General features: G+C 36.8%; 3 protein-coding genes and 1 long non-coding RNA gene across 5 annotated transcripts; 2 read left to right on the plus strand and 2 right to left on the minus strand.

The window, feature by feature from the left end:
- The first annotated feature begins 23,918 nt into the window (after positions 1-23,918).
- Positions 23,919-56,372, plus strand: Polr3G (RNA polymerase III subunit G). Its single transcript, XM_081747638.1, has 3 exons — positions 23,919-23,994; positions 42,568-42,642; positions 55,433-56,372. The coding sequence occupies exon 3, from the start codon at positions 55,552-55,554 to the stop codon at positions 56,242-56,244; it is 693 nt and encodes a 230-aa protein (XP_081603764.1). The 5' UTR covers positions 23,919-23,994; positions 42,568-42,642; positions 55,433-55,551; the 3' UTR covers positions 56,245-56,372.
- Positions 56,373-68,176: 11,804 nt separating this feature from the next.
- Positions 68,177-68,755, minus strand: LSm3 (U6 snRNA-associated Sm-like protein LSm3). Its single transcript, XM_081747635.1, has one exon. It carries the CDS (start codon positions 68,640-68,642, stop codon positions 68,334-68,336), a length of 309 nt encoding a protein of 102 aa, XP_081603761.1. The 5' UTR covers positions 68,643-68,755; the 3' UTR covers positions 68,177-68,333.
- Positions 68,756-73,469: 4,714 nt separating this feature from the next.
- LOC145676847 (DAP3-binding cell death enhancer 1-like) lies at positions 73,470-103,160 on the plus strand. Of its 2 annotated transcripts, XM_081747636.1 has the most exons (8): positions 73,470-73,818; positions 82,636-82,901; positions 83,817-84,116; positions 87,497-87,712; positions 89,617-89,890; positions 91,489-91,623; positions 92,819-92,941; positions 97,881-103,160. In XM_081747636.1, exons 1-8 carry the CDS (start codon positions 73,785-73,787, stop codon positions 98,060-98,062), a joined length of 1,530 nt encoding a protein of 509 aa, XP_081603762.1. In that variant the 5' UTR covers positions 73,470-73,784; the 3' UTR covers positions 98,063-103,160. The 2 variants fall into 2 exon arrangements, with proteins under 2 accessions (XP_081603762.1, XP_081603763.1); XM_081747637.1 differs by lacking the exon at positions 91,489-91,623.
- Positions 103,161-118,370: 15,210 nt separating this feature from the next.
- On the minus strand, positions 118,371-121,467 carry LOC145676846 (uncharacterized; the record flags this gene model as incomplete). Its single annotated transcript, XR_014129485.1, is given in 2 exon segments — positions 118,371-118,659; positions 121,309-121,467. It is a non-coding gene; the product is annotated as an uncharacterized LOC145676846 (long non-coding RNA).
- Between the last annotated feature and the right edge of the window lie 3,505 nt (positions 121,468-124,972).

A 124,972-nucleotide genomic window follows, 5' to 3' on the forward strand; every position in this document is an offset into this window, starting at 1 on the left:
TTCAATCGATCCCTAGTTTAAAAATATATGTATGAACAAAGCTTCATTTTTGTATAACCATTATTTATGTATCGCTTCAGGTTCAAAAGTTCTACTATCCCAAACCTCGGGTTGCATTTTATTTTGGACACCCTGTATTTATATAATGATTGCAAACCATTAGAGAACTTCTCTGTAGTAATGGGGGGGGGGGGCATATTGAGAGACTTTGATCCCCGACAACAACTTTCTGAGAAAAATAAAAATATCCTCTTATGTTGTATTATAGAGAAAGAGAATTATACACGAAAATACTGAAAACCCGAATAAGGATATTAACAATTTCCTGTGGCAAAACTTCTGGTACCCCCACTCGATTGTGAGGTATTCAAAACACCCGGAAGGTCCACCCCCACAAAAAGACAATCCCTAAATCCGTCCATGTTCAAAACACAGCATTTATATGCAAGAAAACACACACATACATAACAAAGAAACAATTCAATATGAGACATCATTATATAGACTAGATGAACTTGTTTGTAGACACCTCATTTTAAAAACGAAAGGTAGGAAAAATATAACCAAAATGTCGGTGTTGTCAACTTCGAAATTATTTCTACATAAGAAATAAAATATTTTTATGTGTAAAGCTATTCGTCAATTACTGTGTACAAAAATGGATTCGTTAAAAGTATTTAGCAACAACTTTCCAGTGACGGTATGTTTTAATCACTGAAAAACCAGAGACGGTATGCCTTCATCACTGAAAAACTAGAGGCGGCATGGCATACCACCGCATATCGCCTCACTTCGACCACTAAGTCTCCCTTCAATGTGTATCAAGGATTTATCCAGCTCCTGTAAAATGGGTACCTCCTGGAAAAACCTTGGGTATAAAAGAAGTTGGAAACCTCCTGTACGCACCGAAATCTAGATAAGTATAGAGACTTACATGATCTAGCATTGGGCCTTATCTGTAGGGTTCCTGAGGAGACTAACATAGGCGTAACTAGGGTGGGACCGGGTGGAATCAAGTTCCCCGTAGAATACGTTGGGTGGATCACAGGCTGAAATTCAAGTTGTTGATTTTTTTTTAATTTTCAGAAGCAATGATGACCTTATGGTGTGTTTTAGGAGAAATCCACACCCCCTGGTGTATATCTTCGATCATGCTCAACATTGGCTACCAGTATTTTAGCAGTACTACTTTCACCCCCTCCCTGTAAGTTGAAAGTTTCCGGGGGAAATTTTACAAGAAGTAAGAGGCAACAACCCTCAGGACAAAATATCCTAGATACGCCATGGAGAGAATTCGAGACAGAATATTCTTAACGAGATGCAAGATGAGATAAATCTCTGCCAATAGGAAAATATACACTTTCCGAAACGTAGTATATAATGTTGTTATACGTAGAGGGAGGTTCCGGGTTTTAGCACACTGACCAAGATATTATGAAAAAAATAAATATTTGTCTTACTAATATATGTATACAAAATCCTGCATCGATGTGAACTTAGAAACTTGATCCACCCTTGATGAAATCTGCTTACGCCACTGGACGACATATTAGTTTCAGGACACTTCAAGATAAGGCAACCTCAACTCTTATCTTGTGGACGACCAGCCTATCCCAAATGGGGAGAGGGACGCCCTTTACCTTTACTCGTGAATTCCCGCTCGAATATTTCCCTCTTAGATTTCTAAAGTAAATGATTTTAATTTAAAAAATAATCATGTAATTCCTTTTTCTTCAATAAAATAAAGAAATTGAACTTGTCTATGAAATAGTCATAATTGATCTCTTTGTTTTCAGTATGGAAAACATGCAGTAGTTTAGAGTCGCTTATTATGCGTCGTGATTGAAATACAATTTCGGAACAACAATTTAAGGAAACTTAATTCCTACAATAGATTTAATTTTGAGTTGGTTTTGAGTTTAGTGTCCCTTTCAGCAGCAAGGCTATATGAGATGTAAACTTATTTTTCTACAGATTAACGTGGGTTCCGCACTACACGAGCTTCAGCCTGAAATCGAAACCGGGTCTCCAACACCAAAGGTACGGTAATTGCTTCGCCACGAGGGGGCTGTACAACAGATTTATGGGATATTTTTGCTTATCTAATATAAATAAAATATAGAGCTTGTTTGTGTGTTTGTGTGTCTGTCTGTCTGTGTGCGGTCTGAGGACCAGACGAGTCGACTGAGAGTTACCAAATTTTGGTCAGGGGTACTTGGTCCAGGTCCCAGACCAAGACAAAGAGTTTTTTTTTTTCTTTTTTTTAAATTCCTATCAGGAATTCTCAGGGGAGCGTTTACCGTGACATGTAAAAGTAGTAGAAAACGACCGATATTAGCGTCGAATTCATAGTTTTCGCGGTCGCTGAGATCAATGGTAAAGCCTCATTCCTACGTTAGAAGAACTTGTAGCTGTCATTAAAAAAAAAAAAAAAAAAAAAAAAAAAAAAAAATCTTGAAACCCTACCATATTTCACCATGTACACATAGTCTTAAAAGGGTCATAAAACATTTCTTTTCATCTTGCAAGTAGTTGAACAATGTGCAACTTTCTGGGACGTCTTGCTTCCTACCTGCTATCGCCCTCCTGCTGACATAAAAGAAAAACCAGCTTCGCCGCTCCCGAAACAACGGATTCTTTGGGACAGAAAGGGGAAGTGCGCCAAAATACACCTTTTTAATGAGAAGGTTCACTGTCCACTAGAGTCCAGTGCTGCATGTGTAGAGAAACCTTTCTTGCTTTCAAGAAGTTGTAACATATAAAGAGTAAATAGAAAGATCGGGTTGCAGTTTTTTTTTTTTTTTTTTTTTTTAATGACAACTACAAGATTCATTTAACGTGGCAATGTGGCTTAAAACTCCGATCGCATTCACCACATTCGGCTGCTGGTCGAGGGTCACGGGGGGGGGGGGGAGTACCGAGATATGTAAACATTATCCAAAATGATCGATATTAGTGTCAAATCCATAGTTTTCACGGTCGCTGAGATCAATGATGATACTTCCATTAGCGATGAGTTGCAAATACAGCTACTATTGTATGCGGTGCGGGGGCCACCTACGGGGACATATAATAATAATCCAAAATGACCGATATTAGTGTCAAATCCATAGTTTTCGGGGTCGCTGAGCTCAATGGTGAAACTCAAGCTCACATTTACTTTGAAATTTAGCCCCCATTAGCTAAGGAACGAGGGCCATAGGGGTCATCGAAACATGTAAAAATAATCCAAAATGATCGATATTAGTGTCAAATCCATAGTTTTCGCGGTTGCTGAGTTGAATGGTGATATTCCCATAGGCATTGACATCAAAATACAAACCCTAGAGGCGTTTCTCTTTTCAAATTTCGAACCAGAGGGTCTCAGGGAGCGTTTACTGGGATATGTAAACGTAGTAGAAAGATCGATATTTTTTTGTTGTTCAGTTTGTTTACATATATATTTTATTTGACTCATGCGAAGAATGGGTATATTCAGCTAGTTATTGAATAAAACTACAATTGTATGCTTAATGACTCATTTTAAACATGATTGATTATATGAAGAGCACTACCCGCATTTATTGTCCCTGGCTAGACCATGATTTCGGGATAATTGTAAAGATTTCTCAATCAGAGAGATGCATACTTTTTGAAGAAGAAGCAGAACCTAACTGTTTGACAATTGCAGCTGTTTCAGTTTTCTGTCTTTCGAAGCTGAATTTCAGTTGGTTTCTCTATCTTCTCTTTAATCAATGACTGAAAGTTTTTTTCTTTTTTTTTCAAATTTATACTAAAGGAACACATCTAGAAGCTATTTTCTAGGTCTTCCCCGTTTAAGGTTGGTTTAAAGGGACAAGTTTTACCGATAGATGGCACTACAGTCTTCGTATCTCTCCCATATATTTTTTACCTTTCACGAAAATTCACGATTTCTCTTACGAATTTCAACCTACAGACTTCAGATTTTTAGAGAGGGAACTTCATAACCTATCGAAGGCAACAATCCGTGCCGATTTTTTATTTAGAATTTTGTTCATTGTTGAAATTGCTTGATTGTTGAAATGGTTATCTAAACCTTTAACAATGGAACTGTTTTAACAATAAAGAAGATTCTAAATAAAAAATCGGCACGGATTGTTCCCTTTGATAGGCTATGAAGTTCCTTCCATAAAAATTTGAACTCTCTAGGTTGAAATTTGTAAAAGAAATTGTAATTTTTCGTGAAAGGTAAAAAATACATATGAGAGATACAAAGATTGTAGTGACATCTATCGGCAAAACTTGTCCCTTTACACTGACCTTAAGTAACTTTTCGAAGAGCTTGGTAAAACTTAAATAATAAATAACATTTGCAGGAAAGTTTATATTGCTGACTAGTCATGTTGCATTATCACGTGATGTGGAAATAATATTAAACACGTGATGTGGAAATGTATCGTTCTCTAATCGTTCCAAACTATAAGCAATTACGGTGCTCATCCTAGCATCTCGAGTATATTTTGTCCATTTCTCGAAAATTGACAAGCAAGATGTTTCAGGGACGGATCCAGGACGGACTTCTGTTGAGGGAGGGCGGTGGGTTGTAGTACTGCTGCTTAGAGCTACTTTTAAGAGCTCCAAACTCTGGGATGGGTTTTATTTATATATAAAATAAGAAAAAAATCCTCTTCTGGGGGGACGAATGCCCCGATCGCCCCTCCTGGATCCGCCCCTGGGATATTTTGGGATTCATTCTAGGAAAACTATAAAATAAAATGAGTATTAGAAGTAAGAGCCCAGAGTTGAGCAATTTGTTTTGAATACTCTTATGCTTTTAAACATTTCGTTTAACCTGTTCTATATAACGTCATATAATATATTATGGCTTTAAATTAACTATGACTTTATATATTTCTATAAAAATTGAATTTTAACTTTTTTATTTAAAAAAAACTTGTTACTCACTCGTTTAAAGATTAACACTATAAGATGTGATAAAAAAAATACGGTGAATAATTTTATTACAGACAAAGTAATAAACTTACATGGAATTTGATTTAATTTCCTTCAAAGTACTACTGTCCTTGGCTAGATATGCACTTATCCCAACGTTAAAATCGTGACTGGAAGCGTTTCTGGAAAGCTTCTTTGGGAAAGGCATTCAGCTGCTCTATCGTGGCACTCTTAATGTCAATGTTGAGTTGATTTTGAAAATGAAATGAAATGAAATCTTTGAGTTTTACGTCCCACGGTTATGCCGGTTAGGCTAAAGGAGACGGTGACTATGAGAAATGAGTGAAATGGTGGAATGAAGAAAGTGGGAGAACCCCGAGAAAACCCACGAGCACGGTGTTTGTCTACCACAAAGTCCACACGGCGCAAGCTTGGATCGAACCAGGGACCCCAAGCACCGGAGATGAACGCTCTACCACTGAGCCACCGCGCCCCCCCATGAATTGATTTTGGGTTTAGTGTCTCGTTCAGCAGCGAGGCTATTTGAGACGTGGACCTATTGATTAACGTGGAATCCGAACCACACGAGCTCCTTCCGGAAATCGAACCCGGGTCTCCCACGCCCAAGGCGCCTATGTTAACCGCTTAGCTACGAAGGAGCTCGTCCTTTTAATGTCAAGAATGGTATCGAAACACTTTTATTTAAGCACAGTTTTAATTTTTGGGAAGAGTCAGAAGTCGCGTCATGTTATATCTGGAGAGTACGATGGATATGGACAGACAGAAATATTTTTTCGGCAAAAACTCCGGTTCGTCAGTCAAAAGTAAGGGAACGAATTTCTCACTCATTCTTCTCATTTCCAAATCGGTCATTAAAATGCTTTACGGACAAGTACGAGATATTCAGTTCTTTGGAAAGCTCTCGAATAGTTATTCTCTTGTTTGAACGAACACTCGAATACCGGTAGTTTTTTTTTTTTTTTGCCACTTTTTGCACGTTTTCTTCTATTTTTGAGTTTAATGGACATCCCGAACGCTGCTCGTCTTCTACCGACTCATTGCCGCCTATAAATCGCTCATACAATTTGTAAGGTGTCTTCAGTTACAGCATTATCACCGCATCGTATTTTTCGATCACACCTCATATATACACATTTTGATCAACAGAAACTCAACAAATAGTGTTGCCAACCCAATATAAAGTTGTTTTTCAAATGTTACTACGTTAGATTATTACATATTTCAAATCTACGTGTGAAACGAAACCTTAAAATACCACATTTATTGTTCAGTGTTGCAAACTAAGGATGTTATAGTACCGCAAACATCTATAGTTTGGAAGCCCAGGGGCGTATCCAGGACGGACTTCTGGGGGGCGGTGGGTTGTAATACTGGTACTTAGAGCTACTTTTAAGAGCGTCAAACTCGAGGATGGGTTTTATTTATATATAAAATTTAAAAAAACTCTCTTCTTCTGGGGGGGGGGCGATCGCCCCCTGGATCTGCCCCTGTGGAAGCCTCTATCACATATACAGCATAACGGAAATGGACACGATAATGCATATCAAAAGTACCTCAACATTGGATACCATAGTCATGGTATAACTTGTTTCAAATGAATAGAAACGAAGTTGCAAAGTCTTGAAAATTTGATTTTTTCAAAAGAGATTATTTCCTTTTAAAAAATACAAATTTTCGTGAATACCTGCGGCAATCATTGCACATTGGTGAAATACGCATTTGTGGATAGTGTATGTGTGACTTCCGTCACGCCGATAAGGACTGCCACTCCACGGCTCCTCATGTTCAAAATAACACTTTGTAATTCATATTTTCCAAGTTTTCGACAGTTCTAGCTCTGAAACTATGCGCTTTTTCCCACAGATCCACATGAACATCTTTTCCTGATTTGACGTGTGGAATCATCTTTCAGAGTTTGTCGGTATAGTTCATTAAGACCCACATATATATACAGTGGTGCCCACCCCCCCTCATGTCCATGACACCCCCCCTCAATTGTCTATCCATAGGTGTTCTTCCATGAAAAAATCTTTTCTGTTAATTTTTACACTTCCTCAAACATATTTATATAGATTTTTACCCCCCCCCAAATATTTCAATGACACAGTTTGCGTCATCGCCCCCCCTTGTGGGCACCCCTGATATATATATATATATATATATATATATATATATATATATATATATATATATATATATATATATATATATATATATATATAGCGGGAACTAAATGGCTTCATTGAAGTTCATTCCTGATTGAAAGAAAGAATCAAGACGGAACAGGGGCCCAGACGTGTTAAATTGTTAAATTTATTTTATACCGTAAATTTTAATATTCGTTTGTCCCAGTAGATGGCAGATATTGCATGAAGGCAACTGGGCAAGAAGTTGAATAAACTTCGATAGATGGCAGCAGCTGTCGAGATTGGATTATTATCGTAGAATTTCAAGACGTTCACCAATTACCGTATATTAGTACACTTCTTACTTTCAAGCAACGATAACGCAGAAGAAAGTAACATTCATTAAAAATAAATAAATAAATAAACAGATTTACAGTTTCATAGCCCCTTACATGCTGAAACATTTATTTTTGAATATATGTTTTTCAATTCGTCAGTTCGTTTCTTGGTCCCGATATGTATTTATACAATTCTAGAGGCCATACCGTTCAATGCATCCAAATAAATTTTTAAATTTAAGCTTTTATAATATTCTACGGTTTGTAAGTTGAAAATTTCTTCCTACCAATATAATTAAGACAATTCACTCTTCACAAGGATGAAAAAAAATACAATTTTCTAGAAGACGGCTCTAAAGAGTTTGTTTACATTTTATAAACCAATATCTTATTAGAAACCATATAATATAGTATAAATAACTTTTCTGGGGAAAATCCAGACGTGGTAGTTTACTTTTGTAGGGTGGTGTGGGGCAATGAGCGACACTTAAGGATTTAGAAAAGTACTCTAAAAAAATCCATTAGATACATTGAACTGAAACTTTACTCAAAACAAACATTAGGGTGTCCCTTATTTAGGGTAATTTCGTGTTCGGATACACACACCAGCTAAATGTATTCTATGTGACCGTAAACACGCATTAGTGAAATAGCAGGTCCCTACGAGAATGTTAACAAGTGCCGACTTGATGACAAAGTCTTGAAATGACGTTTCCACACTATTATATAATTTAGAATGTTCAACCGTGATAACGGGGAAAATAAAAGAGACAGAGAAACGAAACTTTGCACGAAGCAACTAGAGAAAGGATGACATATGTCCGTGTATTGAGAAACATCTCCGGATAAACAGTGTTACCAACCCAAGAAAAAGTTGTGGTTTTGTAAGTCGAATGACCTAAATTGGATATCATCATTGGGAAGCAACAAAGAAAATAAAGACGAAAGAGATGGCAAACGCAGATCAGTGTTGCAAACTTTTCGAGAAATGTTGCAATGTGTTGAATGCAAACACCGTGGCGCACACTCGGAGTGAGTTCGTACACCTTAAATTAGATATAGACAAGAACTGTTCATTCTGATTTCAAGTCTAGAATTGTCCGTTGAACAGTGTTGCTATCAACAGAAGACAAATGTTGAGTTTGAAAAAGGTACAATAACTCAGAAAAGGTCACTAGTGCAGGATGGTTTAAAACCTATAATGCAAGGCGGTAGAGCATGTGGAGGAGTACCGTGGTTATGTGAGATCGATAAGTCACGTACTGACCGAGATATTCGGTATCTTGTTAAAGCTGAGAAGTAGAGTTTGTAAAAGATGGCAACGCTGCACAGTGGATGGAAATCCTAATAACCTGGTCAAAATATGAAAACTGCTTGCAATTTTCATGGGTTTATGTACTCGTGGGTTTTCGAGGTCGTTGAGCGATGATGACGTCAAAAGTGAAAAGTTCAGAATGACTGACCAAATTTGGCGAACAAAATTAGTGATGAGCAAATGCAAGATCAAGACCAAGACCGGGGTGGTCTTGGTCTTGGTCTTGCACATCCAGTCTTGGTCTTGGTCTTGCACTGGAACCCATGGTCTTGGTCTTGGTCTTGGTCTTGCACACCCAGTCTTGGTCTTGCATGCAAGAGTCTTGCAAGTCTTGCATTTAAGAAATCTCAAGCTTTGCATAGGTAAATTTTATTATGGACGTAAGGGATAATAAACTCTACAATGCGGCAACAGTAATGGAAATCCAATGTATGTATGTAAATGTAATATAGTTTAACTTCGTGTAAGTATGATGATAGTGTACAACATAGGTGATGACCTTTATTTTTTTTTTAATGGGTGCCCAGCTTCACTACTTATAAGATAAGTCACGACGTTTCGTAATCTTTCTATATTTTTTGACAGAGCCAATACTCCAGTGGTTCCCAAATTGGGGAGGCTACCCCTGAGACGCATGAAAGAAAATCAAAACGGCATAGATTATTGAAATACCATGAATGGCAAAATTATTTTTACACTCTAAATGGCGTCAGATTTTTCTTTTCAACCACGATTAGCTAATCCTTGTATTAAACAAACTTCCAATTAAATATTGAGATTTCGTTTTACTGATTCCAATATGTACTTTATAGGGCAGAAACATTGACATTACGCAAAAGCGATGAAAAAGTTGCAAGTTTTCGAAACCTGGGCATAGAAAAAAAAGGAGAGAATTAGCTGTGTTAAACGGAAAACGAATGAGAAGGTGTTAAAAATATTAGCAGTAGGGGAAAAGAAGAAAAATTTTAGATATTGTTAAGAGGAGGAAGAGGAATTGGTTAGGATATTGGCTGAGGAGGAAGGAGAACTTATTAGGATATTGGCTGAGGAAGAACTGTATTATGAGGGACGTGCTAGAGAATATTGTGGAAGGAAAGAGGGGGAGGGAGCGAAGAAGACTAGTTGAAGGAAAGTATTAAAACAGAAAATTGCTAAGTCAAGACGAAAAGACTAGCTGAGGGCCGTCGAACCTTCCCAGTTGCAGCGAGTAGGCCTAACCTGTCAATAATGGCAGAATAGCTATGATGATGATGATAATATATTTAGCAATATTGACCTCCCCTCCAAAAAAAGAGAGAAAAAATTAAAATAATAATTATTATTATCAAACCTCTTAATATTTTAGAATAATTTGAGTGAAAACTGAAAACGACTCAACTGTCTATATCTTTTGTGTAAACTCAATTTATATAAATACTTTTGACCTGTATTAGAAATACAAAATAACGGCATCAAACCTCAAGTTATTTGAAGTCTTACTTGTGAATATGGATTACTAGCATCAATTACCCACTTCGTTGGGTTAAACTACTACTACTACTACTACTACTACTACTACTACTACTACTACTACTACTACTACTAAAAACAACAACAACAACAACAATAATAATAATAATAATAATAATAATAATAATAATAATAATAATAATAATAATAATATATTTCGTTAGTCAGTCACTTTTTACTATTAGTAAAACGCTCTCTGATATCGGTCATTTCGATTATTTTATATTTCTCTCCCCTCCTCCGCCCCAAGTTGCGGGGAAGAATTTGGATTTAAATGGCATCAGAAGTGTCACTATTCGTCTTAGAGACCCGAAAACTATGGATTCGGCACTAATAGCGGCAATTTTCAATAAACTTATATATCTCCTCCTCCCGCATGTTGCGAGGCACGGTATTGGAAATGTCATTGTTCACCTCAATGACCTCGAAAACCATGAGTTCGACATTGGTAATAGTCATTATCGACAATTTTTATATATCTCGTTCCTCCCCCAAGTTGCAGTGCTGAATTTGCTTATAAACGGGATCGGAAGTATCATTGTTCACCTTAGCGACGCCGAAAACTATGGATTCGTCACTAATATTTGGTCATTTTTTATCATTATTATGCGTCATTTTCGATCATTTTTGTATCTCTTCCCTTCCTTCCTCCTAGCTCCGTGGCTGAATTTGAATTTAAACAGCATCAGAAGTGTCACTGTTTATCTCAGCGACCCCCCAAACTAAGATTCCATTTTCATATCGGTCATTTTCGATCATTTAAAAATATATTTCCCCTCCCACTCCCCTAAACTACACCGTCAAAGTGATATGATAGAAACCATCTCAGGTACGATCTTCATCTATGTTGAAAATGAAATCGAATTCGGTCTGGTCGTTCAAGAGTTGTTAAATTTTATTTATTTTTGTACATTTTCCATCCCCTCCCCCTCCCTAAGTTCAACCGTCAAAGTGATTTGATATAACCATCCCAAGTCCAAACCTCATCTATGTTGAACATTTGATTGAGATTGATCGGCTGGTTCAAGAGTGATGAAGTCACAAAGACAGTCACTTATATATATATATATATATATCCCTTCTCCCCCTCCCTTACATTGCGCTGTAGGTAAAATGATAAAAATCGCTCCAGGCCTGAACTTCATCTATGTTAAAAACTTGATCGAGATTGGTCGTTTGGTTCAAGAGTTATTAAGTTTTATTTATTATTTTATAACTCCCCCTTATCCCCTCCCCGAAGTTTTACCGTCAAAGTGAAATGATGAAAACACTTCCAGGCCCAAACCTCATCTATGTTGAAAATTTGATCGAGATCGGTCGGGTGGTTCAAGAGGTTAGGAGTCATAAAAACAGTCATTTTCAATTTTAGGCCCGAAACCAGCCACAGAGGTTGGGGAAAGAGGGCACGAATATGTTAGGGGGGAAAGTCATTAAAAATTTCCTTAAAAATATCTTAAATTTTGTACTGATGTCTGGAGGGGTCACGAAAAGATTGGGGGGCCAGGCCCTCTACCCCCCCCCCTTCGGGTTGCGGGTCTGGTTATATCGTTCAATTCTCGATATGCCGTATACCTATGGAGGCTAAAAGTTATGTTAATAAACAATTATTCTACGTATAAGCATCCGCTCATGAAATCAAACTTGCGGTCACATGCACTAAGTTTTTGTCAATGTCATGAAAATGTTATTTCGATATTAATTTTATGAGCACACCTTAAAAATTTCCAACGGATGCTTGAGTCTCGGAGCCAAGGCCATACCCATGTATTCGACACATATGATGTACGGAATTACCGATGTTCAATACTACATTTCTCTTTAGTTTTGGAAGAAGAACACCACTAATATGCTTTGAAATGAAATGAAGTATGTAGTTTAACGTCCCACGTTATTCACCAAGGCTAATGTAGACGGTAATGATGAGAAATGACTGAAATGGTAGAATGAAGAAAGTAGGTGGAAACCTAAAAATGCCGAGAAAATCCACGTACACAGTGTTTGTCCACCAAAAAAGCTCACATGGCGCAAGATGATACCTGTGTGGATTGAAAACGAGCAATATCTACAGAAAACGCAAACAACCAATTCAGAAAACGACATAATGTAGCTATATGCTACAGGGGCAGATCGACTCACACGGATTGCATAAACTACTGGGAACACATCCACTCCAGCAGCATTTTTACTGAAGCCAAGAAATTCATCTCCTACTTTTTTTACATTCTATAAAAAAATTCAAGTAGTGCCAATATTTGTGCAAGACTCTTGCGCGAGAGTCTTGGTCTTGGTCTTGGTCTTGGTCTTGCATGCAAGACTCTTGCAAAAACTGCAAGACCAAGACTCTTGCGCTCATCACTAAACAAAATAAATTCGGAATGCTCCAAATGGGCTGAAAATTGAGTTTGTTATATTCGTGAGGTCTTTAATAAGATTTTTGATGTCACAATTGTAAAATTCAATATGCCAGAACCAATACGGTGGGTAAAATGGGCGTAAATAGTCATTTGAAGGATTTCGTAAAGAATTTGCCCGCTATATTGAATCCAGTACCAGGAACCTAGACCGAGTTGGACGTGAAAGTGATAATGCAATAAACAATTGTAAATCACTTTTGAATGGGACATGTAGGATGCGATAGAATACCTTACGTGCGGTGAAACTAGAATACCTTACGTGTATGTAATTTAATGAGACTAGAACTTAAGTCTCTGCTTGGCCAATATCGACGTATGTTATGAGAAAATGAAATAAGAAATTAATTTGAAATATGTGGAACTATAGGGCACATACGCGTCCGTATAATTCATATCCTTTATCAAATAAACAGTAGATTAGAAGCAAACATAGGAAATATACGACGTACAAAACGTAGCCCACACCCATACTGGATATTCTTTTTTTCAATGTTTCTTTCTTGGAATCTGGGCATTCTGGAGTCTTGGAATCTGGTATCTGGAAATCTTGGGAGTCAGCGTAAATAGTTCTTGTCAACATTTAATTTAAGATGTCCAAAACGTTAGTACCTCACTCCTTTTGTGCGCCAACGGCGTTTGCATTTAACACATGTTCACGTTATTTCTAGAAAAGTTTGCAACATTGATCAGCGTTTACCATCTCTTTTCTCTTTATTTTCATTGTTGCTTCCAATGGTGATATTCCATTTAAGTCATTCGATTTACAAAAGCACAACTTTCTCTTGGGTTGGCAACACTGCTCATCCGGAGATGTTCGTCAATATACGGGCAGATGTCGTCCTTTCTCTAGTTGCTTCGTGCAAAGTTTCGTTTCTCTGTCTCTTTTGGTTTCTTCGGTACCACGGTTGGACATTTTAAATTATATAATAGTGTGGAAACGTCATATCATGTCAGTCGTCAAGTCGGCACGGGTTAACGTTCTTGTAGGCAGTGTTTCTTCCAGACATGTTGTTTTTGGGGGGCCACTTCCCCCGGAGCTCTGAGAGTGCCCCCCGGAGGAGACCATAATAATACAGATTTAATATAATAATAAACCACCAGTATCCCCTCGGAACAGTGCCCCCCGGAATACTATGTGTGCCTCCCCGGAACATTTTTTTCTGAAAGAACGACTGCTCATAGGGAGCTGCTATTTCACTAATGCGTGTTTACTGTCACATAGAATACATTTAGCGGGTGTCCGTATCACAACACGAAATTACCCTAAATAAGGGACACCCTAATTTACATACTTTTGTCAATATAATAAAACCATTAACTTATGAAAAGTCGTAGTACATTTTTTTTAAAAGATGGTAATAAATACAGGTCTACAATTGGCACTTGTTGCCCCACACTGCGGGACAAAGAGCGACAGCTTTGCTCATTATTAATTGTTTATTAATTTTTCATACTCGATTCCTGGCGAAACTCGCGTGGTTCGGATCCCACATTAAACTGTAGGCCCACGTCTCATATTGCCTCGCTGCTGAAAGAGACGCTAAACTTAAAACTACCGCACAATATGACACAAAAGAGAAATAGGGTCGAATCCTGGTGTTTCCAAAACCCATGACGATAATATTTGATTTGGCCGTGTAGGAAATTTAATGTTTTAGGACCTCAAACCTTCCCAGCAGTTAGTGACTGCAAAACACCTACCTATTAGAATATTAATAGACCTACTAACAATTTAGAAAATTGTCGCTCTTTGCCCCGAGACCAACATAATTTTTCTTTCCCTTGTTACTGGCAACACTGCGGTCAGTCTGTCAATGGGTTGCTAGTAAATAATAAAACGAAGTCGTATATATATAGGGTGACCAAATCATCAACTAGAAAAAACGGGACAACTTTTTACTTTTGGATAGGTTGCTCCCCTAAATATATATTTTGGCTCTCCCTTCTCTCTCTCTCTCTCTCTCTCTCTCTCTCTCTGCATCTCTCACAAAAAAGGCAAATTTACACTTTTTCGTTTTAAAACCTATTGAAAAGGTTGTGGAATTAATGAAATAACAAGTAACTATTAGCAACTAACAAAAAATCAAATTTTGAAAACATTAGCTCTTCCAAGCGACAGAAAAGTTTTAAAATATCCATGTTGCCCACCAACCTATGGTTGAGGTGAACAAGAAGACTGAAAATATATGAAACATTCATCAATATGTCAACAACAAAATCTGTCACCGGCAGAATTTATAACGAACTACTCTCAACATCGGATTCCAACTCCCTTTATTTTCTTTTTCTTACTTTTAAACATTATTTCACTTAGAACTAGTTTTCTTTTTACTTTCAGTTTTATTGTTCTATACTTTGTTCCCCTTTCGTAAATGACAGTATATTACATCTTAGTTAAATCACGGAAAAACTGTACTGTTCTGATGACAGCGCCTCAGTCTTCCACCCCCCAAAACAGAGAGTAAAAACAGTTTGTTTTTCATAAGACTTTCAGCCCGTTGCACTGTCGTCTGCGCAGTGGGAATCTCGGAGGGGGAGGCCTAGGAGGGAAAACAGTGCAACCACCACATCCAATATCACAAACGTCGTAATGATGTTGCTCAGTAATTAGACATATTCCTATATAATTACATAGCTTAGAAAATAATAATATAAATTAGGAAATTTTAGATTGGAAAGTTTTTTGTACCCAGTGTACGTAAATACGGGACATTTTGGCGTCCCGGGAAAATTTTTCGGGACACCGGGAATGGTAGTGAAAAAAACGGGACAATCCCGTTTTTACGGGACGGATGGTTACCCTACATATATACCTTTGTATTATTTTTGAGTTATATATATATTCGCACGTTGTCGCCATTACCTATTATTTAACTTTGTGCTGGAATACGCTATAAGGAGAATCAAAGATAGAGTTGAACGGTAATCGCCATGTTATGGCGTACGCTGATGATGTAAATTTAATAGGGGATGATAGGAGAACAATACAAAGAAATGCAGAGATCTTATTAAACGCTCGCAGGGACATGGGTTTAGAAGTAAATGCAGAGAAAACTAAATACATGGAAGTGTATCGGGACCGTAATACAGCAAATTATGGATGCGTTAAAATATTACATAATACTTTTGATAAAGTGTATACTTTTAAATATCTAGGATCAATATTAACAGACGAAAATCATATTCACGAAAAATTAATTGTAGACTAAAAGCAGGAAATTCGTGTTACTATTCGGTTCAACATCTCTTGTCGCGAAAATTATATAAGTTTATGTCCTTATATGATTTAGCGTCATTTAATAATATTCGTAACAGTAACGGCCGAACTTTAGATTTGGTATTATCAAATATTGATAAGGTTCTCGTTGAAAGAGACTGTCCTCTTGTTGCTAAGGAAGACAGACACCATCCCGCAATAAGTGTCTCTATCCCATTAAACGTTACAAAGAAAGAAAACAGAGAAGCTAAAGTATCTGGTTTCAACTTTAAGAAGGCTGATTTCAAAAAATTATACGTGGAACTGCACAAAATAAACTGGGGCTGTCTTTCGCAAATGAATGATATCAATAATGTGCTATCCAACTTTTACAACATGATTAATAATGTATTTAGTATGTGTATTCCCCGTAAGAAACATGTTAATGGAAATTATCCGAGCTGGTTCACTTATAGTATAATTAGAAAAATAAAATCCAAATCATATCATCATAAAAAATGGAAAAGTGGAATAACTGCAAGCCTATATCATCGTGAAAAATTTCATGAGTTATGTAAACAGATAAAGACCGACATATCAATTGCGTATAAAACATTCATTCTAGAATCTGAACTTTCTATTCATAATGATCCGGGCCAACTTTGGAGTTTTGTCAAAAGCAAAACCAAGCATATGTCATCAGCCTCCTTTACTTACAATGGGAAAGAACTAAATAAGGACAGTGAGATTGCTCAGGCCTTCGCGCATTACTTTCAATCTGTTTATAACAATGTCTCAGCAAAATATGACGTAGACAGTTTTATATCTAACAAGACGGAATGCATTAGCCTGTTGGACAACTTTCAACTTGGTGAAATTCAACTGCGAGAAATTGAAGTGGCTATAAAGGCACTCAAACCAAAAGCGTCATGTGGACCGGATGGTATTCCTCCGTATGTTGTCAAAGGCTGTATTGATATATTCAAGCATCCGCTCCATACTATATTCAATATGTCCATAAGAACAGGCACTTTTCCAGACTTATGGAAAGAAAGTTTAGTGTGTCCAGTGCCAAAGTCTGGAAATAAAAGCGAAATACAAAACTTCAGACCTATAGCTATATTATCTCCTTTTGCCAAAATTCTTGAGAGTATTTTATATACACGAATTCTGAATCACGTTAAGCCAATTATATCTATACATCAACATGGTTTCTTACACAATAGGTCTACTGCATCAAACCTAGCAGTTGTAACAAATTTTATAGCAACGGAGTTAGACAAAGGCGGCCAGGTAAACGTTATTTATACCGATTTCAGTAAGGCATTCGATGTCGTGGATCATGATGTTCTAATGGCGAAATTAACAAGCCTAAACTTTTCAAAGTCGGCAATAGAATATATTGTATCGTATTTATGTAACCGGAAACAATCTATTCTGTACAAGGGGCATGTCACCGAAAAGTTTGTTACTCTGTCTGGGGTTCCTCAAGGATCTCATCTGGGTCCTATGCTATTTCTCCTACTTATTAATGAAATTCCACTTTTTATTGAAAACTCTGAGATTCTCTTATTCGCTGATGATCTCAAATTATATTCTAGAATTAATTCAACTGAAGACTGCATACAACTACAACAAGACCTACAGCGAGTCCAAACATGGTGCGATGACAACAAATTAGTAATAAATGTATCCAAGTGTAATTCTCTGTCTTTTACGAGAAAAAGAAATCCTATCACTTTTGACTATACTCTAACTAACTCTAACTCTAACTCTATGGCCTATGGAACCCGGAGGTTCAGTGCCGCGTTCACAAAAGCTCTCCACTGACTTCTATCCTTAGCTAATTGGATCCAGTCTCTACTTTGTATTCCTATCTCTGCGAGATTCATCTTAATATTATCCTCCCATCTGCGCCTAGGTCTTCCTAATGGTCGTTTTCCTATGGGTCTACCAGTCAAGACTTTGAAAGCGTTTCTACTTTCTTCCATTCTAGCTACATGACCTGCCCACCTAAGCCTCCTAGACTTGACGACCCTAACAATGTTGGGTAAACCGTATAAACTATGTAGTTCCTCGTTATGAAGCTTCCGCCATTCCCCATTCCCGTTCCTCTTGGGTCCGAATATTCTTCTCAGGATCCTGTTCTCAAATACTTTCAGTCTATGTTCTTCCCTCAGAGTAAGCGACCATGTTTCGCAACCATACAGAACAACAGGCATGATTATCGTTTTATATATTTTAAGCTTCAAATTGCTCGACAGAATTCGCGACGACAAGAGATTTTGAACCGAATAGTAACACGAATTCCCTGCTTTTAGTCGACATTTAATTTCTTCGTGAATATGATTTTCGTCTGTTAATATTGATCCTAAATATTTGAAAGTATCCACTTTATAAAAAGTATTATTTAATATTTTAACGCCTCCACAATTTGCCGTATTACGGTCCCGACGCACTTCCATGTATTTAGTTTTCTCTGCATTTACTTCTAAACCCATGTCCCTGCAAGCGTTTAATAATATCTCTGCATTTATTTCTACTGTTCTCCTATCATCCCCTATTAAATTTACATCATCAGCATATGCCATAACCTGGTGAATGCCGTTCAACTCTAGGCCCTGGTTGCTATCTTTGATTTTCCTTATGGCGTATTCCAGCACAAAGTTAAATAATAATGGCGACAACGCATCTCCTTGTTTCAGGCCATTTTCGACGTGGAAGCTCGTGGACAAAAATTTTCCTACCCGGACTTTACTTTGGGATTCACTTAAACATATCTTAATTAATCTAATTAGCTTTCTCGGTATTCCAAGCTCTGTAAGAACGTTGTATAATGTTTCTCTCCTAACCGAGTCGTAAGCCTTTCTAAAATCAATAAATAGTTCATGTACCGGGGTATTGTATTCCCACTTCTTTTCGAGTATTTGGCGAATGGTAAATATTTGGTCGATAGTTGATCGATTTCGTCTAAATCCGCACTGATAATCTCCAATAATTTCATCTGCGTATGGGGTCAATCTTGCTAACAGAATATTTGAAAGGATTTTATAGGATGTTGACAGAAGAGAAATGCCTCGATAATTATTACAGTCAGTTTTGTCGCCTTTCTTGTGAATTGGAACAATGATTGACTCTTTCCACTCTTGTGGCAATTCTTCCTTGTTCCAGATAAGGAGAATGAGTTTGTGTATCTTGTTCCACAATTTTTCGCCTCCAGCTAAAATTAACTCAGCCGGAATTTCATCTACACCCGGAGATTTGTGTTTCTTTAATTTCTTTATAGCGGCTTCCACTTCTATTCGATTTGGTTCTGGAATATACGGTTCTGCGGTGTGTATCTCCTTTTCTCCACGCACATTAGTTTTTGGCTGCGTGTTCAGCAAATCGTCAAAGAAATCTTTCCATCTATTTAAGAGGCTATCCGTATCAGTGAGAACTGTTCCGTCAGATTTCTTTAATATATAAGCACGAGGTTGATAGCCTTTCTTAAATTCGCTGATCCCCTTATACATGTCCCGAATACTTTTATTTTTACTATTATCTTCAAGTTCCTTAATTTTAGCTTTCAAAAAATCCCGTTTCTTTGTTCTAAAAGTTTTGGAAGTTTCCCGCCTGATATCTGCGAAATTTTGTGTAGTTATTTCATTCGGATTTTGTAGCCACCGTAATTTTGCCTGTTTTCTCTTCTCTACTAGTTTAATGCATTCTTGGTCGAACCATGGTTTGTTCCTACGTATTTCCGCGTGTCCCAGTTTTTCTATTGCTGAACTTTTAATGCTATCTCTAATTTCAATCCAAGTATCCTCAACACTAGTGCACTCCGAGTCTTCTAAAACCGAGAATCTATTCGAAACTTCAATCTGGTATTCCTCTCTTACCTGGCTCTCTTCTAATTTCTTTAAATTAAATCTCTCCGTTTTCGGACATTGAGTATTACCTTTATTCAACGATAATCTCTCCCGTATTATCGCTGCTACCAGGTAGTGATCAGTGTCACAATCAGCCCCTCTAAACGACCGGACGTCAATTATGCTAGATTGTCTTCTTCTATCTACTAAAACGTGATCAATTTGATTATGTGTTTTTCCGTCTGGTGATGTCCAAGTGTATTTATGAACGTCGCGATGTGGGAATTTTGTACTCTTCACGATTAGATTTTTGGATGTTGCAAAGTTCACGAGTCTAACACCGTTGTCATTACTTTCCTTATGCAAACTTTCGTTTCCTATGATCGGTTTGAAAATATCCTCTCGTCCTACCTTCGCATTGAAATCCCCTAATAGAATCTTCATATGGTATCGCGGGAGTTGGTCAAATATCCGTTCCACTTCTTCGTAAAAACTATCTTTTATATCGTCACCCTTACCTTCAGTTGGAGCATGTACATTTAAAACAATAATATCACACCACCGTCCCTTAAGAGTAATAAAAGAAAGTCTGTCAGTAACAAATTCAACCCGTTTAATTGCTGGTAATATTTGTTTGTGAACGAAAAACCCTGTTCCTAACTGGTGATTTTTATTTCCTTCCCCGTAAAAGAACGTAAAATTTCCGGAATTCTCAGATCCATTTCCTTCCCACCTAACTTCCTGAACTCCTACTAAGTCCATCCTGTATTTCTCTAACTCACTCGTTACAGATTTTAACGCGCCTGCCCTATAAAGACTTCTAATATTCCATGTTCCAAATCTCATGTCCATTTTCTTTTGCTGATGTCGTGCCAAGTTATCAGTCCTTGTCCGAGGCTTTTGTGAATGTTTCTGAACAAGTACCTTTTTTTTTTTTTTTTTTTTTTTTTTTTACAGGATGAGGGTGTTAGCCTTACCCAAACCCCCAAGCTGGAGGACCACTCCTAGTCGTCTGTCCGCGACTGCTTATTCAGTATATTCGCAGCTAACCTCTATATCTAGAGGCCTTCTCCTCGATCCGCAACCTGAGGACGCGCCACGCCGTGGTGACAGGAACCCACGTTACACGGACTTTTGACTATACACTGAAAAAAACTAAATTGTCTAAACCAAGTACTGTCAAAGATTTAGGCGTTATTTTTGATCCTGAACTAAATTTCAATCAACACATAGATATGATAACAAACAGCGCATATAGAAACTTAGGTTTAATTTACAGAATAGGGCAAGATTTCTCCAGTGAGACAACGTTTACAACACTTTACTTTACATATGTTAGATCAAAATTAGAATATTGTTCTACAATATGGACCCCCAATAATAAAAAATACTCTCAAGAAATAGAAAATATCCAAACAAAATTCTTGAAAATGCTTACATACAAAAAAACTAATTATTATCCCAAATATTTTTCCTACAATGATCTAGTAAACAACTTTAATTTTGAAACTCTAGAAAAAAGAAGATGGATGTTGGACTTGTTATTCTTATACAAGTTATTATACAATAAGATTGACTGTATGGAGTTGGTCTCGAAAATATCATTACGGATTCCCAGTTGCAAAACCAGAGTAGAAAATACAGGGACATTTTATTGTGCAAAAGCCAGGAGCAATATGTTATATAAATCCCCTATGTGGAGGCTGTGTAAATTATACAATGATATTGCAAATAAGCTTGATAAAGTGGATGTATTTAGTCTCTCAGAAAACAGGTTCAGATCATATGTGAAACAAGAAATTTTCTGTAGTAATAGTTAAGAAATTTATATATGTAACGTTTGCTGTATGTACACAACACTGTAATTGGGTATTAAGCCTGTTGTGTTTATATTAAATAAATAAATAAATAAATAAATAAATTCTGTCGAGAAATTTGAAGCTTAAAATATATAAAACGATAATCATGCCTGGTATTCTGTATGGTTACGAAACATGGTCGCTTACTCTAAGGGAAGGACATAGACTGAAAGTATTTGAGAACAGGATCCTGAGACGAATATTCGGACCCAAGAGGGACGGGAATGGGAAATGGCGGAAACTTCATAACGAGGAACTACATAATTTATACGGCTTACCCAACATTGTTAGGGTCGTCAATTCTAGGAGGCTTAGGTGGGCAGGTCATGTAGCTAGAATGGAAGAAAGTAGAAACGCTTTCAAAGTATTGACTGGAAAACCAATCGGAAAACAATCATTAGGAGGACTTATGCGCAGATGGGAGGACAATATTAGGATGGATCTCGCAGAGATAGGAATACAAAGTAGAAACTAAGGATAGAAGTTAGTGGAGAGCTTTTGTGAACGCGGCATTGAACCTCCGGGTCCCATAAGCCATACAGTTAGTTAGTAGTTATATATATATATATATATATATATATATATATATATATATATATATATATATATATATATATATATATGATCATATTACATAATATGTTACGACACTATTGTACCAAAATTTGAAATTTTAAAAGAATGAAAATTCCATATCTTGAATGAAACTTGAAGATGTTTTCTGTCATTTTTACAAGTGTATATCAGCTCCTGTGAAGAACAACGTCTGCTGTCAAACGAAAAGAGGATAACTCCATCACATAATCCAACCCGTATCTCACTGCGCCAACTAGTGGTCTCACAAATAAATAATTAATGACGTTTCGGTGCTCTTTATTCCTTGTCGCTTGTTGCTGCACGTCAGTATAAGTTGTTTCGGCTGATTTTCTCAGAAACAACTCAGGGGGTTAACACATAAACTAAATCTGACCAAGTCTCTCATTCCGTATAAGTCTACAAAATTTACTGACCACAATACAACGCAAAATATGAGGTAAGAACTTTTCCTGGCAAGTCTGATGAAAAATTATCGAAATCCAGCCTTTTGCTAGAGTTGGAATAACAGTCTTTAATAAAACATGAGCGTACCTGTAGTATAAGCATATGTAGGCCTATAGTTTCTTCAACATATATTAAATATTCACCAGTTTTATTTACGGGGACAGAATTTCTCTCTGAATTAATCCCTGATTCTAGCAATGAGGTAACAAAGAATTAATTCTATTAATAACACTGTTTTCACACACAGTGTAATTTCGAGACTTGAAAGCCTAATGTTATCTTTGCGTCAGTATGGTAATGGTAATGGTATCTCTCTATACATAAGAATGATAACATGTTTTTAATTCCATTTGTCGATTCACTTGAGGGTACTGAGTTGAGGCTTGAAGCACAAAGTGCCTATCAGGCGTATGATTGTGTTGAATAAAACACGCTTCACACCTGTTCTCTCTATTGTTATTCACAGATTAAATTTAGTCAGAAGCAAATTGTCATCTTGTGAACTTTATTTCAAGTAAAAAGATTGAAATGTGTTTAATCAGGATAGCTATTTTTCCTGCTTACTACTCTACAATTTGTTTCCTTCAATTATTTTTTTACCCCTGGACTTCTTTTAAATTTGTTCCTACAAATATCTTATAGACTTAAGGATGATACTAGAGACGACCAAAAAAAAAAAAAAAAAAAAAAGTTCTACATACCCTCTCGTCAACAGCTACTGAAAGAGTTGAATCGACCAATTTTAATTCAGTTTTTTTTTTTTTTTTTTGGTCATAGAGGGAATATATTGTTTTTTCCTTTGCACAGCACTGAGGTAGATTTATTCGCAAGGTATTATGAATATGGAAGTCTGTATACTTTTATTGCAGGTGACTTAACTGTTTAGGAAATAACTTTGTAAACTGTATTTATTTAACTTGAACACATTTGTGATGTGGTTTATTAGAAAGGTGACAATAAAAAATGTGATAAATTAATTACAAGTTAACCGGTTGTTGATACTATCCTTGAATTATGTTTACATTTTAGTTGTTAAATCGGCCGCCTACACTCGTTCATTGTTGGGAACATATCACTGCAAAAACGGCATGTCGTTCAGTGAGAATCTTTGGAGAACAATAAGAAGGAAATGAATAAAATAATTATATTTTTACAACGATTATTTGGAGGGGTTGCTTAAACTTGATCTGCACAAATTTTAAATGACAATATTTACATGTACTTTGATAATAACTGAGTTTGGTTGACGGTGAAAATTGAAGAAATACTGAACGTGGTATCAAATGAATTTAGAAATATCAATAGTTCATGCTCAGTGCCCAAAATAGCAAGAACAACTGACTGACGAATTTCGTAAGAACCATGCGTTTCGTCTGTAGTCTGTTGCAGGGAAAATCGTAAAGTGCTGTGGTATCTGTGCTTTTATATTTCTTTTAATTGAAAATATGGTGTACTTGTAATTATCTATATGAGCACCAGAAATGTCTGTTTACCATGATGAAATTGAAATAGAAGATTTCGAGTATGACGAAGAAACGGAAACTTATTATTATCCTTGCCCGTGTGGTGATAGGTTTCAAATTACGAAGGCAAGCACGATTCGAGTGACGCAAATGTTACTTTTAGTGATAGTAAATGCTTAAGTCACTAATGAGTATTATTATATAAGGTAGATACATAAATAGAGAATGAATTAAATCTATCTTTATTGTGTGCCATTTTTGGTGAGATAAGCAAATACTTGCATGTATATCGTACGTTCCATTTTAAAATTATCAGAAATGATAAACAAAATGATATGCACAAAAGGTGACTGTTGCTTATTTTAACTTCTTCCGATAACTTTTTGAATTAAATGTCGGTGAAGCCTATTATGGGACTTCGGTGATCGTTGTATACCGTATTGAGGTTAAGTTTTATACCACTCAGGCGTCTAATCGATATACCGTAGATGTGAGCCAAAACTAAGTGCAAGTGTAAAAAATATCGAGGCATGTCTAGCAGGAGGAGTCCAAGGCACGTAAAAAATACAAAATTTACAGGAGAAATGGGTGATGCAAGTACTTAGACCTAACATAACGTAACCAAATTTAATCTAACCTGATATTTAGTATAAATAAGAGAAATTCTATTATTTTTTGGAAAATTATGCTGGTGCCCTACACTAACATAATGTGACAAAAGTAAACTAACCAAATATGAACAGAAATTGGTGCTAGTGTACTTTTTGGCGCACCACATTTTGGAAGATTTACAGGCAAAATTCAATAATTTGAATAAAAGGACATATTTATAAAGAACACATTTCTATAAGCAATAGAACTAAATACAAAGTAATACATCTGTATTTTACGTTTACAAGTGTAGGATTATTAGTGTAAAATACTTACAAGTGCTTTACTACGGATAAAATAACTAAGTGCATATGAAAGATAACTGTATTAAAAACTTTTCCACTGGCGGTGTATTTCTGCACCATGTACAGAAGTTTACTTTTATGTTTACAAGTGAAACGCTACTAGTATGAAACCATGGCAAGTGGTATTGAAACCAGTATCATTACCAAAATCCACTCATTTTCACTTCCCTTGCTTATGCGTATACTCACATTCGCTGACGCACCCTATCGCTAACGCTAAAGCCCTCCAGCTTCGCCCTGCCAGACTCGGTTAGATAGCATTCGTGCTGTTTAATGGCCACGTAGCATAGGTTTTTTTTTTGTACTGTTGTTTTTATGCATACACCCGAACTGTGCAAATCGCAAAAGAATTTTAATTTTTCAACAATTGCTTATAATGACCCCCTTCAATTTCAACTATGCCATGTGATTTATTTTCATGTCGCCCAGCGCAAGTGATTTAGGAAGCTAGTGAAAGAATTTTAATTTTTGAACAGTTCTTTCGAGTGGTGCGCCAAAATAAACCTGCACGCAGGAATTGCGGAAATTGTAACGTATTATAGAAAAAAAAATTGCTGTACCCTTCTGCTAAACATACGCCAAAATATGAACCAACCTATGCTAGGTTTCAACTAAGACGTAACATTAACTGAGTCAGCGCAAGGGTGTAGTAGGTGGAGTGCGTCTATACGGAGTTGGTGCGTCAGCGACAATGGGCATGCGCATAAACGGGGATGTTGGGAAAATAAGTAACTTTGTATTTAAACGCTCTGCTGATAACAACGAGAACGATGTAATATCCTAAACTATTTCATTTCTCTGTTTCTCCTGTAAGATTTTCAGTTTTTAGTACGTCCGGTTCACATCTGCGAAACAAAACCCGTCGAATCATTAAATGTTTTGCTTACTGGTACTGTTTTTCCGAAGAGTTAAGTTCATTCATGTTTACTTCATAGCGAGAAATAGTTTATTGTGCCTTATCAAGGAATTAGTACGTTTAGTGATAGCACACGAGATAACATGATTAACTCAGAATAAATTAATAAATTTCTACGCAGGTTTAAATTTAAGAACAGCATTCGGAATAGTTTTACCTAAATTGAGTAAGCGTAGGACAAAACGTGTGCACACGGGGATACGTCTGTAGTGTATAGGCGCGTCAGTGACTGTGGGCGTGCGAGTAGGCAAGGATAGTGTAAACATAGTGTGTTCCTCGTAAATGCCTTATTTGTTAGTACTGATCGGCCCCAAAAGCTACCCTATACTCAGTTCATTTTTCGATACATAGGCCCACCTTTATTCTCTTCGAGAGCTCCTTCGTAGCTAAGCGGTTAGTGTACGCGCCTTTGGCGTGGGAGACCCAGGTTTGATTCCTGGCGGGAGCTCATGTGGTTCGGATTCAACGTTACAGGTCCACGTCTCACGGGACGTTAAACTCAAAATCAACTAAATTTATTCTCTTGGACAGATCTCGAAGATTCCTGGGCGTCAGGTCGTCATGGTGACTGAATATACTATTGTGTGTTTCAAATGACAAGCAGCATGACCTTGAGTAGGATTCAAGCAGCGCCCAATTGGCTTTGAGCGGTGTTGACAATTCGCTACAAGCAGTTCTGCACGCTGACTTCTCACGCTACTGCGTATCTTGACAATACCAGAGGCGCTTTTTAGAAATATTGTATTAGCACATTAACTGCTCACTTTAGGAAGTAGAGAAAAGAATTACGAACACATACGTGAAAACTATCTTTTTATGTCAACTGGTTGTCATGATACATGCTTTTAAAGGTTTCCATATAAAACAATTAGTAAAACAAGCGTTGAGTCCCGCGTCTAATTTTCAGTGGATTTTTGTTTCGATTTGAGAATAGAACTCACAACTTTTACTATAGAATAATCAGAGGTGTAGCCAGCAGGTTGTTCTAGGGGAACATTGCTTTCAGGGAGAGGGAAGCTTTTAAAAGAACAAGTTATCTCTTTCAGAATATGAAAGCATTTTAAATCACCATACATACATACATAATATACGCATGTTATATTTTCACATGATACTTTATCAAAAGATGGATCTTGACAGCACTGAAGTTGAAAACCGGATTGTAAGAGGTGAATGAATAAGCTATTCATAAGAAAACAAATGCTGTTTATAGCAGTCTGTTTATCTGACTTTCTGTTTATATGGGTTAAATAATAAAGGAAAAAAAGAAAACTCGAAAAAATATCAACTCAGATATTATTATGCAATAATATAGTAGTGAGTTCACAGTGCGCCCCGTTAGGGAAATGAGAATATAAAGCATATGATTAATTTTAGTTGGTTTAATTAGGTACAGAAACCGTATTGATGTTTGATTTTTTTTAAAATCATATTTTATCACAAACGTCCTTCATTTGCATTAACTATTAAATAAGTTTATTAAACATATACCAGACGAACCTAATTTTGGAGCTGGAAATAGTTAGTAAAGACAGGGCCCCCTTTTCTCTCTTGGCTACACTCCTTTGCAATCTGATTCACATACGTCTAACATCGTAAGAACAAAGTATGGAAGTTTGTAATATTGTTTTGAAATTAACTTCAAGATATATTCTTCCTTATTCAACAGAAGAAACGCAGTATATTTTCTGTTTTTTTTTTTTCTTTCTTTCTTTCAAGTTTCATTACCTTATGTGCGACTTTTATTCCCTTTTTCTTCCTCTAGAAGGGATTCAAAAGCATCAAGCGTCTGAATGGTGTCATAAATTATCGTAACCCAAAACAAAGTCGAGCATATCGAGTTGCTTAGGAATCAGACGGATTGCTTTTGTGACACCTACACCAAGTCCAAGAGTGTTGTTATCAAAACTGGTAAGGAAACAAAGGAACTAGTTTTGAAGGAACGTAACCTCGTTTCGCATAAACAGAATTCATAAGTGTCTGGGTTGCTTTCTTCCATGGTAGTTCGTTTGTTCTCCAAAATTATAGTTGAGAATGTATTTAACCGAGTACAAATGTGGAGTTCTTTTTAAAAAAAAGTGCTACGAAGTTACTGTCGAAGAATTATTTTTGTGTTTACAAGTTTTGGAACCGGTGATAATAAATGTACAAGACTCAGATTTAGATAATCACGAATAGTGAAAGTAGTGTTAAAGACGAGCGTTTAGCATTTCCACTGGAAAAGTTAACAGGTAAATAATTTAGTTGCTATATATACTTCTAGGATGCACAGTCAAAGTTTTTGAGTTTGCTGAAATAGTATATTTATATTGTGAATAATGTTACTAATGTATGTGTCATAATCTCAACTGAAGGAAGAGCGAGAAGGGAAAGGGAAGTCCGCAATCCGGCAACACCGCGCGGAATATCGCGCACCATTGGCTATTGCCCGTGATGCTTTACATCTGAAACACACAGTAGTCTGGCGTCTAGATAATGTAAGGCAAAACCTATAGGATTATGTATCAAATTGGATTTATATTATAGTATCGCCTGGCTTTTGGGATTGGCGCTCAAGTAAGATAAAAATTTTTCGGGCAACTTCGATATATACAAAAGAGTTTGATGAGAAGCCTTAATACTCGACCAGATGTACTATCTATCCCCAAAACATTGTTCTTCAATTTTCCGTTCATAAGAAATCCAATACCGCCAGTTTTGTCAAATTCTGATTTTGTACAATAGGATAGGTTAATGTACTTCATCTCGATTAGTTCATCTCCAGTTCTTATTTCACTTAATCCGATGATGTCCCAGCTGGTCTTTCTAGCCCTCATGCCTCAGACGACAGAAATTTCACATCATACATAGTAATGGTCAGTTTTAAATAGCAACGTAGTCTGTATCTCATAAGTATTCTTATCACTCTCTGTATGTGATTCTGAACGTTGCCTTGCCCAGTCACTATTGGACTACCCGAGGATGAAGACTTTAGCTTATTCTGTCACATCTTATGAAAGAAGTTCCTAGCTATTTGAGAAAAGTCGCCATACTGACTCAGCTTGTTGATAATGGCACTTCCTGTTCGTTCGCTTATCATTAGTTAAATCTGTAAGTTTCACCGTGTAGTGGAAAGTTCTGGTCTTCAAAACTGGGAAGTACGGGTAAGATATTTGGTGGTGGGTTCGCCCGATTCCACACATCTTTACCTGATTCTTAGCATATCCTTGCTGTTAGATATCAGACATCCTTTGGAGGCTTTCACAATACGTCATTCAGAAGAGGGAGTGCAAAAAATTAAAGGCTGAGAAAGTGAGTTTAAGGAATAGAGAAAATAATTATGTAAATATTATTATGGGAGACTTCAACGTCAGAATAGAACAGTAAAAGACAAACGAAAGATCAAAATGAAATTTCAGAAATGACTGTAAGGACAAATGTAGAAACATCGTAGAATTCGCCGAAGCTGAGAAGATTTACGTTATGAATTTCCTCGAGGAAAAGTCCCACGAAAACGGACATCACGACTCCTAAGTAGAAGAACAAACAAAATGAACCACATCATGTCAGACTGAAGATATATTCAAAACAGGTACAACACAGGAAGTAACAATTGAATAGTTTGGTGTAAATTTCACCTCTGAAAATCAGAACCCTTGTAGAGCGACAAGAACGTATGTAGAAGGCAAGATGCTTCAAGAGCAGCACGAATTGCGAACAACAGTAGCTGCTGCCAAACCTTCAGTAATTTTTTTTTTTTTTCAATATTGCTCAACAATGAAATGCTATATTCTTAAGACGCTTAATCGATTGTAGAAAACCGCTTCTTGCTATCTCTTACCATTTTTGTTATATAGTGATCAGTGTTTAAGTTATTCTATAAGACTTCCGATACTTATGCATAGTATAGTTTGAAAATACAAAACGTTTACTTATATTATTATTCGGTGTTAAAGAGTCTCGTACCTCTAAATACGTATTTATTTTAAAAAATGTCAATAAAATTGTCAGACTGAACTGAAGGCAAATCTGGAGACCAGCGGCATTTGAGTAATTGGTGACACAAATTTGAAACTAAAGATTTTTTGAATATTGTTAACGCCGTTACCTCTAACATTTGTATCAACAATTACTAACACAACCATTACTAGTAATCAAACGTATACTGTACCAAGTTAAAAATAACACAAAACATTAGTAGTCATACACACCTACCTTATTATTATTATTATTATTATTATTATTATTATTATTATTATTATTATTATTATTATTATTATTATTATTATTATGTAGTTCCTTGCTGCTGAAATAGAGTTCTATTTTCGAAAACTGTTTCGTGGAAGACTTGACGGCTTATTTTCAAGTTCATCCGAACACAAATTTAGGCCATTCTGAATTCTGTTGTCATTGTGGTTCTATATATCATCTAACCATAAAGCTTTCATTACAGGAAACACTTATTGACATGTGTATTTACTGACTTGTATAGCGAGAATGTACTGCATTCTTTTGGAAAAGTTCCGTGCATTTGCTTTTTTTTTTTTTTTTTTTTTTTTTTAAACTATAATTTACAGTTATTATGCTTTCTATCAACTGTCAATGTTAATAGATTTGAAAGGAGAGAACTCGTTGTACAATTCATTTCCATCGAAACTAATTACTATGAAATGAAAATACTGTTGTTGCCGCGTGACAATACAGATACAATAATGAAAATAATTTAAATCTAACCTTTTGTTACAATAAAAATGTAATGTTTGTATACTGAGAACAATTACGTGTAAGATATACAAGTATTATAAGAAGTAAATGACATAGATAATCAGTTTTGGTGAATTAATATTAAACTCATTGCTTTATATAACAAGAGAATATTACCTGTGTAGTGGGTCAAGGGTTATTATTTTTCTGCTATATGTTCCGAAAACCCCACTGTTTGCTTATTCATGTAATCTTCCAGGTTTCTTCTTGAACTGCTGCTTAGTTCATTATCTTTTTTCTTTCTTTTTCTTCTTCTTGAGTTTTTCTCTCTTACGGTCGAAATTTGGAAATTTGTGAATAATGATACACGAAGAGTAAAAAACTGTATGACTGGAACGGGGCTCCAATCCAGAACTATTGCAATACCGTGCCGATGCTTTACGCAGTCCGCTCCCTGAACAGCCATACACCTTCTAATTCCCGAAGTCGGTGTTCTTTCATGGTTTGTACTACAACTTCCTGTTGTGCTTGGAAAATCCAGTGTCCATTTGTAGAACATCTCTGCCGGTTGTGTTATCATTATAATAACAAATAACGGAAATAATCTATTTTTAACACACCAGTTCCTCTATAGGTGCGAATTCAATGATAGCAATACACCCTCTCACTCCTGAAGTCGGCGTTCTACCTCTGACATTTAATTATGCGTTACATGTGTTATGTTACATGTATGCGTTACATGTATATATATATATATATATATACAGAGTGAATCAAAAGTCTGGACACGGTGCAATAAGTCAAGAACTGTACTTCGGAGCGAAAAACCAAAAAACACGTGTTTAGTAATATTTAAAAAACTATCTGATGAAACCAAACTCGACCCTCTAGACTCACCCCCTGGGGGCTGGGGTGGGGTCAACTTTGAAATTTCAAATGGAAACCCCAATTTTTGATTGCAGATTTGGATTCTACGGCCCAAACTATGTAAGGTTTCATCAACACTTTTCCGTCGATGCATAATATGGCGCTATAATCGGCGAAAGTAAATTAGCTGTTGGGGGTGAAAAAGAAAGACATTTTGCTGTTAGACCGAGAATCGTTACCGACATATCCGTCATCGTTAAAGACCTGCCACTTATAAACGAATCGTTCAGGTGAACGTCGCTTTAACATGTGAAAGAACGAGCGAGCAATGCCATCCCAATGTTGCAATCCCATGTCATGTGTCACTAAACGTGTTATAATTCACACATCCATACATTGCATGTGAGGAGAGAAAACAATAATGAAATGAATAACACACACACACAGATATCACTTCTTGTACAAATGCTCCACTATAATGCCGAAATTACAGGTTACGCCTATAACCTTCGTCATGTCTATTCCGAACGAAAGTTCGATCAACGTTCTTAAGAGGCCTCCATGCCACGAAATCAAGGTGGTACCATACGTACGTATTGAAATATGAACTCTGTTCACACAATGCTCTTTAGTGGTAACTCCTTTAGTTTTGAAATTATATTGGAACGACAGATTCAAATCTTGTCTAGGGCCCGATATGATCAATTTGTTGATGACACATTATAGACATTTAAAAATTAAAGGATGAAAGGATTAAAAAGAAAAAGAAAAAATACTACTACAGACTACTACTACTACCACTACTACTGCTATTAGTACTACTACTATTATTACTACTACAACTAATGCTACAATTCCTATTACTACTACTACTACTAGCAGATAATATACTATACAGGGTGAGTCAAAAGTCCTTGGACACCTGCATAAGTTTGAAAATCGACGGGAACAGTAAAAAGTGATGGGAACAGAGGTTTGATGAGGGGCCGCAACTTTTGGAGTGTATGTCATTTATGGCCGCCATCTTGAAATCCGCAATTTTGGATTCAAGTCATTTTTTTAAATGGGAAGGGGGTGTATGACACACCAAATAACACTAGCTTGAGCTCAGAAATTAAATGGTGTAATTTTTTTTTTTTTTTTTCCTATCTTGTACAGTTAGAAGTTATTAATGTTCAAAGTTGGGAAATTACCTTGATACTGAATGCTACAACACATGTTCTACGTGTTGCCCATCCCGTGCAATTCACATCTGTAGTCGCCGCAACCACTCTGACTGCACGCGGAAGAGAATGTCTCCTGAAATTTGGTCACAGGCTTGTTGGATGCGTTCCTCCAGGTGTCTCAAATCACGGATTGTCTCAGCATACACTATCTGCTTAAGATGTCCCCATAGATAAAAATCAAGGGGCGATAAGTCAGGGGATCTGGACGGCCACTCCACGGGACCACGGCGACCAATCCACTTCCCTGGCAGTTGTTCATCCAACCGTTCACGGACCAAGTCAATAGTGTGGAGGGGCTCCATCGTGCTGAAAATAAGATGGAAAAATGCGTCAGCGTTCAGTGTGGCAGGGAACACAAGGTCCTGCATCAGCATCAGATACTGTGGTGCAGTTAAGGTGTTGTAAATGAAAAATGGCCCAATGTTGCGGGTGTCCCATATGCCACACCACACCATCACCTTCGCTGAACTATGTTCTCGACTCGGGCCAACCCAGTTCGGATTTGCGTCACATCAGTATCGACAATTATGTCAATTAACCTCCCCGTTTAAAGTGAAATACGCCTCGTCGCTGAACAGTATGCCCTTGGCAAACGCAGGATCCAGTTCGTGTTCTGTAGCCCACATGCAAAACTCCAACCGGCGATCAGGGTCATCCTCGTTCAGTTTATGTTGCATGTGCAGCTTGTAAGGATGCCACTGATTGGCCCTGCAATATCCGGACAACTGAGGATTGGCTTATTGCACGTGCACGGGTACTTCGTTTAGGACTTTTTACAAACGCAACAACCGCCGTTGCAGCTTCCTCATTGGTGGCAGTCTTTGGTCGCCCATTACCTGCTCTATCTTGAACAGAGCCCGTCTCCCGTCATTTGGTGTTCATGTGATCCACCGTGCTGTACGATACTGGTTCTCTGTCTGGGTGCCGTCTGTTGTAGTCAGCTGCTATTGTTCGGTAGCTGCGTTCCTCTGCTATAAGGATGATTTCGATCTTCTGTTCACGTGTCAGATCCATTTAGATCACCTGGAATAAAGAGAGAACTGAGCCAGTGTCAAGGTAATTTCCCACCTTTGAACATTAATAACTTCTAAACTATACAAGATAGAAAAAAAAAAAACAAAACAAACAAATTACACCACTAAATTCCTGAGCTAAAGCTAGTGTTATTTGATGTGTCATACACCCCCTTCCCATTTAAAAAAAAGTGACTTGAATCCAAAATGGCGGATTTGGCCATGAATGACATACACTCTAAAAGTTGCGGCCTCTCATCAAACCTCTGTTCCCATCACTTTTTACCTTTCCCGTCGATTTTCAAACTTATGCAGGTGTCCAAGGACTTTTGACTCACCCTTACTATAATAATAATAATAATAATAATAATAATAATAATAATAATAATAATAATAATAATAATAATAATAATAAGAAGAAGAAGAAGAAGAAGAAGAAGAAAAGAAAGAATTCCATAATAATTTCACCCATCTAAAACTAGTGGGTGTCGTGAGACTTCTCACACAAGTCAGGCGAAACAATGGCGAAAATCTTCATGATGCCGTCGCTTCGGGGGACGACGTCGTGCCACTGCTGGGTCGAAGACAACCGTCTGTCTCATAGCTGCCGTTCCTGAACAGCGGCGGGGCCGTCACGGTGTCCGCTTCCAAGCCGACAAATAGGCAGTCGCCTTTGAACCAGCACTAGCTCATCCTTCTTGCTGCTGCCACCCAATAACCGACGACGGTCGGACGAACTTCGTCGGCAATTGTTCATGGGGAACGTCTCGGTTCCAAAACTTAATAGAGGTTCGGATCCCACTTTCAGCTGTAAGTCCCGTCTCTCGCGTCCCACTGCGGAAAAGGAACGATAAACATCCTAACAAACCCAATAGTCACACATTTTCTTTTGTTTTTTGATCACATGTATACTTATTTCACCATGTCCACAGCATTGAAGCTAATTAAAGTTCATATAGGAAGTTCTCCTATTTTCGCCATTATAGCGCCACGTCACACAGCGACAACGATGTTTCGACTAAATCTTATACAGGTTTGTGCGCAGAATCCGACTCTGCAATAAGAAATAAAAGCTTCCATTTCAAATGTTTCAGCTAACCCCACCTAGCGGTAGAGTGCGGTATCGTGCTTGGTACCATTGAATAACTTTGTTGATCCGACGCGTATTTCTCAAAATAACACACCGTGTGCAGATGGTCGGAGCTAATATCAAGCTCATGAACGAAGAGGGAGCATCTAGTTTCACGTATTACAGTGTGATGTCACACATCGACGGAAATGTTTTGATTATACCTTACATTATTTGGGATATAGTCTCCGAATCTCCAATAAAACATTGGAGTTTCCATTTGAAAAATCAATGCCCCCCACTCCTTTCCAGAAGGTGGGGGTAGAGTGTTGCGTTTGATATAATCGGATAGCTTCTTGAAACATATTAAATATGTTTTTTTTTTTTTTTTTTTTTGCGCTTTTTTAATCAGAAGTGTATTTCTCCATTTACTCTACTGTGGCCAAACTTTTGGTTCACCCGTTATTTCAAACATAAATTAGCTTGATAGTTACAGGCTATTTTTGATAATTTCACACCATTCAAACATTTGCACGTTATAGAGCCAATTCTATACTATCCTGATATCTTTTAATCGTCAGATAAAATAACACTGGTCGCAGTGGTCATGTGTTATTTTGTGTAAGATGAGATCTACTACTGCGACAAGGTTGGATCATTCCGATAATTTATCTTTATCAGAGAATGATACAATTGACCCTATTGAATGTCATATTTTAGCGATTAGAAAGCAGTTATATCAATACATTTTCATCTCAGACACAGAAGTCAACAAACACCATAGTGCAATAAGCAGATACTTCAATAGCTATACTTTTCTTTAATTTTCCTTTTACTTTAGTTGTTTTATTTTTTGTCCTCTACCTAATCGCTTTTGAATTTTCTTGTTTGCAACACTGATACTGCCCGAAGCCCTAATGAAGAAGGTGTGTCTTTCTCTGTGTCTTCTGTCTGTGTGTAGTGTGCTTCTATCCAGTGACGAGAAGGAACAGAGAAGTGAACCAATGACACTGAACGAGAACAGAGGTCGGAAATACTACCAAGCTCATGAACGAAATGGGAGTATTTAGGGGCCATCTATTTTCCCCGATTACTGCGATATATTATGCATCGACGGAAAAGTGTTGATGAAACGTTACATAGTTTGATCCGTAGAATCCAAATCTGCAATCAAAAATTGAGGTTTCCATTTGAAATTTCAAAGTTGACCCCACCCCAGCCCCCAGGGGGTGGGTCTAGAGGGTCGAGTTTGGTTTCATCAGATAGTTTTTTTAATATTACTAAACACGTGTTTTTTGTTTTTTCGCTCCGAAGTTCAGTTCTCGAATTATTCCACCGTGTCCAGACTTTTGATTCACTCTGTATATATATATATATATATATATAGTATATGGGAGGCCGGGGTAATAAGAGACAAAAAAATTCTAGCACTTGTATTGATTTCTTGAGGAACTAGAAAAAAATATGTGATTGTACTAAAAAAAATGAAACCTGCTGATGTATTAACACATTTTTCAGTTGATTTTTCATGCCCCAAAAAATTACGAAAAATTCTTTTAGACTCAGTGTCTCTTATTACCCCTAAGGGGTAATAAGAAACAGGGTCTCACTGCTCATGCAAATAGAATAGAAAATGAGTAAGAGTTTTAAGAAACATCTTCAGACAATTCTCAACAATTTACTTTTTTCAAAATCTGAAATATGTACGTATGTTCAAGAAATATCAAGATATAAAAAATGAAATTCAATGATTCGTTCTGAAAAGATATTTGTGTGAGTATTAAATATTAAAAACCATTGAAATAAATCATAGCTGACTTTTATAGAATCTAGATACATTATGGATACATCTGACACTACCAAATAAAAGAGAACGCTGACAAGAAATTTTCTGGAGAATGTCGGAAATGAACTTTAAAATGTGCCTAAATTCGCAATAAAGAAAAAACACCGCATTTGAAAAATAGTTTTAGCTAACTTAAATGTATTGAAAAAGCTATTAAATTGTAATCATACAAGAAGACAACATTGAAAAATGTTGTAAATCTATTGTTGATAAAATTTTATATAAAATGTAGCCTATGTAAAAAACTACATTTTCGAAAAATATGTAAGATGAATATTAAATCTTTTACGATGCACAGTCGAACGAACATATGAAAAATGTACAAAAGAATTTGGAAATGTTATGCTAGCCTATGTAAACTCCAAGGTAACATTTAAAAAACTCATAAATGTAATTTAAACTTTATGTAACATAATTATAGGAGATGGGCCTTATTAATTATCTTAGGCTGGACCACTTAAACAGGAAAAATGTATAGGCTAAAAAGAACTGTTGGCATATAGGCATGAGTTGAACAAATGTTAAGAATAGTCCTAGAAATACGTATGCCTACTAAAAAAAGAGTAGTCATATGTAATCTTTCTGTTTTGGTTTCAAAAGTCCTTTTTCACTTTGCTATAAACACAACGATTATTTTGGAGCTATCCTCTAGAAATCTGAAATGGCCTATTTCCATTTTCATTCAATTTGATAGGTCCATAAAACACAAATTTGAATGTTATAATAGGCAGACCAATTGAAACCATTTTGTTCTTTTTTCAAAAATTTAACCTTACGCGGTTATGCATCTGGGAAAGTAATATCCCTTCCAACATACCAGTCAAACAGCGTAATACATTTCTAAGCAATATTCTGCTCTGGTTGGATCAATTTCTTCTGGTAAACTTTCACCAGTTGATGATGAAATTAGTTGATTCAAAGCATATTCTCCACTGTCACTATCCATGCACAGACTCTAACTGGATTGCCAAAGTAGGAATTTTCTTATTTACTTTCTATATATAAAAAAAAACTAGCAAGTTATACTCGTCACATGCGCTAAATAAACATAAAGTTGAACTGGGGTAATAAGAGACGGCTGTCTCATTGCCCCTTCAACATTTCTAAAAGGGGTAATAAGAGACATCCCTCAATTGACCTGAAATGCAATGTTTCAGCATTTTTCAAAATTTCACATCAATCCTAGGCCGTGTCCAAAAGATACAAGTGCACATTTGAAGTACGCTTATTTCCGGAACTGACGTCACCTAGTGTGCGTCAAAAGGTCCAAGTTCACAAGTCTGCGAGTGCATAGTGCGTAGTGTGCGAGGATGTACACTATGTTAGTATACTTGTGTGCTTAACATGGCGATATCTAATAAAATAACCTATTAAAATTTTAAAAGCCATATTTTTAATATTTTTGTTGAGGTGAATTTATTTGTGAGCTGATATAATAATAATTTACTTGATAAATATACAATTTAGTGATATTACAAGTGAAATATAAAAATGTTACACAAATAACAAACCTATTTACGTTGTTCTCAGCATGCAAAGGGAAAGCAACCAAAGAGTTTCTTTAATAATGCTATAAAGACATTTGTGTTCAAATATTACATGGTGTATGTAGCTTAATTGAGATAATTAGACTATCGGTAATAAAGCTATTTGCACGCAAATGAAAAATATTAATTCCGTATGAATTAAAATATTAAGCTCTAGTATAGAATAATAACAACCTAGATTTTTCATTTCTCTATAGCTACAGTTACAGCTGCAGCTGCAATGTGAATTCGTAGGTAGATAGGCCTAATTTTCTAGTTTGTATTCTAAACAAATTCCATTCAAAGCAAATTCCAAATTCCATTCATATTTCCTTGCACTTGTGAGAGACTAATATGCCAATTATCGTACATTTTGCATTTCTGACAGCTGCCCAAAAGTGAAATACATATCAAAAATTTCTTTCCATACATTTATCAAAAATTTCACAAATTCCTCTTGATAGGTTTTTACTTTGGCCATTTCATTCATTTTTTCGATTCTTCGATTCAGTGATTTGATCTTCCGGTACCAGTTTTGAGAACTTGTCTGTTAGCCCATACATATAAGTTAGTAGCTAGGTTGGTTCCTTCTGTACCAAATATTTAATTCACATAGTATTGCCTAGTGAGCGTTAGCGAGTGAAGGCGGGTTAGAGCCCCGGAGAGCACGTTATTTTCTATCTTCGTTACGAATCGGTTTATTGAACGATTCATTGAATGAAATGGCCAAAGTAAAGACTAGCCTTCCTCTTAATTCATATAATCCCATTACTGTACCCACTATGAAACGATTATGAACAAATAATTACTTCCGTATAGTTGAACAATGAGAGCGATTACATAAGACATACTGTATTTTTTCATAAAACTGTATCTTAATTTTCACAACATCTAAAAGTAAATCTAAGGAACTTCATTACTAGCGCAGTATGGTAGAAATAGTCCAATCAGCATATCTGTAACTGGAGCAATACACTAGAACTACGACAACTACAGTATGTGTCATATTTCGCACAAGAAGCATTTATACCCAATATGAACTTTCTCCCAAATAGTTTTGAGCCATATTGTTATAAATAGCGCTATCTCAGCACTTTTGGTGTCCTAACGCTCTTGCAAATTGCCTACTTTCGCTTGCAATAAAATTCCTAAGCTACTTCGCAATAGTGTTGTCAGCGCCCTAACCACCAGTGCTACTGTTCTTCCGGGAATTAATAAATAGAACATCGCCAATAATTTAGTGGTTTCTATGTTGTTACGAGTTTATTGTGCACATAAGACAACACACACACACACACACATATATATATATATATATATATATATATATATATATATATATATAATTTACGCTCCGCTCTTGTTAATCTGCACTTGAAAGAACCGAAATGACAAATGTTTGCAGGTACGGTTATCCCATATTGTCAATCTGTACGATATATTTATATTTAATATAACTGGAAAATCACTCATCTAAAAAAAGCATGCTTATTTTTTCTAGTACGCGAAATTCTCCCTTCTTTTTTTATCAATGTTCCATGTTCCGCCACTATGAGGCGTTGGAATCAAGTGCGGATCAAAAGCTAATTTGACGAAGTGTACACTATTTAGTGTGCACTCCATTTGTAGACTTCGAGTGTGCATCCTCGAAGTGTGCACTATGTACTTTTGGACACGGCCCTAGTCACAAAGTTACATAGCAGTCATTTCCACATTTGTAACTCACTTTTCACAATACAATTTTATTTTAAAACAGTCACGAACTTTCGTGGTAAGTTCAAAGTGAAAGTATTTTTGCAAAGCGTGACAACAATATAAAAACTCATATTAGTTCATAAGTACAAGTGGGATAGGAAAGTAAAGGTATTGACGGTTTCATTACTTTTTTTTATATATATATATAATTTTGATTTGATATTTAGGATATTCTTTGGCCGTATTTCTTATAACCCCTGTCTCCCATATATATTTACTTTTCTGAAGGAATTAGAAAACTGTACACAGAGTTTTCATCTTCCTTGTTGAAACAAACACTATTTCAATATCGGTTAACAATGAACTAGATGGATGTTTAGTGAAGTGTGCTGAATCGAATGTTGTGGAAATTTCGGTGCAATGTGTTGAATCAAATACCGTAGGAATTTCGGTGCAGTGATAGTAGGTATAATATTTCGTTGTTTGCTATAATTTATGATGTCCCACTTATAGCTACCTTCATCCGGGTCTATATTCCTGATGAACAATGATTTGTATTCTTGTGTTTATGAACGAAGAAGTTTTGTCCGAAATGTTTGAGTGTTTAGCGTAGATTCACTTAGGTATTTTGATACCCCTGCTACCACTTTGAATCCTATCTAGAGATTCGAATATGTTATTTTATTCTAGTTTGACTGTTTCTCTTCGCCATACCCATGTAGGTTTGGTCACAAGTACATGCCATCTCGTAAGTACATGCCAGAGTTGATTTTTGCGTCTACATAATAACTTAGGTACCCTGTTAGAAATATTTCCGTAGGAAGTTTGAAGGTCACCCCAAAACCAAATTTCGACCTTAAATACTAAAGTTAACAGAAGAAGAAGAAAGAAACGAGTTAAGACAGTTCAAAAACTAGAGCTCCGTGGCTCAGCGGTTTGCGGACGCGCCTTTGGCGTGGGAGACCCGGCTGGAGCTCTTGTGGCTCGGATTCCACGTTAAACAGTAAGTCCCGTCTCATATAGCCTCGCTGCTGGAAGGGACGATAAACTCAAAATCAACTTAACTCAGTTCAATGGGATTTACGAAATATATATTAGGATAATAATAACCCTTGTCGCAGCACACAGGTAACAATGTTCGCTCTTTGATATAAATTAGTTCGTTGGCGTGTAGACTGCATTTCGAACTCAGGTACTCTGAATGGCGGCGCCTTGGGACCTGGCATCCCAAATTGCTAAACGGTTTTGACAAGATCTCCTATCTTCTTCGGTGGTTTGGAAATTCCTACTTCAAAATTTGGTTTATCTCAATTTTCAGATGTTCTGGAAGAGTGCCAGTTTCGGTTTTATAATCAGCTTCTTCAATGATAATTTTTTCTCTTATCTTACACAGGGAAACAAGAACCAGTCAGTTTGGTAATGGTATTCTATTTTTAAAATATTTTAATTCTGTGAAGAATACTTAATACTGGGGCGTAAACCGAGAATCAAACTGTTGATTATAGGCTCTCAGTCTATCTAAATCTTAAGCTGGTTTCTCACAGAATATTGCGAAAGATATAGAGAAACATGAATTGAAGAGAATAGGAAACTGATAATTGACTGATAAATAGGTTTTAATTTCATTATTTGCTTTTATAATGTATAGAGGCTGTGATTAAGATACGAAGCAAGGAATGTGAAACACTAACAGAAAGGTTAATCTGAAAAGGCACTTACATTGTGATCCTTGTGGTAGCTGGAGTAAACCTCGAAGGCTCTGCCACTTCTTGACTTACGGTAACTTCTAGCCAAATGGCAAGTCTAGGGCTGAAGTATAGACTTGAATGTTTGTTGAGTGAACGTAGATGATCCGTTTATATAAAACTGTGGAACGCAATCCGCATGCCTTTCACATTTCCTTATCTGGAAGTTCCACGTGTATGTCTGATAGAATAAAATAGGGTTTGGGTTTATTTCAATAAAGCGGGTTGGATTCTGGAAGAAACAAGCCTGACTTAATTCGTTCAAATCGTACAGTTAATATTTTGTACTCAAACCAGCTTTGAATTATTTACATAGATTTTACAAAAGTTTAAATATTTACAATAATTTCGGGGTTTTAAAAATTTGGTATACTACATTCACCCGCTTTAATTTGTCTCCTTGTTGAAACAAACAAAGTGTATTATTTGCAATAGTCAGAGTCCATTGTCCACATAATAGTTCAATATAGTAAATATAAATGAAATCATCAAATATAAAAGACTTATACTATATAAGAAATAATTATTTTGCAATGTTAACATTTTTGCAGCGTTCACTTAAAGGAAAACACTTCACTATTTACACTGTCTTACTATAATTGAGGACTGTCGTTCGAAACACTTACACTAAGAATTTCTGTTGTTCGCAGCTCTAATATTGGTAAAGTCTTGTCGTATAACGCTTTTAAAGTCAGTTGAAATCCATTTTTTATTTATATCTGATGATATTTTTCCTTAAGTGTGTGAAAGTAAAAGTTGAGCACTTGCACTTGTCTCTGGTTCGGACAACACCGTGTCAGTGGGTTTTCTTGGGGGGGGGGGGGTACCCGTTTCCTCGCTTTACCTAACGGGCATAACGTGGGACGTTGAACTGAAATATTTTGTTTCATATTTCACTACAAATCTTAAAATGTATAAACACTAGTCTTCCTTTGCTTTACGTTCAAATGCTAATGCTCTTATGGTTTTGATTTCCAGGAGGAACTAAAGGCAGGTGAAGAAGTCGCTGTTTGTCCCAGTTGCTCTTTGATAGTCAAGGTCATATATGATGCTGTAAGTAACTTTCTAAAATAATACTTAAAACAATTTAATGAGAAATGACGCATGTTGTTGAATAATTAGACAAAGTTAGCGTGATCTTAAAGGAGCAGTTCGACTAACAAATGCATCTTTTACAATTTATTTCCATTTGTAGAGTTGAAAATTCTAAAAGGAATAGTGTTTGTTTGATCGCGATATCTTCAGTCGTTAGCTAGTAACAGAGGAAGAAAGATTTTGTGATGACGTCATAGGTGGGCAAGAAGCGAGAGTAGGTTTACATACTACACAGTGCCAAGCATTTCGTTTGTGAGAGGTGCGGTGGCACGTTCTAAGTGCGGTTTCCTTTTCCAGAACTGATTGCAAAGACTTACAAATATCATCTGCATGTAGAAAATGATATATGATAGTGGGCTGTACAGACGTTTTTATAATATTATAAAACCTATCCTATAAAGCATGAGTGCAGCGTTTCAAAAAAAAAAAAAAAAAAAAAAAAAAAAATGTAAATAGATGGCGGACAAGATTGCTGCAACACCTAAGTACCTTTTCTTTAATCATTCTTCCGATTCCCAAACATAAGTACGTTCATTTTCACGTTTTGTTGCAATTTTTAACGCTGACCCTATAATTTTGTGCTTCAAGGTATGTACAGGATCGTAACATATGAGGCAAAAATGAAATAACATCTGTAAAGTTTGCCAGAATACGAAAAACACTTCACCGGTTAAATTTCTTTTATTCTCATAGCTGTCCGCGGAACAACTCTCATCACCCGTTTCATCATCATTGTCACATGATACAGAGAAATTAAACGATGGATCAATGTCTTGAGGAACAGTCATCGTCATTGATTCCCACTACAAGCCGGTATATTTCACTCCCTAATTCACATTGTATAGCTTATTTCTAAAGCAGTATCTTCAGAATAATGAGTGACATCGTCTCTATTACCCTCTAATGCCTCGTCTTGACTACAACCATCAATTGCGTCTTGTACGAAATTTGTACGTTGGTAACTGGACATAGATCGGTGCTCGTTCAATGGCTCGGATTTCAAACCTTTCAATAATATACTTGGAACAGCATTCCTCAGTTTGCGTGTAAATAATTCTCCTGGTATTAGTCAGAAGTGGATCTAGACAGTAAAAACTCAGGGGGGGGGGGAGTCAGAACCCAGACTATGATATGTATATCATGTTTACCAAAAACTTTCAAAAATATCTAAATAATAGCTTAAATCAATTTTGTCACTCAAAAACTGGGGGGCCTAGGCCCCCGGCCCCAGCCTAAATCCGCCACTGGCATTGACTTTTCTTTCAGTAAACTTGACTTCTCGAAGGCAGGCTCTTCAAGATGTTTGGAACACGAGTGATTTTATTTGGTACATTTTTTCCCATTGATTTTCTTGGGCCATAATTTATATCGATCTGGTGATTTCTCACGATCTAGAAACGTAAGAAAAGATACTTTACGTCCTCAGCTTCAATTGCACAAGAATTACAACCGAAAACACAGCAGCTGTTAGGCATTTCTACTTCACTTCACAGACACAGCACGCGCTGTACTAACACGTGTTTTCTACTTCACACTAGTGTTTCTTTCAGAAAAAAAATCCGGGGGGGGGGGGAAGGGACACTTAGTATTCGGAGAGGCACATTATTTTTACATAGTACTATTATATTTATTACATTATAGACGTATTATTTTGGTCTCCTCCGGGGAATCTCTCAGAGCTCCGGGAGACAGTGCCACCCTAAAAACATGTCTGGAAGAAACACTGTTTCGCACGACAAACGTAATTACTGCTCTCTCTCTACTCTATTTTATACTAATGCTATAGGAAAAACAACTAACAAAAAATTCCCTCATGAATTCAACACAGAACAAGACTGCTAACGAATCCAAAACACAATCTATTAAATCCAATGCACTATTAAAAGTTTATCAGCTGCGTACAAGGGAATGGTTGCTGACTCACATTGAGTTTCTCGCGTATCCCACCCATGACGTCATCATTTACGATTCATCAAAAACAAATGCCTGTAGAAGCTGAAGGAGATGGCCTATCAAGATATAAAAAAATACGGGTCTCTTATTTTTTGTTTCTCTTTCTATTGCACCAAACTTGTTTTTAACGCGAACTGCTCCTTTAAACTTCCCGTGTACATCATTCTACTTACAGATATATGCAATTCCTGAATATCATTTATACTTCCGAACTTTCGACTCTCCCTTGAAGTCGTCTTGGTCACGGAGAACAACAAGAAGAGAAGGAAAAATAACATCAGGTAATATACAAGGAGCGGACTTACCAGGGGAGATCAGTGCAGAAAACACTGTCAAAACCAAAAATTACATGTCAGATCTTTTTATTTTTACTTCTCATGCTGTTATCCTCCGTGACAAGTTTCTACGGGAGAATCGAAAGCTCGAAAGTAGAAGTGGTATTTCATCATCATCATAAGTATTCTGCCATTATTAGAAGATCACTTGGTGCAGCTGAGAACCTTCTGTGCTCCATGGTTTTTCGCTAACCTCTTTGTCTTCACGCACGATTCTTCTGTTTTGATATTGTCCTTTAATTGTAGTCTCCTTTACCCTCTCCTTCCTATCACCATACCCTCTAGCACGTCCCTTATGATACAGTTCCTTCTTATCCAATGTCCCAACCAGTTTCTCGTCCTCTTCTTAATAATATCTAAACTTGTTCTTTTCTCCTCATCATTTCTAACACCCTCTCATTCGTTTTCTTCTTCACCCAGCTAATACATTCCATTCTTCTCCACGCCCACATTTCGAAAGCTTCCAGTCGTTTTCCATTATTTTTGCGTAATGTTTCTGAACCATACAGTACATATATACAGTGGTATTTAGCAATTGCATAAACCTATGAGCAGAAGAATGATAGTTAAAATTTCTGGGCATATAATTAAAATTTTCCTATACAGTTTCAATAGTAACTTCTGTCTTCTTCAGTAGATCGGAGATACTTTTTGAAAATTCTTCTCACACCACTACCTATTGTGTGTAATAATATCTTGTAATTTATTGGAGGTTCATAACTGTTGCAAGATGAGAAACTAAAACTTTTTAAAGCCCGTACTGCTTATTATTAAAATTTCCGTAGAATTTGGAACACTAACTCAAGTAGCCAGTTTCTTCACTCTTCAAAAAAGTATTAATTAATTAATGTTATGTAATTACTTAATCGAGCGTAGGGGGGCACGGTGGCTCAGTGGTAGAGCGTCCACCTCTGGTATTTGGGGTCCCGGGTTCGATCCCAGCCCCCGCCAAGTGACCTTTGTGGTGGACAAACACCGTGCTCGTGGGTTTTCTCGGGTACTCCCGTTTCCTCCCACTTTCTTCATTCCACCATTTCACTCATCTCTCATTATCACCGTCTCCTTTAGCCTAACCGGCATAACCGTGGGACGTAAAACTTAAAGATTTCATTTCATTTTTTAAATCGAGCGTATGGAACACATTTCAATATCTCACTTCAGATCACTTACTTATTATATTCCTCATCATCCGAGTGAGACCCTGGAGGAACGGTAGCTCAGTGGTAGAGCGCTCACCTCTGGTTCGATCCCCGGCCAAGTATATTTGTAGTGGAGAACATCGTGTTTGTGGATTTTCTCAGAATACTCCCGCTTCCTTCTACAGTCTCATTCCACCAATTCTTTTTATAATCATTCATTTGCCTTAATCATCCGTCTCCCCTAACCTAAAGGGCATAATCGTGGGACGTTAAACTGAAAGATTTCATTTCATTTTTTGTCTTTTCCATTAGTTGGTACATTGAGTGGTCTTTTTCTATGTGTCGAATACTTGTCAACAAATATTTCATCCTTTAAGTTCAGAATACAATAAGTACTCTTTGGTTCTTTCAAATTCTACCTACTATTATAGCTATGTTTTAAGCTACTATTTTTTTTTTTTTTTATTTGGAATTACTATATATACATTTAATCTTACCCATTAGTAATTATCTTCCATAGCAATTTATTTCCAAGACATAATGAACTACAGAAATCAAACTACATATTCACACTGTCAGAAAGGAAATAAATTCTCGCATTTTTAGTACTTACAAGGTATGGACTCACTGTTTAATTGTATCTTGAAAGAGTTTTCCTGAACGGTTTTAGCCACTTACTCTCTGTTTTTTTTTTTTTTTTTTTTTTTTCCACAGTTAAGTCACTCACATTAAGATCGAATCACTATCTTGCTTCTTTGGTGCAAGAGTTGTAGTGGTGAAAACTGAACATCCGACCTGTTAATAAACTTAGAAAAAGATTTTTGTATCTGTAGAAAAAAATTCTTGCAGAGAATTTTTTGATGAAAATACTGTAGATTTTATTAATCTCTCATAGATACAAACTATGCGCGAGTCTCACTTGAACAGTACTTCTTCATTTTTTGAAGATTATTTTACAAGGTTTCATTTATTTTTGAAGATTGTCTATGCAAAATTAAAAAAATAAAGTTTAAATAATTCAACTTAATTGACATTATTACAAAATATGTTATGCTATGTTATATCACGTTTCCTAGGCTGTAAAATATTTATTGTTTAAGAAACATTTGTAAACTATCCGTACATGTGTAAGTGGGGTCTTCCTCACCTCACCACATAATCCCCATTGAGATTCAGGCATTTGTCTCACCGTTGTACTAATTTGTCCAAAGCATTTGCAAAAAAATGTAACACACTCCTCACATTGCGCTTCACTTAATCTGTTTTGAAACGTTCACCTTGTAAACTTTTAACACCAGTAAAAGATGGAAGTAACTCGGTGCTAAGTTGAGGCTGTATAGAGAGTGAGGGAGCCGTTATCGTTAAGAAGAAGAGACCAGGTCGCTTATGTGAAATTACACTTCCCTAAAAAAAAAGAGTTCAGGTTTGACATAAACGACCAGGTCTCCTGTCAATTGGTGTTATTCTTCTTGACGATAATGCACTCAATACGCAAACAAGACACACAGAATTGGTGTGGGAATGCCTGCCGCACTCTCCATAAATCCTCCATTTAACACTGAATGACTTCCATCTTTTTCCGGTGTTGGTCTGCATTGAAAATGAAGTGAAGCGAAATATGAGGAGAGAGTGACATTTTTTTGCAAACGGTTTGGACAAATTGGTACAACAGTGAGACAAATGTCTGAATCTCATTGGGGTTATGTGGAGAGCCTACACATGTTTGTATAGTTTACAAATGTGTCTTTTTTTTTTCTTTCTTTTTTTTTCTTTTAATTATAACTTAGGGAAACACATATATTGAACGACCGACGTACAGATTATAAAGGGAACGTCAGAGGTTCAAAACCATGTACTCACTATTGCTAACGTAAAAAGAAAATTGACGTGAGTTTTTAGTGCATAAATAAGTTTATGATAGGATCACTTATAGTGAATCACTATGCTTTCCTTTAATTTTACATAAATGTTACATGTTAGAGGTAAAATTATATTACTAATCTGTATACAGTTCGGGGCATATCATTACCTTCACTGAACACACTATGAAGGTATAATCAAAGGGTACATCTTATTATCTCAGAAAAACAAGAAGAGATTACTTCTAACCCTTCTATTTTTAGTTTTGATTTTTATACAGGTACAAATCACCTTTTATTGCGGCACCAACTTGAGTCTTCTTGTCCTCGTATCTTATACCACACTACTATTGTGCCTTTTTGTTCTTTCTTTTAGCGGGCCACGGTGAGTCAGTGGTAGAGCGCTCACATCAAATAGTTGGAGTTCCTGGTTCGATCCCAGCTTGCGCCAAATAGGCTTTTGGCGGACAAAGATCGTGTGTATGTTTTTTCTCTCGGGGTTCTGCCGTTTGTTCCCACTTTCTTCATTCTACCATTTCAATCATTCTCATCATCACAGTCTCCTTTAGCCTAACCGGCATAACCGTGGGACGTAAAACTCAAAGATTTCATTTCCTAACCGGCATAAGCGTGGGACGTAAAACAGGGATTTCGGTTTTCCCTTTCTTTTCTATCTGATCTAATAGCATGTTCTACATATCATGATAATTAATCCACTGTTCCAATTAATAAATCGTTTTCTTAATTCTCTTCTTATTCACTGTGCTTCTTTCCACTTTCTTACATTTCTTTTCCTTTCTAGTCCTTTCTGAAGAAAAACTCACGATTTTTTGCGTTTTTCCAATTACTTTAAAACTAATTTTGGATTTTAAAATACATTACGAAGAAAGAGAAAAAAAGCGTTAATGAAAATAAACATGAAAATTAATTTTAGTAGTGATACTACTTTACCTTAGGTGCGTGATCTGTTCCTCCTCCAAGTCAATTTGTTCCCTTCCTAAATTTCATTTCGTTCGTTGTGTTATGGATGATGAATGTAGGAGTGTTTTACCACTTGTTTAAATGAAAATAAATTTAGAGAGGTTATAAAAACACATAGAAGAGGTAATTTATATTTGGGATTAATATAAAGAAACTAATATATTTAAATACACAAAGTTTAGTAGCAGCTGGTTTTGGTTAAAAAGGGTTAAGCGGTGATTACAACTAATGATGAAATTAATAGATTCTACTTATTAGCATTAGGTTAAGTTTTATGTTGTTTTAGCGAGCACACACAGACGATGTGTATTTTTTTCTTTTTAACTAGTGGTGGAGTTTTTTGAACAGCCCGTCTCCAACGATTTTGTTTTTGATTTTTGTGTGACGTTAGGTAGGAAACGTTTGAATTTTTTACGTGTGGTTAAAATGTTATTGTGGAACTTCGTTAATTACCAAGTTAGCTTTGCTTTTGATGTTTTACAGTTATTAAGTTTTTATGTTTTAATAGGAAAGAGGACATGATGCAGTAGCAAGTCGAAAATCCGAACTAATTAGGACCATAGATAGCTTGGATTTTCAAATTGTTCAGATTTCCGAAAATGCTATTTAGACTTAAATATACTGTTCGGTATGCTTTTTTATCGCTACAGTGGTTATACAGTATGTACAGTAATTACAATACTGTTCGTAAGGCTTCTTACATTTAATGTTTCTGAAGACCTTGCTCGTACACTAAATTACACTGTTCTTGTAACTCACACTTAAAACTTAACTTCTTAGGCCTAAGGGAAAATAAAAATAATTATAACAAACAATTACATAGAATATGAATGAGCTTCTGACTTCACACAAAGAAAATTGAATTGGTAGTATACTTGCACTGGCTTCTAGGGACCGCTTTCGGATTATCGACGTCCTACTATATATATATATATATATATATATATATATATATACACCGAGGGTTGATTAATTCGTGTGTTAATTTCATTTGTTCACTCTGCAAAAGTGATACGAGTTAAAGCCGTGAAATTTGGTGTAACTTTAGACGAAGGACATAAGTTTTGTTTCGTCATAGAAGCATTCCACTTGTACTAAAGATTGAAGGGATATAGGGTCAAAGGTCAAATTTCGATTTTTTCCTTATGGGACTGCAATGGTAAATTCTGAAAGAGCCTGAAAAAACGTAAATCGAACTGATAACAAAGAAAAAGCTGTATGGTATGATTCTATGTCGCAAGCCGACCAAATGTGCGTCAATCAAGTGTCAAGGTCAGAGGTCATCTTGAGAACCCATTTGAATACATTGAAAACAACGCAATGTCCTTACCTCATCATGTCAAATGGGTTCTCAAGGTGACCTTGATCTGACAGTGACTTCTGGCCATGACACTTGATTGACGCACATTTGGTCGGCTTGCGACATAGAATCATACCATACAGCTTTTTCTTTGTTATCACTTTGATTTACGTTTTTCCAGGCTTTCAGAATTTACCATTGCAATCCCATAAGGAAAGAATCGAAATTTGACCTTTGACCCTATATCTCTTCAATCTTTAGTACAAGTGACATGCTTCTATGACGAAACAAAACTTATCTCCTTCGTCTAAAGTTACACCAAATTGCACGGCTTTACCTCATACCACTTTTTCACAGTGAACAAATGAAATTGACACACGAATTAATCAACCCTCTGTGTATATATATCATACCATATATATTAAAAGTGGCAGGTGCTAGGCACGTAATAAAAATCGGAAAGAATTTTAAGCTTGTCAGAATTTTAAACCTTGATTTTAGTGCATTTTGTAGAATTGAAGAGGTGGTTTTTGACAATGTACACTTATGTCCAAAATTATTGTCGCATGTCTATAAGTATGTTTTTGTAGGAGTGTAATTTGATAACGAATTCGCGCGGTATTTCTTACAATGTTAGTATGTGTATAATCGGCAAAGACATGTATGTGGCAAATTTCATGACAGAAGAGCAGTAAATAAGAACAACAAAACGAAAATAAAATTTTCTTGTCCATTTAGCAACATTTCACTTTACTCATTCTAATTTTCGTATTTATAATTCTTTTGCTATGAAATTTACTACAAATATACATTTCCCGATTGTACACATAGTATCAATATTACAAATATCTTGCAAAATCATTATCAAATTATATTCTTACAAGAAGACAGTTATAGATATGCGACGATCATTTTGGACATGAGTGTACATATGTTGCATAATTTGTGAAACATATGAGCAAAAACAGACTATGGAGAGGATAAAGTTAAAATAATGATTGAAATTAATGCAAAAAAGCTGAATTTTATGTGGCGAATAAGTGAAGAAATAAAGTAATTTAAATAAGGAAATTGAAAGTATTGGTTGTGTTTGGGGAGTAACTGCTGTCTTAAGATTTATTACTGTAGTTTATAATATAAATTGATTTTTTCTTTTAATTTTAATGACAACATAATAATTACGTTGTAAAAAGCTTAAAAGTAAAAAAGGAAATTGGTGTAACGCTATAAAATGATTATTGCTTTAAATAACAATAAAGTCCAAAGTATATGATCTAATGTTAGCTTGGCTTTCATGTACAGGTAAACTCTTAATAATGGTAAAAAATAAAATTAATAAATACATTTTTTAACTCCGAGCCCGCGTAGGGGGGTTATTCATACAAAGTTGGGTTTGCTACTAACTTCTGGACAAACGCAGTTTCATGTAGCAGGCGCATATTGATTTTTTTTTTTTTTTACATCTTACTTAGTCCTCTTATTATTATTAAAAATACCCCAAATACACACTAATATTATTTGTCCACACTACAATACTAAATTGTGTTTGCCGTTTGAATTCGATTGTCGTTTGTAATTTACGGTTGCCATATACATACTTTGCTTTCTGATGCTTAACATTCCTGACGTTGTACTCAGTATCCTCAATATAGCGTTCCTTAATTTCAGTTAATTCAATATTTTCCAAAAAAATATTCGATTGTTAAAACATGATCCAAAATTTGATTATGAGAATTAAAAAAAATATTATTTCACTTTTTTTTTTTCCTCCGAAGTGCTCTTCATTTTATAGTGGCCCCGCGTAGCGTAGTCGCCAACGCTCTCGCCTTCGGTGCACTCGGTCAAAAAAGTGCAAAAAGCTCTTTCAGGCCAGGCACCCTAAATGAAGTTTTCCTGGGTTTAGTCATTCATTCGAGGCAAACGCCGGGATGGTACCTAACTTATAGTTCCTATGCCGCTTCCTTCCTTCCTTTTCCCCGGATAGTGTGCTTGCCGAGGGACGTCATCCTTCATACATGACAGGCTAAATGTCCATAGATACCGAAAGACCAGAAATCTAAATCCTAAATCCCCTAAATATCTTATTTTATAAATATACGAGGGAGATCAAAGAGTAATGCCTCCTGTGTCACAAAAAATGTATTAATGAACATAGAACAAGACAAGCTATTGCAGAGCATAGCCTGAACTGTCCTCTGCAGAATTCTACCCTTCAACATAGTCTCCATGAATTTGAACACATTTACGCCATCTTTGAACTCAGGCGTCAAAATCTTTTGAGAAAATTTCAGGAGGTTGCTTTTTGACGCATGATTTTACAGCTGTTTTAATTTCATTTAAATCGTTGAATCGGCAACCACGTAGGTGTTTTCTTAAAGGGCCAAACAGATAAAAGTAAACACAAAGATTGCACTTTGCTCTCAGGATCATACAGGTATGCCCACGTCTCATCTCCAGTGACCACGTTTTTGAAGAAGTCTTGATTTTCAACTGCGAAGGCGTCCAGGAACCCTTGACAAATGTCCACTCGCTTCCTCCGATTATCAACAGCCAATTGCTTAGGTACCCACTTAGCATACTGTGATATCCCAAGTCAGCAATTATTCCTTCGGAAAGCCATACGAGATGTTCAATGCATCAGCAACACTCTGAACTGTAATGCGCCTATCTCCTCGAATCAATTCTTTAGCACGTTCTCGATTTGCATCTGTGATCGATGTTGTCGGCCCGGCCGGCCGCTTCTTGGTTTATCAGCGATTTCTGTTTCTCCGTTGCTAAACTTCTTCACCCAACGCCGTACATTGCTAATGTCCATTACTGCATCCCCATAAACACTCTTCAAGCGCATATGGATTTCCTTAGGTGGACAACCTTCTTTCGCCAAAAATTCGATGACGACTCTTTCTTTTAGCTTCAGATTCATGGTTCTAAACTCAGTCTGAAAAAGAAAAGACTATATTAGTGGAGGAAGGTACTTCTATAACGTCATGCATAGATAAGTGAGTAGCTGTAATAGAAAAAAAAAAAAAAAAAATATGAGGGTGGCATTACTTTTTGATCCCCCCTCGTATAATAAATAATCCCATTCTTTATCAAGTCTTTCCTTATTCAGATTCAATTTAGACTTCTTAATTCTTATGAAGAATGATTCATAGACTTCTCTTTCAACATATAAATACGTTTTATGGATAACATTTACGCCCTTAATGGCGAGTTCAAAACATGTAAATGTTTAGATAAACCAGAAACTGCTGTATTGTTTTCTTTTGCATCCCTAATATGTTTTTTAATTCTTTTGTCGGTAGTCCTTTTTGTCATACGTATATGGACTTCAAATGACAAGCACAATTTAGAATTGCAGTATGAATAGATAATATTAGTTTACTCATAGATTTTAGTGTGGATTTGAAGTTCTTTTTAATAAAAAGAGGACTAAATAAAACGTAAAAGAAATTCAACATACACTTGCTATTTGAAACTGTATAGTGAAACCTGTCTATGTTGACCTCCATTGGTTCCATTGAAATGTGGCCAACTCACAGAAAATAAGTGTGATCGGTGAGTTTTTAGAACAGGATTACTAGTATTACAGATTTAATCATAGGGGTTCATTCTAGACGTATTTCTTTTATTATTCTTTTTAGCACATATGAATATTCTAATTTCGTAGTTGACTACCTCTTGTTAATGAGCTACAGGTGTTTCCCTCGGAGCAAAAGACGTTTTGAGAAAATCTTAAAGGAATTCATATCTCGAAACTTCCGCTATCTTTCGACAAGCCGTTAGGTACCGACAGTTTATAATTGAGATGGTTAGCTTTAACCTTGAGAATTTTCCGGAATTACTAAAGCTCCCCACTGATGAAAGTAGCCGATAGAGCTAATTGTTTTACCAAAACAGACAGGGTAAACAAATAAGTACATCCATTTCCTGAATTCCTGTACTTGCTTTTCCTCATTCACATCTTCCTCTTTTATCAGGGTGATGTTCTGCCTATTGACCTTCAAGAACAAATCGTGGGAATTCATGATTCTTTGTCTGCAATCACAAATATAGAACATCTGCCTCACATATGAGAATACGAAAGAGTTAAGAAAAATAACAAAACGGTATTTTGCGTGGCCAAGATACGCAGGTTAATTTATCATTATCAACATAGGATATACATTGCTTCAATGCGGCCAACTTCCAAGTAAGACGTTAAAAAAAAAAAAAAAAAAAAAAAAAAAAAAAAACCATAGGGCAGGTAGCATATTGCTTGAAAGGAGAGAAATAGATTTTTAGAAGAATAATACAAAACGTGATTTTATTGCATATACGTACATAATGTATGACCGTCACCAAAATGATAAGAGAGAAATGAATAATAATTAAAGTAAATGAGAGTACGGAGAAGATAATAAATAATATTTTGATTTACACGGGGTTACATATTCTCTTTTTTATGTTAAGACTGCCATATGCATATTTCGTTATAATAACGGACAGAGTTCATGGTTGCGTACTTACACTCGGCTGAAGTTCATGATCAGGCACAGTCAATTGACAGCTGAGTCTGCACACCACTAACGCTTAGATTGTAGGACGCCGCTGTAAACGATGTTGTGCGAATGCGTTGAGGTTGAGTTGTGATGATTTTTGTAAGATTTCTAGAGTATATATATTCATTTTCCATACTTTCATTTTCTATTTCGGATTTGAGAAAATAGGATTGTTTATTTTCCCTTGTGAAAGTCTTCCGTGTTTATATTTGCTTTTAACTTTTACTATTTTTACCAGGATGTTTTTCGATACTTTATTTAAAATATTTCACTTTTACTTGTTTATTGTTTGGTTTCCTCGAGAGATTAAGAAAATACTTCAGTTTTTAATATCACAAAATAAAAGAATGTCTTACAAGATAGATAGGTGGCCAACTTGTAGAGTAATAAGTAACGAATGTCTTATATTAACCGATGATTAAACTTCGCATTTAATTACATCAATTAAATAAATTATAATTGAATATCACACTTTTACTTACATATGGGTAAGTGTCTATTATCTCACTTGTATTATTTATGTTTTAAACAAAGGATGTACTCTTAATAAATTCAATGTTCTTACAATTGATTTGTACCAAACTGTATATATTTTTCTTCTGAAGTAAATAAATAAAGTATATTTTTATCTCTTCCGCAGGATGCGTTTCAAGAGGAGGACGAAGAAAAAGTAGTGCAAGAAACCACAGAGAAACAGCTGCAGAAAGTGTAAACGGTTATTTTGTGGCAAAAGAAAGAATTCTTGTTTGAGCCATCATCATGGGTGCTCGGGGCAGAGGAGGTGGCGGAAGAGGGCGGGGTAGGGGTATGTCCTTCAGTGTTGAACAATTAGGTTTCCAACCGGGTGAAGCCTTACCAGGTCCAGTGTTGCAACCCCCACCACTGTATCCCCCACTAGAATACAAACCAGTGCCTTTACAGGAGGGTCTCGAACAGGAGTACTTGCTTGTGGTGAAGAGAGAATTCCAGGATTATATGAAGGATTCGCCGGCGTATGTGCAACCAACCACGCAGAAGAGTGATATAGAAAGATACTCAGATAGATATCAAGCGTTAACGAATTGTGCGAGAAGTGGTGATCTAAAGTTTGATTGGACTCGACTGCCAAAGGAGTTAAATCCTGGACTTCGTAGCAGGAAGCGAAAGTTAAAGTCGAAAGGTGCTAATGTGAATGTGAAAATGGCGAAGGTGTCTACGAAATCTGTGGACATCACGAACAAACTTGAAGAATTGGAGAAGAAAGAGCAACAGGGCAGCGAGGCTGAAGAAGAGGAGGAAGCCGAAGATGAGGAGAAAGGAGATGAAGAAGAGAAGGAAGGTGAGGAAGAAGTGGAAGAGGATATTGATGAAGAAATGGATGATGGGACAGATTATGTGAATTCGTATTTTGACAATGGCGAAGGTTACTTGGATGAAGAGGACGATAATCTGGAAGACGGAGCAACTTTCTAGACGAGTATTGGCGATGTTTAAAAGGCGTTTCTCAGACCAACTTGTTACGAAATTGTTTCCTTTCTGGATAAGTAAAAGGAAATCTGACAAATTAAATAAATTATTTTGAACGTGTAAAATATTGCAAATTCCTGTTGTTTTATTTAGTACCAAAAACAAAATTATACTGTAGGAACCCAATGCAGGAAAGCTGAGTTAAAATCGAAGATATTCCTTAGAAGCTTTCTGAAGAGAAAAAGTCATAGGCAACAAATCTGGGGTATTAACTAAAACAGTGGCGTACGCAAGAGAGGTTTTGGGGTTTTTGATCCCCTCCCCTTGAGCAAAATAATATGAAAATATAAGCGTGTGTGAAAATATAATATATAAGATATATATATATACAAACATCTGAAATTACATTAACTTGGGAGCTTAAACCTTCTCTTGACGAACTTCTGCGTACGCCACTGAACTGAAGATTACTTACCAAAAGTATCCAGAATATAGTACTTCTACCGTATTCGTTACGGCAAAAGGTTGTTGCCTTCCCAGCACCGATCCTTTCAGAAAATCAACCTTAGATCAACTGTAGACGTTTCAGAACAAGAGAACCTCAATTTTTGGAAATGCACGAATCATCCACACGCCTCTGTCCCTTGCCAACAGACCATAAATCTTAAAAAAAGCAATGGTGACCCTTGGTTAGAAAGAGGAAAAGAAGTTGCCAAAGTCCCCTTTTCTTCAATTTCTTTTATCTAATTTATCACAAAAGGTAATAACATTATGTCTTTATTTCTATTTTGTTTTCCTTTTTTTCTTGTTTCTTCTAATGACATCGGACATCTGGCAACATGTACCAACCACCGTCCTAACAAGGATTGGGCTGCCCTTTTGGTAGTGGTGTGAGAAAAGGCTCTTATGTTTTGCAACGGGCAATACATTACTGTTACGTTCATTTCAAATCAATGTTTCACTAATAGTTAATCGCCCGAGTCACAAAATATGAGTTAGTGCATAGGAATACGGGATATGGAGGTACAAAGAATTTCGTTGAAACATTACTGCTGGAAATGTGTAGGAGTTTCTATGGAGGAAAGGTTGATTAACAATACTGGAGTTCGTCTATCAATGTTAGTTTCCTGAAAGGATCTGTGTTGATGGCAATAAACTTATGCCGAAACGTTCACGGCAGTAATATATTCTGCATACTTTTGCTACGTAAACTTTAACGTTTAGTATAAATCGTATTTAATTATTTATCAAGATCTGGAGCATCTTTAGAACATTAACGTTCTTCATTAAGCTCGCCCTCGCTTTATTGAACTTTAGTGATGAGCATAAAGGCAATGAACAATATAGAAAATACAAGGTGTGATCAAAAAGTGCGGTGACTAGTTGCACAGTGTCATCAATGAATGTTATATCCATTTCAACTACTAAGCCCGGTAACCTAAACTTTTGGTACAGTTAGTGCCGAGTTTGAATGAGTTGTGACATGTTCGCTTCTAGAGGCCGAACTTGAGGACATGTTAAGTGTCTGTCGCGCGCCGACATTAAATTTTGTTGTAAACTGTATAAAAAGTGCCAAAGAAGCTCGCGAAATGTAAAAATCAGTGTATGGCATTGAAGACTGTTTACAAGTGTATGAGCGATTCAAAAGCAGCAAGGAGTCGGTTCAAGACAAGCAACGATCGGGACGTTCTTCGACGTCAGAAACAGATGAAAACGTGTAAAAAGTGGCATAAATGATTTGCTCAAGAGTTTTCCCGAAGAACTAAATATCTCGTATGAGTCCGTGAAAAGTATTTTAACGGCCGATTAAATATGCAAATGGCTTCCTTTTTCACCACGAAAACGTGCCGTGCCACACCTTGCTCTTGATCCGCGAGTTTTTAGCCAAAAAATATTTATCTGTCCATTCGCTGTGCTCTCCAGATATAGCACTATGCGACTTCTGGCTCTTCTCAAAAATTAAAACCGTGCTTAAAGGAAAAAAAGTTTTGACAGCATTCCTGACATTGAGAGGGCTATGACAGAACAGGTGAACGCCTTCCAAAAGAAACCTTCCAGAAATGCTTCCAGTCATGAATTCAACGTTGAAATAAGTTCATTACTATCCAAGGACCGTACTTTGAAGGAAAGGAAATCAGAATTGCATGTAAGCTTATTTTTTCTAATAAAATTATTCACCGTATTTTTTGATCATATCTCGTATAGGAAGTGAGCAAGGTGATAGCCTTAAAAGCTATCGAATGAACTAATAACTGTTTTCAAGCTTTTTTTTTTTTTTTTTAATAGACCAGAACTTTGGGTGCGCGGTTTATGACGTCATAGTTATTGGACGCATACAAGGTAACCAAAAAAGTTATGACCATTTTTGACGTCTCATTAACCGTGCGCCAACAGGAGAGAAAACGAAATGACACGCGTGCTGGCCACGCAATCAGGACTTAGTCTGAGCATCGATCTTCAGTAATACAGGCACGTTTCGCACACACAGCAGTCATAGTTCGCCCAGTGTCGAAGAGAAATGGGGTATTGAAGCAGCTCATTCACGTGTGTTTGGTGTATAATTTTAAAGTAAACTATCAGCTTCCGCTTCAAGTCGTCACGTATGCCAAGTATTTGGGGAGAATGCCGTGAACGAGCGCACCGCTGACAGTCCACTTGGTTCCAGAAATTTCGTTCGGGAAATGTGAGCCTTTCGGATGAACTCTGCAATGGACAACCACGTGTGTTAGATGAGAAGGCCCTAAAAGCAACCATCGAGAACGACAGTGGTTTAATGTGTGATGAATTTGCAGAAAGGTCACACATTTCTGCCGAAAGTGGGATAGGAAAGTCATACATGGGATATGACTTTGTATGACTTTCCTGCATGGGATAGGAAAGTCATACAAATTAAGCAAGTGGGCACCTTACACTTTGTCGGCAGCCAACAAGGAACAACGGATAACAACTGATTGTCCTTGTTCACTCGGCACCTGAACACACCTATCTTTCATTGCTTGCTCACTGGTGACGAAAAGTGGGTCCTCTATGACACTCCCAAGCGTACCAGACATTGGTATGGAGGAATTCTCGGCAAGTGATGCATTACGAGCTCCTCTCACCTGGTCAGACCATAACTACTGACCTCTACTCTCATCAGTTGCAAGGGGTGCACCGTGCATTGCGGCAGAAGTAGCTGGCATTGGTGAATCTTAGGTGTGCGCTTTTGTGCACGACACTGTCAAGCCAAAGAGGACCTGGGAGATCCTTCAGAAACTTGGCTCGGAGATACTGTGCTATGCACCGTATTCACCGGATTTTACGCCAACAGATTACCACCTGTTTTATTCCCTCGAAAACCTCCGTGGGAGATCCTTTGCAAACTAGGGAGACCTGCGGAACGCACTCCTGGACTTCTTTGCATCCACGACCACGAGTTTTATCACGAGAGTATTGTGCAATTGTAGAAACGTTGGCAAAAGTGTTGAATACTCCAGGAGATTATTTCGAAACCTACAGGTACGTATCATCCGCTGTATTGCTCTTTGTTTATCACTCCTGTAGAACGGCAAGAACTTTTTTGGTTACCTTGTAATTTGAGGATGCTGAATCCAACGAAACTATTTCTTATACACGTCCACAGGGTCAGGCGAAAAATTACCTCAAATTTGGGATCTTCGAAGTACCGTTTCCGCTAATGATAGAAGTGTCTACGCTGCGAAACAGTTGCAAGGGTAAGTGGATAAGTCCAAAATGTCCATTTTGAGATAATTCTATTAACTTTGCTGAGCCACATATCGATCTCGCAGCAGGCTGTTTTTATTGTCTTTGTGCGATCAGTGAAACTTATTTTTATAAACTTTTCAATCGTGTAATTGAAAAATTTTGGACCATGAAAACCGTGAATTCAATTATTAGTTTGAGTGGAAACTCTGCACTAGTACTTTTATTCTTGCCCTGAGAATAGGCAGAAATTTATTATCTGCAAGAGAGCAATGAGCTTGGTTCTTTTGTCGTGAAAAGCTTCTAAGATAAATCTTTATTCTTACTAAATGAAGTGTTTAAGTCAATCGTCACTTTATGTTTGTATTATGGACGTAGACTAATTATCAGTGTTTATGAGGTGAATACAACAACGAGGCACAGAAAACGAAACACGTCCGTGTAGTGGGAGAAGTGACGAATAGGTCGAGCAAGTTTGAAGGCCGTGATGTCAGGAATGTGACCTTGGCAGCCGTTCAAGCATACGTAGTTTCAGTTTCGCATAATGCAACATGGAAGTGACACGCGAAGAACAGTATAATGCATTGAAATTGTTTTCGCTTGAAGAAAACAGCAGCTGAAGCATATGAGATGTTACAACAGACGTATGGGGAGTCTGTTCTTCCCTATAGCACTGCGTGAAGATGGTTCAAAATGTTTAAAGATGGGAGACAATCAGCTTCAAAGGAAGGTGTACCCGGCGTTCCAGTAACTGCTCTGACAGAAGTGAACATCAATACCGCTGCTGTGATAGTGAGAGAAGATCGTCGAATCACGGTAAGAGAACTAGCAAAGAATGGACATTTCATTTCGTTCCCCCTCATACGCTGCTCACAGACAAACTGCGCGCGTGGTGTGATCCATGATAGCTTATTCCCGATCAAAAGACTGTGCGTGTGGAGGTTTGTACCCCATCCTCCATATAGCCCTGATTTAGCTCGTGATTTCTTTCTTTTTCCAACTTTGAAGGAACATCTCCGGGGACGGCGTTTCGCATCTTCAGAGGCAATGATGAAAGCTGCGGAGGCGATTTTGAAGGATCCGTCCAAAAATTGTTTCCAGCATGTCTTTGATGACTGGCAAAATCGTTGGGACAAGTGCATTGCATGTAACGGGGACTATTTTGAAAAAGACCAACATTTGGAGGGTTAGTACAGGTAATTATGTTTTATTCATTTATGATCAGCCTTTGTATGTTTCCAGGCGAATAGATTCCTGGTGAAGAAAAGCATTTTTGGTGTTCAGTGCTTGATAAGACAATTGGATAGCTATTTGAATGAACAAGATATCGAACTTCGCTTAGAAAAGTAGTATAATGTTGGGAGTTCAAGCAGTCATTAAACGTGCGTCGTTGTGCCGTTCGTAACTTTTCTTATGTTCTGGTATCAGTAAGTGCAGTCCATAAAGAATTCTGACAGGCCAATGGCCACCTACTACATCTTTAAAAAAAACTACAATTAAAAAAAAAAGAACTAAATATTTCGGATAACGATCCGGTTATCCTTCATCAGTAGAGCAAGGCTTAATTCATGCTGAAGGTATAAGTTTATTTACTTCTTTCAACTTTATGTGGAATTCCTTAAACAGGCAAACATTAATCATGCAAGACTCTGAGGACTTGGATAAAAGAAGACGATAATAACCTGATCACAAAACTTAAAAGGTGAGCATTTAAATAATATACACGCAATAAGCTAATAACATTTGTTACAGGTTCGCAAGATGTTTTCAGTTTCTGAAATAAAATACAATAAAAAGATTCTCGATAAATATAACTAAAACTTGAGTACTATACAGTAGGCATGAGGTGTTTTCCTGCGAATTAATGGTGTAAACTCCACATGAATGAACAAGACTTGTTCTACTAATGAAAGATAACCGGGTCGTTATCCGAAATATTTAGAAGTAATTAATCGCTTGGCTGTTACTTGGAATATGAAGGTTAGTAATTTAAGTCAGTTGAAATAAACATTCCTTACGTATGCCATATCTGTACACATCTGCCACCATTGTCTTTGGCACTCCTTAGGTTGGCAGGAACCAGATTCGCTCGATCCTTTTTGTTCGTCTGGTTTACTGCGGTGGATGGGTATTGCAAATTACTGCTTGATATACTTGAAGAACGTTTTCAAAATACGTGGTGTTCCAAAAGTAGATATACACCCCTGCTTTGATCAAGTATAAGATTCTAGTTTATGGGTTATTTGCTTCGGCTCATCCGAGCTTAAGATGTAAGCAAAAAGACGTTAAGAACACATAATAAGGAAATTAAGACTACCTGATGGATAACAATAAGAAATGATATAAAATGCAATGAGCTGATCAGTACGGTACTGTATACCTACTTTTGGGCCACCCTGTATGTAATAGTAAGCAGGCTTACAATGTTATACTTGCAGAATCATTAGTCGTCTTGGGGTAAGATTTTAGATTTTTGAGTTTAGCGTCACTTTCAGCAGCTAGGTTGTATCCCTCATAGCAGAATATGCCGCGATCTGATCGCAGAAAATTTGCCAAAGGAGGAAATAAATAGCCAACAGGAAAGTCTAAAACCATGCCTGATATGTGTAGGTGCCTTAAATGCACAGACGACTAGCATAAATATAGTTTGAACTGTTTTTTATGTCGTGTAAAGCGTATTTTAACAATCCAAATGTTTCTCCTGCAGAAAATTTTTGACTTACAAAAGCTCATCGCAGAAAGACAAAGAAAGTTCTGCCATCGGGGATTGTATGAAGCATGGATCTACATCCTGACGTGGGAAGCGAATCACATGAGCTTCCGCCGGGAATCGAACCTAGGTCTCCGACCAAATTATGCCTTGAGGTAAGATTCTGTTACGTGGCACTCATGTTTTGAAAATCACTTCATTAAAGTGTACTATCGGAGCGTAACCTACCCTACTGTATCTCTCTCTCTAACCTTCCTTCATATGAAACAGACAATTTGACGTTCTGATTGTAAGGACACAGATTACTACAAAGAAAGAATTAAATTATCTAAAGAAAGTAACTATCGCATTTTAAAGTGTTTAAAAGATGCTAATATGGACATACCTTGTTTGTTAAGTTGATTTTAACATCCCTTTCAGCAGCGATGCTATATGAAACGTGGACCTACTGATTAACCTGGAATCCGAACCACATGAGCTCTCACCGGGAATTGAACCCCGGTCTCCCACGCCAAAGGCGCGCATGCTAACCGCTTAGCCATGGAGGAGCTCCTATCTTGTTTGTGTCTTTAAGAGCTCCTAAACGGTTTCAGTCACCTTTACCGTGATCTTTCTTAACATGTGAAGTCACTTACGTAAAGATTGAATCACTTTATGAAAATCTCTTGCTCTTTAGACGAAAGACTTATACAACTAAACAACTGATTTCTTGATAAAGTTATGTTCTGAAGAAAAGAACTTACAAAGATTCCTTGGTCAAATACGGGAGAGTTTACAATTTTCTTTTTTAAAACCACGAACATGTGTAATTCGATCTTCCTGTAAGGGACTTAAACTGCTAACAGGGACAAAAGTTCAAGGTATAAGTGACTGAAACTCTTAAAGACAGAATAGTCAAGGTAGATGCATACAGGGTTTTCATAAAGTATAGACGGATTTAATTCGCTTATAATTTACATAAAAGTGCTCATATTGAAATCAAATAAAGTGCAAACGGTAGCGGAAGGATTAAATTTTTACCTGTAATCTGCACCAGCTCAGTTCATTCACCGCCACACCTCCAGCTGGGCGCCATTTACGTCCACACATTCGCGTAGGCGGCATAGTGATAGGGTGATTGCATAGTGAGGGGGTGCCCCGTCCTGTTGGAACACGATGTCGTTCTGGATTCCACGTGCCTCCAGTTCCGGAATGAGGTATTTCTGCAAAATATCCAGGTACGAATCTCCATTCACGGTCTTCTCTTCAAAAAAGAACGGTCCAATCAGATGATCATAGGACAATCAGATGATCCTAGGAAACTGACCCTTGCCCTCCCTCTCCCTCTCTCAACGTGTTCAGAGTTGCCGCTTATCTAACAGTGTTGCCAACTAAAAATTTAATCCTTCCGCTACCGTTTGCACTTTATTTGATTTCATTATGAGCATTTTTATGAAAATTATAAGCAAATTAAATCCGTCCAGACTTTATGAAAACCCTGTACTAGCATGTTTTATGTGGTAGAAAGAAACAAAATGATATATAAGGATTCTCCCAGAACAACATTGATCTTTTGAATGAATGTTAAAATTCTTCAGAGCTAATGCTAATACGTGTTACAGTGATAATATTGATCTTCTCTGGTATCATCCTTAAGTGTAGATCTAAACAGATGTAAGTAACAACAACGGTGGACACGAAGAAATTAAACAAGCTACGACAACAGTCTATTTGCACAAAAACTCAGGACTGATGAATAGAATTTACAGAAGTGTACTGCAGAACACTTTGTGCCGATTTTCTTTATTTTACAGGTTTTGAAATAAGCTTAATAATGTATTAGAAAGCAGATTCTGGCTAGCATTACGTCTGTGCTTGACGATGATTCCCGAGACGATCGAAATATTGTGACAATAATTTAAACACGAATAAAAGTTAGGGGTACACAGTGAAATTTTGACCATAAATACAGTTAACAGCTCCTTAACAAATTCGTTTCTCATTTTCTTTCAATAAAAAATCTTACGGACGTACCGCCTGCGTAAACTTTTTTTTTTTTTTTAATCTTTTGAGCGTATAGGGCATTCTTAATCTGAACAGCTTGCGCTTAATACAACAGTCTTTAAAATATTTCAAAATAATAGGTAGAAAGTGCACACAATTTTTCGATGGTGGAACCATGGCACTGGCATTCTTTAACTGCGCTAGTATGAAAAGCCGATAGAATAAGATCGTTTAAAGCATTAAAATTCACTCTTGAAAAGAAAAAAAAAGTATACTCATTATAGGTGAGAACGATTAGGGGCGGAGCAAGGGCCGGGCAACCGTTGCAGGGTTGGCTGGTTTAAACCAGCTGTTAAAAAAATGGTTTAAACCAAAAAACGAAAAATGTTCGTAAAAGTGTAAGTGTTCGTAAAATCTTGATGAACACACATTTGTGGGTTATCACGTTTCACTCCCGCATATTATTCGTATTATATTCAGACCTAAATTCCCCATTCAGTACTCAAAGATTATGCTACAAAAGCAACTTTTGTTGTTTTTATAATTTTATGAATGTTTCTTTTATGATTTCTTTTATAGTTTGTTATTATTGTTATGCAATTGCAATCAAAGAAAAATTCTAAATATTGTTTCGTTTTAATAATTTTTACTGTTGGTAAAATACATCGAAGTGCTGTACTTTTATTTGGGCGGGAGGGAAGTCATACAAAATCCCACCAGAGGCATTTATTGAAATCAAAGGTATCCTTGGTATCTATTTATGTATAAATGGGTCAGGATCAAAGTGAATTCAAATAATTCGTATCTTTATTCACTTTCCTTACTGATATGCAAATTAAGTCGTCGTATTTCTTTAACTTGGATTAAACTAATAAACTCGTAGTAAACTAACTTGGACTAAATTAGTTGTTCTGTACTCTGCAGTATTTTGAAATTGTCCATATGTAATTCTGTATAATGGTTTCACTTGTGCAACTGTTTATTTTTATTTTATTTTATTTATTTATTTGTCCTTCCGAAATGGCTCTTGACAATTATATTAACAAGTATGTAAAGATCAATACGATGTATTTTTATCAAGAGTCCTTCGTGAGTGAGTCGGCAGACGTATCGCCAGTTAATCCTGGTTTCGAGTTCAAATAGAGGACAATTTCTCTCGGATGTAAGCCGAGAAGTTGTCTGGATTCCGCTTTAAGCTTATGTAACCCTTTCCAGCGTAACCCGATTGTTGTATAACAACACCAAGGCGAAACAAACTTATTTCTGTCCATATGTGATGTAAATACATAGAGCAAATTATTTAAACCAAAAAACCTGTTTTTTTTTTTTTTGTTGTTTTTTTCAATAAAAACCATGGTGTTTGCCAACTCTGCTTGGTGGGCTGTATCGATAAATGGAAACATGGCATGAAGATAGAGTGGAGGGGAAGTTGGTATTGTTTATAGCGGGCCATGTTCTTTCTGAACTTTTCCCATGCAATGAGTGTTATTGGATTCTAGATATGTTACTCTTTTAAAGAGGTATGTGAAGACAGTATATATTCCAGAGTGATACCGTAAGTTTTGCAAAGTTGTGGCACACGCAAGTCCTGCGGTTTATAAAACATGAATTGTTCCTTTCTCTAGCCTTTTCAGTCTAATACCCACCATCGTTGACACGTCTGTTCGCTACGGAGGCGACCCCATGCTGCGCTCTGCCCTTAGTCACTGATAGAATTCTCGTTTCTTAGTAAGTACCTAATACCCATAATGGGTAAGCCCTCGTAAAGTGAATCCTGCATCCAGTAATGCAACTCCTTCCTAAATTTATTTATTTATTGGATTGGTTTAGCGTTCCGTTCTGCCGCGAGGCCATATGAGACGTGGAACGACTACTTAATGTAGGATTCAAACCACATGAGCTCCCATAAACATTTTGTATGGTAGTAAGAGTGAAATTCTGATGAAACCTAATATGACAACTGGGACTGCACAGTAACAAATACTATTAATCTGTCATAAATAAACATATATTTAACGGGTAAATCTTACAATACACGCTCCAGTTGCACATCGGTGAGCAGGACAGCTTTCAAAGGCTACAGAAGAGCAGGATACGGTTAACTTAGAACTATGGTTAATAACCGGAAGTATGGACCAATTGTCAAACTTAATCAAGAGTAACTTCTCGCGTCCGCTTCACGATACGGGTTAAGTTTCGGAGAGAAGATCCAGAAATGTGAAAAGTGCATACGATTTACAGGAAAGAAAAGGTGAATTGGTCATTTTTCACCAAATTTGCACTAACAAAAGAAGTGTATGTGGTATTTCGAACCTGGGTGTTGTTTGTACTATTCTGACTGGAGCCATGCTGATGTCCGACATGGGACGGTTCCAGAATGCTGGTTCACATACATAGGCAAAGGAGACTCGATGGTTTATTAAAGCTCAAGACTAATTACACAGTTATGGCAAGCGAGCGAGAGCAACTGAAAATGGGCTAGTAGGAGCTTGCTTACTTGCTTTCTTTATCACAACTCAATGGATGCGGACCCTAAACCCTGCTGTCAGACATGGTGTAATGAGGAAATCAAATCCCAGCATTCAAAAATGGTAGCTAAAAATGGCATTTCGATTAAGTTTCATAACATCCACCTAGGCATTTATTCCGAAGTAGGGCGTCCGCTTTCGCCGCGTTTTTTCGTTGTTATCTCTTTTCAACATCTTCTGCAGTTTGTTATTAGGTTCATTAATCCGTGCTCTTCACAAACTTTTAAAAGAGTTTGCTAGTTAACAACGTATTGCTTCACAAATGTTAAAACTGTTAGTTCATTGCCCTTGTACATTCGCCATGAAGATAACATAAATGCTCGTTTCTTTCCCACAATGCAACTGTTCGGTTACCTTGCGCCAAGTAGTTCCCTCCGCTCGCCGTATAGTCCCATGTTTATAACCGCTTATATATAACAAACAAACAGATTTTTCGAGACTCTTATATATTATCAAGCACACAAACGATCAGATTATCCATATCTTTCCTGTAAATTTTAAAAATTTTGCTGGAAACGGACGCCCAACTTTGGAATTTAACCCTAAACCTAGATAGTACGTAGCGACAGCGTTGTTTACGGCATAGGCACCATCCTTGACGCGTCTGCTCCCCACAGACGCACCCCTCGCTGCCGCTCGGCATCCATAGCTGCAGTCCTGCCTTGACTCGGTTAGATAGCATTCTTGTTTTAGTGGCCATCTAGCACAGGTTTTATAGTATGTTTCCTGATGCAGTAATTTACACGCAAAACAGTAAAGGCCTCTTAAAGGGAATGTGCACCAAGGAATCCTTTAAAAAAAACTTCTAAGCTAATGACAATGAATTTCCTCATAGACAAAAATTTCACCTTTCTCAGCCTGAAAATACTGAACATACTCTGCAACACGAAGGCCAAGGATACTAAATGGCCCGCGCATTGTAAACTTTACTCCATTAAATTGACTGCTGGCGAATAAATCTTAGAAATTCGCCCAATCAGGTATACTATAAAATGTGAAGTTAAATTCTAGCCAATACCTGTAAATACTTATATTTCTCACGAACATACGAACCATGTTCATTTACAACTCAAAGCACACAACTTTTGGAATAAACACATTTTTCAAATACAAATGAGAACTCCACTCAATGAACATAATTATTAATGAACAGAATAGTCATTTGAAGCACTTTACATTCCAGCTCTCATTGGTGGTGACACCAAAATCACACCATCTCCTCGCACAAACAACATAGGAATGTTGCGTTTTGTTGTTTTATACACTTCTTCGTATGTTTCTTCATCAATTTCAATGGTAGTGACAGTTTCTTCTACATCACCTAATACCATATTCAGATGTTGATCATAGGCATGAAGCCTTCCTCGCAGTTCTCGTTCATTCCTCATTTTAACGTAAATTCGTTCATCCAAACTCAACCGTATCAAGTCCAATGGCTCTTTTACGGTTACTACAGGAACTTGCTCAGCATCATCAGCCATTGCAACAACTCTATTATATTCTTATAATTTGTAATTCATAAATTACACTACAACGATCTTTTATTACAGATAGTTGTAATACCGGCAACGCACTACCAGTGTTGTCAACCAAGTTCCTTCCTGGCAGGACAAAGTTTCCCCCGTTTCTTAAAAAATTCCCACGCTCCGAGAATCGATAAGAATAAGCCAAGAGAATTGCCTGAAATTTTACTATATCCTGTACTTTCATTAAAATTATACCACAAGCGCAAATACTCAGGGGCGGCTCTAGAATATTTTATGCTCTAGGCAGAAAACATGTCTGGGCCCCAATATTCTCTCCCAAACCCAAACCAAAGTGAAGCCTTGTCACCCCTGACATTTTCACCACATCATCCAAGGATGCTATAAAATAGAGGTTCTGCCCTTACAACAAGCACAAAATCAAATAGGAAGGTTTGCCCTAGGAGCAAATAAATTAAGTGCAAATGTAACAATAACAGGAGAAATGGGATGGAGTGATTTTGAAAAAAGAGAAGGTGTGAGTAAAGTAAAATATCTTGGAAGATTAAAATTTATGGAAGAAACAAGATTAGTAAAAGTGGTGCATGAGGCCACTAAACATATGAGAAAAGGGGAGAACACGAAATGGTTTAGGAGAGTTAGGAAATTAGAAAGAAAGTATGATCAAACTACCCGCTGGCATAGAGAAGAAAATTATAAAAATTGGGAAAAAAATCACAGAAAAAATATTTAAAGAGAAAGCGCAGGAAAAGTGGTATGAAGAAGTTGTTAAGAAGAGCAGTTTAAAAGGAATATACACACATAAAAAGAGTTATGAGAAAATAAATTACATGAACAATGATTTAGGAAGCATTTTACTTTTCAAAGCCAGGTCAGGGAGCCTTGAAACAGGGGTATGACTGAAAAAATTTAAAGAAGTAAATGAAAAATGTCAATTATGTTTTAAAGAAGATGAAACATTAGAACACATATTGTTAAAATGTGAAGAAACCCAAAAAATCAGGGAAAAATGGAAATGGATCGATGAAATGAAAGAGGAAGGAAATTTGGTTAAATTAGCTTGGAGGCAAGGCTTTAATGTAAATGGAAGGGAACTAAGTGAGAAAGAAATGGAAAAAAACAAAGAACTTCTTGAATTTTGGTGGAAAAAGAAAATGGGAAAAGTTAAATGAAAAAAAAAAACAGTACTTACTTTTTTTTCTTTTTTTTTTCAGGATCCAAACTTCCGAAGAGAAGGAAGGGAAATACCTTGAACCTTGAACCTTGAAAAAAGAGAAGGTGTGAGTAAAGTAAAATATTTTGGAAGATTAAATTTTATGGAAGAAACAAGGTTAGTAAAAGTAGTGCATGAGGCCACTAAACATATGAGAAAAGGGGAGAACACGAAATGGTTTAGGAGAGTTAGGAAATTAGAAAGAAAGTATGATCAAACTACCCGCTGGCATAGAGAAGAATTATAAAAATTGGGAAAAAATCACAGAAAAAACATTTAAAGAGAAAGCGCAGGAAAAGTGGTATGAAGAAGTTAAGAAGAGCAGTTTGAAAGGAATATACACACATAAAAAGCGTTATGAGAAAATAAATTATATGAACAATGATTTACGAAGCATTTTACTTTTCAAAGCCAGGTCAGGGAGCCTTGAAACTGGGGCAAGATTGAAAAAAAATAAAGAAGTGAACGAAAAATGTCAATTATGTTTTAAAGAAGATGAAACATTAGAACACTTATTGTTAAAATGTGAAGAAACCCAAAGAAATCAGGGAAAAATGAAAATGGATCAATGAAATGAAAGAGGAAGGAAATTTGGTTAAATTAGCTTGGAGGCTAGGTTTTAATGTAAATGGAAGGGAACTAAGTGAGAAAGAAATAGAAAAAAAAACAAAGAACTTCTTGAATTTTGGTGGAAAAAGAAAATGGAAAACGTTAAATGAAAAAAAAGAGCAATACTTACTTTTATTTTTTTATATTATTTTCAGGATCCGAACTTCCGAAGAGAAGGAAGGAAAATACCTTGAACCTGAACCTGAACCTCAACGCTGCGAATACCTTGAACCTGAACCTGAACCTGAACCTGCCAGTATTGCCAATAGCAGTTTTGATTTCCAACTACATTTTGAGCTAAAAAAAACTAAAAGCCATCTAAAGAACCATATTTTACTTCATTGTTCAGAAGGCCCTATATTAAACAATAATAAGAATAAAATGTTATCCTATTTTCAAGAGGAGTCTACCGAGATTTGTCGAATCTATGGAAAAATATGTTACTTGATTTCTCAATAGCATTATATAAGTAGTCAAAATCGGCCTTATGCAGAGTCGTTTCGACGAATGATTAGCGCTATACTAAGGTCCTAATAACTGCATTAAATTTATTTTAGTCGAACTCTTTAGTATGACGCTAATCACGCGTCAGAATGACTGCATAACGCCCAATATATCCGAAGCTTACCTCTCACTTGTAATAAGATAGAAATACGAATGCAAAGTTTGTTCTGTATCTATCTTCTCCATACGGAAGACATGATGTAAAAACTCATATTCTGTTGACAACTTTACTCTCTTTTGCCGTTTTATCGGGAACCGGTCAAAACCCCCACAGCCAAAACCCCCACACTCAAGAAATGTCAAAACACCCACACAAACGGTCATAACCCCCACACAAATGGACAAATCTCCCAAACGCACGAACGTTCAAAACCCCCACACTCAAGAAATGTCAAAACGCCCACATGATCGGTCATAACCCCCACACAAATGGACAAATTTCCCAACTACACCAACGGTCATAACCCCCACAGCCAAAACCCCCACACTGGTAGTCGGTCATAACCTCCAACGGTCATAACGCCCACACAAATGAACAAAACAGCCACACATAGCAACGGTCACAATCCCCACATAAATGGACAAAACCCCCACACAAATGGACAAAACTCCCACATGGAGAAATAGTCACAACTGCCACACAAATGGACAAAAACCCCACACAATCGGACAAATCTCCCACACTCTGAAATGATCCTGGTTGCGTGTATTGCCCTTGTACTTTTTAATAATATTTTTTATTCCAATTAAACTGATATTGCAACTATTCTTCTTGTGCGTCATAAAGAGCCGCAACAAAGACGTGGAATGACGATCATTTCAGAGTGTGGGGGATTTGTCCGATTTTGTGGGGGTTTTGTCCATTTGTGTGGCAGTTGTGACAATTTCTGCATGTGGGAGTTTTGACCATTTGTGTGGGAGTTTTGTCCATTTATGTGGGGATTATGACCGTTGCTATGTGTGGTTGTTTTGTCCATTTGTGTGGGGGTTATGACCGATTGTGTGGGCGTTTTGACATTTCTTGAGTGTTGGGGTTTTGACCGTTCGTGCGTTAGGGACATTTGTCCATTTGTGTGGGGGTTATGACCGATCGTGTGGGCGTTTTGACATTTCTTGAGTGTGGGGGTTTTGACCGTTCGTGCGTTTGGGAGATTTGTCCATTTGTGTGGGGGTTATGACCGTTTGTGTGGGTGTTTTGACATTTCTTGAGTGTGGGGGTTTTGGCTGTGGGGGTTTTGACCTAGAACCGTTTTATCTTGTCCAGTTACTAGAATGACTCTAAAATGGTATTGGTTTCTGTCTCCCCGTGTTGAACCCAATTGAGTTCTAGACGCGTTTATCCCACAAGGACTTCTTTCCGTATCGATTTTCGCAAAATTTACAGAGCACAAAATATAGCAAAAAATGGAATAATGTCGATTGCTACCAAAATGGAAACGCAGAGTTTGCGTTACGTTGACGCAAACTGGCACGGTAAGGAGGACCAAGCACTAGTCTAGAATTTTCTTTCAAATGGTAGGAAAACCATTTGTTCTCTATATAGATTTTATTATTTTTGTAGCAAATTAGATATTCAATAAGAGTAAGAGAATTGACAAAATTATATTATTATCTATGCCAATTGGTAAAATTTAATTAATGAAGGGAAATATTTATGTTGGGGAAATTTGAAACCAAGTCTTGATGACATCATATCACACCACACAAAAAGGAAACAAAAGACGAACAGATTCCGATTGTGGGCACAGCGTTGCCAGCTCTACTGATTTTGCAGGAGATCTCCTGCTTTTTCTACGTTCTACTGATCTACTGCAAAAGAAAATGAATAGTTAACAATCTCCTGCTTTTTCGCTACTTCGAGAAATTGAAAAATATATTATTAATAATATTGAATTTTCAATGTTTCCTCACATAAAAAGACGAAATTTCTTTGTTATAATACACAAAGCTCTATAGAGCATATAGTTATAGAGCTTTATCGTATATAATATGAATCAAAAAAATACAACTGTACGTCATCTTCTACATGCATTATGGTTAGCGTTTTTATGACTTTCTGTAAGATTTACAAATAAGTGTTGTTTAGATTGGGACTTGGGTTGGAAGAGTGGCTTAGATCATTTCTCCACGATCGTCAGCAAGAAATCGTTTTACGCCACGGCCGACTGCACCATGTAGCTACGTTATCGCTACGTGCATGAAAAGACATTTTCCCACTCCACTTTGCTATTTCACTACGTTTTACTTCATAATGTGTGTATCAAATAATATTAATATAAATCGGGACTTTTCCCTTTTATTTGCTCAACGTAGATCATCGGAAATGAAGTCTGGACTGCTTGTTTTGACTCCTGCCCCCTTAATAATGGCAAATGTTATTACCCCCCCCCGGATTCACATTCAAACGCCACCACTGTATGTGTCTACTGCTTTCTCCTGTTTTTTATCTTCGAATCTCCTGCTTTTCCAACTGACTCGTCTGGCAACACTGTGTGGGCATTCAGCTGGTTTCACTTGGTGGTGCGTAGCTGCGGAGAAGCAATAGATTTTTTGTGTAGTTTATTCTAATTTATTCAATCCGATTTACTACAAGTCAAAACATGACTTGTAGTTTCCCATCACGTATTATTATACATGGAATATCTGAATGGACATAAAAACAATTATGTAGGACAGAAAGAACAATTTGCTCTTTCTTGAAGATGCATCTTCCGTCAAGTGGGCTTATGTAATATCAAAACAGTCGAGCACACAACAATAAATAAGCAAACAGATACAAGTATATAGTAATTTTTGTCAGCTTCTGCATCATAATGTGGAGATTAATAAAAAAGTACCTTATAAGAGGTAAGTAAAACTTCGATTGATATAGTGCGTTATCACGTTATTCATAACTAACATCTATCAAGGACAATCATTGACATCTAGAGAAAATGGGTGCTAGTCAAGTTTAGCACACATTTTGTGAAATTTACAGGAAAGGCTACCGACATGTTTATAGGGAACAGACAGGAGAATTAAATAGTGCGTTGTACAGCTGTATTTTATGTTCACTAGTGTAGTGTTTAGTGTAATATCATTATACGACTGTTAAAATAAGTGAATAAATAGTTCTATGAAAAATGGGCATATTTTAGGATTTCAGGTTAGGTTAACGTAAAACTTTATGTAGTAATTACATTTTTGTAACATCAACTCATTACCCAGTAAACATGAGTTTTTTTTTTTTTTTTTTTTTACATGATTTTAATCACTTAAATCCAAAATTATTCCGGAAAATTACTATTAGAGGCCTTTGTGACGCAGAGTAGTTCCCGTCATTTCAAGCTGAAAAACGTGAATCTTTTTTATCATGAGGAAAATCATTGTTACTAAGGAAATATTTCTTAAAAATCCCTCGCTGCACAATCACTTGAAGGGGACTTTACCGTTCTGCGTGTAAATGTTGCGACCGGAAATGTGCCGAAACTACAAGCCAATTCGTGCTAGGTTGCGACTCAAATGCACAAATACTATTTAATCGAGTCAGGGTAGAAACGCAGCAGGGGGAACGGAGCAATAGCCGAAAGTGGTTTGTAGGGAGCAGACGCGTCTGCAATGGTGGATATGCACGTAAACGAGGATGTTTCCTAATTTTGCACCGATATACTATGAATAATATCTTCTATATCAACAACTTTGTATCCTCGAAAAACAGTCACATTTCACTGCCCACTTTTGCCAATGGCATGTAACACCAGTAACATGATGTTCACTTCTCCTCCATTTCTTTATTTTCAATGACTTCCTACATTTGCCACACTTTCTGCTGTTTCAATATGAAAAATACGTAAAAGAAAGGAAAAGTGAATTGGTTGTTTTTCATGAAATTCATACAAACAAAACAGATTTTAATATGTTCCTTTGATGTGTTAAAAGCTACCTTACTTACGTCTTGTCGGTACTATTTTAAATGGAGGAGTGCAGACGTTAGTGTGTAATGAGGCAGTTATTTGAAAGATGGCAGTTCGATGTGACTGATGTGATATTTCGATTTTCATTTTTATAAAAACAGCGGTTATGTTATGAGTTATCTATGATTAACATAATTTAGGGACATATGCGAGAAGTATCGTAGTCATAGCGATAACCGGCTTTTTTTAATAAAGAAATCTAGACATCGATAATTCGTACATCAGTATTCATGAGCATTCTGTTTATGGTGAAATGGAAGTATTGAGTTTCATAGAATGATTTTAATACGTTTAAGTTATGTTAATTTCGTGCCTATGGAAATGGTCCAGGCACTGTATGATGGCTAGGCATTTGACAAGCAATAAGTGAGTACATACCTTATTTTTATGTTCTAGACCAGTGGTTCTCAAGCTAATTCCTATCACGAACCCATTTTGTTACATCCTCTTGCCAGCGACCCCCTTATAATTTCTGGTTTGTAATAAGCTTGTGTCGGATTTTTAATATATTTATTGCGGAGATCTTACGATATCCGTTTATTTCTGTTACAGTTGAGTCCATTCTTGCATATAGTGGATACAGTAACTTCCCTAGAAGCGAATGGATTAAAACCAAATTTGACCATTTCATTCATATTACAAATATCGAATCCGATCTATCATACTGTTTCAAAACGGAGGCCGTTTGGAAACTTCGTAACTCCCTTAATTTTGGGTGATATGATTTAAAAAAAAAAAAAAAAAAAAAAAAAGACTGATTCCCTATTTTTGTTTAAAAAAAAAACTTGGACAATTGTTAAAACAAGTTATTGAGTGTTTTAATTTTCGAGAGGTCGCCACTTCGAGTTACATCATATTATTTTGAATTTGATGCATTGTTGTGTATGTGTTCAGTATCAAAATCTGATATAAGCAACATGTTTAATTTAAAATTTAGGAAACAAATAGAACGGCACAGCAAAAAATACACCTTCGCTCAGACACATACGCAGTGGCGTATTTAGGATTTTGTTTCGGGAGTGCTATGCACTCATATTTTCCACGTGAATTAGCACTCATATTTTCCTTTTGGTTGCAGACAAATTTTAATGAAGTTTTGCATATAAAAAATTTATTTCGGGTAGAGATGCAAGGGCTCGAAAAAAAACTGGCTTTTTTGGAAAAAAAACTCGGTTTTTTCTGCTTCGCTTTTTTGCTTGGGAAATTTCGGGCTTTTTTCAAAATTCTGCTTTAAATTGATAAAACAGACTTTGTTTCGCTTCTCTATAACACAAAAAGTGATTTAATTAGTGGTTGATGCTGATAATAATATAAAACCTCGAAAATAAACCATGAATTTCGAAAATATATTTCAAACAATTTTACTTCAACATATTTACATTATGAATTCCAAAGGATTAACCAATGTATATAATAAGAAGTTTTTTACTTTCTATATACAAAAGTAAGCAAAGTTGGCAAGAACCATGGTTGTTTTTGAAAATGCCAAAAACCCGTTTTTGGGGAAGATGTTTAAACCAGGCTTTTTTGGTTTTTTGATTTAGATATTTTGCTTTATGTGTTATTACATATTCACAGAAATAAGTTTGTTTCGCTTTGATGTTGTTATGCAACAGCGGGGTTATGCTGGAAGAAGTCCCATAAGCTTAAAGAAGTCCGGTCAGTAAATGTCTTAAATTGAGAAACTCCCGCCCTAGCCATCGGGAAAATCCTGTTATTGCTTTGCATGTAAAATTTAAAGGTCAACGTATCATAATCAGTACGCTAAAACTGAGGTATTAAATTACAAATTTAGTACGTACATATCATTGAAAGTCCAATCCAAGCTAATGTTGGAAGCTACGTAGGCATTCGATAAATTTTGCCAATTTCTATCAATATATTTAAGCAATCTTGGCTTCTTATTAAAACAACAGGCATTTAGGCATGCAGAAATATACAATTTGATTTCGTTTCGTATGTTTAGGCTTAACATCCTTACGTAATACCGAGGTTATCAAGGAGAAGACTTTCGCTTAAAGTGACATCCGAACCGCTACTTTGTTTACGCATGAAAGAAGGGTTGTGGTTCGACCGAGAATTGAACATGGGACACCTTGATTAAAAGGTGAAAGGGAAATAAAACTAATGCAGGTGGTTTGATATGTGGAAACCTCACCATAAAGTTCATACGATTCGCATTTTTCGTTCTTTTTATTTTTTGGTTTAAATCAGTTATTTAAAAAAAGTTGGTGTAAACCAGCCAACCCTAAAAGTTAACACTTCTTTTAAAAAAATACATCTGTAACTAGCAAAATTCTATGTAGTATTTTTACTTCAAAATATTCCATACCCTCTTTTTGAAACAAAATAAAATTAAAATAAAACATAAGAGAAATATTAGGCTGCATATCTAGAGCGTTTGGTTCTGTATATTCTTGAAATTCTATAGTTAAGTTTTATATAACCACCATCACGGTTTACCCAATCCTCAAGTTTTCTAAATTTTTAACAAGAGGGATTCAACATATCATTACGGAACTCCCCCCCCCCCCCAAAAAAAAAAAAATAAGGACTACGGAATATATTTAAGTTAAGCTAAATACAACTGCACAACAAACATGACTGAGTGGTTAGCTTTTGCGCTTCTATCGGTAAGTCATGTATTCAACCCAGCATTCGACCATTCTGACAAAGCTTTTCTTCATTCCATCTGTGAATGTAGAAATAGTGCGTATACTGTGAGTTGGCCGACTTCCTTTCTTATTGTTTTTAAATCGTTATTATTACTAATTACCAGCAGTGACGGTTTTGCAAAGGTTACGCGGGGGGAGTCTTTCTGACTGAAGCCTGTTCCCCAAAGTTACGGAATGTCTAAAACGAACGAAATATCTATTAGTTTGCCTTTACTCATAAACTTTAAGCTCCCGTCAAATAAAAATTACGAATGTTTAGAAAAACTAAACTCCTCTCAAAATACTTTTCTAAACCCGCCACTGATTCTCAGTATAAAATGATCTTCAAGGTTGTATCCGGTTGATTATTGCTAAACATATAAACGAAACGAAATATTAGTTATGCCTGTAGTCATAAACTTCAAGCACCTCCCAAATAAAATTAAGAATTTTTAGAAAACGAAACAATCAGAGAAACCTCTCCTAAAGTACTTTTCTAAATCCGCTACTGATTATTTGCATTTCTATAAATTGGTATTCAAGGTTGTGTCTGGAAAATTATTGCTAAATCACTGCACACCTACATTATAACAGAAATGTGGAAGTACGGTTTGACGGATATATTGAAAACGTACGCTTTGACGAATATATAGAAAAACGTAAGTTTAACTTTTGCGCTAGAAGCTAGAGTACTAAGTTCTTAGAAATGAAACACGGATGACACAATGAAATTGAAATTGAAATGATCTAGAGAAGAAAAAAAATGTCGAAAGCTCAAAAGTTAAAATAAAGTTAAATAGCCTCTAAAATTGCTCTCAAATACTACATTCTTCATGTTAGCTTTAATTCGTAAAACATGTGCTCCATCCATCTTGATGGTGAATTTCAGAGCGAAATATCGCATATAGGTCATGGAATTCTTATCTAACTATAGAATATATTATAAGAAAGCTATTTAGATAGAAAAATCATGAAAATGAAAAAAGCCAAAATTTCCAAAATTCTCGTTTTTTTCCCCAAAAAAGCCGGCTTTTTTGCATCTCTAATTTCGGGGGGAGGGGGCTTGAGCCTGATAGCCACCCCCTAAATACGCTACTGCACATACATGTACAGTTGTGCAAAGAAGAACAAAGGAATCTAAACAAAAGCAATCCCTTTTGTTGCCGACAGAATAATTTGTCCATTCTTGATTTCTCAACAAACGCAGCACAGCTATTGCGGATTAGTGTTTTGGCTTTGTGATTACTGGTATGCAGTTCTCATTAGTTTCATATGATACCTCTTTCATTTAAATTGGTTTTTAAACAACTTTGCACCTATTGAAAATGTTAAGTAGATATATTTTTCATTGTTCTTAACAGTATGTATAAGAATAAAAATATGCCTATCAGAAAAAAATTCAAAATAATACTTAAAAGTAGTTTCCTGTATTAGATCCTAATTATATTTATCTCTTCCACTTATCTTCGCGACTCCCAGGTGGAGAAACCCTGTTTGTAGACTAATAGATGGTCGTATAATTGAAGTTCTGTAGACGGCACACTTCAGTATTCGTAACAATAATTCAAATGTTCAGGTCAAATCAAAGGTTGAATACGAAGTCTTCATTTTACTATAGTCTAACTTCGCAATGCCATGTCTTATAGGATCCAAGTCGTTTTGTTCTTCGAGTATTGCTGAGGCCATGCACGTACTGCACACGTGATGAAAATAATAGGTACGTGCACAGAAATATGCTTCTATCAGGGCCGGTTCTACCATATGTGCAACACGTGCATTTGCACGGGGCGGTAAAATCTGCCATAACTGTATTATTTAAATTAAATTTTTATTTTTGAAAACACTTCATGATTATGGTTGTTAAATTTGCTAAGCTGACCTATTTTAATCCTACGTTCGTAAATCATATTTAGGCCGCATTAGTTTAAGGTCACATGGACAATGCTAAAGCAGATGGCCAAACAAATCCAAGGCCGTCGCGTTGCCTGGGTTGTAAGCGCCCGGGGCGAGAATTTCTAGGCGCTCCGAACCAGTGTGTTATGAATAACAACCAGAGTTTATTCTGCAATCCTAGATTTCAATATGGAACATAAGATCATAATGAAAGATAAAAGAAGTTGGTATTATGCCAGTTGTTTAAAGTGAATGGCTTTTGTAGTTACAACATGAAAGCTAATGAAAACATGGTTTTGAATTACTGAAATAGAGTGCTATTTTTGTTTATTTTGAACTTGATACACATCAACAAAGTAATAGCATAGAATGTTCAAATATTAAAGCCCCCCTGAGTACATTTCGGCAAGTGATTAATGTCATCCTCAGTATAGACTAGACTCTGTCAGAAAATTCCCATTGTTTGATGAATACATTGCCTTTGATTACGTTTTGTTATATCCACAACTTCTGCACTTCAAGTAGTCTTTTAACTAGATTCTTATTATATATTTAAAATTTTCCTTTCTTTGTACTAACCAATATCTTGTAAGATAGCCGGTTTGTAATTAATGAAATCTATCTTTCAGATTTCCAGGTTTATTATTATTTTTAACTTGTGGGTCATTCCACGTCAAATCATCCATATTTTTTTCTCAACCCATCATCTCAGATTTTCATGGAATTTCTGTCACTTGTTAGTAGTACAAGGGTCATAACCTGTGTGAAATTTTTCCTTCTTAGACCAAATAGGTTTAGAGTTAGAGGCGATCAAAGTTTAGGAAATTAGCAATGTACACAGTTTCCGAGATTCTGCTTTAAGACTGCACTCTAAATTGAAAATGTTATAGCTCAAGATTTAACAAACATAACTGCGTGAAAATTTTCTCAAGAGAAGTACCAAGATTTATAGATTTCAGGAACAAAAGTAATATTTCATCAAGATAGCCAATTCCCGTCTTTATTTTTTAACCAAAAAAAAAAAAAAAAAAAAAAAAAAAAAAAAAAAAAAAAAGATTCGTAATAAATATAAGTGGAAGAAGACTGAGAAAACTTAAATTTTATCTTGAGAACCTTGGTACAACTCACCAGATTTACAGGATAGAGGCTAGTGCAAAGAGAGAAAAATCTTAAAAGATACAAAGAAAGTTTGGTTGAATCAGTGCTGGAAGTAAGCTATGACTACAAGAAAAGGTAATCAGCGGCGAAGCAATTGGTCAAATAATATTTTATTTTTAAAGGACTTGTGCTGAGGATGGCAATAACAATTTGCCGAAACGTACAAAGTTGAATAAATAAAAAGTGTGTTTTTTAAGTAAGTGCAATCGTACTGAGTGTTTAATATGAATCTAGTTGAATCAAGTAAGGAAGTGTTTTTTGTACCCCAAAATTTCAAGGCAAGCATTTAGCAGGATTTTGCAGAAGTCTTCAGTTTATGCTACCGTGTTTAAAGCTGTTGTCCCTACTGGTCCAGTGGCTAAAGCGCGTGCCTTTTGTGCACGTGGTCCTTGGTTTGATTCCCAGTGGGAGAGCATAAAAATTTAATTTAAATTTTATTAATCATCCATCTCTAGCCAAAAAGGCAGGGTTTCTGAAGCTGGGGGTCGCGAAGATAAGCGGAAGAGATAAATATAATTAGAATCTAATACCGTAAAAGTTCTGAAATATTGTTGTGAGTTTTGTTTTGATAGCTATGTTATTTTTATACACATTGTTAAGAACAACAAAAAATAGGTCTACTAAACATTTTCAACAGGTGCAGAGTTGTTTAAAAATCAATTTAAATAAAAGAGGTATGATATGAAACTAATGCGAACTGCATATTGAAATATCAGGAAAATACAAATGCAACAAAACCTGCATATTGAAATAGAATTAAAATTGAAAGCCAATGAGATGCTTGAGCATGGTGTGGTTTCACTAGTGCGGCAATGTCCTGTTCAATCTTCGTGACACACATTATCAAGTCATTTAAATACTCCATAACTTTTTTAATTGTCCAAGTTTTTTAAACCAAAATTAGAAATCACTTTATTTTTTATCATATGACCCAAAATTAAGTGAGTTATGAAGTTTTAAAATTTCAAACGGCTTCCAGTTTGAAACAGTGTGGTGGATCGGATTCGATATTTGTAATACGAATGAACTGACCAAATTTGCTTTTAATCCATTGGTATTTAGGAAAGTTACTGTATCCGCTATGTACAAGAAATGGATTCTACTATTATAGAAATAAATGTATATCGTGAGATCTCCGCAATAGACGGGGGTTGAAAAATGCACTCGCCAGTGGCGAGTACTTTTTTACATTTGGAGAGTCAAGTTCGATAAATCAAAACCGTGAATTCAAGAAAAAATAGCAGATGCCATTCTTTTTATTATTATTATTATTATTTGTGAGAGACATACCAATAAACAATGTCGCAAAGTTATTTTTGTTTATTTTAATAAACACTGTGACCGCAAAATGGTCTGGCTAGAGCCTTTCTATTTGAACTGTGCCCTTTCTGGCGCTGCTGTCGATATATGATTTCCCGTACCTCCCTCGAAAGAGGAGGGACAAGGTGCTGCGGCCGAGATCTTTCAATTGTTTCATGCGGCAGCGTTGCCACAATGGATTATTTCATGGACTTGGCTGTGCTCTGTCTTGTTGATCATTCTAAGTAGCTTACGATCTTCACTCGTCAAGACCAAACGTCTGAATGACAAATTGGCAACACAGCTGAGGTCATTTTACTTCTTTCCCCTAAGCAAAGGGAGAGTTTCTTCCGTAAGAGGGTGGCAGGGGTGGGGCCGAATTATAGTTGGCATATTTTCCGAGGGCACACTTGAGATACACAGGCTCTAGTAGATTTTCTGTGTGGCGAGTACTTGCAAGGAAGATTTTTCAGGCCCTGGCAATAGGTATATTAAAAATTCCACACAAGCTTATTACAAACTAGAGATTATAAAGGCGTCGCTGCCAAGAGGATGTTTCAGGAGTTAGGTGGAGAATCACTGCTAAAGGGACGTTAAAAAAAAATAATTTCAATTTCAAGACTTAAAACTGAACCGAAAGTAGCCGCGTAGGAACTGCTTCAATATTTAATGTAACATGTTAATAAAATAAATATCTTTTGTTGTAGGTGTTAATCAAATTTTGGATCATAAACAGAGATGTGGAGCATTAGTACGGTCACAATCAACGGAAGTATTACGAAGTGCGTGCACCGTACAGAACAGAGTTCTCCCAGCAATCTTCAGTTTCAATCAAGCATTTCAGAGGAAGGTGTGCCCATTTTCTGGACAGCAGAAATATTACAATGAAGGGAGATACAACAAAGCATATGAAAAAGATGGATCAGGCAACCAAGTGCATGAACCGCATACATTTTTAGAAGCTGTTGGATGGGTAAGTTATTTCTTGATATTTAGAGGAGTCGATATTAATGCTTGTTAAAAGTAAATGATATAGCTTACATTTCCACCCATGGTCCTCGTATTTCAGTTTATGTTAATGTTTCGACTCGCTCGGGAGTCATGATCACAACTCTTTGTTACCTTTTTTGCAGGCTGGATCTCCGTATAATACCATTGTTCTGTACTTAAGTATGTCCTGTAAAGATAATGAATCTCCAAGAACTACTATTTCTAGTGACGGTTTTTGCATCAGGTGTTATTCCTTGACGGTAATTTTCACTTTTCATAAACAGACAATGATGATTCCAACCTGCAGAAAGGTAACAAAAGGTTGCGAATATGACTCCCAAACGAGTCGAAATATTCCCAAATGTAAATTTTGTTTTATTAACTTAAGATGTGTCTCATAGCATTTATCAGTAAATTACCTTCGGCTAGCCGGGGCAAATGACTGTAAATAAATTTGCAGTCTAGAAAAAAAAAAATCTTCGAAATAGAATCAATTTATGGTTTCAAAATATGTCAGCATAGGCGAGTAAGCAAGCAGGAATAGCTGTGACTAAGTTTGTTAGTTTTTGTGTTTAACTTCGGAGATTATGTTATTTGAAATGTGGTAGATCATAAAGTGGATCATATAGATCATTATAATCCTTTCTTATTTGTAGACTGCCTTTGTTAAAAATTAATGCTTCCAATGATTGCAATAGGAAAAAGCGTTCCTTATAATGAACCCTCTTCATTTCCTTAATGAAAAATGGACTACTTTTCTATCATATCACTGAAATGTTAAAGTTCATAATAATAATAATAATAAAGGAGGTTTGATTATCCTACCATGAGAGAAATAGAATAAGCTGAGAAGATGTTATGATGCATAATTGTAAGAATTTATTCTGTACTCTCGTAGGGTACTGCTCTAGCATTAGGTTGGCATCTTTGCCAACCCTTATGCCGGCGAAAACACCGTGATTTGGAGGAAGAAAAAAGACAAGAGCAGTATGCATGTTTGACATCTATTCTTGCGCGCATTGTCTGGGCTCAGCCTGTTCTCCACCAGAATATTCTCCCGCGAGAAGGAGCTTCTGCTCATAATTTGTTTCAAACATCAAATGAGAAGCCATCTACACAGGTGTTTTCAGAGGAGGATATTGATGGAGCTTGCAGTGCGAAGGAACAAACTCCCTTTGGTCCTGCTACTGCTCAAGAGGTAAGAATCTGCTTACATACTTTTTAAATTTACTTTAGTTGTTTGCTCGTGGAATGCATATTACTAGGAACCAGTTTCATAGGATACGTGAATAGCTCTCACGGGGAGACTAGCTTTTTTTTATAATTGGAGCCTGTTTCTTCATACACAAATCACAGAATGAACTATAATTAGCTTTTTGATGCTTCTGTTCAACAGTGTACCTGAGTAAGAGGTATTTTTATATCCATAGTGAGACTTGACATCATAAGTATCAGAGTAGGCTAGTAGATTTGGAGCTAGATCTCCGCTTAAAGTTTAAATTGGATAATCATTCATATTCGGAGTTGGCAAAAACCGTGTGTTTTAAAAACAACAAAGAATAAATAAAATAAAATAATTTATTATTTAAATAGATTTGCTTTATTTACGAGGCACGTCCAAAAAATAAGTATTCTAGATTTTTGTAGGTTTCAAAAAATTTATTTAAAGCAAAATTTAAACATGGTTACATCAGTACATATGTGAACAATTTTTTCACGTAGTCGCCATCCTTCTCGATGCACTTAGTGAGACGAGGGATTAATTTTTTTTATGCCTTGATAAAAGAAGGCTACTGCTATCTCTTTTGCCCAATTCTTCACCTCTACCTTCACTTCCTCGTCAGTTGAAAATTGTAGGAACATAACCGAAAGTTCATCCAAAGTCATCTGCGGTCGTCATGAACAGCTTATTTTTTTCAATAGGCGAATCAGTCGAAATTGACGGTCTTCCGCTCCTTTGCTCATCGTGCACATCAGTACGACCGTTCGTAGATTCATAATTCCTTCGCGATAAACTGATTTCGATTCAGACGAAGATTTTCCCTTCACAATGAGATAACGGATAACGCTACGAATCTCGCATTTGGCAGCAGATTTTATCGACTTCTTTCACGGGAGACGTTACTGTGGCCACAGTTGTGGTCGTACTGACGCGTGATTGGGCTCGCTGGAAAGGGTAGGAGCTAAGCTATACGGCAGTGTTGCCAACATAACAATAACAAATTTGCTCTGCCCGCGAGAGCTCTAGTACACTTACTTTGGGGACGTGCGTCGTATTTAGATTACATATAAATAGAAATAAGTTTGTTTGGCCTTAGCGTCCTTATGCAACAATGGGGTTATGAAGGACGGGGCTTACAGCTTGAACAACTACTCTACATCCGCGAGAAATTGTCCTCTGTCGGGACTTGAACGTGAGACCTTTTAATTACAAAGACCGAAAGGCGACGAGTCTTCTACTTATCCAAGGAGGACACTTGATAAGAATACGTTGTACTTGTAAATATTTTAAATGTCACTTCAGAAGGACAAAAAGGTATACAACTGCACAAGTGAAATCCCTATACAGAGTTATACGCATCCAAATAAATGGACAATTTCAAAAGACTACTGAATCAGAATTACAGCGCCTTAATTCAATTTGCATATCAATGGAAGAAGTAGATAAGGCAGGATTGAAAATAACCACTCGCCCGGGGCGAGTGGTTCATCAGTGCTGATTTCAGTAAGTCACTTACATTCATCTTTCCGAGGTCTGTAATATATGAGAAAAGATGTAGATAGTTTGAGATATGAGAAAGTTTCACCATAAAGTCCACATGATGTGAGAGATTTTTACTTTTAAATTTATTTTCTTGGTTAAAATCGATTAAAAAAAAAAAAAAATGTTTAAACTAGCCAACTCTGCTGATATCAAATGGCTATGAGAAGCTAAGGCCAAATCTTCACGGCAAACCTGTTTGTATTTCTTGCTTGAGAAGAAATTGTGTAAAAGAATTTTTTTAGTTTTCATGACAAAATTATTGCAGATACGTATATTTTTGTTCGCTAGTTGTTTTTAAACGAATGCCCTAGCCACAGTAGGGCGTCGGTTCACGTGAGGTCATTTCTGGGTTGGCTTGTTGGATGGGTGCCTATTATGGAAAACCTGTTGAGTGTACACGTTTCACCAAGCGTTCTGTGAATAATTGCAAAGTTCCTTGGTGGGGAAAAAGTAACAGACTTCGTCTAAGAAATCAAACATTAACAGCGATAGGATTCTCCGTATGCTGATCATACGTTCCCCAGTGTCAGGTACTGGTTAGGTTAAGAAACTTCGGGGCATCGTACTGAGAAAAGTGCTTTTATAAAATAATCTGTCATTTGGGGAAATTTCATGACATGTGATTTTTAATGTTCTCAAAATGACCCCACGTAGCGTAGTCGCTAACGCTCTCTTTGCCTTTGGTACGAGCGGTCTTTGGATTCGATTCCGAGTGGGGACACCCAATCAAAAAGGAGTAAAAGTTTTTTCAGCCAGTCATTCTTAGTGAGGTTTCCCTGGTTTTCCAAGGCAAATGTCAAAATGGCAAGTAACAAAATTGTCCCATTCCTTTCTTCTTCCTCAATTGGGCGGGCAGTGTGGTCGCCGAGGGATCTCATCCTTCATACGTAACGGCCTAACATGGCCGTAAATGCCGAAAACCTAGAAATTTAACTCCTAATCGTAATATTCACTAAAGACAGCAGTCCTAAAGAAAAATATGGCTGAAGGGTACAGTTGTTTTAAGGATTAAGAACTACCCTTTCAGCAAATTCAGAGGCTGAAATGGAAAGGAGACTGAAGCAATTATCTATTATTATATTAAAAATTAAGTATTATAGTCAAACTTGTAGGTGATCTGTTTTAATGATATTTCAGGGAAACAACAATTGCCTTTCAAATTCAATGAAATTCAAAGATACAGAAATGAAATCTTTTAAGTTTTACGTCCCACGGTTATTCCGGCTAGGCTAAAGGAGACGGTGATAATGAGAAATGAATGAAATAGTTGAATGAATAAAATGGGAGGAAACGGGAGAACCCCGAGGGAACGCACGGACACGGTGTTTGTCCACTACAAAGTTCACTTGGGAACTGAGATCGAACCGAGAACCCCATACACCAGAGGTGAATCTCTACCACTGAGCCACCGCGGCCCCACGATACAGAATATGTATCTGAGCAGAGAAGCGAATTTGGGTTTCCATCTTCTCGTTCTTGTGCACTAACCATTCATATATCTGCCTGTAGATTTTATATGTAGAGAATTAAGTATTAAAACAAGTCTGTTGCTTCCCCAAATTTTTTTATATACATATGATTCACTGTTGTTTAATTAAATAAATGAGTGGATAAGTGCACAGAACTGTGCAAAGAATGATTATGGCAGATTTTTGTAAGTCATAAAGAGATATAAATATGTAATTGTTTCTCTCGTTTTGAAATACTTTTAGATAAACATATTCAGTTTTCGTATTTTATAAAACTTTTTAGCAATTGAAGAGATAATAAGTCGCATAGGATGTATCTAATTTTCATTTTTTTTTTCTTCATAGGCATTAGACGATGCCGCGAGAAACTTTGAAAGTGTGAAGAATAAAGTTGTTGGTGACATCCAGAATAAACTCGGAGTAGAGTGTATGAACCGAAATAAGCCCACAAAAGCTTTCCGTTTCTTTGAAGAAGCATCGCAACTGGGAAACGCCGAGGCAATGTTCAATTTGGGGCTGTGTTACGAGTTAGGCAGAGGAACTTCACAAGATTTAGAGAAGGTAAATGTATTCAAGAGATCTGTTTATTTATTACGAAGCGAAATTTGAGTAGTTGATTTATTTATATTTTGTTGAGTATAGTAGCGTTGTACCACTAATGAGAAATTCGTGTTTGAAGATTTATAGAATTTTGTCAAATCGAGAATCGGTCGATTAGCATTCACGACTTGTTTGTAAAGACTTACAGAGGACAGTTTTAACTTGACGCTAACATAAGCATGGTGTGAAGTGGAAAATTATCATTTATGAATTGTAGTTAATTTAAGATACACATAATGCAGATTTTGTGGCCTTTCGTAGTGCTGACGGTATGTTACGTATACCGTGATTAACAAATACTTGTAGCAATGGTGGTGTAACCAGTAACTAGGGAGCTACTGAAGAAAAAGAGGCATAAAGTTTTCATTTTGAGTATATAAGTTTGCGTATACGCCGATAAGGAAGATAAGAGCGATCTCGAAGCAGCAGGAGGCATTGTGTGTGTTGAAACTTACAGGAAGAGGGCTGTAGTTGTAGTGTAGTGAAACTTTTGTATTAAATTCAACAAGAAAGAATTTAATTTTTCCTGGTGACGTGATTTTAGTAAGTGTTCTCGGGCTGTCGCCCAGATGAAGATATTGACATCCGACGTTTCGAATGTAGACATTGCATCCATCTTTAGGGGTGAGTACAATGACTGCATTCGAAACGTGGATGCTAATATCTTCACCTGGCTGATAACCCGAGAATACTTACTAAAATCTATAACTATTGCACTATATATACAATCTACAATGCACGGTGGACGAAATAATTCAAATGCAACTAGTGTTTATGCCTTAATAAATGTCCGAGCAGTTAAGACGTAAGAAGAAGAAATGGATTCGTTCCGTGTACGAACGAAGTCCAAGAAAACCGATTTAGTGCTCTTAATATTACAAGTGTCACGATTCATGTTTTGATGTTGCCTTATGATAATGTTTCTGCTATGAACTATATAAATTGAATCCCCGTGTTTTGTAACAATTACCAAAAGCAACTTTTTTTTTTTTTTTTTTTTTTCCGCCGTGACTACTTTCACTGACTAGTATTACCTGATAGGGTCACAAAGACCCGATGTGGTCTTTGGACAGGATGGTGAATTTCCACATGGATGTTTGCTACACTACCTGAATGCCTTCTCCCAAGGGCGTTCGATTGCATGTGTTGGAAACAGCGACTTGTGAACTCTGCTCTGACCTTCACGATTGTCATTTTTTGACACTGCTTTGGAAGTAAGTGTCGATCTACGAGGATAAAGAATTATGCATCTGACAGAACTAGACTATCATTTTGACATTTGTCTTGTCTCTAACGACGCTCGCATCAAACACTTATAGTGTAGAACTTGAATAGTTAATATGTTTCTTCATGTCACTACACTTGTTAGATTCAATCAAGTATGAATGAATTGGCTTTACATTTGCATTATTAGTATTGAATTACGTTGAATTTCCGCTGAGTCAAATTGGTTAATATTTTATTGGTTAAATTTGAGATATTTCTTCAATCTTGCTGGGCTTAATATATAATACTTCTGGATAACTTGACATATATAGCACATTGATAGCCAAATTTCTTAACATCTTTTGAAGTAAAACGGAAACTACGATGCTGTTGTCTATTATCGTTTTAAGTAACATAATACACGGTAGCACAAGTCTTTTTTGAGAAGAAAAGTTGTTAAGAGCTGGATTGATAAATTGTGTAGATATTTTGGACTTACTTTAAATTTTTAAGGTTCCCATAAGAACCGCGTACCTTTGTTTGAAGACCAGTCTGTTTTAGAAATACTTATAAAACCAAGACTATCTGTTTCAATATAATATTTTATTACATTATTTTCTTGTTAATACGCAACTAATTTGTTTTTCTAATTATTCCAGGCAGTAGAATATTACAGTAATGCTACGAAACTTGGTCATGCTACAGCGATGTATAACCTAGGCGTATATTATGCTCAAGGTAAAGGAGGATTAACTCCATCTATTGAGACGGCACGGAAACTCTTCATGAAAGCAGCTGAAATGGGGCAGCCTGAAGCTAAACAGGCTTTGGGACAAGTTCCTAGTTCGAAATCTGTCGGCATAGATGATCAAAACTCGGACTGCATAGAGTCTGATCTTAGTTATAGTTCAGAAACCTCAGATTACTATTTGGGTGAGTAAAAAGTTGTAACACATTTATTGCAAAAGATTGTTCAAAATAAGATGAAATATGGTTGTCGTAACATCATGGGGTTGAGGCAATGACTGTGTGTGAGACGAGACTTGATTAATGAACAAGAAGTAGGAGAGTCCGATCGGTGCAGGTATAGGTGTGCAGCTCACTGATTACTGGGAAGGCTACATTTGCGGACGTTTCCAAGTCGCACTGGAACCTATCAGGGATAGTCAAAGGTTGCAAAAAGCTTGCTTTGGACATCAGTCAAGCACCGTGTGACGTGTGATCAATCGACGTATCGCACTAAGGCCAGAAAATACGGGGGCGCTCTAGAAACAAGACGGGAAACCAGCCTCAGCTGGCTCAATGCGTGTCATTCATTGTGAGGTATTGAAGGATTGTCCAGATGACATGGCATATCAATTGGCACTGCCCATAACATATTCATTATAAATGGGACTGGAGGTGGATGCTCTGACAGATTGGCGCATCCAGGAAAGTTTCACCAACGACAGGAAGCTGTATGAACGGTACCTTGCAAGTGTCAAATGGGTCGTCAATCCTGACGAAGGGTGGGCTGTACCTGGACAACACCAATAAGGCACGAACCATTTTCTATCTAACCAAGGGCAGTGGGACTATATCATAGTGAATCTGCGAATACAAGGATAACTTTCCACGCGATTTCATGGCGGTAGTTGTATACTACAATACTTCCTTTTGCGCGGGTGCCATCCAATGTGAAGGTCCATGCGGCCTGCTTCATGGTATGGACTCTCGTCTAGGTGACCCACATCCCTTGACAGTACTGTCAGGAGAGAGAAAACTTCTCCTTCCACATGGCTAAGGCTTCCAGTCATACTGTCCATTATTCGCTTTCCTACTACACGCAAAAAGGCTGAGTTGGTTGTCAAGGTGGCGCTATTCTCGTGTGTTCCTGTCAAATCCACGGACGTGTCGCCTATGGATTTCTATGGCTTTGGGCTCTTGAAACAGGACCCCGCTCGACGCCGTCCACGTACCTAATTTGGAAAGCCTCCAACCTAACTTGACTATTTGTTCCTCTTTATGTTCTCTGATGAAGCCTCCTGTGGAAACTCCAGTGCATAACCATCGTCTGAGCCCATGGGAGTTACATCGAACGTAGTCGATGGTGGAGGAAGGGCATTTGCCAGCTAAGTATATCGTTGAGTCTTATTTTGAACAACCAACTGTATTGGTGAACAATATTTCAATATTCCGTATGATATTAATACAGAGATTGAACTCAATAATAAAACTGATATTATTATGTCTGTAGATTTATCTAGTGATACAATTTCAACAACTCTACTGTTCCCTTCGCCACGTACACCTGTCACCATGTACGTTGAAGAAACTTACATATCTAAAAATGGTACAATGTAAAATCAATGTTACCGTAATTGAAGACAAGACTACCCTCCCCCTTCCCCAGATGAAGTTTACAACATCTATTTTATTGAATAGGGATTTTGCCTAATATTTTTCTAATTATGAGCATCAGTAACACTCGAATCGTTTTCTTTTTTTCATTTTATGTGAAGCTTTGAAAGTAGTATATTTAATTATTGCAGGGCTGTGTAATGAGAATGGTTGGGGAGTGAAGGAAGATGCCAATATGGCTGCAGAGTATTATTCAAAAGCTGCACTCAAGGGAAGCACTGACGCCCTCTATAATCTTGCATCTAGCTACGAAAGAGGAGTAGCAGGTTGGTCTATATCAGCTGATTAGTAGCAAGTTCTTTGTTATTTGTAGACTAAAATGGTTAGGAAATTCTTAATATCTCTGGTGCATCCCTTTTACCCTATCCGGTTATGATCTCATAGACGTAGGAACTTTTCTACTCTGAAATGATTGTGTGGGAGGAGACTGCATGGTTTAGTGGTAGAGCGCTCACCATTTCGCTCCAGGTCAGGTTAATGGTGGGCATCATTATACGAGGGGGGATCCAAAAGAAACCGTACTTTTTTACAAAAATTCTTTCAGTTTCTTTCAAAGTACTCTCCATTAAATGCGATTCATTTCTCCAGTCTTCTTTCGCATTGTTTGGAGCACCTCTGGAACTCTTCAACTTTTATATCGTCCAGTGCACACTGCGAAGTCCTTTTTAAAGCTTCTACATCATCAAAATACTTTTCATTTAGATTTTGTTTAATTCTCGGAAACTGTCATCGCGTTGGTCAAGAAGTTTGGATCACTTTCAATCTGATTTTTCAAATCCTGGCTCAAATTCATACGAATGTCTTTTTGATTCTGTCTGAACAGGCGAGAAACAAATTTAGCGGCTACACGTCTCATTTGCAAAATCTCACGCTGGCATAAGCTCTAACCTGTCTGTTTTGAAATATCATCGATCATGAAACGACGATTCTCGTTGATTTTTTTGGCAAATTTTTTTTCGATGTTTTCATCGTTTCGAAAGGATGAAGAGCACCAAGAACGAGCATGATCGTCAACACTTATCTCACCACACTTAAAGCGTCCAAACCTCTCCAAAAATTATGTGCGGTTCGTAGTATCCTTCTTGAAAGCGTGTTGAAGCATTTGGTAAGCTTTCGTTCCCGATTTTCCAAGTAGGAAGCAAAATTTCAAACACACGCTTTGTTCCTTTGAATCTGCCATAACGATTTCGCAGGCGCCAAACGAGAACAGTTGAAACGATCAAACGTTAAACTCCTACGCAGTCGCCACTTGGCCAACTGAGTTGGAAAGGTGTCTACTAGACCCAGCTAGCATGAGAACTCTCTACTATGCCTAGGAACGGCGGCGCTCTTTCAATCCGGTTTCTTTTGGGTCCTCCCTCGTATGTATTTTTTTCCTCCTCAGGATTATTTCACTAATTTTCCTTTTCTCTTTTGTTTTATTTATTACTTTGAATGTAATTCTGTTAATTATAATTATAGGAGTGCAAGAAGATCGATATTTCACTATGGAGCTGTTAAAAATGGCTGCCGATGAAGGACATGTGCAGGCGTCAGCGAAATTGGAAGAAATGGAGGCTTATGATGCTGTTGGAAAATTACATGGTAAGTGAAGGAAGGAATACTTAAAAAAAGAGAACTGCTTAGAAAGTATAAAATATTTGTTTTGGTTGCTTCATGATGTAACAGGGTTGCTACAAACTTGAAAGTTGGGGAAAAATTTGATGTTTTTGTTTTGACAAGTAGAGAAAACTTAAAAATGACAAATATCTTTAATGTAAAGCCATTATGAATCATTGATGGTGTGATTAATCGGTGGACTGGAACATGTGTAATCTACTACGTCTCTTGTTACTACTTATTCCGTGACTCTTCAGCTTGTTGAGAAAAGTTTACTGAAATCACAGGATGTACTTAATTTGCTGTGAAATTATGCGGCGTCAGCTGGTTGGGAAGTGTCATTTGTTTTCAGGAGGCATTGGAAATTTGGGACTATGTAATTAAACTTCCACAACATTCAAAGCTGCCAAACACGAAACCTATAGAGAAACCCTGAAGAAGGTAGCAAGCCATCCATTTATTAAGTGGAAACTTGCTTTCTGCAACCGGCGTAAGCTTCAGGATTCTAGACCAATAGCCTCAGTCATCTTTAGTGTTGTAAGGAGACGTTTACAAGATCTCATGGTTCGATGTGTAAAACCAAAAGTACTGAAATGTACAGACACAAGACCATTAAGTATTGACGTGACAGAAGAAGCAGAAAATCTCATTGTAACCAAAAGTGTCGAAATCGGATTTCTGTCTCGCACAAATAGAGGACACCAGGGAACAACAAAAACTGGAATTTTTACGACTGCCGCTGGATCCTTAGTTCTATGATTAATTTCAACAGAGTAGTTCTTTACAGTACAAAGCAGTTAAAGATCTGTCTTCGTAAGATCATAGGGTAATTCAACATTCACCCCGTGTAGGTCAGAAAAGGTTTCCTCTCATTCTAGACGAACTTCATATGTCTAATATCATAGATGATATGCTTGCTGGAAACTGGAGAGAATGCTTCTCTTTCTCCAGTCTAAACTCAGCAAAATTTCAAGAATTCTTCCCGAGTTGTAACGAAGTAGGACTTAACACTGCTTACAGCAAGTTTCTTGCTAGCACTGAGAGATACATTTATGAAAGGTAGTAAAAAATGGATTGTCATTCTCATATGAAACTGCAACCGTCGAAAGAGGGTTTTGCACCAATAATTCATTCTTAATAGGAAATATATATGAAAAGACTATTATAGCAGAAAGGCATATTCATAACTAGGTACAAAAAGCATTGAACACGCGCAAATCACCAGAAGATACTGCTTTCCGTGAAAGATTTCAGAGACTGTACGAAGAGTACTTACAACAACAGAAGGAAGAGAAAGTGAGCACAACCAAAAGGAAACTGAGAAGAGAATGTTGGATGCACATCTGAGAGACTTGGAGCAACAGAGGATACATCTGAAACGGGAAATTGATGAAAAGGAACTAGCCATTGATACTGAACTGAAGGAGATTGAGTAGAAAACAGTTTCCTTGACGTAAATTTTAGCAACTCCTTGGCGCGAAGGTCTATTTTTGGTCACGATTTTGCGTTAATATTGTTTTGAAGTATTGTTGAATAGTTTTAATTCAAATACTTTTTCCCTTTTCCTATTTGAAAGTTTGATCATATTTCTACACATTGTATGTAGAGATATGTAATCTTGTTTGTAGACAATTGTGGAGTCTTTTTAAAACAACTAAAGATTAGAAGTTATCAACTAGGAATGCAATGGATATACCCGATTGCAATGAAATGAGCTGAGCGAGCTTAAACTACGTAATCAGGAAGCGTTTTTTCGGTGATTATTCCTCGATGGTACATCGGATTTTTGATTTCGACATATGTTGTCACTCAGCACGACATACTCTATCAGCGTGCTAAGTTTGGTTGAGATCGGCCAAACGGTCTAGGAGGAGTTCGCGGACAACCAAACGGCTAACCCGAGTATAAGAGCTTCGCTTCGCTCAGCTCAATCAAATAAGAAAAAAGTCGTATAAAAAGCATGAAAGCATGATAAGAGGCTTATTCTCAAGTACTAGCCAAGTATATTTATAATATAAAGTGTAACGATATGTTGGTTAAGTCTAACAGGCACTATAACGTATCACTTTTATCTTACTTTTCGTTATCTTCTAATTGCCTTGCAACTTCCTCAAAGGACAGGGAAGAGGATCTTCAATTGTTTATTAACATTTAAAATAAGGCTTTTTCATATTATAGATATTTAGAAAGACAAAAGCATCTTGCCTCATATCCTTGGAATAAATGATAATACATACTGGTCGAGGCTACTCTCGCCTCTTTCTCAACGTAACTTTTTCAGCTACGCTGCTAAACTTATTATATATTGTTTCATTCTGGAAACCTCGCAACTCGAATAAATACCAGGGGCACGGTAGCTCAGTGGTAGAGCGCTTACCCATGGTGCGTGGGGTCCCTAGTTTGATTCTCGGCCATGTATGTTTTTGGTGGTTTTTTTCGGATACTTCCGTTTCCTCCCACTTTACCATTCTACCAATTCTTCCATCATCATTTACTTGTGTTAATCATTGTCCCCCTTTGCCTAACAGGCATAATCGTGGGACGTTAAACTCAAAGATTTCATTTCATTTCGAATAAAATACCATTTAGATGATTATACAAAATTGCTAAAATGTTTCTCTTGAAGGACCGTTGCGCCAAAACGTAACCAACATCCAAGTACATGAAAACTTATTCCCTTTTCTCAAATACTACATGCCAATAGACCAGAAAACTGGAATTATACTCTTGAGTTCATGAATCAGAAAACTGATTCAGAAAAAGCTGACTCTAGGAGTTTTTGCGCCATTAGTTCTACAGTTGTTTTTCAACTTTTTTTTTTTTTTTTGTGTGTGGAGTGAGAGAGAAAGCCACTATTTTCACATGTGTTTTTTAAAATAATGAGCATAGTTGTTCTTTACAAAATTCAACATAATGTACATTTGGTGCTTTGTTTGAGACCGAACTCTCTAATGTTAAAACATTTTGTAACTACCAGTAAAATTTAAACGTATTTCTAATAGATCAAATATTTGCGAAATGTTTTTCTGCTTTACGGTCAGGGGTGTTATTCAGCCAATTCACTAGAACCGGTTGTTATACCCAGACATAACAGTAAATGTTACCCAGATATACCCAAGAATATGAAATTTTAGTTTAACTATCTTTATTTTTAGAAATCCTTACAGCTACAGGTTTAAACATATGATTTCTCAAAACAAGGTATAAGCGATTATTTTTAGTCTCAGATGCTCAGTTATCAAGAACGAAAACTGGGATCACATGAGTGTAGTGATGAGGATTATTTATATCTGAAGCACATACATACCATTAGCAACAATTGTCGATCCATTGCTGGATTAAGATCTTCCCATACTTTTTTATAACCATGTGTTTTTGATACTTCGTTTGCAAGGTATTCGCAGTACTACCTAATTTAGTCACACCACCTTGTATTAGGATGCTATGTGGATTCCTACTTGTCACTTGTGGTATTCAATAAAAGATTTGCTTTTTTCTACCTTGTATGTTTTGTTCCCTAATCCATCTACTATTTATCTAGTAGATGGAGTTATATCTATCCATCTACTCATCTACACTCGCCTTCTCTTATCTATGATAACATGAAAGTGTTGAATAAACTTGCGTAGGTTTTCATTTTAAGAAGTATTTTAATCGTGTTACCGTATTTTCCAGAATGAAAAATCCCATCAGCGTGTCATAAATTAAGCACTGTAGCTGCGAAAGTTAAATTTATGACAAAAATGCTCTGATGTATGTATGTTCTTACAAAATTCCCGTATGAAGGAACACCATTTTATGGTGAACTTTCGTAAATAGGGTATTCAACAGTTTTGAACTAACAATCATGTGATTATGAAGCTTTATATCAATCCAGAAAGTGTGTCTCGTAAGCCAACACTACAGGACAGTCTCTTCCCACTACACACCGAAGAGAGACAAATTTAACATTGCCTAAGTTTGCCTCCCCACAATGTGCAATAGGGTGGAAAATACTTTTTAGAAGCAAAGTAAGATTAGGATTAGAAATTAGATTTCTGGGCTTTCAGCATCTATGACCATCTTAGCCCGACACGTATGAGGGATGACATCCCTTGGTGATCACACTATCCGGGGAAAGGGAAGGAAGGAAGGTCTGGGACTTGTATGCTAGGTACTATCCCGGCATTTGCCTGGTGTGAATGAGGAAAACCTCATTCAGGATGGCTGGTCTGAAAAAGCTTTTTCCACTTTTTCGACAGAGTGCCCCCACCGGAAATAGAATCCAGGACTGTCGCACCGAAGGCAAGAGCGTTAGTGACTACGCCATGCGGGGCAACAGAACCAAAGTAAGAAAATAATGTTGAACAAAATATTGATCAGTTATCAAACCTGAAAAAGGCACACACTTATATCCATCGTTCTTTATAATGCAAAGGGCCGCGGTGGCTCAGTGGTAGGGCGTTCACCTCTGGTGCTTGTAGCCCCGCCAAGTGAACTTTGTGGTGGAAAAACACCGGGTGCGTGGGTTTTCTCGGGGTTCTCCCGTTTCCTCTCACTTCCTTCATTCCACCATTTCATTCATTACTCATCATCACCGTCTCCTTTAGCCTAACCGGCATAATTGTGGGACGTAAAACTTAAAGATTTCATTTCATTTTCTTTATAATGCAAATTGGCGACTCATAAAATTAAGCACATGAGTAATTGAAATGAACCAAAACAAAGTTCTTATTTATTATAGAGATACGAGCAGATCCTACACAGAACTAGTCCGAAATGTACCAATTTCGAATGGATTCGGTTGAAGGTTCAGACAAAGGTGGCAGCGTACTTCACCAAAAATTCAGCAAGGACCTCTAAATATATGACATTTAAAAAGATAACTAGAATTGTAATTTAACTTAGTGTGTATGTATACTAATTTTGTCTTCTCTTATTGCAGAGCTTTTCCACAATGACAGCAACACAGGATTGCATCATAGTTCGTCATTTCCTACGATGGCCGTTCCACGATCATCACTGTCCTCATCATTTTCACAGTCTCTGTCCAGCGTTGATTCTCTACAGGAGATGGAAGTGCACCACATTGACGGTCGGAAGATAGGATTTTATGTTGGCGACTAAAGCAATTACTACGATATTGTGTAAGACTAATTATGTGATATTTTAATTACCATGAAGTCAAGTACAGTTCCTTGCCATTTACTGATTGTATTTGAACGCGTAATTGTACATCTACTGCAGAATATTCTGAATTTTGAAGTCATTGTTGCATAATGTAACGCTTATGTATGCAAATTCTGTACTTTTTTTTAATGGTAGATAAATTTTGTTTGCGTTTGCAATCATGTAAAAGATATGGTGGAATTGTTGAAGTGATTAACACAGACCACAAATTCTATTCTCTTGTTTCCTTTATTTGACACTGCCTAATTTTTCTCATAGGTTATTTTGTAGCATACACTTGCAATGGAAAATGAAGTGGGATTCGGTTATCCGGACTAATCAGGGCTAAAAGTAATAGAAAGAAAACCGTAACAAAACTGATTATGTTATAGCATTTACCAGTTATTTTCAGAGTAACACATTTGTAACATATTTCAGCTATTTCCTTTAATATAACAGTCGTAGTTAATGTATGTCAAAAGGTCTAAGCATAACAACAAAGTTAGAAGCATCGTAGCCAATTAGTACAGCACTTGTTTTGGGTGATGTGGGTTCCTGGTTTAAGTCCAGGCCATGTGAATTCCTGCAGGACAATACTGTTGTTAGTAGTTTTTCAGGTTATTTTTACTTTTTTTTTTTTTTTCATATTACCATTGTTCCATCACCAGATATTCGCACTTACTTTTCGTCTGTGTTTTGCCGACAGGGCGTAACCATGGGAGATTATTATTTTTTATTTATTTATCAGTTATAACTGTAAGAATTATTTCCCAAAAGTGAGGGCCGGATAAACGAAGTTCTACTGTAGATTATCTTTGTTTTCAATAGTTAATGCTCCATGTCCTCGGTAATGTGTAAATGTTCGTACCTTATACAAAGACAACGTACAGTTGGGTAGAAAAGTGTATACCTCCGGAAATTGATGAATATCTTTTAACTAAATTGGATCATTTAACAAATATTTAAGTTATGATAAGAAAATGTATTCACGGCTATGTGGTTACTTAGAACCGCCTTTGGCGCGGGAAACACACGTTAAACTCTCGGTGGATGCCCATGCTTTCACACGATGTCATTGGGGGACAAGTTATGCACTTTTCTGACTGACTGCACAATAGAAAGTACGATTTCAGTTAGTTTTAAGACTGATACGTTATAGTCTTTTGTATTTTTTTTTTTTTTTTTTTTTTTTTTAAAGCAGAATATGTTTAATTAAATGATAACTGAAATTTACTACATTTTTAGATGTGAATTACTAGCAATTAATAGAATTTTATTTGTTACGTAAATGTGATTGGTTGTAAATAAAGAATTGAACAAAATGAAAGATTAAAAAAAGTTTTTAAGATGGGAACTGATATAATAAGCTCATGTTTTTCGATATAAACTAGTCGAACAGGGTATGAAATGATAGTGATACGGATAAGTGGTAACAGAATTATTAAAGACGATAATTTTGTACAGAAGGTGGAATGTGTACTTATTTTGTAAGTCAATGGTTGTAAATATGCTTGTAAATACACTTGTTTATATTAATATGAATTTTGGTTTTGATAGTAAAGTATTGTTAAGTGATTTGACTTCTAGTATTAGATTCGGTAGTATTAAAATATAGTTTTGTTAATCTTTTTTGTTGTTTCTGGAAGTAAAGAAACATGATATATATACACTGTTGGTTTCATAAATGACTAGAAGAAAAGAGGGGCGCCCTATGATCTGTTCGAATAGCAGTACTTGAAATTATTCTTTTTTTAAAGGTTGAAAATAAAGTAACATGTAAATGTACTTAGGATGAAAATACTGCTTTATGATATTTTGTTATTAGTGGTATATAGGGCAAGTTGACGATTTTACCAAGAGGGCCAACTTTGCAGATGAAGCTATATTTTGTATATGTTTCCCAACTATGCCATAAATATACAGGATATTATAAAAATTCGTCATAATATTTTGGGAATAGATTCCAAGAAAAAAAAGTTCATATGGACCTGTGGTCAGAAGTGCATAGTTTGGTAGTTATAGGGCGCCGAAAACGTGAAAAAATTGAGCTTTAAATGTCCATAGTTCCACTACTATAGAATCGATTGTAGTCGGGTCAAGACATCACTGAGGAACTAGTATGGGAACCATCCAATACTTACACAATCATTTTTAGAGGGGTTGTTTGGGAGTACTTGATCATTCTCCACCTACCTCTCTAAAAATTGGTGTGCAAGTACTGGAGCATTCTTAAACATGTATATTTGGATAGTTCGTATACCAGTTCTTCAGTGATGTCTTGACCCGATTACGATAGGTCCCATAGTAGTGGAGCTATGAACTTTTTAAAGTTCACTTGTTTCACGTTTTCGGCACCCTATAACTCGGAAACTATCCACTTTTGAGCACAAGTCCATATGAACTTTTTTTCTTATTTTGACGTAAGGAATCTGTTCCCAAAATATTGTACTACATTTTTGTAACACCCTGTATATATATTTTTTGTCTTCTATTTATTCTTTATTATAAATTTAAAAGCTTCCAAAAACTTCTGTGGAAAACTATACCGTATGTATAACCGCGCATCACAAATTGATGGGAATTAAAAAAAATGAATGAAGACCCCGAGGTTGCATTCAGAGTTGCCCCTCTCCCCCATATGGGCGGCATTGCACGAAAGAATAGTACCAAAGTTAGGATTTCCAAATAACATTTATCTTAGAACTCAGTTTAATCTCTCACATTTGTAAATTGTTACGTTCTCCGTATATGATGCAGGAGACCTGAGTTTTGATTGCCGGCGAGAGCTCATGGTTTCGAATCCCACATTCAAATATAACCTTATGTTTCTTATAGCTTCGGTGCCGAAAAGGGACGTAAATTTCAATTTCTGGGTAATGTTAAACTATGTTAAACATTTGAAGTGCACAGAAAAGTATTATTGTGTCTGTATTATATTTTTATTATGTATTTTTATAAGAGAAAAAAAGTCTCGCCCCTTCCCGCAATTTTTTTGCAATCGTATTTTAAAAGTTATGTATTCGCATCGAAGCATGATATGTTGTATATTGTTTTAGAAATAAATTAAAAATTAAATTATGTTCATTAGGGAAAAAGAAAGAGAGTTTGGGTATTTATTTTCAAGAACTCGAAACGGAGATAATTGTGTGCAGGTTTTTCTGTAACTTAAGGATAGAGTTTTCTCTAAAATCCAGCTTAGTTCGAAGTTCTTGAGTAAAGAAATTCTATAGTGTTGTGTGCTACTTGTGCTGACGACAGAACAGGGGCATTAAATAGATACCCAAATTCTATATTAAAAACGAATGACAAGAGGCGACATCTTTGGAGTATGGTTTCACATTCTTGAGTAAGTAATGAATTTTCAGTAATTAATACTTTTTTCTTTCTTCACGACTGTACTCAGATCTTGCAATATAAGCACAATATAATTTGGATTTGTTCCACCTTGATAATCATAATTAAGTCAGTCGGAGGGTTGCCTGTTTTTATATTTTACTATTCGTTTGTGTATCAAATGTTCGTACATTTTTGCCCAGTGAAAATATATGAACAATGTGAATGCAGCAGAACTTACTTATATTGGTCATCGTTGATATTAGAGATACTTGTCCAGCATACACAAAGTAACCAATTGATCAAGGTGATCAATTTAGTATTTAACAGGTTTTATTGCATATACTCTATTAACTTATAAGTTTGTAGTTTCAAATCTATCTTGTACTTTCTTTTTTTTTTTTTTTTTTTTTTTGTAGTATTTAGGTAATAATGTTGTTCTTTCTTTATCGATCTAGACGATTTTGTGTAGTCATTATACGAGGGCGATTCAGAAAGTAATGCCTCCAAGGAGATACCTTTATTTGTATTTGATTGATAGCACCGATACAGGTATCAGTGGAAAGCTTGCAATGTCAGCTACAAATAGTGGCATAATTTTTCAACATAGGCCCCATTACGGGCAACACACTTGTGCAAACGCGAAACAAGGTTTTTCATGTCGGCGAAGAATTGTGGTGGCTGCCGGCGACACCACAAGATCCGGACTACTAGATGCCATGGATTGCTCCATTACTCTCAAACTAGAAGAGATAGGAAGATGAAAAGAGTGACATTCTGTAGCTTAAATATCAGTACATTAATGTTAAAACAGTTCAGAGTGTTTGCAGTACTGTTGGCCAAGTAGTGGCTTGGAGACATTACTTTCTGAATCACCCTCGTACATAATTTATTTGGTGCGGCCCATATACCCAGTGAATATTATGTATGTACTGAATATGTATACGTGTACGGGCATCAGTATAAATCTGCAAGAAGCACAAGAGCCGATATATAAAATGTTGCATTGGTACTTGATTATCTACAACTTCGGATATGATATGTACGAAAGCTTTCAAGCAATGTCAGATTGTTTGTCACTAGACAGCCTTATTGAGTATTAACGATGTTTTATCCTGCCGTAGTTATCTTTATACTATACTTATTATGGAAATTCCATACTTTTTTTTTTTTTTTTTTGACATGTGCTTCTTTTGCTGTAAGATTCTCATCGAAGGTTTCCGTATCTTCATATAGTTACAAATTTTTGAATATTGTTTCTTTTATACTCGTATATAAGAATATGTTACATTTATCTAGTTTTTGTTTTGCTTCAAAATGCTGTAAATGCTCGTATGTAGAAGAAAACAGATTAAATATTTCAATTACTTCAATATGTAAATAAATATTCTTGTAAAATTTTTGAAACAGTGAGTAGAACGATTTGAGGAAAGGATCGAATCGGTAATTTTTGTACTTTTTATATAATTAATGTGTGAGAAAAGGTGATAATGTATGTTGTAGAGTGCCTTTTTGTATATCTGGCAGAAAAAAGTGCTTTTGTTTCGGGCGACGATGAGCATGAAGAAAGAGGCAATAAGTAACATTGACATCATTTGTTGTATAGTAAAGTTGTGGAGAATATAAATTGTGTTACTAAGATTAAATTTTTGATCATGACTGTACCGTGAAGAACAAGAGGTTTTCTTTTTAATGGAAATACAAAATAAAGCGATACACCATATTTATGATTTTTCTTTAATATGAATTTGCTAACCTTCCTGCTGGTCTATAGATATACCACATGAACATGACACCTAGTCTTCCGTTCCAAGCGCTGCTATCGGCTGAAGGCATTACACTCCCTTTTAGTCTAGTAGCTTAGCAGCATAAAAGGGCCGAATTGTGCAAAATGTGATACCAACATGCCACTTTCAGGGATGATAGGCCTATTAATAAGAAGTAAATCCTGATATAGAACCACCTCGGCAGGGGTCTTGTTTTAGGTATATGACGTCATCAATATGGCCGCTAGCGAATTTCGACTTAACTGAGTTTTAACATGTATAACTCCATTACCATTCAAGGTAGAAACTTCGTTTCTCCTTTATTTTGCAGAGAATACATTGTGCCTCTATTGTCATTCTAAATATTTGCCTTATGTTGCCGCCATTTTAAGCATGGCGTCTCCAACTGGAAAAATGTTTATTTTCAAAACGATTTTCTATGTTTTATAGCAAATAACTTTGAAACTGCTACGATTATGGAAACATACTCTGAAACAATCGTCAAAGGTAATTTCAATAGCTTTCGAACGCGACCAGAATCATTGATGTATCTCAACAAATAACTGAGATAATCAATTTTTTGTAGAAGTAAATGTCGAACTTTCGTGAATAATGTTCGAATGTATCCGTAGATGTAGTTATATGGCATTTGTAGTTCCATTGGCCCTTTGATAATAGGAACATAGTACCGCTACCAGCAGTGGCGTATTTAGGGGGGGCTTCCGGGCTTAAGCCCCCCCTGAAATCTTACTAACTATAGTAAAGTATATGAAATATCTTGCAGAATTTTCACATTTTTAGGCAAAGCCCCCCCCCCCCGAAAGTTAGCAAAGCCCTCCCCGAAACAAAATCGTAAATACGCCACTGGACCAGTATGTTCCTTTTAACGTGAAGAATAGCAAATCACAAGTGTTTACCTTCTGTTCGTGCCGGAAACTCTTTATAACGTCATAAATCCAAGATGGCCGCCGCGGTTTATCTCCGATACGAGAAGTGGGAATTTCTCGCTACAGAAAAACAATGGAAACATGCAATAACAGCCAATTTCTTTCTTTGGATGTGAAGAATCAACATAACATGTGATTGGCTTCCCTTAGTGTCTAGAAGCCAGTATATGACGTCATAAACACAGTATGGCGCCATGGCTTACATACGGATTATGAAAATTATTTATTTCTCGCATTAGAGAAACGATAGAAACGTGCAACAACCACCAATATTTTTTTTTCATATGTATAATCATAAAGTAACTTAAGTTATTGTTTTTTCTTTGAGGCGAAAGGCGGGAATATGACGTCATAAACCCAAGATTGCTGTCGACTCTTAAATATATGTTATACATAATATTATATGATTTACTTTTCTGTTTTTTGGTATTTCTAACATATTGTTGTTCTTGGTTTGTGTGACATAATTTCCTATGTTTTTTGACTGAGTCGTTATGTCGAAGAAAAGGAAATGGGAAGCGGTTGAGGTAGACAGCAGTACTGCAGCACTTGGCTCCTCAGAGTCGTGCCTAAAGTGGGAGTTGTGCGTTCTGTGCCAGAAGATAACTTCAGAAAACTTCAGTATGCCCCGCAGATAGTAAAAGAAGTGAGAAAACATTAGGATATGCCAGTCTCGTAAAAGTTTTAAGGGAATACGAAGCAGAAATTGGACTTCCGAAGAATATAATATTCCATAGTATAAAAAATAATAGTAGTGAAACAGTGCAAGTGCTTTTCCAGAACAAAGCAAAGTTTCACAAATCATGCCGGAGTGAATACAACCAAGTCAAGTTGGACCGAGTTAGAAAGAAGAAAGAGAAAGATGGCATTGATCATCTTGCTGCAACCCGTTCATCCTGTCAGTTGACTAGTGTAAGAACAACGTGTTTGTTTCGTGATCTGGAAGATAACAAAGACAATTTAGTTAATGTTCGTACTTTGAAGCTTAGTGATCGTGTGCGAATGACTGTTACCTGTCTATGTGATACAAAGTTGCTAGCAAAAGTAAGTGTTGGTGATCTGGTTGCAACCGAAGCAAAATACCACAAAAAGTGTTTAGCTTCCTTGTACAATCGTGTCAGGAAACTTGATCGCGAAGAACATACCCAAAATGCTTCTGAAGCTGTCATTTACAGCGCTGCATCCTCCGATATTATAAATCATTTGGATGATATCATTCAACACTCCGAAACAGTTCCCGTTTTTAAACTGTCTCAAATCACTCAGGCTGTCATCCAAAGAATGACTATGTTAGGAGCAACTGAGGCAACCAAATATGTTCAGGCTTAGCACAAGACTAAAGACAAAAATACTTGCCTGCATTCCACGTTTGGAAGCATACCAAAGTGGAAGAGACGTGTTGTTGGTGTGCAAAGATGAAGTAGGCGATGTACTGAGAAAAAGGACAGTGGGCACAGAAGAAGACGGTATATATATATATATATATATAGCAAAAGCAGCAGCTGTCATACGCAGAAAAATATTTTCTACACTGCCCATATTTAACGGATCTTTTTCATCACATTGTCAGGAAGGTTCCGTCCCAGCAGCTATGTCCGCACTAGTGGGCATGATTTTGGAAGGTCCTACTATAGAGGAAGAAGAGGATAAAACAATTAATACAGCTGCTTTATGGATTTCCCAGTTAATTCGTCACAACTACATAAAGCAAAAGAGAAAAGAACCCACTACGAACGTTCGGCACCAGAGAGATACAGAGACATCTTTACCGTTATATGTTGGTTTGATGATTCATGCAAAAACAAGAAAACGAGGTATTATTGACAGATTGGCACATTTAGGATTATCAGTCTCATATGATCGTGTTCTGGAAGTGTCATCTACAATCTCAAATCTGATAACTGAAACATACGCTGATTCAAGTAACATCTGCATCCCAAACTTTCAGAAAGAGGTGTTTACCTGCGCTGCCATAGATAATCTGGACCACAATCCTTCATCATGTACGTCTGTTAAATCATTTCATTAATTCAGTCACACAGCCAGTTTCAACCAGCCTCATGTCACCTGCAAATCAACGGAAAATGGACGAAGAGTGTTAATTAGTTACCAGATTGGTATACACAGCTCCCAAGTACACCAACAAAGCGTCCTGAAGTGCCACTTTCAACCGTGAATTCATTAGTTTGGACCCACACAAACAGTCTATAGAAGCTAGGGAGTGGCTTAGTGATGTTGAAACAACCGTGCTAGGATATGGAGATAGCACTGAACATTTATCATGGTCAGCATTCCATTCCAATAATAAGGAAGACTGTGATGGACCACTACAAAGTGAAATTACTGTACTTCCATTATTCCGTGACAGTTAATTCTCCTGCAATGGTTAGACATGCGATAGACGTTATGCGGAACATATTGCGCTCAATAAATCCTAATCAAACGCCAGTGATCACTTGCGACCAGGCAGTGTATGCAATAGCAAAACAACTTCAGTGGTTGCTCAACGACCAGTATGGAGAAGATCAAGTAGTTGTGATGATGGGAGGCCTTCACATAGAAATGGCTGTATTGGGCGTTTTGGGCGACTGGCTGCAGGGCAGTGGTTGGACAGAAATGCTCGTTGAAGCGAATCTACCCATCTGGAAAAGCAGAGGATTGTCTCAGTTCTTCGCATGTTAAATGTTCACGTTATGCTCATGATGTAACAATGACAGCCTTATACATCCCTTTGAATAAAGCCTACTCTGAGTACGCAGATAACGCAACTCAAAATGAGCTAATTCTCACATTACATGACTGGGTAGCACTAAGACAGACTCAATCTGCTCAATTCAAATTTTGGTACACGGCCATGAACCTTGAATCACTTCTTTTTATTTGCTGGACAGTATTCGATCGGCGAAATTTTCCTCCTATTGTAGTGCATTGGATCACATTTGTCCCTGGATCATATCAATTATACCGGTTGGATGACAGTATTCGTAAAGTTCCCTGGGAGAATTGAAAGCACGAAACCCATAAGTATATGAAGAATTTTAGAAAGGTGATTTTGTGGGAAGAAAGACAAACAGTAATTATTCGTACATGTCCCACGACCAGTTACATGAACAATGTAATAAGGATCTAAAATGTGAAGGAAGTGGCATTGGTCTATTTGATAATGAAAGTGCTCTTCTGCGTTGGATGGTTTCGGGACCAGTGATTGCAGGATTACTAACCGAATTTGAGAAAGAGGCAGGAATAAGTGACGATTCAGATTATCACAGTCCTCATCATGAAGATACGGACGCTTTTTCCTCTAGGTTCAAAAAACATGTGAAAGCTTTAGTAAATGCATGTGAAGATGATGACAGAAATCCATTTGCTCAAGAAAATGGTGCCCTAATATGCATTGCCACATATGCTGTTATGGATGACAAAGCAGCTGTCTGTCTTCAAAGCAGAAGAATTGGGAAAGCAACAGTACAAAACATTTGTTCAGAAACGGCTCATCGAATGCCAGACGCCTTTAAGAGAACCGATTAAAAGAAATAAACTTTCGCTTTTTCACACATCGCAAAAAGAAGAAACGAAGAAAGGACTCAAGGAATTAATTTTAAAGAGTGACTGTAGCCTGTTTTCTCGCTTATATATAGCTTGTCAAAGTCTAGGTGGAGACATCAAAGATTTCTTTGTTCACGAAAACCTTTCGCATCCTCCGTCACTCTCTTTAAATGGTCAATTGCACAAGGGAACAAAATCAGATGTTATTTCTTGCTTAGGACCACTGGAACATCACAATACGACGTACCCAGTGTATCGTGTGTTATATTTGATGGAGCAGTATTAGCTCACATGCTGAAGCCTATTCCCGGACAGTTGTTTTCTATGTATTACACTAATACATTTCAACCATTTTTAGAAAAGTTTGCGAGTGATGTCATCAGAATAGACATAGTCTTTGACAATTATGATCCCAACAGTCTGAAAAAAAGAAGAACGAGACCAACGAGGAAAAGGACCAATAATACTTGTGAAAGACTCCACACGGATTCCCAAAAAATGGGCATTATTTTTGAATAATTCTGAAAACAAAGCTGATTTATTTCGACTTCTGTGTAAACACGTGCAGAACATAAGTGATTTTGATGGTAAAAGAGAGATTGTGTGTGCATGTAATGATACCGCATCAGCAAACTCTAATATGGACGTAACAAGCCTTATGCCCTGCAAACAAGAAGCAGACACACGCATGTTTTTGCATGCATTGCATGCCAGCAACCACGGACATAAGAATATCTCAATTAAAACTGTCGATCCTGATGATGTTGTTATTGCCGTTGCTTTATTCTTTGAGCTCAATGTATCACACTTATGGATTGAATATGGGACTGGTAAAAATGAGAGATATATTCCTGTCCATGAAATTGCAACAAAACTAGGAAAGTCTCACTTAAAACCCCTGCTCTTTTGGCACACATTTACAGGGTATGACACAGTGTCCACTTTTGATGGTTATGGCAAGAAGACAACTTGACAGGTGTAGGGATGTAAAATACCTGGGTATTTATTTCAGCGGGTAAATACCCGGGTATTTACCCAAAATGGGTATTTTATGTTTCAGTTAGCAATAAATTGATTTTATCGTTGTCAATGAAAAATATAATGGTCATTTGTATCACCTGCAACAGGAGCACTAAATAACCACCTAATTAATCATTTTTTCTAGTAATTAAAGAATGAATTTGATATTTATTAAGTAATATAGTACGGATTTCCTACCTACTCACCATAATTTTCTTTCTACTTACATTAAATTTCATTCTATTACCCTTGGCGGAAAATAATTATCCATTCTACCCTATGAATTCTTACCTTGGTGTGCCCCTGAGGCGTCCAATCAACTACGCGGTAGAATTTGGTAGTGGATCAAACCAACATGAAAATTTAAAATTTATTACAGAACGTAACGATGACTAAAGAAAGTGAAGTCTGTTGTCACCAAACCAATCATACACTATTATTAAGTATTCTGCCTGCCAGAAACTCCTGGTATTAATGACACGGGATTTAAGTTCTTTCTTACGTTCGCCTCTCATGAAACTTTCTTCATTTTTCTCGATCTGGCTCATCTTCTTTTTATCTTACAATACATTCTTCAGTTTTTCAAATCACCGATGAACCCACTACCTAAAGTATTTAAGTAACAACAGGATCTCTATTACTAAAGAAATAAGTTTTCTTTTGGTTTACCAAATTTATTAATGGCGAAAAATGAATTATTAATAATTGCTTTCCTGTTTTAAAGATCCAAAGTTTACAACAATTTTATTATACATATATTGTTAACATTACCTTAAAATTTTTTGGAATAGCAATGATGAAAACAACTTTTTTAATAATTTTTTAAAAAACTGAACTGATATTACAGGTACGGCTGGTTACTTTCTTCATGCAAAATAATGTTATTTTTGTTATTTTATCTATAGGCAATGAGATGTACTGAATTGTCGAGTATGCAAAGAATGGGACCAATAAGTTTCTTAAGTTTTACACCTAGTTTACGGAATTAATAAATTAATCTGTTTAAGAAACTACACTGTAACAACGAAGTTGTTGATATAGTTATATCATAGTACAGAAACTCGACTTTAGTAACTAATAATTAACCTAGTTATAACTTTGAAAATACTTAGAAACTTAAAAGAAACACATTTAACGATTACGAAAGTTGCAGAATAATCAAGGTAATTAAATTTAATAAATTGATCGATTAAACTATTTACTAAATATACCGTTGAAAGAAAATTATTATCCATAAAATAAGGAATAACATTTCGTAAAACACTTAACTAACTAATTCCTGATTTTTAGAAGTGTTCACAAATTGACTTTAACAATAATGCTTTGTGAAAGAATTTATTGGAATAGCATATTTAAAATATTAATGTGATAAACAACGTTAAGCTGTATAGTAACTCAGTAACATTTATACTTTAAATTATTCAGTATAGAACAGCAATTAACCTCCACCATATTTGGAGTACTATAAAACGACCACAAATTTTACCGTCCTAATCAGAATCAACCGTAAGATCAGAGATCAGAGTCGGAATCATCACATAATTCTTCAGTATTAACATCACTATTACTCGCTTCTTCATTTTCTTCTATGTCACTCATTTCTCTGTATCCTCTTCCAATGTCTCTCGTATTTTGTTCTGTTCCATGTCAACAGCTGGTGACTTGTACCTTGATGATCCTGGTTTTGAGTGTTGCATCCGTGAAACTTCAGGTAATCTCTTATTTAAAAGCTTCCAGTTACAAGAAGGACATGTTAGTTTTCCTGTCCTCTCCAATGATAAACAATTTATTGTTTTACTAAATGTAGAGGGAGTTCTTTCTGTGGCAGCAGATGTAACCGGAGCACAAAGTATTCAAATAGCGACATCAGTTAATTCAGTGATGTCTCGAAACCCTCTCCACCAAAGTAGTGAGCTCATTTGTTCCACTCCGTTCCACAAAAACTTCCTTACCCAATTTCCTTCCCTGTCCCTATAGTCAGTCAAATGTGATCTCAGAATTCAATCCCATTTGTTTTCCAACTTCACAAACGAAGTTTCCTCCATCAAGCAATTCTTCAGCGATCAATTTGCAGCCGTGAAAAGTGAAATTGAGGAGATCTGCAGCCAGATGAATTGGACCCAAGACGAGTTCACTTCTTTGTTTTATTTTTCCATCATCGATTGCTCTTCTGTTTTCGAAAGAATTGATGATGGTAACTGTTCTGTCATTAGAGTTAGATGAAAGCTCTGGAATTTTGAGTGCAAAGTGTCTATCTGATACTTATTTTACTCGAAACAATTAATCAAATCCGCTATAGGTTTCAAAATGGCTACAAGGTTTTCAATACAAATCCAGAATACATCATCAAGAAGATTTTTCTTGATTTCTGAAGGTAATGACGATTCCTCACTCACGCGAGTATCTGAAGCCCAGTTTTATTGCCCAGCACACTTTGGAGGCATTGCAAATAATTTCCCCATCTTGTTTTTTCAGGCAACTTTAACGAAATTATAACCCTTTTCTTCCTTGAGTTTTGTGTAAATAGTGCTTGCAGGTGATGGCTATGTTTGATTGTTTTAACATCATCAATTACAGTCCCCAGTAATGTCTTTACCGATGGACATCCGATGATGTCAGAACAAAGCAAATGAAGAAGTTGAGCAAGACAACCCAAAGATATTATACTAGGATACTTCTGTTTTACTAATTTAAAACATGCTCTCATGTTGGACGCGTTGTCTTCCATGATTGTTAATTTTTTAGGGTTATGATTTCACAGAACATTCATAATCTCTTCAGACAAGTAATGTGCATCGTGTTTATTTTCTTTCGGCAACCCGAAATCAACAAAAACAGGTTCAGGCTTTAAAATGACGAAATAACTGATAGATTCATTTCTTAAGTTACTCCAACCGTCACACTGTATATATACAGATCGTGATCAGAAAAATGGAAACACCTGTAGTTGGCAACACGTCAGATGTATGGGTTGGCAGTGGTGTCGTGGCGCCCGCAGCGCCGGACCGCTGGTGGTGGTGTGTTAGGTCGGTCTCCATACTACGTCAGGCGCAGTGGAGCAGCAGTGTCCAGTGGCTGCAGCAGACGGAGGTAGTCTAAAATGGGAGATCTCTCAGATTTTCAAAGAGGGCAAATTGTTGGTGCGCGGTTATGTGGAGTGAGTGTGATGGCAGTGGCCACTGTGTTAGCTGTGTCGCGTGGGACAGTGTCGAAGGTGATGACGGCCTACACAACACACGGGAAAATCACATCGAGGAAGCGGAACAGTGGGCGGAAGAAAATCATAAGTGACAGGTCACGCCGGGTATTAAAGCGCATTGTCACGCAGAACCGTCGTGCCACTGCGGAGCAAGTGACGGAGGAACTCAATCAGTACCTCCTCCACCCTGTTTCGACAATCACAGTCCACCGCGAATTACATGACATGAACTTACGGGGTCGTGTTGCACGGGCCAAACCGCTCATCAGGGACCATAACGTTTTCGCACGCCGCAAATGGTGCCGCGACCATGCAACTTGGACCGTTGAGGACTGCAAACGTGTGATATGGTCGGATGAGTCATCCTTCACCCTATTCCCAACCACGGGCCGTGTTTATGTGTGGAGAACGCCCAAAGAAGCTTATAATCTGCAGTGTCTCCGCCCAACTGTGAAACATGGCGGCGGCTCGGTGATGCTGTGGGCCGTCATATCATGGTTTTCATTGGGTCCTGTGGTCACACTTAGCGGACGAAACACTGCCAACGATTATGTCGCAATTTTAGGAGACCATTTGCATCCTATGGTCCGGATGTTGTTTTTCTTCCAGGATGATAATGCACCCATTCACACAGCTGGCGTTGTTGCAGCGTGGTTTGAGGAACATCGGGATGAAGTTCAACACCTCCCCTGGCCCGCCCAATCCCCAGATCTCAACATAATTGAACATCTGTGGTCCGTCTTGGAAACACGACTCCGGCGACGATTTCCACCTCCATCCTCTCTCACAGAACTGGCCGATGCCTGCACGAGGAATGGTGTAAAATTCCACTTGCTACCATTCACGACCTCTATGCCTCCATCCCACGTCGCATCAAGGCTGTTCTGAAAGCGAAAGGTGGCCCGACACCATATTAATCTGGTAAGTTGCAATTTCGTTCAGGTGTTTCCATTTTTCTGATCACCATGTGTATACAGTATATTGTACGTATTTATAACATAAATTTTATATGCCAAATTTCAGGAAGCAAAAATCACGAACACTATACATATATACGATTTTAAAATAAGTAAAATATTGACGTGAAACGTAGACATAATGGTTTTCAAAAAGGATGATTTAAACTTATTTACTTACGAGAGACATTTAGAAAGTTCCCGGAATTGTGTTGTAGCTCTTTACTACCAGAATGTAAGTACCCATTTACTTAATTATTTTCAAAGTAGGTACCTTCGGAATACACACACATGCTTCACCGCTCGTGCTAGTATTGGAAACACCGATTAAAGTTTTTTTTTTTTTTTTAATCTTTCGAAGTTCAGTCGTTGTGTGGGTTTCGAACTCTTCTACCAGGTTATTATAAAATAAGTATCGCTGTTCAGAGAACTCTGGAAACGTAACCACTCGACAGAATGCAAACAAACTTGGTAGGAGCATATTTGGAAATATACACAAGCGATTCGTGTAGAAAACAAAATTAGTTCCAATTTTTTCCACCAGAGGCAATTGTGGCACTGTACAACGCCATGTAAGTGCAGCGTGGAAGAAAAACGACTCTAGTGACGCAAAATGATAAGAAAGACTGTAATTACCTCTCCAGGTTCCTCTCCACTCACGTCTGCATGTGTTTCTGTGATATGGGTTTGAGGGCCACTATGTGCCAGAAGTGAATTGATAGTCATCCGATGTTTGCTTCTTTTTCTTCCCACACTCTTTGCGTTCCGTTCAAGAGTCCTGGGTTCGATTTCCGGTGAAGGCACACGTCAGTCGGATCCCACGTTACCCTGTAGGTTCCGTCCTTAGAACGCCATCATCTCATACGGTACTAGTCACCATGCATTTTCCTTCAAGGACTTCCACATCATCATCGCTCATAACACATCACTAATCCAAGGGGTTATTAATAGTAGTACAAATCAATGCCACGCGTCGCACGGGAGCATAATTACGGCCTTTCTTTCATTGAATATCAATATCATTTGTCTTCCATACCACACTCACCGTAGTTAAACAGAAACACAACAGCCCCTGAAGGCGAGAGTTGACACTAAACTTCCTGTAATTTTGGAGGCAGCTTGAATTTTAGGGACAACAGTAAAGACTAACATTTAACTTCGTTTTTGTAAGACATCCAAGAATTTTAAAGAGACGCTTCAGCTCAAAAGGCCCCTTTCCCGTAAATCCGCCACTGACCACGGGGTATTAATAACATTAGTAATCAATGCCGTGAGACCCATAGGAGGGGTAATTACAGCTTTTTTTATCATTTGGCATCACTACTGTCGGTTTCTTCCACACTGCACTTACTTGGTGTTGTACAGCGCCACAATTACTTCTGGTGGCGAAAATTGGAACTAATTTTATTTTCTACACCAATCGCTTCTGCATATTCCCAAATGTACTCCTACCAGGCTTGGTTACATTCTGTCAAGTGGTTACGTCTCCAGAGTTCTCTGAACAGCGATACTTATTTTATGATAACCTGGTACGATGGTGAAACGGGTACCTCTGAGGCTCATTTTTACCTTTGCGAAGAGCCAAAAATCCGATGGTCCTAAACTGTTATTAAAAGTCTCTGAAGTGAAGTAGATTTTCCTACTTTGTTTATGAATTTGGTGTTCTATGTTGCTCGAACTGCAACATTGCGCCAAACTGATCAACACACTCTTCTCCGTTCAGTTACACTACTCCTACTGTGCCTGTTATGACCTGTTTATACTTATTAAATTCACAATTAGGCAACCTAACGACTGTACTGTACAATATTACATCACAAACAACAAAACTATTAACATTCCGGGGACTTTTGGACTGCTCTTCGTATTTTATATATGCATTGGTAAATCAGTACACAAATGTGAACAGGTCTACAAAAAAGTCAAAACTTATAGGGCTTTATGCAGAGTCGTTCTTAGCGTTGTATTAAAAGCCTGACTAATACGTGATGCTAACTTCCGTATTTAGTAACACGTGAGTGAAGTTAACGATTTATATCGAAAAAATTCCAGGCTCGACTTTTTCGCAGGATTATCCCAACACTTGAGGAAACACCAAGTTAAATGAATCCTATTCTCTCTTATGTTGATTTATCCTCCTGTATTTGGACAACCCTACGAAAAAATCTCGAAGTTGGCCTTTTTTCGATATAAACCGTTCTTGACTTCACTCACGTGTTACTAAATACGGAAGTTAGCATCACTCATTAGTCAAGCTCTTTAATACAACGCTAAGAACGACTCTGCATAAGGCCCATAGTTCTTAGTGTTTCAAAAAGTCCCTGACAGATGACTACTGCTGTCTGCGAAGGTCCCGTTTTTATGAAATCATTAGAAGTTGAGAAAATCCTTCAAAACAAATATTCTTTTTTTAACTAAGTCGTATAGTCGAGACTCTACTGCAGTGGTCACCAAACTTATGAAGCTTTTGAGCAACCCTACCATTATTAAATCCTACTGTGAGCTACCAACTTTTTTTTTTTTAAATCTAACATTTGTTTATTGCCTACAAACTTACATTTGAACCAGAGCCAACCGGAGCGTTAACGCGATCTACCGAAAATGTCCCCGCGAGCTAGAGTAGCTCGCGATCGACAGTTTGGCGATCATTGTTCTACTGTATTAAGGACTTACCTTTAATTACGTTGCTAGAACTTCTTACTGAACAGTTTCAATCATTCTTGCTGTGGTTTCCTTCAACGTGATTGGGTCACTCACGTGCATATCAATTGACCTCTTATGAAAACATCTTGCATCTCTTCTGGTACAAGAGTGGTAACACTGGATTTGATTTTGAGTTTAGCGTCCTTTCAGCAGCGAGTCTATATGAGAAGTGGATCTACTGCTTAACATGGGATTCGAATGACATGCTCTTCCGTCGGAAATCGAACCCGGGTCTCCCACTCCAAAGACACGTATGCTAACTGCTTAGCGAAGAGGGAGCTGCTGATAACATTTGAAATAAACAATTTTGACGACTTCGTTCTTTTTATTTCTGTTTAATTATTTTACTTTCCAACCAGCCACCAGCCACATGCGATGTGAGTCTAGACGGCAAATCCTTACACACTGTTTCAAAAAGAATACACGTATTACGAAGAATTATTTTGTCCAAACTATGATCGCTGCGCCTCGGCTCGGCTATTGGAGAAACGAATACATAGTCTAGTTTATATTAATAGCCACTAGATGTCAGTTGTCTTCTGTTTTGCTTGGTAACCGTCATGTGTTTAAAATGACTACTCCGCAGCAGAAATCATTTTGTGTTCTCGAGTTTGCGAAGTGCAATTCCGTAATTGTAGTGCAAAGACGTTTCAGGTTGAGGTACCAAATTGATCCTCCGAATGGGTGGAACATTCGCAGATGGTATCGCCAGTTTGTAGGTACAGAATGTGTATGTACAGGAAAGAGTCCTGGTCGCCCTCGTGTTCCAGAAGAAAATGTTGCACGAATTCAAACTGCTTTCTAACGTAGTCCTTCAAAATCAACTTGTCGTGCCAGTCAGGAGTTACAAGTGCCGACAATAATAGTTTGGCGTGTTTTGAGACGTCGGTTGGTTATGAAGCCGTACAAGTAACAGCTGTTACAAGCTCTGCGTCCTGATGACAAACGCAAACGTGTGGCATTTTGTAACGAGATTCTGGATGCTATTGACAATGATAACACTTTTGCACAACCCATCGTGTTCAGTGATGAAGCGACTTTCCGTGTTAGTGGTCAGATAAACAAACAAAATGTTCCAATTTGGGACCTACAGAACCCACATGCAGAACATGTACGAGATTCGGCCAAAGTCAATGTGTTTTGTGCGATATCCCGATCATCTGTTTACAGCCCATTCTTCTTTAATGGAAACACGGTTAACAGTCAGCAGTATCTCGCTATGGTACAAAACTGGTTGTTTCTGAGACTGCACGAAGACAACTTCATTTTTCAACAAGATGGGGCACCCCCTCATTGGAGTCGCCAAGTGCGTGAATATCTGAATGAAACTCTATCGAACCGTTGGATTGGTCGTCAAGGAGCTGGCGACTTAGCATGTCTCAGCTGGCCTCCACGGTCACCGAATTTTGCACCTTGTGACTTCTTCCTATGGAGTTTCGTTAAAGACAACGTTTATGTACCACCATTCCCACAGTTCCTGGAAGAGTTGAAGATCCGGATCCGTACTGCCATAACATCAGTGACACAGGACAATGCCCGAGTATGGGAGGAATGTGGATATCGATGTGATATTGTTCGTGTCGCTGATGGAGGACATATTGAACATCTGTAATTTGAACTTTGAATTATAATTTGAACTTGAGAGGTTCGTAAATATATGTGTAAGATTTCATATTCGTATGTCTTAAAGTTTAATAAATATATGCATTCGAAATACGTATATTCTTTTTGAAACAGGGTGTGTTTTATAATTTCTAAGATATAAAAGAGTGAAAAGTTTATTTTTTCACACTGTGCATCATTGACTTCGAACTACAGTGGAATTGCTGTGATATAAAATAAGTTATTTCTAGAATTATTATATAAAATTATTTATTCTACTTCACCTGCTTTTCAATAATGTTGGACCTATGACAACGAAATATAACGAGTTTTATTGATATTTTTGTTTTGGAAACTACAGCAAGTAATATCTTAACGTCCAATAAGTTATCTACCCAAACAGGAAAGGAGGAGCGGAGCGTAATGACGTCTGAGACACAAGCCAAGGCCACTGTGAGGAACCCTGCTGCGCAGTTTGAGGTTAGTCGGAGCAACGCAGTAGCCATGAGCAGAATGTGTTAAGCCGCTTACCGAGTGTTTGTGTGACGCCGTGAACAATGGATATGCAGAAATTGGAGCACCGCTCGGTTATCAAGTTTCTCAATAAAGAAGAAAAGGGACCAAAGGAGATCCACTAGCGACCTGAGCGAGACGTGAAGAAACACCTGCGGGGACAACGTTTTTCGTCGGAAAATGAGGTCCAACAGGCTGTTTCCCAGTGGTTTGCAGGCCTACAAAGATTATTTTTTTCTCTAGGATTTCTTCGGTGCCCACAAAGTGTCGACGGTGCACAGATTTCCATGGGAACTACATCGAAAAACAGTGATGAAAAAACAGGTAAGCCTATCTACATTCCTTCTTGTATTGGACGCCCCTCGTATATTGAAATACAAAAAGTGAAGACACCAGCGGCTGGGATAGTGTGATGCTTAACGCACTTGTGCCATCAGCCGAGTTCGATCCCAAGCCTAGCTCATATTTTTCACTCTGAATTTCAACGTAATTTCACTTACAGTGAATTAGATATTTAAAAATATCCGTATTTAGTCTCACTTCTATTTATTTTTTTAAATGGTTTCCTTAACGTGTTTAAATACCTTATATTTTGAGTAAAGAAAACAACTTGAGCACGACATTTGAATGTTTCATAGAAATAAACAGTTTCTTATTACAATTAATAAATAACAATTCATATACTTATTAAAGCTTATTTTATTATCCAAATTGTGCATCTTTGTAATAATAATAATAATTAAGCAGTGACTGCTCATAAAAGGCAGAAACAATTCATATTATTGCACATTTCCACTTTGACTTTCTACATGCTATTTTTTCTTTCTTTTACGTAATAATGAGATCAAGACGAGAAACAACATAATGCCAGTGCGCAGGGACAACACTGACAAAGGCATTTTTGATGAGATTCGCGCTTCGAGGATACTGTGTGCAGCTTGATGTGACTAGAATCCGCTTGTAAAAGGGCCTGAAAAATAGATGTATTATTATGAGTATGACATTCATACTAAAATTGTGATGTTTTTTAAACCATGAAGTTTTCTGGCTGGTCAGGTGACACACGTTCAACCAAGTCCTCGCATCAACTTCTGGCACAATTCGTCGCTGCGGCTTCGAAAACCGCAAGTGCAAAATTCAAAATTTTATAGAAGAAATAAAAAACGAATTCATTGTTTTTTAGGCAGAGAAAGAAATGCAGCTGTTAGGCGCGCATTAGTATTACCATTTTAACATGATATCAGCCGTGTGTCTTTGAGAACATTTAGCAAAAAAGGATAGGGGCAATTTGACCGCAATATCACATAGCGGGTTTTGCTTTATGACAAAATTATCTCTTAAATGAATGTTATCACATAGGGGACTTTGTAGTTATATGTTCTACACCAAACTGCTTCTATATCTGTAAAAACAGCATTTTGAGCAAAAACTGCACATAGCGATTTTTGAAGGCGCAGCGACGAATTATTTCTCGCTTATATGACTCAACAGTTTGTTACCTGAGGATTTAAGTAAAAACATAAAAGAACACTCCCTACCTAAAGGGGGTGTAAGCATCACGGTCCAGTCGCTTTTATCACCCCAGTTTTCTGATATTCATTTGACAGAATCTAGGTACACTAAGTCAAACGAAATAGATTTATGTAAGTATCAGTGCCCGAGTTTGAATCTTGATGCACGCATTTCCCATAGTAATAATGGGTCGATGCATAAGTTTGTGCGGTTCTTATATTTTATTTTTATTCTGCTGTTCTGTTAATTCAAATAAAAATATAACATAGACATAACATTAACATATTCTACGAGTGTAACAATACATTGCATACATTTTAGTGTCACTCAAATTAACTCACAAATAGTTAGTGATGTATTCACCTCTATTATCTATGACCTTCTGCCAACGTTCAGGTAGCAGTTCAATGCCTCGCCTGTAGAACCGTTTTGGTTTTGACTGGAAGAAGTCTGTTAGCCATTGGTCAAGAGAAGCTTTCCTGTGCTGTTCTTTCAGCAATTGCTTCATTTCCGTGCACAAATTGTTTTCGCAGCTTCTGCTACACTGGATCCTCGGTTAAAACTCGAAGATTACAATGTGACGGAAATGATCATTTTTCTCAACTGGACATTCCATATTAGTTTGTCTGAAATATATACAATAATACGTTCACAATCAAGAAAACCTGTGTTTCACAACACACAAACTCCAAACTCCGGTAAAACAACGGAATAACGATAAACACTCGCTTCACGCCGCATTGTTGCCAACCCAAAAGTAAACCGCACGAACTTATGCATCGGCCCAATACTATATGTGCAAGTGAAATTTTCACATTACTTTTCTATTATATTTGGTGCTCGAAATGTGGTGTTTGTATCTGGAAACCTATTCATTCTATAAAATCAATACGGAACGTGTTGAAAGAACCACATAAATTTTGTTCATGGTCCCTTTATTTGGATTTTCCCAGGTCATCTTTATACTCACATTTTGTTCACATTATAAAATTATGTTCATTCACTGGGAAAGTTTTGGTGTAGGAAATTTCGTTTTACGATAAGAACAGTTTTACATATAAGATCATGTAAATTGGCAATTCGTCGCTGTCAAAGAAACAACTTTCTTCCGAAACGTAGCAGATGATACTTGAGAAAATCTGTAACCAGGAAACACACAGGTGAATGCTAGAACTACAACTATGTTCTACTTGTATATACAAGGCACGTCCACAAAATAAGTGTACGAGGGGCCTCGCGGGCAGAGGGAATTTGTTATTGCTATGTTGGTCACACTGCCATTCCTACCCTTCCAGCGAGCCCAATCACGCGTCAGCATGATCAATACCATGGCCACAGTAATGTCTCCTGTGAAAGATGGCGTTAAAATCTGCCACCAAGTGCGAGGTTCGCAGTGTTATCCATTATCTCGTTATGAAGAGAAAATCTTCATCTGAAGTTTTAACGAGATCATATCAGTTTATGGCGAAGGAATTATGAATCGTACGAGTGTGTTTAAGTGGTGTCCTGAATTTAAAAACGGTCGTAGTGATGTGCACGATGTGCAAAGTAGTGGAAGACCGTCGATTTTGACTGATGGGCTCATTCTCCTGACCTGGCGCCTTCAGACGATCATCTGTTCACCACCTTGAAGATGCACATTGGTGTGAAAAAATTTTGAACTGACGAGGAAATGAAGAATTGGGCAAAAGAAGTGGCGGCAGACTTCTTTGACCAAGGCATAAAAAAATTAATCCATCGTCTCATTAAGTGCATGGAGAGGGATGGCGACTACTTGAAAAAATAGTTCACATATGTACTGATGTAACGATGTAAAAGTTTTTTTAAATAAATCTTTTGAAACCTACAAAAATCTGTACACTTATTTTATTGACGTGCCTCGTATACCACAAAACTATGATTAATCAAAGGTTTCGACATTAGTATTTTCATGACTGCACAACAGCACTCAATTTCAAAACACTTCTGACCCCTTAAACGCACACAAGAAAAATGAAACATTAAAAAGCATGGGGAGGAGCCTATGGCAACTAACTTCACCACATGACTTATTTCTAACCAAGGATTATAGTTTCTTAATTCAATCATTAAAAATGCTATTACTTACAAGAAATGACTAGACTGGTATTTTGGAGGACTTTGGTCTGACACCTGTAGAACATCGTGGTCTGCTCGACTTTGTTCGAGACCCTCGAGGTCTTACAGCATTTGTCACTCGATCTGCTGTATAGGATAAATACACGTTCGACAAATTGGGCTCAAACAGCTGGAAAAAAGATAAAAGAAATACTTTTAATATGGGATATATATACCAGTAAATATTTTAAAAGTAATATTACTGGTCCAAGATAAATAAATTTAATAATAAAAAACAAGGCTTACTTCCATTTGCATATTATTTTAAATTCCTTTCTTATTTCTGCTTTTTACGATAAAATAGTTGATTGAAGATCTATCAAAATTATATTCTCAACACAAGATTAACCCCTTCTACACGAGGCCCTAATTGATTAGTCTGGAACCAAATACCAGATTTTAAACATCATCAGAACGGACATTTTTAATGTAAATTTACGCCCTCTTTTACATAGTTAGTACAATAAATATGGCAAAGGGATATTAAGATGTCCGTTAATACCAGGTGCTGAGAGAGAGACTCGCCTCGAAATATCAAACAAAAGCAAAAGTGGATTCTTAGAGAACTCGTGACGTATGCAGGTACGTCACCGGTATTATCTGGCAAACATCGTGACGTACGCACCTACGTCACTGGTACGGAAGGTGTTCATGACGTACATGGTACGTCACTGGTATAAGCTGGCGCAAGCATAATGACGTAAGAACGTACGTTACTGGTATTAGCTGGCTCAAGCAATGACATACATACGTACGTCACTGGTACGGTACGGGTTGATGATATACGCAGGTACGTCACTGGTATTAGCTGGTTGAAGAATCATGACGTACGCCACTGGTACGGAAAGAGTTAAAGATATTTACAAGTCGTGTTTTAGAAGGAACTCAAAGAAATGTTGCACGAAGGTTCGCCAACTATTGAGGAAACTGACAGTGTTTATTGAAATTGTTTTCACCCTATAAATAAAATATCGCATTAGGTGAGCATCTCTTTTTTTTTCTTTCTTTCTTAATTCAACAGTATGCAACAATTACGAACCCTGATTTAAAATCAAACAATTTAAATTTCAATATCATGTTCAGACAAGATTAGTTACACTTAATTTGGCCACATATCTGTAGAACTATATACAGGGTGTCTACTAAAATTCCAAAATGAAATTTCATGATTTTTTCGTTATCTTTTCTTTACCTAACCATAAAATTTAGTAACATTCTCAAGAATGAGTTTGGGTGCGAATGGGGCCGCATTTTCATGCATGCGATACAAGCGTGCTTTCCTTGCGATTTGGTAGGGTCTAAAGCCGACTGTAGACATTTTTGGTGGTGAATTTTGACGTTTTATAGAACATTTTCCAATCTATACTTATATTTGTACGATAACAAAAATCGTGACCCAAAAGCTAAATTTCGTGACGACTTCTTGACTTTCATGACCGTTTTCTTATTTCATGATTTTCGAGACTTTCGTGACCGATAGACACCCTGTAGATATAGTCATGTCTTAATTACTCTGCAAATCGATCACTGGTATAATTTGAACATTTATGGAACTAGTATGCCATTGTTAATAGGTTTCACTGTAAGTCCTGAACATGAAGCTACTTAGTATCATATCTAGATTATATATTTTTCTGCCTATTACAAGTGAAATTAAATATTTTATTGCTTTATTACTTTTATCATTATTAAAGCAAGTGATAGCGAACTTTTAACATTTGACACAATATGTACTTGTGTCTGTATTTCACTTTTTTTTTTTTTTTTTTTTTGGTGAAAATTATTAAATTTAGATTAAGCTTGGCGTGTTTTGTTTAAGACTCCACAATCAAACAAATTGCTTAGAACTGAAAATCAGTCAAGCCTAGGGAATGAATTTACCTCATTCATTAGTTAATTAATGGTATTAGACGGCAAGGCTAAGGGAGACGGTTATGATGGGATGAATAATGGCGGAATGAAGAAAATGGGAGCGCCTTGAGAAAAATCCGAGTACAAGGTGCTGATCCACTACAGAGCCCATTTAGTGGACGTGGGATCGAACTAGGGACCCCAGGAGTCAGAGGTAAGCACTCTATTATTATTTGTTCGCTTCTGTTATGTGCGGTTGCTACTCATTATTATAAAAGGACTGTTCAGTTTATAGTAAGTTGTAATTTACATACGATACTTGTATGTGATTGCTTGGTGAAATCATGTCACCATTAAAGCGAACCATAGAAATACCCATGGTTCAAATGAAAAACAGATAGTTCTGTTTACTAAATAACAGGAAAGGATAAAGCTCATGAAGGAAAGACTAACTTAGAAGCGATGTGATAGATACGTTTTCTTTGCTGTCATACCTGTCTATGTTAAATTTGATGTAAATTAAGGGAAATACAAACTGTACGAAGTACTAGTCTGATTATTTCGAGGATTTATTTATTATAGTATTAAAATATTTGGCCAAATGTTCACTGTGGATAATTGATAACACTCCAAAAGTTGTTTTTTCTCCCTTAACTTTAGCCCGTTTCTTAACTACCTAATTAATTTATGATTTATCGAACATAGCCAGAAGGCTAAGGTCACCAACATTGGTGATATTGATGGAAGTTGACCAAAATCTACACAACAGACACCATCCCAATATTTATCTAGAAGGACTAAAGAAAGATATGCAAAAATCTGGCTGTGGGATTCGAACCCGGGAATTTCCTATTGCTAGTTAAGAATGCTGGGGGGAACACCGTAGTTTAGTGGTTAGAGCGTTGGATTGATGTCTGCGTGGTCCCGGATTCGATTCCCGGCCGGTGCTTCCCAATTTTTGGCGTCCACCCATCGTCGTGAGGCAAACTGGGGAGTATCGTGAATAAAAGAAAAAAAGCTCCTGATACGCTTGTTAGAGGCGGGGTAACGCAGCATGTTGTCTACGTGTTAGTCGCTAGGCTGGACGTAGTTTAGACGGTCGCTAACAGATGGCGTTGGAGCGGCTCAGGCCCACAAAAAGGGTTGTTACGCTAAGTGGTTGGTTGGTTAGTTAAGGCGGATCACTGGGTGTTCGCAGTGCTATGCTAAACGCTGCTTAAATAGTGTAGTGTTGTCAGATATTGTCGAATGTTTACTGAAGCCAGATAATAAAGGAAGTAATCATGGAATTCTGCTTGGATATTTACTAGAAATTAGTTTTCGAACCTTACCACAATTCCGCTTCTCGAACTGCAACGTTAGAATCCAGGAAATTTCTTATTGTGACTACTACAGTGAACTTACAAATTTGACAGCAACGCATTATGGCGTTCTGCGCAAGTTTCGTCTCAAAAAGCTATTTCCTTAAATGTAAATTAATATTTAAATAAAATATGAAACATAACACGAAAAACGATCAAACAATATATCTATTTCGTAATAAGATCATTACTTTAAAATACTTTACACATACAAATAAACATTTCGTAAAACAGAGCACTTGTAAGATCCTGATGCAAGTGCCATCTTGTGTGCTCATTGTGAAACGAAACAAATATTTTCTTTTATTTGTTACATTTTTCGATATCAGATGAGAAAGCCAAATGAATCAATGTCTTGTGCTGTAGCTGAAACATTACTCTATCTTATAGTACAATAATTATAATATGTAACGTTTCATTGCG

Source organism: Thermobia domestica, unplaced genomic scaffold (genome assembly GCF_964235325.1).
Source record: "Thermobia domestica unplaced genomic scaffold, izTheDome1.hap1.1 HAP1_SCAFFOLD_424, whole genome shotgun sequence".
NCBI classification, from domain to species: Eukaryota; Metazoa; Arthropoda; class Insecta; order Zygentoma; family Lepismatidae; genus Thermobia; species Thermobia domestica.

Bases quoted from the DNA above. Each gene is read 5' to 3' on its own strand.
- Polr3G (XM_081747638.1), top strand. From the start codon at position 55,552: ATGGGTGCTCGGGGCAGAGGAGGTGGCGGAAGAGGGCGGGGTAGGGGT.
- LSm3 (XM_081747635.1), bottom strand. From the start codon at position 68,642: ATGGCTGATGATGCTGAGCAAGTTCCTGTAGTAACCGTAAAAGAGCCA.
- LOC145676847 (XM_081747636.1), top strand. From the start codon at position 73,785: ATGTGGAGATTAATAAAAAAGTACCTTATAAGAG. The intron at 73,819-82,635 runs GTAAGTAAAACT...CTTTTGTTGTAG, and splicing joins AAAAAAGTACCTTATAAGAG to GTGTTAATCAAATTTTGGAT. The intron at 84,117-87,496 runs GTAAGAATCTGC...TTTTCTTCATAG, and splicing joins GTCCTGCTACTGCTCAAGAG to GCATTAGACGATGCCGCGAG.